We start from the raw sequence: 122987 nt of genomic DNA on the forward strand, positions 1-122987 counted from the left end.
TTATTTTGAAAATTAATACCAACGATGTTTATTCAGACATGAAAAGAGACATTAATATCTATGACACGAGTAATTACAGTCCAGAGAGTGAGTTGTTCTCTTCTAAAAATAAAAAGGTGATTGGAAAGTTCAAGGATGAATTAGGAGGAAATGTTATGAGTGAATTTGTGGGATTGAGGTCAAAGGCTTATGCTTATAAATACATTGTGAATAACGTTGAAAAGACTGATAAGAAGTTAAAAGGTGTAAAGAAAAATGTTATTAAAGAAACAATAAACTTTAAGGATTATTATAACTGTTTAACAACAAAGAAAGAAGAGTTTAGAAAGATTAATGGAATAAGAAGTTATAAACATCAATTATATTCAGAAGAGATAAATAAGAAAGCATTGGGGGCTTTTGATGATAAGAGGTTTATTTTAGAAAATGGAATTGATAGTCTCCCTTATGGTTATATAAGTATATAAGTGATAAGATATATATATAAGTGATAAGATATATATATAAGTGATAAGATATACATAAGTGATAAGATATATATAAGTGATAAGATATATATAAGTGATAAGTTAAAAAGGGGGGGGGTTGGGGATTTTAACGGGCTACCGCCGCCTTTTTTACTATTATATAAATGATAGAACCAAGTATCAACCAGACTAAAGAGTGGAGGTGTAATCAACCTTGGTATATAAATGGAAAACATAATGAATGTGAAAAATATCAAATAGGTATAATTGAAAAGGCAACTGGTAAAAAAGTTCACAAAACAAATAAGAGAATTAATTTAAATACCGGTGAATTGGGTAAAAAAGATGGAAATATTTTTGAGTGGACGGAAAACTTTGATGGTTGTCAGGAAAATATATACTTTAATTTAAAAATGGTATGTGGCACTGGAGGCGCTCAAGCAAGAACATTGAGGGAGGTTTACCATTTTATCTTAGCTCAGTTAAAATATCTTAATAAAGAACCAAACTCAAACATATTTTTTGTTAATATATTAGATGGTGAAGAGAGTTGTAGGAGAATTAAATTATTTCCCACGCATAAACAAATATTTGTAGGGTCGTTGTTTGAGTGGGTTATATTCACCAGATGATATTAAGAGTAAAAGGTTAAAAGGTCCATGAGGTCAGAAGGATCACAGGTGTTTAAGTGGTCTAATGAATAAGGATAACATGTCAAAAGGTTAGAAGGTTCGTAAAGAACAGGGTGAGAGAAATATAGGTGTTTAGGGGCAATGAGGGAGGGAAAGAATTAATATGGAAGTGAATGGGTCAATGTTTGAGTGGGTCAAAGATTAATCTGCCAGATGATATGTAGAAGAAGGATGATAGGTCTATAAGAGAAAACAAATATTTGTAGTGTTTGAGTGGTCTAATGAACAACATTAAGGATAGGTACTACAGACAAAAGGTTCATAAAGATGAGGGTGGGAGAAATAGAGGTGTTTATGATTTTTGAAAAAGACAAGGGGGTAAATGACATTAGATAGGGATTTCTGTCCCAGAAGCAACATTATTACACTACTTATATATATATATATATATATATATATATATATATATATATATATATATATATATATATATATATATGTATATGTATATATATATGTATTGATTGATGAACTCCAATAATGTATTGCCTTAAAAAAAAAAAGTTTTTGTATTTTGGGATGCATTGACCATGTAAGCTAACAAGACACTGACAATAACATCGTGTGTGTGTGTATGTATATATATATATATATACTGTATATATATATATATATATATATATATATATATATATATATATATATATACATATATATATATATATATATATATATATATATATATATACAGGGGGCTGGGGGCTGCAAAAGTAGGTATACAGTAAGGATTATACCAGTATTACCAGTATTATAATAGTGGTGCTCGGATTCATTTAATACGAGAATTCATTTAATTCATTAAAATCATTATTACCATTTTAAATATTTTTATTTTCGTAATTTTTTCTATAATACATCTATTATTTGCAGGGAGGCTTGCCAGGAAATTGATGCTGATAAAGACCTTTGTGCCAGAGTGTGCATGGGTGTCCACACTCGACTAGTGGAGTGTGTGAATGCCGGGGGCAAACAGTTTGAACGTTTGAGGGATTAATATAGTCTAGTAGGAAGACTAGGTCCCCCTGCACCCCCCGGAGATATACTTCTAATCAGTGTTTCTAGATTGGAACAAATGTGTAGAAAATGACTAGCTATGGCCCCAAGCTGAAAAAATGTCCCACATACCATTTTTATGCAAATTACTGCTGCCATTATCAAAAAAACGATTTTTGACATATCTCAGCCAATATTGCAGATAATTGAAAAATGAAGGTGTCTAGACCCATGTTTTGAAGGGCATAGATCATGATAGAACTATTCATAACATGATTACATGTGTCTATGGTATACTAGTATGCTAATTAGTGCTTTATTTACAAAATAATCACAGTTTTACGAAATAATAGACTCATATTAAGGTCCGTCTACACAGACGTTAACACAAAGTTTTATTTTTCTAAATATTACAACTGTCAAAATAGTCCTAGCACTCAATGTGACCACTCTTCTCTTGCTTGTTTTAGATAAACATCATTAGCATTAGTGATTCTACACTGAGTCAGTCATCATCATTTTCATCGAAATCGTCAGAGTCAAACTCTTCTTCTCCTTCCTCTTCCTCCTCCTCTTCGTGCTTTTTGATGAGGAGTAGAGTTGAGGGGTCTTTGAGGGCTTCATCGAGGTGCTCTCGGTTGCAAGACTGGGTCATTCTGAGAAGCACAGCAGGGTCAGAGATCATGATGTTCTCCTCCTCAGTGAATCTCTCCATCAACAGCCTCTCCATTGCCTCACACACTGTTTTGAGGCAAAAGAGGGACTTTGCGTAGGCCTTTCCACTGAGAACACCTTTGAGAGATCCACTTGTTACTAGTTGTGCCTCAAAGAGAATCTCTGCATATCCAGAACCACGCATCTTGTGTCCAGTGAGCATCCCGATGTAGTTCATGGATGTGTGGAAGGGTCCAATCGTTACTACATGACTAGCAAATTCATTTGGCCAGCGCCAGATGATGGGAAGGGCTTTCATGCAGACACCCAGATCAAATGTATTCAGGACCCATCTCTGACCCACCTCAGCAGTTGCTGCCTCGGAACGCTTCAGTAGCTCACGAACAACTGCGTTGTCTGTGATCGGTTGGTGGATAGGCGTGCAGTAGTCGACTGTTGATTTGCTGGGTGGGGGAGAACCAGTTGCAGAGGTGAAACCCCCTAGCCCAGGCACAGGCTGCAGGCCACAGCTTCCGATGTATCTGATGAAGAGCCAGATGTAGTACTCTTGCATCGTAGTGGCATAGACTGTGTCATTCTCTGCTGGCGGTGTGAATGATGAGCCTTCAGGGAACTTCGGGCCAACGCGAGTAAAGTGCAAGGGTGGGAGAGTTTTTGGTGTGTCGACCTTCAGGCTACGCTGTTGTGACCTATTGATGGTAGGTAGCATTCGGTCCTTGCTGCTCTCGAACCCGGGCTTGACCTCCTGCACCATGATTCCTCCAGCACTGTTTACAATGTTGCTGCCGTGCACACTGGTAGTGGTTTTATTCAAGTTGTCCCACTCACAGTGGAATACAAGGTTGCCCTCTCCTGTCACAATTTGTGGTGTACGATAAGTTGAGACTTCATCCAGGACCTTGGCGAGAGCAGTTTCCAACTCCAAGGCGAAATCGTAGCTCTCAGAGTGTCCAAGCCTGTGTAGTATTGTGGTGAGCTGTTTGCTTCGGAACAGGTGCCTTACAGTCACACAGAGGAGAATGTGCTTTGGTAACTTCCATTTTCCATCTGACACTGCACGGCACAGATCTTGTCCAATGGAGAAGACCAGACGCTTCACCTTTTCTGTCTCGATGCCCTCCTTGCCAGTCATTAGCACGCTGAGAAAGCGGACAAGGTCTGGAGGTAGGATGTCTTCAGGATTGAGCTCCATGTCTTCAGCTGTTGGTGGCCATGGTTGGTCTTTACACTCTCTGAAAGCCTGTAGAATACCCTGGCGAAGTTGGAGGGCAACATTTTGGTTCTTGTTTGTGCTTCCGAGTGTGAATGCTCGTGCGAGAGCATTGGAAACTGTTATGTTTGAGCTGTGCACAAGCCAGAAAGAAATGACATCACATTTGTCATGATCAACCTTCGTGAAGTGGATATGCTCCTTGATTGGGTCATTCTGTAGGCGTTTCAGTAGTTTCTCTGACCGATAATTTGAGTTCTCATATCCATTCAGTTTCAGTTCCTCGACATAGAGCAAGCGCAAGGAAGAAAGCTGTAGAACTTTATTCTGCTGGATGACCTGGGTTTGAATGTGTTCCAGTACTGAGTTGAATGCCTTTTCATGGGCGGCTGACATGCAAGCCTGCTCCTTTGGTGCTTCGGCTCTGTGAATCGCACGCTCATAGTTGTAGAATGCTGTGCGGAAAGCTTTAAAACATGACGGATGGTGTTTGGCCTCACATGCAAAGAGGTCTTTGTTTTTCACCTTTCGATGGAGTCGATAGAGACCCATTTTCTCAGCCCGTGTTTCGATTTGCTCCCATGCATTTTCTTTGTTTTTAAAGGATGGGAAGGTTGTAGGCCTCTCAGTATTGCGATGAGCATCTTTGGTCTCAACTTTCTCACAAAATATACACTCTGGCGGGAAGATGGGTTCAGCAGAACCTCCTGGTTTACGAGGAGAGTGATGCCATGATGAGGTTGATGGCCCTGGTTCTGTATCATCTCCCAGACGATGAAAGTGGCGGACAAAGTGCTTATAACACTTGCTGTGATATCCTACTCTTTCTAGGTCATCAGGAAGAGTTGCCGGGATCTGATCACATACTGATTGCATACGACATGGGGAGTCATGCGGTTGGTTGAGACGTCTATCCCGGATCTTTTGAAGCAGTTGCAGTTTTTCTGAAGCAGATCCTTTAATTTTACGGAGGGGCGTGAAATCCCCATGATCAGACATGGATGGTACATGAAGGATGCATGTAGGAGGAGAGCTTTGGGCTGCAGGTTCTACACTCCGTTTTCTTTTGGGCATGCTTGCTGTCGATGTCTACCATCACTGTTAAATGACAAATAAGAAATCACGAATGATGTTAAAAGTGCCTGTGAAAGGAGGCTCTGAGTTTTCAGTGAGGTAACAGAGGTTCTGAGTCATGTTCTACACTAGGGTACTTTTTAGCTGACTAAACCATGTTTAGTGGCATCAAAAGTGCTAATAGCTAAAACATCTAAATTCTTCCACACTAACGTTAGCTATCTAGGCCAATGAAACATTGTGCTAAGTTACTGTAGCTAGCTCAGCTGTCGTGCCTCTTTCTGGTTCAATTCATATACAGAAGTCAACAGATATGTCTCATGTTTGGCATTAACAAAAGTTTAAGTTACACCGACATTAGGAACATACTGTACATAGATGAGGCTAGCTTTAACGTTAGCTAACATGGTGCTAGCTGGCTCAGCTGTTATTCTGCCTGTTTATGATTTCATGCAGAAACTGAAGTCAAGAGTGTGAGTAACATTATAGTTAGCATCTTACCTGGCTAGATTGGAGGATGAATACCAAGAACAACACACAGATGGAATGGAAGACTGAACTTTCAACTGAGGTATTCAATAACATCAACGTTACCAATTGATACGAGCGCGCGACATTACCAATTGATACGAGCGCGCGAGCGCGCATGTTACATGGATGGAACTGTAAAATGGCAGCTATAGCAGCACTAATTTGGATCTCTAGTCTGTCATTTCTGCACTGTGATTGGATAACATAAAAAAATATGTTTGGGAGTTAACAGCAGGAGTTGGTAGATTTTACGTGGGCTGGGTGAGAAACCTTTAAATAAGCAAGTGAAAATCTCTCGCAATACAAAGTCAATGGTGGGAAGAAAAGTTGAGTGGTACCAATGTTACTGCCAATGTCCCGCCCCTATGCAAGACTCAGGAGCATCTTGTTGACATTTAACCTTGAAAATACCTGGGTTTAGACCCCTTATGTACCATGTTAAGTTATCTGCAGTATTAACGTATCCTTATCATTTGTAAAACTGATTATTTTGTAATTACAGCATTAATATGCATACTAGTATACCATAGACACATGTAATCATGTTATGAATAGTTCTATCATGATCTATGCCCTTCAAAACATGGGTCTAGACACCTTCATTTTTCAATTATCTGCAATATTGGCTGAGATATGTCAAAAATCGTTTTTTTGATAATGGCAGCAGTAATTTGCATAGAAATGGTATGTGGGACATTTTTTCAGCTTGGGGCCATAGCTAGTCATTTTCTACACATTTTTTCCAATCTAGAAACACTGATTAGAAGTATATCTCCGGGGGGTGCAGGGGGACCTAGTCTTCCTACTAGACTAATATGTTTAATATTGATATGTTATTATTGATATGCTTGTATAATCAATAAAATACGTTTTGTGCGCACGTTTTTTTTTTTCATTACTGTATACCTACTTTTGCAGCCCCCTGTGTATATATATATATATATATATATATATATATATATATATATATATATATATATATATATATATATATATATACATACATATATATACATACATATATATACATACATATATATATATATATATATATATATATACATACATATATATACATACATATATATATATATATATATATATATATATATATATATATATATATATATATACATATATATATATACATATATATATATATATACATATATATATATACATATATATATATATATATATATATATATATATATACATATATATATATACATACATACATATATATATATATATATATATATATATATATATATATATATATATAGATATATAGATATATACATATATATATTATATATATATATATATATACATATATATACAGACTTGGCATTTAATATGGAATTTTTTTCTTTCTTGACTTGGGTTTACTTTCTTCACTCAGTATATCAATTTGGTGAGTTTCTTTTACACTTTGGTGATTTATTTGTTAAAAGAACCATGTCACTGATTGTCTGTCGCAGCAAGAAGTCAACAACAGGATTATATCACAGGTGGCGTGGCAAAATGTACGGACAGGTGCATTTGATGATTGGCTTCACAGTCAGGTATACAAGGGTTGTTGTGTTCTGTATTAGTGGAAAACAACTGCTGCACGTCTCCAAAAGTTATTGCCGCTTCCTCTGGAGATGGTCCGTCAACTCGACAATGCTGTTTGTCATGGAGTGGTGGCTTTACGAAATTACGGCATGAAACAGCGTGCTATTGCTCGGCAGTATGGCATCACTCAAGGTCAGGTGTCAAAGATCCTGAAACGAAATGCTCAGAGGGGTGTCCCTACTCCAATACCGAGGCCAGGACGTCCCCGCAGAACCACAAGGAGGGATGATCACCAGCTGCACCGGTTAGTCCGCAATGGCTGTACCAAGTCAGCTAATCGGCTTAGGGCTGAGTCGCAGCAACTGACAAATGTGCCTGTATCCAGAAGGCTAGTCAACCAACGACTGGTTCAAGCAGGCTATCGTGCCAGGCGTCCCCTGAGAAAGCCACGCCTGACCAGACAACACCGCCAGCGCCGATTGCAGTGGGCCAGAGAGCACCGTCAATGGCAGCCAGGACACTGGAATCACGTGATCTTCAGTGACGAGTCTAGATTTCTGGTCTATCGTCAAGATGGCCACGTCCGAGTGTGCAGACAAGTGCATGAAGCCTACAACAAAGATTGTATAGTTCCAGGAGTCCAAGCTGGAGGTGGTGGGGTGACCGTTTGGGCTGCTTTTCATGCAGGGGGCAAAACTGACCTGGTTGTTCTGAATGGAAACCTGAACCAGTTCAAGTACAGGGCCATTCTGGAAGAAACATTGCTTCCATTGGCTCGTGCAACCTTTCGAGGAAACTTTGACTTCCAAGATGACAATGCACGGCCTCATTGTGCTCGCATGATCCAACACTTTCTTGCTGACCGTGGTGTAGAGCATATGGAGTGGCCTGCCATGTCCCCGGATATGAATCCGATAGAGAACTTGTGGGCAGAATTAACGCGTCAAATCGACCACTTGGACCAGCAGCCGACCTCTGTGCGTGAATTGCAGCAGGCTATTGTCACTGCATGGCAAGCGATTCCTGTCCAAACCTTGGCCAATCTCGTGAACAGCATGCCTCAACGTGTACGTGCTCTCCTGAATGTTCGTGGGGGTTACACAAAGTACTGAACTGTAATTTTACTGTCCGTAATCCCAGTCGTAATTCAACTTTTGTTTTTATTGAAAAAATTTTGGCTAATGTGCAAAATAGAGATACTTCTGGAAAACGTAAAGAAGTTTAACGCAGTACTATCCATGAATTGAGTTCGATATCAGTTTACATCACTTTCAAGGATCAATTTATTTGTTTTGAAATGTCAAATGTGGTTTTTGTTTCTTTTAAAGGTCACTAACAAAATCTAGAATACTTTCAACATAATTCCAATGAACTTTTGGTTCTAAGACATCTTGAAAAGTAAGATCACCCCCCACAAAAAAATATTCCATATTAAATGCCAAGTCTGTGTATATATATATATATATATATATATATATATATATATATATATATATATATATATATATATATATATACATAAACACATACTAGCTTGGCTCGGCTCGCTGTGCTCACCTCACCACACGTCGTTACTGAGGAACGGGCTTGTTTTCGCTGAGGATAATGACTCTACCTGAGTTGCTGTGTTGTCATAATTTACACCAATCATAATACAAACAATTATTTTTCACAAATATATTTGTAGTGTTTGTGATTTTACATTTTTATAAGCAATTTAGGTTGAAAAAATATTTTAAAAATTCAAAAAAGAAACGTTCATCACATACATACAGGAGGGGTAGGTGCAGACGAAGTTTGGGATGATTACACCTCACCACCACGGAATTTAAATCACCTCACCACCACGTGAGACGGTATATATATATATATACAGTGTATATATATATCATTTAAGAAACAGGAAGTAAATTCCTGCATGGGGATTGTGTGAAAAAATTTCTGGCGCAACCCGGTACTCGAACCCAGGAACCTCGTCACTTATGCAGTGACAGCCCACTGAGCTACTGAGTCTCCACGATATCCTCGGAGATTTCAAATTTATATATGTATGTATGTATTGATTGATTAACTCAAATAATGTATTGCTTTAAACAAAAAATTGTATATTTTGGGGTGCATTTGATTTTGGATCTTTGGTATGACAACGTACGCTAACAAGACGTTGACGATTACATTGACGGAACATATCCCTGAATTATAAGGAAAATCCATTGGTGGTCCATATGCAAATATATTTTGCGCATGTGCAGAGAACAGCTCGCACCTGTTCTCAACTTTATTTATTCGTATATTTATTTTTATTCCAACTTGCACCTTTGATTAAAAAAAGTTTGTTTTTTTGCAAACTATTGTTTTGGCAGTTCCTTACACCTGCGACCTTGGTTTGTGCAACACACGGTTAACGCTCACGACATTTCCCCCAAACTGTGTTAACTCCCGGGGAATGACATTAACCGCGTTTTCATGCAAATGCAACCAGCTGCATTAGAGTGTGTACCGCGGGCAGTTATTGTCTTAATTCTGGCAAAGTAATGGGTACGTCTCACGCAAAATGAGGCAAAATTGATTGTGGAGCAGCATTTTAAAACCGGATATTGAGTTTGAATTTGCTCTGTGCTGTCAGCTGTGCTCTCTAAACACCAGACATTAGCAAAAAAAATAAATTCTGTGCCTCTTATGTATTGCAAGTGTGGTAACAGATAATACTGTTGTGGTGTACACGCCTAATGAATAGTCCACGGACTTGCATGTTAAGTTGCCATAATGTGTAATTCGTTGTGCTTGTAAACTCTTTGCTGTAATATTGTTCTCCACAGGTGTTGATTATACACACCCGGACCTGAAAAATAATTACGTGAGTACTTCTACCATGCCCCCCCCCCCCCTCCCCACATTTCACCCACCTCTATCCCTTTCTCAATTGCTTATTGGAGGCTTTTTGTTAACAGAGTATTTTGATTACCGGTTGAGACACGCGGGAACATATTCGGCACCACATTGCGGCCGATTACACATGGGGAATGTAAATGTGAAATTGTCTAATTGATTGTTGATTTTGGGGTGGTAATTAGGAATTGCTGATATAATTTAAGCATCTGTAGAGGTTAGATTATTATGCTCGCACCTTGACCGGGCATGAATTTTTATGGTCAAAGACAAACCCCACCAAATTCCCATGACTGAGCCTTTTGAACATTTTTAAGTAGCTTCGAATAAAGCGGAAAATTTCCAATGGATTTGTTAAAGCACTGTTTAAATGAACAAACGTATTCCACCAACCCCTTCAACAACCCAACCTCCCCTTTCACTACCTCCCCTACCCCAACCCCCTTGCACAGTTTTAATTCACATTGGTAAAAGCATATCTGGGACTACATCCTAAGCAGGAAAATTGTGGGTTTGAATCTCGAATCATTGGCAAACGAGTCACGTGTGTGTGTGTGTGTGTGTGTGTGTGTGTGTGTGTGTGTGTGTGTGTGTGTGTGTGTGTGTGTGTGTGTGTGTGTGTGTGTGTGTGTGTGTGTGTGTGTGTGTGTATATATATGTATGTATATATATATATATATATATATATATATATATATATATATATATATATACATACATATATATATATGCAGTGCATTCAGAAAGTATTCAGACCCCTTCACTTTTTCCACATTTTGTTATGTTGCAGCCTTATGCTGAAATCGTTTAAATTCATTTTTTCCCTCATCAATCTACACTCAATACCCCATAATGACAAAGATAAAACAGGATTTTAGAAAGTTTTGCAAATTTATTAAAAAGAAAATACTGAAATATCACATTGACATAAGTATTCAGACCCTTTGCTATTAAACTTGAAATTTAGCTCAGGTGCATACCATTTCTCTTGATCATCTTTGAGATGTTTCGACACCTTGATTGGAGTCCACCTGTGGTAAATTCAATTGATTGGACATGATTTTGAAAGGCACACACCTGTCTATATAAGGTCTCACAGCTAACAATGCATATCAGAGCAAAAACCAACCCATGAGGTCGAAGGAACTGCCTGCAGAGCTCAGAGACAGGATTGTGTCGAGGCACAGATCTGGGGAAGCCTACAAACAAATCTCTGCTGCATTGAAGGTTCCCAAGAGCACAGTGGCCTCCATAATTCTTAAATGGAAGAAGTTTGGAACAACCAGGACTCTTCCTAGAGCTAGCCGCCCGGCCAAACTGAGCAATCGGGGGAGAAGGGCCTTGGTAATAGAGGTGACCAAGAACCCGATGGTCACTCTGGCTGAGCTCCAGAGATCCTGTGTGGAGATGGGAGAAACTTCCAGAAGGACAACCATCACTGTAACACTCCACCGATCTGGGCTTTATGGCAGAGTGGCCAGACGGAAGCCTCTGCTCTGTGAAAGACACATGAAAGTCCACTTGAAGTTTGCAAAGAATCACCGAAAGGACTCTCAGACTGTGAGAAACAAGATTATATGGGCTATATAATATTTATCCATATCCACCATCCTTTTATCCACCCTCTTCACTTCCCCAATCCTCCTCACCCAGTTGTTCTCACAAACCTGCAGCTTCTGTTGTTGTCTCTCTCCAGACCGTAAAGGTAGTTTGTCGTTTCACAAGACATCAGAACCTTTCCTTTTAATCTCCTTGAAATCTTTCTGTCTGCCATTATGCCATCCACCCTCCTCCACGTATTCGCACCCACCTGAATCCTCCTCCGCACCTCTGCCTCTGACTTACTATCCCCGGTTACTGTTTCACCCAGATACTCACCCCTTTTTCCTTGTCTGATCTCCTTCCCCTCTAATCTGATATTCATTTTTTTTCTTTGGTGCACAACCCACATCACTTCCTTCTTCTCCATGCTCATTTTCAGCCCATGTTTCTCAAATGCTTCCTTCCACTCCCCTAGTACGGCCTGCCTCTCCCACCCGCTGTCCACTGCAACAGCCAGATTGTCCGCATGCAATATCCTCCCCAAAATATCTTTCATGTTTACCTTCCTGCTTACCAGTTCCATCATAGCCTGGTGTTGGCTTGGCGGTTAGGGTGCCGGCTTGGCATCCTAGGATCCTGGGTTCATAATCCCGGTCAATTGCTGAATTAACTCCAGGGGGGTTGACTCAGCCTGTCATCCTTCCGAGGTCGGCAAATTGAGTACTAGTTCACTGGTAATTCCCTGTGTGTCGCAAGAGGCGACTAACAGGGCTGGCGGCAGAAAGGGCATCCGGCTGTAAAACATTGCTTCAAAAAGGGGACCAAGGTGCCCAAAAAAGGCTAACCCCTGCTCCGCGGGGGGAAATGGCCTCTAAAGGTGGTTCTATATCCTCATCCCCTGTGTGTTTGTCTGTGAGCATGATGTCTCAAAAAATTATGGACGGATTTGGAAGAAACATGGTGGACAGGTTGGGTGGGTGACTAGGACGAATTGATTGGATTTTGGTGAAGATCTGGATCCCATAATTTTTGAGTAATTCTTCACCATTGTAGCACAATATGTAGCACAATATCTCAAAATGTTGACGGATTATGACAAAACTTGGTGGATGAGTTGGGTCGGTGACGAGAACAAACCGATTAGATTTTGGTTCAGGTCCGGATGTAGCTCCGGTCTATCAGTGGATACAAACGTATACTGTTTAGTCTGATGGAGGTATGTGCTGTGCTGTGTTTGTTGTTTTTTGTTTTTGTTTCATTTTGTTTTGTTGTTGTTGTTGTTGTTTTTTGTTTTTTTTCCTTTCACCTGCTTGTGAATGTATGACCTACCCTTCAAAAGTAAATTTCTCTGTATAGAATCCCATTACCCCTTTGCTTGGATTTGTTTTTCTTTTCAAGTGCGAGTCGCTTGTTACCTTTGCTGTGGGTGTTCTGTTCAAATTTGCTTTTGTGTATATTCCCAACGCTTCGGTCCACAGCTTCGCTAAGGCAGGGCTGCAGCCTCCCAACAGAGCGATAGAATAAAAATTAAGAGCAAATATTGGCTTTGAAAGAGCCTCCGCCACACAGGCCTGGGAGATTGCACTGCGAGATACCACAGCATGGTGGATTTCCTTGACCGAGCAAAGCTACAGCTCCCTGTTGACCCACAGAAGTGCGTGTTGCAGTTGTGTCCCGATTGTAGTTACCCTGTGCTCGGACATTCATCATCGTGTGATTCATCAAAGGGGCTCTTCTTCACGACGCGCAGGTACACCTATGCCTCAATGTATCCACAGAACTGTCCCTCGTGTCAAAACGTCAGCAATTAGTGATGAGCATTTAGGTCAAATTTCATGACTGTATCACCTGCCAACACCTATCAAAATGTGTCTGTCTGTCACATGAAGTAGCTACAAGTTTGAGATGCTGCTTCCATCATTTCTGAGGAACGTTGCTGACGTATCGTCGGACAGGAATTTCGAATCTGGACAAGGTGTCGGCAGACAATGGCCTAGACCAATGACTGCTCGCAGCAACGTACTGCGTGCGGCATGTCTCGAGGCACTAGAAATCCTCGAAGCAGTAAATGATAACAAACATAATTCTTTCTTGTGTAAATGCCTCATTGAGCTCATTGGTAATCCCAATGCACATTATTTTAATTTCATCCACTTTCTATAATGATAAATATTAATAAAACGTGGCGCTTTGCTTGTTGGGAATTGGCCTGTGTTAACCTTTCGCCTCCAAATGTGTGGCCCTCGAGGATATCCAAACTTCCAGTCGTTTTTGTTCTCATATCGATGCAATGTGAATATTGCAAGCTTAGATAATCTCTGTGTCGTTTTGAGAAAAGGTTCAGACTCCAAAAGGTTTCACAGCCAATAAGGATGACTCCAGAGGCTGGAATTACCAGGCCTTGATTAAGCAAAATCCTATTTCCTTGGCCTCAGGAATTGCTGATATCCTTGAGTTTGTGGATATAATTTCATGGACAATAGTCAAAGCACCTTGCTGTTGAGACAGGTTGCAATTTTTATCTGTCTATGCCTGTCAAGTGCAGTTTTCAGGAGGAGAAATACCTGCAAAATGGCATTACGGATAGCCCTTTGTGACGGAAGAAAGAAATATACAAGCGGGCCTTCTGCACTTTCCATATGGCAACCTTTTTTCTTTCTTTTTTTAGAGTGTAGGGAGGTGTATGGAGGGGTGGTTCCACAACAACCTTGGCCGAATAATATTGTTGTGGGAATGATCTTTAAGGGTTAATAAAACTGTTTAGTAGAACGATAGTTATTTCTTGGCATTTGTTTAGATAAGTGTGATGTAATATTTGTGCAATAGATATGCGTTGCGTATGTACAGCGAGATGTTTTTCTTACCTTACTGTGTTTTCCGTCCCCTATTCAATCCTCTTATCATATGTTTACATGTCTTTGTAAAGCGCGAGAGCTTTGTAGCTCAATCCATGAGAATGTTCGGGTGTGGCGAATCTGATTTTAAATAGACAGCCTCACTCCTCACTCACTCCTCACTGAAGAGGATGATGTGCGTGACAAATCTGCATTGAAGAATACTGCAGTTAGTGTTACCACGAGAGCTCTCGCAGCCCAGAGTGGGACTCATCAGTTGATCGCACGGGAGGTGTCATTAACGGCTGCTTGAAAAAAGAGGAGATTTGGTGGTCTGTTGGTGACGCTGCCTTCGCAAAGAGGGACAGTTGGCGAGGCAGCTGACGCAAAGAGGGACAGTTGGCCAGGCAGCTGACGCAAAGAGGAACAGTTGGCGAGGCAGCTGACGCAAAGAGCTACATTTGGCGAGGCAGCTGACGTAAAGAGGTACAGTTGGCGAGGCAGCTGATGCAAAGAGGGACAGTTGGCGAGGCAGCTGATGTAAAGAGGTACAGTTGTCGAGGCAGCTGACGCAAAGAGCTACATTTGGCGAGGCAGCTGACGTAAAGAGGTACAGTTGGCGAGGCAGCTGATGCAAAGAGGGACAGTTGGCGAGGCAGCTGACGTAAAGAGGTACAGTTGGCGAGGCAGCTAATGCAGAGAGGGACAGTTGGGATGCATCTGCTTTTGAAAGAGATGTAAAAGCCGAGAGAGGCTAATAACATTGGAGGAGAGCACCTGAGGTCAGCAGGAAGAGTCGCCGAGTGTGCCGAACCCGTTGTAGGAGTTACAGGCAACAAAAGGCTGAAACTTCTTGAATAGGTCAAGGCTCCTTTATTCCAACAAACCTCGCAAAACCAAACCGGAACTCCTCTAAATAAACCCCCGTCACTACCGCCAGATCCTCTTAAAGGGGCGTGGGTCCAATAACCGAGCTCAAGCAACACCCATACCATCAATAATCCCATTGATAACGTGACAGTGAATTATGAACAACCCAGCCTCTATGGGGTATCCCCCACTCCTTGAACATTTATTTTCCCCAAAGCAACAAGGGCTTTGGGGAAGCCAAAATTACTGAGCTTGAGGAGTTTTTACACCGGGCTGCACCAGAGAGCTCCCGATAAATCCGCTTCCAAGACTCCATTACAGCTTGCTTCCAGGTTTGATATCGACCTCTCGGTATTTGTTATTTGTATTCCCCATACTATGTTCTTGTTGAACGAGTAGACCGGCAGCCCAGAGACATTTGGTTAGACGAACTAGGTACCAATATCTGACTATGGGAGTGTGTAGGGGGTCACCTGAAATGAACGGAAATGGGAGTCTGCCCGGTACCACCCGCTGCGTGTAGACCTGGGGGACCCCCCAAGGGGCCAAAAAATGGGTGCTACATAGATGAGTGAGGTACCACTTAAATCCACCACCATGGTGTGCTCACTGCCACGCCTATATCAACAACACAAACGTCAGACATGTTTCCCACTGCAAAGGCCCGCCAGACCCCCCACAAAGGGCCTAAAAAATTGGGCTAGCATAGACGAGTGAGGTACCACTCAAAAATAATGCCAAATGAACAAGTTGAGTTCGTAGAGTACAAAATGGGTTACGCCAGACAAATAGTCCGCTGCACTACCGGTACCAGACACCCCAAAAATGGACCACCTAGACCCTGCCGTCCAACTAGGCTAGCCTAGATATTGTAGGTACCAGCTGAAACCAAGTTTAAATGATCTATCACACCTTGCAGAATACAAAATGACCCATGCCAGAATAATAATCCATTGCCTTGGTCCTACCAGACTCCAGAAATAGTCCCTTAATTGTGTCCAACTGGGGGAGGGGGGGGGGGGGTCTGGTAGGCACAAGGCAGCGGATAATTGTTCTGTCATAGGTCATTTTGAATACCCCAAGGTGTGATTGATAATTTAAAGCAAACATTTAGCCCGAAGGCAAACATGTGGTCCAAAATTGACATTTTGATCCCGAGCTCATTGTATATGGCCCAATGTATTTTTAAAGTTTATTATTAATGTACTTGTAAGGAATGATTCATTAAAGAATAACAGACTGAAATGTTAACCCTACCCCGAAGGAAAATTACTTTCGTTATGTTACATACTTACATTAAACCTTTAAATTCCAAAGATATTAACACCAAATTGTGTAACAGTAGTTGGAAGATGCCCAATAAGATGTCCTCTAATCTTATTTGTGTGGGATTTAAGCATTTTGAAATTACAATTATCATTTCAGTTTTCTAACATTACCGAAAGATCAAAATCTCGAGGTCACCATGATAACTACTTGAGGTTAGAGGACACCTGTAAAAAATGAAAAGTTTCTTATGGCAAAAATAGAAAATGATTTGAGCTTTTGAAAGAAAATGTAAATGATTACTGCACCAACAGTTGTGCAAGTTGCTTTGGTAATTTTTTTTCAAGCAAAACCCCACCTCATTTATGAATAAAAATGGAAGTGATATGATGACCTAACACTACATATGCAGCTGTTGGTATTTTTTATTTTGGTCTTTCAAAGTCAAATTCAAAGTCTTTCAAAGTTTCAATTTTGGTCTTTGGTCTTTAGAGCCCTAAGATAGGAACTGTTAAGACATCTGCGTTGCTTGGGATCGTGTTGTGGGTAATTTGGGGGATATTGTTCGCGAATGAAGATGAATAACCGAGACTGAATAACCGAGAATGAAGGTGTGGAGGTTGAAAGAGGTGACAGTAAGGGAGGCATTAAAAGAGAGGCTGAGTAGGGTCGAGGATGATGTGGTTGAGCTTGAAAGTGGTTGGATGTCAATGAAAGCTAGTCTGTTGGGAGCCGTTGGTGAGGTATGTGGATGGACAAAAGGACCACCGAGGCACTCTGAAACATGGTGGTGGGATGATGAAGTTGGAAAGAGGATTGACGAGAAGAGGAAGAAGTTCAAGGAGTGGCAGAAGGCGAAGGGTACGGGAGCAGAAACAGCAGAGCATGAAAGTTATAAGGCAGCCAGGAAGGCTGCAAAGAAGGAGGTAGCAAAGGCACAGGAGGCATGTAGGAAAAAGTTCGGAGAACGCTTGGATTCGGAAGAGGGTCAGAAAGCAGTATTCAGGATTGCAAAGCAGATAGCGAAAGAGAGGTGTGATGTGATGGGGGTGAGTTGCTTGAAGGATGAAGTGGGACTAATCGTTGTCGACCCAGATGGATTTAAAGGAAGATGGAAAAGATATATGGAAATGCTGTTGAATACAGAGAATGAATGGGATGGCAACATAGAGAGTAACCCAGTTTTAGGACCGGCAGAGAAGATAACCGAGAAGGAAGTTGAGGAAGCGATAAAAGCAATGAAGGGTAGAAAAGCAGGAGGACCGACGGGAGTTGTGGGAGATATGTTGAAGGCAGCAGGAAGTTGGGGTGTGAAGAGAATGACTGAGATCTGTAATCTGGTGGTGAAAGAAGGCCGCATTCCAGTGGATTGGGAACCGAGTACCCTCGTCCCTCTATACAAGGGGAAAGGTGACCCTCTGGAGTGTGGCTCGTACCCAGCGATAAAGTTATTGGAGCATGGAATGAAGGTATTGGAAAGGGTGTTGGAGAGGAGGATAAGGAAGAAAGTGAAGATCGACGAAATGCAGTTTGGATTTATGCCAGGAAGAGGAACGACAGACGCGCTTTTCATTGTGAGGCAGTTGCAGGAGAAGTACATGGAGAAGAGGAAGAAGTTTGTTTCTTGGGTTTGTTGATATGGAGAAAGCATTCAATAGGGTTCCACACAAAGTATTGACATGGGCATTGAGGAAGTTAGGAGTGGAGGAATGGTTGATCAGAGTAGTGATGGCAATTGTTACGTGGTCCTCCCGGTGACTACCTGGTCTCGGTGACCCCCGGACCATGAGAGGAACTCCGCCAGAAAGATCTATTATTTCTGCGCTTTCGTAACGCAATCAATATGAATTCCAATCAATAAGAAACCCCACACCAAGGATCCGGAATAATCAATGATATATTCCCCGAGCAATCAACAACCATCCACAATCAGCAATCAATAGTACAAAGATGTAAACTCATCTATAATAACTCTAAGATGGCCATCTTATACATTCCTCACGTGAGCCCCACTCCCGACTCCCTCCATGGTCAATGTCTCTCTCAATGTCTCCGTACGCCTGTAGTTCGATCTCCGCACGTGGGCGGTTGAACGGACCCTTCCTGACGTGCTTTCACCGGGCACGTCCCGTACCGGGAACAACGGCTGCAGCGCGCACCTCCTGGCCAAGCAAAGCGGGTAAAGCCAAAGCAACATGCGGCTTGCCCAGCGCGCGCGGCCCAAGGTGCGACCCGTACGCAGCCTTGTAGACGGTGAGGCGAACTGTGCCAGCTGCTTGGTTCCGTGCACGAACCCACAGTGACTTGACATGTCAAAGGGTAGTTACACGTCCCGGTAACTCCTCTCGCCAGACGGGCTTTTAAACGCCGATTCTCTTACGTTGCTCAATCGATACCGCTCGCGTCCGAGCTCGGCGAGGAAGAAAAAGAATCGTCGCGTCTCCAGGACCTCGTGTCTTTTCTTCTTCCGTTTCCGGTCTCTTTTTCCAGAAGGGCTCCTGACCCTCCAACCACAACAACCCTTAATCGACTACACATTGATAAGCAAAGCCCTGAATAGTAATTCACATACATTCACATAAATATGTAACACTCCCCCCCTTCAAGAAAGAAAGTTTGAACCCAGCGAAAACTTTCTTTGCCGGCCAACTTGGATAAACAAACCAGATAACTCCCACCCCCACATTATCAGTTCCCCCCGGGCACAGTTATCACTTAAAAATAAAGCAACAAAATTTCACAAAAACCCCCCAGATTAATTCACTCTGGACAAAGCGTCCGCCACGACATTGTCCCGGCCCCGTACATGTTCAATTTCCAAGTTGAACCCCTGCAAAGCCAAACTCCATCTCATCAACCTCTGATTTTTATTTTTCATTCTTTGAATGAAGGTTAAGGGGTTGTGATCCGTAAAGACCTTTATGGGAAAGGACGTGATTCCTAAATACACCTCATAATGTTGAAGCCCTAGCAGGAGAACCAGGGTCTCTTTCTCCACGGTGGCATAATTTGCCTGATGTTTATTGAACTTTTTGGAGTAGTAGCACACGGGGTGGTCCACCCCATCCTCATCTTCCTGTAACAAGACTGCTCCAGCCCCCACATCGCTTGCATCTACGGCCAACTTGAAAGGTGCTTGAAAGTCCGGAGCGGTTAGGACCGGAGAGCTCATTAGTATCGCTTTGACGTGGGCAAAGGCCGCCTGACATTTGCCATCCCAAACGAATGGGGTCTCCTTTCTCAACAAACTCGTTAAAGGGGCTACCACATCCGAAAAATTCTTACAGAACCGCCGGTACCACCCCGCCATACCTAAGAATCTCATCAGCTCTTTCTTCCCCTTTGGGACTTGGAAGCGATCGATAGCTTCCACCTTGGCGGTCACTGGTTGTACCTGACCCTGCCCTACTACATGGCCGAGGAACACTACCTGTGCTCTTACAAACTCACTCTTGGCTAAGTTGATGGTCAGCCCTGCCTCGGACATCGTCTGAAAAAATGCATGGATTTGCTTAATGTGGTCTTCCATGGTCATGGTGTGGATGATTACATCATCCAGATATGCCTCCACCCCCTCCAGGTCTGCAATGAGCCTATTCATCAGTCGTTGAAATGTAGCCGGCCCATTCTTCAATCCAAAGGGGAGGACCTTGTACTGATATAACCCATTCGGAGTGACCAAAGCTGAGATTTCTTTGGCTCTATCGGTAAGAGGAATCTGCCAATACCCTTTCAGCAAGTCAAATTTGGTAACAAATTTAGCTGGGCCTATTCGATCAATACAGTCGTCAATCCTCGGGAGGGGATAGGAGTCGGTCTTGGTCACTGCATTCACCCGTTTTAAATCTGTACAACACCGAAAGCTGCCATCGGGTTTCGGAACCAACACACATGGGGAGCTCCATTCACTGTTGCTTGGTTCGTTGATGTCATTGTCCAACATATATGGCATCTCCTTCCGAAGATACTCCATCTTCACCGGGTTCATCCGATAGGGGTGTTGTTTCACCGGAGTGGCCTCCCCCACCTCGATATCATGATATACTAAGTCCGTACGACCAGGTACATCTGTGAACAAATGTTTAAATTCGAAAATTAGGCTGGACAGTTGTCCTTGCTGTTCCCTCGTTAAATGACCTAACTTCTCATCCAAATGACTCAACACTTCGGTGTTCGTCAATTTGGGGCAGGCCTGGTCATCCAAGTTATCAAACTTCACACCGGCGTCTCCGTCCATTTTCACCGGTACGACAGGTGAGACAGGAACTATGTCTTCCACCGGTTCCCTCTCATGATATTTCTTCAGTCGGTTGACATGACACAACTGTCGCTTTTTCCGTCGGTCGGGAGTGGTCACCACGTAGTCTGTCTCATTCACCCTCTCCTCCACTGCATAAGGACCGAAATATCTAGCCTGGAGGGGCTGACCTGGAACGGGAAGCAATACTAGCACCCGGTCCTGAGGACTGAAATTCCTGATCTGCGAGGTCTTGTCATGTCTCTCCTTCATTTTCCCCTGGGCCATTCTCAAGTTCCGTCGTGCCACGTCACAAGCCTTTGCCAATCGGTGTTTCACTGTGGACACATACTCCACCATCGGTGTCCGGGACTCCTGTAGTAACCACTGTTCTTTCACCAATTTCAACGGTCCTCGCACTGCGTGTCCAAACACAAGTTCAAACGGACTGAATCCCAAGGAATCCTGCACGGACTCCCTCGCAGCAAACAACAATAGGGGTATCCCTTCATCCCAATCTTTGGCACATTCAAAACAATACGTTCGGATCATATTCTTTAAAGTCTGGTGAAACCTTTCCAGGGCCCCTTGGCTCTCGGGATGGTATGCGCTGGATCTTACTTGTTCCACCCCCAACAGGTGTACCACTTGCTGGAAAAGCGTGGACATGAAATTGGAACCCTGATCAGATTGGATGACCTTAGGTAGACCAACCAAAGTGAAAAATTTAATCAAGGCCTTTGCAATAACTGCCGCCGTGATTTTCCTCAGAGGCACTGCCTCTGGGAACTTGGTGGATGCGCATGATGGTCAGTAAGTATTGATGTCCAGCTTTGGTTTTGGGTAAAGGGCCCACACAGTCCACAATGACTCGGCTGAATGGCTCTTCAAAAGCTGGAATTGGCTTTAACGGGGCGGATGGGATTTTTTGATTCGGCTTTCCCACCAGCTGACAAGAATGGCAGGACTTGCAGAACTCCGCCACATCCCGTCGCAATCCCGGCCAGAAAAAATGTACCAATATCCTGTCACAGGTCTTGTTCACTCCCAGGTGCCCGGCCCAAGGGGTCTCATGTGCCAAACTCAATATCTCCTTCCGGTACAGCGGTGGCACCACAATCTGATAGTGAACTTTCCACTCATCGTCTGCGGGCACCTCTGGTGGCCTCCATTTCCTCATTAGGGTTTCCCCCTTCATGAAATACCCCACAGGTATCTTCATAGCCTCTTCTTCCGTAACGGCTTTCTCAATTAAACTCTGGATCTCCGAGTCTTCGTGTTGCTCTTCCACCAGTCTCCTTCGGACCAGCGCGGTTTGCTCCACTTCGTTCCCCGCGGTCTCCGACGGACACTCCACGTCCCCTTTCGTTCCAGACGCTACCATTTCTCGAAATTCCTGGGAATCCCTCCCCTGGTTATTTCCCTTTTCCGAGTTGTCTTCCCGTACCTCTAAGGGTTTCAACTCCCCCTCTCTTTCTTCCTCCTTCTCTTCCGCATGCTTTCTACCCATAGCCCGAGTCACTGCACAGGATGGAAAGATACCCGGAATCTCCATCTCTAACCGAGTGGTGTTATTTTCCTTACTGGGCTTTTCCACCAACATTGGATTACCAGAAACTCGCCCCCTGGCCAAATCATTCCCGATAATAAAAGAGATTCCCTCCACAGGAAGGGTGGCCTGTAAGCCTACGGTGACCGGCCCTGATACCAACTCAGAACTCAACTGGATGACATGAAGCGGAGCTTTAACATAGCCCCCGACCCCCTGTAAAAGCACACTAACCCCAGTTGCCGTCTTCTCCGACAATGGCAAAATGCCCTCCAGCATCAACGATTGGTGGGCTCCTGTGTCCCTTAATACCCTAACTGGCTTCTGGTTACTCGGGTCGCCATCCAGCGACACGAACCCCTCTGAAATGAAAGGTTTGTAGCCCTCCTGAACAAGGTCCCCCCAGGACGCCGTACCTTTGACAGGGGAATCTTCCCCAAGCTCTGCTCTCCAAGAATGATTTCTCACACTTGCCAGTGCATTCGGAGTCGCACAAGACTGATTCCGTTCTGGGTTCTCCCTTTTCCGGAGGTAACATTGGGACATCAAGTGTCCAGTTTTATGGCAAAAAGCACAAGTAGGCCCGGAGGAGAACCTCGGGGTCGGCCTTGAGCCCCCCGAAAAATAAGTTTGTCTTGGGCCCGTAGCCCTCTGATTTCTAACAGTTGGGGTATCAGAGTTGTCCCCATAATCATCTCGAGGCCACCGCCATGTAAGGTCGTTCTCCGCACCGGGTGTTCCATAACTCCCCTGCTGAAGTCTAGGCGAGGAGTTAGGTTTGTGGACCCCTATCCGGTGTGTTAAGGCATAATCATCTGCCATGGTGGCTGCGTCCCACAACTTTGGTACTTTCTTTTCCTGCAGGTACACTTTGATGTCCTCGTGGACACACTGTTGAAATTCCTCCACCAGGATCAAGTCACGCAATGTTTCGAAGTCTTTCCCGACTCCTTTTGACTCACACCACCGATCAAACATGTTTTCTTTCACTCTGGCAAACTCCACATGGGTCTCACTCTCCCTCTTCCTGGCATTCCTGAATTTTTGCCGGTAAGCTTCCGGAACCAACTCATAGACTTTGAGGATGTGCTTCTTCAATACCTCATAATCTGCACATTGGTCCATTGGTAGCGCCGAATAAATATTTTGAGCTTTTCCCACCAGCACACTTTGTACTAGTATGGTCCAGGCCTCCTCCGGCCAGTTTAACTGTCGAGCCACTTTCTCAAAGTGTGGAAAAAATTTAGCGACTTCCTTTTCACTGAAGGGTGGAACCAGCCTCACATGTCTGCCCACATCCCAGGTGTTCTGGCTAGGTGTCGACCCCGTCAGCAAGGGTGGTCCCTCTCCCCGTTCTCTCATTAACTCCAGCTCCTTGAATTTAATTTCTTGCTGAAGCTCCATGTCACGTTCCTTTAATTTCCTTTCCGCTTTTCTCTCCTCTGCTTCGAGGTCCCTTGCAGCTCTCCTCTCCTCTGCTTTTCTTCCTTCTAACCTTTCCTGGAGTTCTCGTTCCACTCTCCTTTCCTCTGCTTGTTTCTCTTCTCTCCTCTCTTCTGCTTTCCTTTCTTCTTCTGCTCTTTCCTTTTCTGCTTTCCTTTCTTCTTCTGCTCTTTCCTTTTCTGCTTTCCTTTCTTCTTCTGCTAACCTTTCCTGGAGTTCTCGTTCCACTCTCCTTTCCTCTGCTTGTTTCTCTTCTCTCCTCTCTTCTGCTTTCCTTTCCTCTTCTTTTAACCTTTCCTGGAGTTCTCGTTCCACTCTCCTTTCCTCTGCTTGTTTCTCTTCTCTCCTCTCTTCTGCTTTCCTTTCTTCTTCTGCTCTTTCCTTTTCTGCTTTCCTTTCTTCTTCTTTGATCCGTTCCTGGCTCCGTAATTGCAACTCCAGTTTCCGGAGCTCAACGTCTTCTGGTTCTTCGGGTAGCCACTGCCAGGCTAACTCGTCCCATGTTCCTAATCCCACCATAGACTGTATCACCGTGGTCTGCAACTCTGCCTTCCTCAAATTAGTTCGGACCTCCAAGTTAAAATGTTTGGCCAATTTCAAGAGGTCCGACTTTAGTAACGCTCGGAACTGTGCCTCACTCGGGGTTACCGCAAAGTTCTGTGCCACAAACGCCATGGTGCCTATCGTTAACACCTGTTAACCTTCACCCAAGACTTTACCCCAATTTCCCCAAAAATGTACCAATTAATACTTAATTAATAAATTTTAATTAATAAAAATATTATTTTATTATTTTATACAATTTTAGATCCCGGACGTAGACCCAATTGCGAATCCGCAAATCGTAATTTGGACGAGCCCCCAATTCTGTTACGTGGTCCTCCCGGTGACTACCTGGTCTCGGTGACCCCCGGACCGTGAGAGGAACTCCGCCAGAAAGATCTATTATTTCTGCGCTTTCGTAACGCAATCAATATGAATTCCAATCAATAAGAAACCCCACACGAAGGATCCGGAATAATCAATGATATTGTTGCGGATATGGGATTTGGCCTCCATCCATATCCGCTTGTAAATATTCCCCTATTTCCCCAATACTCCCCAACTATCCCCAATCCCCCATTCCCTAGTCCCATTGTCTGTAAACAACACTCTGTAGAACCGACCTTCCCCTTTTTCCCCCATTAAATGTCGTGCCCAGGTTCACCGCATCTCACGTAGACAACTATAGGACATCTTGCTAGTTATTCTTAGTCTATGTCAGTTAAGGACTCGTTTCCATTAATTCTGACTCTTCGTTGCACCAGAATGTGATTGTATGGCACCAGTAGTGAGTTTAGGACCTCCCCATACCTCCTCCCATCTTCCTCATGAAACTACAACAACAACAACAACAACTACACCAACAGCGCGCGGGGAGTGCGCGTCTTCACTCCGGCTTGGTTAGCCGCCATTGCCCATGTGCTCCGACGGGGTTACCACGAAGGGGCTGACTGTCAGCTCCTCGTCAAGGGCGGAGCCCGGTAACCCCCCCGCACCCAATAAGAAGCGGCGGGCCGATTCCATCTGGGGCGGAGCTAACGAGCCGAGGGCGTGTCACTCCCCGCTGGATATACGCAGCCACTTACCGGAGGTGACGTCAGATGCGCCCCCAGCTCGAGGAGAAACAGACGCCACCCCCAGCGCGACGATACCTCCCCGCATATCTGGACTGGACCGTGTGGATCCTGTCCCTGAGCCAAGGTGCACCTTGTGCTATCCATCGACTACCTGCCCTTCCTTGCCATCAATCCCTGTGTGAGTCAGTCTTGTCCTGTTTATCTGTGGTCTGTCAGGGCTACTATAAGACCGTGATTAAGTGCCCACCTTCCTATGCTGTACCTCTTGTCAGTGTAATCTAAACGTTCCGCATACAAATATTATAACCTCCTCCGGAGGTCTTGAGAACTGTACCCCTGGTGTCGTGTCATTTAATCCAGCCGTTGTGTCCTTTCCTTAATTGATTTAGCATAGCGCGACTCGGCCAACGTTCGAGTATAATCGGGTAAACTGTGCAGACGCGGTCATACCAAACCGCTCGGTAAACTAACATCCAAAACCGCGTCTGTAACATTTGGTGTCGAGGAGTTGGATTCGGACCTGGGACTAAATTTGTTAGGCCCAAATTTTGGAACACCAATTGTACCATTAGGGTAACATTTGGTGTCGGGAAGTGGGATTCGATCCGGAGCGCGTTTCACGCGCTTGAAATTATAACAACGAAATTTAATTGTGTTTTACAAAAAAAAATAAAAACCCGAATTTTGAAAGTCGCGCTATGGCAGACCAAGACGGCTGGGTTCCGGTAGAAGAGAGTGAGGCAGGGTCGATCCAGGACCAAATTGAGGGACAAGAGGAGAGCGAAGCAGTGAGGGTAGCAGATTCGCAAAATAGCGTCGTCGCGCACGAGGTTACGGGCGCGCGAAATGGCGTCTCGCACACGGCCACGGCGCCCACGCCCGCGACCGTAGTAGCGCCGCTGGTAGATTTGGACCTTTTTTTCATACAAATGAAGGCCCTTATGGCCCAGAATAGCGAGAAAATGAGGGAGGAAATGAGGGCTCAGAGTGAGCAATTAGGGGTAATGGGAAACCAAATGGGGGTAATGGGAAGCCAAATGGGGGTAATGAGGGACGAAGCGAGGGGTACCGGTGAGGGGTTAGACAAGAAATTTGGGAAGTTAGACAATAATTTTGAGGAGTTAGACAAGAAATTTGGGAAGTTAGACAATAATTTTGAGGGGTTAGACAACGGGATAAAAGAGGTGAGAAATGGGTTAATGGGGGTAGAAAACAGAATGGCCGCTCAAGAGAATCAAATGGAAGGGATGCAAAAGGGGTTAGAGGGGTTAGAAAACAGTATGGAAGGCAAATTGAGGGACATGAGGGACCAAGCGGAAAGGGAAGTTAAACAAATGGAGCAGCGGATAGAGGGGGTCAGAATGGGGGTAGAAACCAAACTGGATGCTCACAGGGAGGAAATGGAGCAGATGAGGGTGGCATCTGGGCAGGAGATGCAAGTGATGGGAGAGGAGATCAGAAGAGGTGTGAGTGAGGAGGTCGGAGGAGTGCGCGAGGAGGTGAGGCACTGTAAGGAGCGCATGGAGAAGGAGGTGAGAAAGGGGACTGTAAAATTGCAAGGGGGTATAGAGGAGTTGACGCTGGGAGTAGAACAACTGACAGTGGGACAAAAGGAGTTGGGGGACCAGGTAAAGAAGAACACAGCGGTAATAGAGGGTTTAAAATCGACACAGAAGGAGATGAAAAAGGACGTAGGGGTAATTAAAAAAGAGTGTCAGACGGTACATGAGGACCTGACGAGGAAAATGAACAAAGTGGTAGAGGTGATGGAGGTTAAAGAGCGGGAGGTGCGGGAGCACATAGAAAAAAATAAAGTGGAGTTAGAGGAAGAACTTAAAGGGGCGCACGAGGAGATGAAGGAGGTGAAGCAGAAATTAGAAGAAGTGGAAGAAGGGGTGAGCGAAATTAAGAAGCGACGGAGAGAGGATAAGAAAGAGATAAAAGAGGAGGTAAAAGAATTGGTCCAAAGTCTGTGTTCGGATCGTGATGATGTGCTCATTAACCGGATGAGGGATTCGCAGGTGATGGAGGAGAAGCGAAGAGAAAGAGGACCCGGTGTAAGTGGTGACCAATATGGTCGTGCGTATGATGCGCCAGGTGATTTAATAAGCTTGGGGGTCGAGATAGACCCGGATGTTCGTGAGAGGCCAAGAGTGAGGTGTATGGCTGGTCCGGAGGGTATGGAATGAGAGGTGCGAGGTGTGGGTGAGCAAGGTTGTGGTGGTATGGAATGGGTAGCGGGTTGCGGAAGTGTGACCCATGCATCGACACCAACAGGGGTAGTTGTTAGAGGGACAGGGGAGGCACGAGAGCCCCTTGGGGGTAATGTACTGTGGGGGCCCGGCCGGTTTGGCCCCGCGCTGACCCCGCAAAGGGCGACGCACGGGGTCCGGCAGGCGGGCAACGACTCGCATACGAGGTGGTCCCACAAGGTCCCACTCGCGCCGTATGACGGTGGGTAAGGGTGGCATCCCTGCCACCGTTCCCATGGTGGGGCAAAGGAGCTATAGCTTATGGGGTGTATGGCAGTGAAAACTAGCCCGGGTGGGTTAGGTTATATTGTGTGTAGGGATCTAGCGAAGATGACATTAGGTAACGTTAAGTTTAGTTAGTGACTGATACCTGTAGTGGGGACGCAGGTAGATTAGTGTGGATGATAATGACGTGGGAGCGCAATAGTTTAAAGGGACGACTGGGAAGCGCAAGTTTCAGAGGGGAGTAGTTAGATGAGATGATGCTGTGTGAGGATGGAACAGGTGTGATTGCACAGGTGTGCAACTGGACAGGTGAGGTGTGTGGAGCAATGGATGAGTAGTGAGTGTGGTGGATCAGCGCGAAGGCGCTTGGGGAGAGAAGGGTGCAGGTGGCACCAGGTGTGAGAGCACAGGTGTGCAAGTGCAGGTGTGTGGAGCAGTGTATGAGTAGTGAGTGTTGTGGATCAGCGCGAATGCGCTTGGGGAGAGAAGGGTGCAGGTGGCACCAGGTGTGAGAGCACAGGTGTGCAAGTAAAGGTGGTGTGGAGAGAGTTGGAGTAAGTGGTACGGAGTGGTGTGCATGGTGCGAAGGTGTGAATGGGGGAAGAGTGGACCCCCATCACGGATACCCGGGGTGGGTAGTGTAAGTGTTAGGTTGAGGGTATAGGTAAATTGTGGTTGGATATTGGCATTTGTGGTGCGGTTGCAGAATGGTATTGTGGATGGGTGCATTAGTGTTGTGGAAATGGCTGGGCGTGTAGCCTGTTAGTGTGTGTAGTTGGTTGGGCACTCCACCACTGTGAGGATGTCGGCCAGGTGAGGCCGCAGGTGGGCTCTGGGAGCCATTAGTGTCAGTGGGGCCCGAGGATCCGGAGGACGGACCCGGGTAGCCCAGTGCCAGAGAGGGCACCGAGTGGGGAGAGCGCCAGAGGGCCTTCCCCAGGTAGTTAGGTTAGGGTAAGGAGCAGGTAAGCTCGGAGGCAACTGCAGTGGTGGAGGTGTGCAGGTGGGTAGACCTGCGGGGAGAGCTACACGTCGCGGCCCAGAAATTGTGCGAGGGCACCAGGAGATGAATCGGGGGAGTGAGACCCCAAATTGAAAAGCGCCACAGTTTGGGCAATGGGAATTGGTTTTTAGAACCCATAGTGTAAGAGGGCCAATGGTTTGGCAGGAGAAAGACCCCGGGTAATGTAAAGTTGTTAAAGTCATTTAGGAAATAGTTAGGATTGATGAACCTGTCGCACCATACGCAGCCACTTACCTGAGGTGATGATGATGACTCCACACCTGTGTTTTCTTTGTTCTGTGTGCAGGAAAGGAGAATTGCTGTTGGATTTGTGAGACGCATCACGACGTGGATGAGACATTGGGGTGATTCCATCTCTCCCTCCTTAGGAGGGACTGATGATGAATTGGTGATGGCAAATTATGATGTTGAATTGGAGATGGCAAATTTTGATGAGAGTTGGAAATGGCAAATTTGATTGGTTAGGAGGGAGAGAAGACGAATTTGGTTTATGGGAGGAACGGGGAAGACAGTAGGGACGGTTGTTGATTTGTAAAGCAGATGTTTATGGGTAGTGTTGTGTTTTGTGGATACAGTAAGGGGTAAGGGAGGGGCAATGTAGGTTACCTGGTTGGGGGGGGGGCGTACGGTAGGAACGTACCTGTCTCACCTGGTTCCCATGTGCCCCCAGTGTGCATTACCTTGTATTGCGTGCACTTTTGCGCCCTTACCACCTTACTCACTTGTCTTCTTCTTTTGTCTCCCACCTCCGAGGATCTGGCTTTGGGGCAGAGAGAGAGGAGAGAGAGGTGCTGGCTCCGCAGTTGTGGGCCTGCACTTTCGCTGCTTGCTGCCGGGATCGATACACCATATGGACCGCAATTTTTGTGGCCGCCCACCATGGACCGCAGTTCTCTTGCGGGCAAGCACCACCCGTTGAGGGACCTATGGGTCAACGTGGCACCTATGCCATACAGGTGAACCACTTTTAGTTGGCCCCCTGACGGCCACAATACAGAAATGGACGCGGTTGGCGCCTTTCTTTATTTTTGAAAGAAGCAAGAAGGCCAAGTGCACCACATGAAGGCAAGACCAGCGGCAGAACATCGGCCGGCTGCGACACCACCGGTGATTTATGAACGCTTTATTGGTGCACCGGATGGTGCTGACTGTACATGATGGGGTGGTGCTTTTGGTGCTTGGATGGGGTGCTCTGCACATTATTAAAGGCCGTAAGGCCACAGAGCACTCGTGGGTTGGTGTATCGATGCTGGCATGCGTGCTCTCTCTATGCATAACATCTGCATGTGTTCCTCCAAAAACAGGTCCTGGATCGTAGTGTAAATATCAGTGTAGTCTTATGTAAATAATGCTCCCTACCGGCTGTATGTTTAGTTTGAGAATTCTTTCCGCGATTCGGTTATCCTGTGGGTGTGTTTCTGTGAGGAGAAGGGTGCAACGTCGCAGGGGGACATATTTACTCATTTGTGAACATCTGTAAAACTGTCGCACTCAGGGTAGAGTTAATAGTAGAGGGAACTACATCTGAGTGCCACACTAAAGTAGGTAAAAATTTATCGGGTCGGGACGCCCCGAGGTAGAGAAGGGTGCAATGTTGCGGATATGGGATTTGGCCTCCATCCATATCCGCTTGTAAATATTCCCCTATTTCCCCAATACTCCCCAACTATCCCCAATCCCCCATTCCCTAGTCCCATTGTCTGTAAACAACACTCTGTAGAACCGACCTTCCCCTTTTTCCCCCATTAAATGTCGTGCCCAGGTTCACCGCATCTCACGTAGACAACTATAGGACATCTTGCTAGTTATTCTTAGTCTATGTCAGTTAAGGACTCGTTTCCATTAATTCTGACTCTTCGTTGCACCAGAATGTGATTGTATGGCACCAGTAGTGAGTTTAGGACCTCCCCATACCTCCTCCCATCTTCCTCATGAAACTACAACAACAACAACAACTACACCAACAGCGCGCGGGGAGTGTGCGTCCTCACTCCGGCTTGGTTAGCCGCCATTGCCCATGTGCTCCGACGGGGTTACCACGAAGGGGCTGACTGTCAGCTCCTCGTCAAGGGCGGAGCCCCGTAACCCCCCCGCACCCAATAAGAAGCGGCGGGCCGATTCCATCTGGGGCGGAGCTAACGAGCCGAGGGCGTGTCACTCCCCGCTGGATATACGCAGCCACTTACCGGAGGTGACGTCAGATGCGCCCCCAGCTCGAGGAGAAACAGACGCCACCCCCAGCGCGACGATACCTCCCCGCATATCTGGACTGGACCGTGTGGATCCTGTCCCTGAGCCAAGGTGCACCTTGTGCTATCCATCGACTACCTGCCCTTCCTTGCCATCAATCCCTGTGTGAGTCAGTCTTGTCCCGTTTATCTGTGGTCTGTCGGGAATAAGATAAGTGTGTCTAAGTGCCTACCTTCCTATGCTGTACCTCTTGTCAGTGTAATCTAAACGTTCCGCATACAAATATTATAACCTCCTCCGGAGGTCTTGAGAACTGTACCCCTGGTGTCGTGTCATTTAATCCAGCCGTTGTGTCCTTTCCTTAATTGATTTAGCATAGCGCGACTCGGCCAACGTTCGAGTATAATCGGGTAAACTGTGCAGACGCGGTCATACCAAACCGCTCGGTAAACTAACATCCAAAATCGCGTCTGTAACAATATATTTCCCGAGCAATCAACAACCATCCACAATCAGCAATCAATAGTACAAAGATGTAAACTCATCTATAATAACTCTAAGATGGCCATCTTATACATTCCTCACGTGAGCCCCACTCCCGACTCCCTCCATGGTCAATGTCTCTCTCAATGTCTCCGTACGCCTGTAGTTCGATCTCCGCATGTGGGCGGTTGAACGGACCCTTCCTGACGTGCTTTCACCGGGCACGTCCCGTACCGGGAACAACGGCTGCAGCGCGCACCTCCTGGCCAAGCAAAGCGGGTAAAGCCAAAGCAGGCAAAGCAACACGCGGCTTGCCCAGCGCGGGCGGCCCAAGGTGCGACCCGTACGCAGCCTTGTAGACGGTGAGGCGAACTGTGCCAGCTGCTTGGTTCCGTGCATGAACCCACAGTGACTTGACGTGTCAAAGGGTAGTTACACGTCCCGGTAACTCCTCTCGCCAGACGGGCTTTTAAACGCCGATTCTCTTACGTTGCTCAATCGATACCGCTCGCGTCCGAGCTCGGCGAGGAAGAAAAAGAATTGTCGCGTCTCCAGGACCTCGTGTCTTTTCTTCTTCCGTTTCCGGTCTCCTTTTTCTCAGAAGGCCTCCTGACCCTTTAATCACAACAACCGTTAATCGACTACACATTGATAAGCAAAGCCCTGAATAGTAATTCACATACATTCACATAAATATGTAACACAATGTACAAAAGAGCGCGCACAGCTGTAAGGACGAAGGACGGGAACAGTGGTGAGTTTGAGGTGAAGGTGGGAGTGCATCAGGGGTCGGTACTAAGTCCACTACTATTTGTAGCTGTGATGGAGGTGCTGGCTCAGAACGTAAAGGAGGGTTTACCATGGGAGTTGTTGTATGCAGATGATCTGGTGTTGATTGCGGAAAGTATGGATGGACTGAAGGAAAAGATGAACAAGTGGAAGGAATGTATGGAGACAAAAGGTCTGAAGGTGAATATCGGAAAGACGAAGGTGATGGCAAGTGGTAAAGCATGTGGTGAGGTGGAAAGAACTGGGAAGTGGCCCTGTGCTGTGTGTAGGAAGGGTGATGGAGTGAACTCCATTCAATGTACAATGTGCGCTGAGTGGGTTCATCAAAAATGTAGTGGTCTGAGAGGGTCATTAACCAGTGTGGCAGCTACATTCAAATGTAAGGTGTGCACAGAGGGAGCTGCAGATGGAGGAAATGTTGAGTTGGATCTTGGAGACGGCGTGAAGCTGGAAGGTGTGAAAACATTTTGCTACCTCGGAGACATGCTGAATGGAGAAGGTGGATCAGACTCGGCAACGGTTGCTCGAGTGAGATGTGCATGGAAGAAGTTTTGGGAACTGAGTGGCGTGCTGATGAGGAGGGGAGTGTCATTGAAGCTGAAGGGAAAGGTGTATGCTGTATGTGTGAGAAGTGTTATGATTTATGGGAGCGAGACATGGGTAATGAACGTAGAGCAGCAACGAAGGTTGGAAAGGGTGGAAATGCGAATGGTTCAACGGATGTGCGGAGTATCGTTGAGAGAGAGGAAGACAAATGATGAATTGCGAAAGATGATGGGAATAGAGCCTGTGATTGATGCTGTGAAGAGGAACAGGTTGAGATGGTTTGGTCATGTGTTGAGGAAGGATGAAAGTGACTGGTTGAGAAGAGTGATGGAAATGAATGTAGAAGGAAGTAGAGGATGGGGAAGACTGAGAAAGACTTGGCTAAAGATGGCGGAAGAAGAAATGCGGGCAAGGGGGTTAACAAGGAGAGATGCAGAAAATAGGGCAAAATGGAGAAGATTGTCATGGGGACCGCAAGGCTAACCCCCGCTCTAGTAGGGAAAATGGCCTTTAAAATGCATGTTGTTGTTGTTGTATTGTTCGCTGTTTATTGTGTATTACTAATTGACGATTTTCTGTGGTTTATATTTTAATAACAATCCATTACCTGTTACTCCTGCCTGTCCTCCATTCTTGATGAACGAGTGGTTGAGTTCTCATGATCAGCACCCTTAAGGTGCATAATTGGGTAAAATGGATTAGTGCTTGGTAAAGTAACGTATGAGCACATAACCCGGATTTGTGCCCTCTGACGAGGAATCGGGATTTAAGGCCTGTAAACCTGGTTTGGGGCATCAAACTCAGCTGGCGGCTGAGACCGGTTGTTGGCCCACGTGATTCGATCATTTCCTGTCCAGTCGCATATGGCTATAACTATGTAATTAATTTGCTTGTGGACAGTGACAGCACCGGGAGCCAGGGTCTGACAGTAAGGAAGAGGAAAGTTAGGACGATTTCAAGGCAGGGGTCTTTCACTCAGAGAGTAGTTAATGCATGGAATGGTCTCACTGGAAAGGTAGCGGTAGCAGAAACAGTAGATAGGTTTTAGTTTGGGTTAGATGGGTATCTACAAGCATTGGGAATGGAAGAGTATATCGATATTGGCAGGAATGGTGGGTAGCTCACGTATGGATTGATGATTCGATATCTATGTCGTGATTGTGATGTTTATGAGAGGGTCTTGTTAAAAGGTGAATATGCTGTCGGTGTTTGGTTGTATGAGAGAAAAAAATGTTTGAACGAGAGATGGTTCAATTCTGGAGGATTGGAGGACAGGGCTAATTGTGCCGATATGGAAGGGGAACGAGGATATTCCCGATCCAGGGAAGTACAGGGGTATTACACTCCTAAGTCATGTCGTGGAGGGTTCTGGACCAGAGGATATGGAAGAATGTGGAGAAGGATATCGGAGAAGAGCAGCATGGGTTTAGAAAGGGTAGGGGCACGTAAGGTGGGATGTTCACGCTGAGACAGTTGGTGAAGAAGAGGTTGGAGGTGGAAGGTGAAATGGCATTGGGATTTGTGGATCTGGAGAAGGCCTATGACACTGTTCTGAGAGAGATGGTGAAGGCGACACTGAGATGGATGGGAGTGCTGGAAGCAGAAGTTAGGTTGGTGGAAGCGATGTACAAGGAAATGAAGGGAAGAGTTTTGGTTGGTCCTGAGATATCGGAGGAGTTCAATGTGAACATCGGTTTGAGGCAGGGAAGCGCTCTCAGCCCTTTCCTGTTTGTCATGGTGATGGAGCTGATAAGCAAGAAGGTAAGCATGAAAGGTATTCGGGGGGAATTGTATGCGGACAATCTGGCCGTTGTGGTGGAGAGTGGGTGTGAGATGCAGAAAGTTTGCCACTTGGGGGTCTGGCAGGAGGGATTTGAGAGAAATGGGCTGAAAATGAGCATGGAGAAGATGATGGTGATGTGATGTGGGTTGGGTGGCAGAGAAAATAAATAAATATGAGGTTAGAGGGGAAGGAGATCAGACAAGGAAATAGGTTTGATTATTGGGTGGAGCTGTGTCCTCAACCATGCCTGGACTGATTTTGTTTAAACTTGGCACAAAGACAATACATGAGTGTGTGCATATGCAGAAGAGGGGATAGAAAGTCAGAGGCAGAGATGCGGAGGAGCATTCAGTTAGGTGTGAATGTGTGGAGGAGGGTGGAGGGAGTAATGGCAGACTGAAACATTTCACGAAGATTGAAAGGAAAGCTTCCAACAGCTTGTGTAACCCTGGCCTACCTTTACGGTCTGGAGACGGTGGCACTGACCGAGAGACAACAACAATAGAGGTTGCAGGTTTGTGAGAACAACTGCATCAGGAGGAATGCGGGAGTGAAGAGGGTGGATGGAAGGAGAATGGATGAACTGAGGGAGTTGATTTGTGTGAAGATAAGCTTAATGGGAAGATTGGTGAAATGCTGGCTGAGATGGTCTGGGCATTTGGTGTGAGTGGGGGCAGAGAGAATGGCAAAGACGGCAGATAGGTTGAGGGAGCAAGGTAGGAGGAAAAGAGGTAGATCACAGTTGAGATGGGAGGATTTTGTGAAGAGGAATATCAGTAAGGCGGGGGTTGTTGGAGGTTGGAGAGACTTGGCTGAGGACAGAGGGGAGGAGGATTGTGGTCAAGGCAGGGCAGGATCTTGTTGTCATTGGAACTCACTCCTTATAAAGGGAAAAGGGGTAGAAGAAGAAGTTTGTTCATTCCTCACTCTAAAACCGTTTTTAACCCCTCCCCCCCCATCTCCCCCAAAAGTTATATATTGTAACGGTTTTGAGAAGTGTAACGAATTTGAGAAGTGTAACGGTTTTTGAGAAGTGTAACAATTTTGGAGGAAGTGTAACGAATGTGAAAAGTATGGTTTTGTTGTGTGTAACACCCTCGTAATGTAAATAATGGTCGCAGCCGTCCTCCTAGTTAATTCCATGAAACTTACACACAGGCCACGATATATCTTTTTAAATAGTGTATTTCCTTATTCTATGTAGGCTAAATATGTGTTTCCCACTAGACTCTGCATTGTACCAAACGAAATAAGCGTAGGCCCTTTCAATTTCCCCAATCATCTCCGCTCTCCCAAAGTTCCTTTCAAAAGCGGTGCGAGTGGTGTTCAATCCCGCAAGCCGCCATTGGCCATGTGCTCATCTCGGAGAAGAGGGGGGGTAGGAGCCGCCAACTCACAGGCGTGGCACGTCGTCATGATCGAAGGAGGAATCGGACAGCCCTAACAGCCAACCAGCACCGCGGTTAGCGACCCGGTAGGCGTGCCCTCGCAGCCGGCGGCTTGATTCCGCCCCGAGTGATAAAAGCGACTGGAAGGGACTGCTTCAGGAGATGAGCGAAGAGGTGACATACGAGAGGAGCTGTGAGCTGAGCTGTGAGCGGTGAGATGCGAGACGCTCCAAGCCATAGAGGAGAGGTACTCGGAGAGGAAACCAGCTTTGGAGAGACGCGCTGAGAGGAGGGAGACGGCTCCACCAGAAGGAGAGGAGCAGATGTGACTGAGCCAGCGCGTGACGTCTACAGCATCGGCAGCGGATACGCGACGGAGGGTTTTCCCGCCAAAAACGCGAGGAATTGAGAGCTGCTGCCTCCGACCCTGCCTCCCTCTCCCGCAATCCACCTCAAGCCGTACCTGCCTGCAATATCCCCCGTGTAAGTGTGAACGTCGTCTGTCCTAATCGTTGTCCTGGGGTTAAGTAAATTGAATAGTATAAGCTAACGATGCACTGTGTGACTGCTTCTTCCATCCATTGCTGTAAATAATTTTGGTCGCTCTTTCTTTTTGCTTGTGTGTGTATAATAAATCTGTTCTTCCTCCGTACTCTGTCTTCTTCTCTTTTCCTTCTCTTTCGGTCGCTTTAGAGGTTTCCCGATTGAATATCTGTGGTGCGATCTGGTCAACGTCGGGTGGAATCGGGCCAATTGGGGATCCTGTAACGGTCGCGGTTGGACCATCCGCTCGGCCCATCATAACATCTAAACCGCGATCTGTAACAATTGGTTGTCAGGAGTTGGGATTCGGACCTGGGACTAAATTTGTTAGGCCCAAATTTTGGAACACCAATTGTGTTATTAAGTAACAATTGGTGTGTGGGAGTGGGATTCGAGGCCCGAACCAAATTTTTAAGAGGTGTAGAAAAAAAAAATTTTGGTCAAAATTACGAGCTGCCGAAATTTTGTTTAATAAAACCCGAATTTTGAGATCGCGCCATGGACAATCAAGGCGATCGGATGTCGGTGGGGGAGATAGAAGGGTTAGGGGTAACCCAGGACTTAGGGTAAGAAAGGGAGGAGGAGAGCAATGAGGAGGTATCAGACGCACAAAATGGCGTCCTCGCGCACGAGGTATCAGACGCACAAAATGGCGCTCTCGCGCACGTGGTTGAGGGGGCCACGGCCGCGGAACCAATGAGCGCGGCCCAAATGCAAGCCTTCATGACCCAATTCATGGTGGAAATGCAGGAAAAAAACGATAGTGGGGAAATGGAAAGCAGAATGATGGGGGCCATTATGGGGCAAATGGGGGTAATGGGGAACCGGATGGTAGCTCAGGGTGAGCGATTGGAGGGCCAAATGGGGGTAATGAGGGACGAAGCGAGGGGTACCGGTGAGAAGTTAGACAAGAATTTTGAGGGGTTAGACAACGGGATAAAAGAGGTGAAAAATGGGTTAATGGGGTTAGAAAATAGGATGGAGGACAAATTGCGGGAAATAGGGGAACAATCTGCCCGGAAAATCAAACGAATGGGGAACCAGATAGAGGAGGTGCAAATCGGGTTAGAAAGTAAACTGGATGCTCAGAGGGATGAATTGGGACAGATGAGGGTGGCATCTACAAAGGAGATGGAGGAGATACGACGAGGTGTAAGTGAGGAGGTTTCGGGGCTACGCGAGGAGGTAAAGCGAGGTGAGAAGCGTATGGAGAAAGAGGTGAGAAATGGGACGGCAAAGTTACAAGGGGGAATAGAAGATCTGACGGAGGAGGTGGAACAGCTGACAGAGGGACAAACGGAGTTAGTGGAGCAGGTTCAAAGGAACACTGCGGTACTAGGAGGGTTAAAGGCGACACAAAAAGAAATTAAAAACGAATTAATAGCGACACAGAAGCAATGTCAGATGGTACGTGAGGGACTGACAATGAGGGTGGACGAGGTGACAGAGATAATGGAGACGAAGGACCGAGAGGTGAGGATGCACATAGAGACGGTCACGGTAGCCTTAGAGGACGAACTTGAGGAGACGCACCGGGAAATAAAAGAGGTGAAGCAAAAATTAAAGGAAGTGGAAGAAGAGGTGAGTGAAATTAAGAAGAGACGGACAGAAACTAAAAGAGAAATCCAGGAGGAGGTGATGGAATATGTGCAAGGTCGGTGCTCAACTCATAAATGATGCTCACTAACCAAATAAAGAGTTTGCAGGTGGCAAAGGAGGTGCGGAGACGAGGTGCCAAGGTGAGTGGCGATATAATCGGAAATGTACATGATGTGAGGAAAGCTTCAGTCAGCTTGGGGATTGGTTTGGATCCGGGTGTTCGTGAAAGGCCGTTGGTGAAGTGTGCGACAGGTCTGGTGTGCGAAAAAAGAGGTGTGCGAGAATGTCCGACCATGGGGTGTGTGAGGAAAAAGTGCGCGCCGACCAGTGAGTGTGTTGCCGAGAGTGAGTCGGTAGTAGCGCGTGTGCGAGGGAGCACAAGGAAGCGCGGTGTGGTGAGTGTTACGGAGGAAGTAACGAAAAAGTGTGCGCAAGAGGATGCGCGAGAAAGGTGTGTAACGGACGGGTGCATGGGGAAAGCGCATGCTGTCAAGAGTAAGGGAGAATGCACGCCTGTGGTGAGCGTTACAGAGGATGTAACGGGAGAGTGTGCGCAAGAGTGTGCGCGAGAAAGGTGTGTAACGGACGGGTGCATGAGGAAAGAGTGTGCTGTCGAGAGTAAGGGTGAGTGCGCTGTCAAGAATGGAGGTGAAAGTAGTGAGAGTGACAAGGAGCGTGAGTTGGTTGTGACAGGTGAGCGAGGATGTACACCTGGAATGGAAGGATGCACACCTGGAATGGTAGAGCGTGTGTGGGAATGCACACTTGAGTTGGTCGTGAGGCACGTGGTTGGGTGTGCGAGTGAAAGCACACCTGTGATTGTCACAGAAGAGGTGACCGAGGAAGGGGCGCGAAGAGGTGTGTTGGTGAGGTGTGCGAGCGACGAATGTGTGCCAAGGTGTTCGGTGGTCAGGTGTGTGACCAAGGCTGGGAGTGGAATGAGTGTACCTGGGTGTGTAAGGAAAGGTACGAGGAGCATGGGCACGGCTGGATGTATGAGGAAGAAAGGGGTAGCGTATGCGTTTAAGCATGCAGGTGAGGCATCGACGGTACCCGGGTTAGCGGTTAGAGCGACTTTTAGCCGAGTCGGGCCCTCGGTGCGTGCCGGGCTTCGCGTGCCGCGAGAACCAGCGGGGATCCGAGCCACGGCGGGTTCGAAAGGACCGCCGTACGCGATCCACGCTGGGCCTCGCTTGGAACGGCCGCGTCCGGGCTCCACTAGGCGGAGCGGGCAGCCCGATAGGAAGGGTCGTCATGGCGACCACTTTCTATTGAGACGTGCCGGCAGGTCGAGATCGGGACATTGGATGGCTCCACGCCGAGGTGGTGCGTGGGATCTCGGCCCGGGTAAGCCCCCGTCCCTGCCACGAATGCGGGACGTATCCAGCCGCTGGCACAAAACAACCCGTATTCATTGCTCGGCTGTACGAAGCCGAGCTTTAGAAGGGAATTGGCGCACCGAGAGGATCTAATAAGTAGACGGGTGATGAGGATAGTGTTTTGGCCCCGAAATTAGAAAAAAGGCAAAATTTGATGATTGGTTCGGTGATTAGCAGTAAATGACAAATTTTTGATTTGTTGGATTTGGACGAGCGAAATTGATAGTAGGACCTCCCCGATGTGGTGGGATGGCAAATCCACCATCCCTCACAGATTGGGGGGGCAAAGGAGCACTAGGTTTATGGGGTTGATGGCAGTGAGAACTAGCCCGGGTGGGTTAGGATATCGTGTGTAGGGCCCTAGAAGATGACATTAGGTGACGTTAAGATTAGTTAGTGAGACCGTAGTGGGGACGCAACGTGGCAACGGCGGAACACGACGACCGTAGTGGGGACGCAGGTCGTTTAGGGTGGATGATAATGACGTGGGAGCGCAATAGTTTAAAGGGACGACTGGGAAGCGCAAGTTTCAGAGGGGAGTAGTTAGCTGAGATGATGCCGTGTGTGTGAGGATTGAACAGGTGTGATTGCACAGGTGTGCAACTGAACAGGTGTGTGGAGCAGTGTATGAGGGAGTAATGGTGATGTGTGTTGTGTTGACCAAATGGTCCAGGAAGAAAGGAGTGTGCAGGTGGCACCAGGTGTGAGTGCACAGGTGTGCAACAACAGGTATGGAGGACAGGTGTATGGAATAAATGGTATGGAGTATTGGAATGGATGGTCGTGGAGTGAGTATGGTGGAAATTGTGGAGTGGAGTGGATGGTGCGAAGGTGTGAATGGGGGAAGAGGGGACCCCCATCACGGATACCCGGGGCGGGTAGTGTAAGTGTTAGGTAGAGGGTACAGGTAAATTGTGGTTGGATATTGGCATCTGTGGTGCGGGTGAAAGAATGGTCTTTGGATGGGTGCATTAGTGTTGTGGAAATGGCTGGGCGTGTAGCCTGTTAGTGTGTGTAGTTGGTTTGGGCACTCCACCACTGTGAGGATGTCGGCCAGGTGAGGCCGCAGGTGGGCTCTGGGAGCCGGTAGTAGTTGTTGTGGATGGGGCCCGAGGATCCGGAGGACGGACCCGGGTGGCCCAGTGCCAGAGGGCACCGAGTGGGGTGACAGAGCCAGGAGAGGGCCTTCCCCAGTTAGTTAGGTTAGGGTGAGGAGCTAGGTAAGCTCGGGTGGCAACTGCAGTGGTGGAGGTGTGCAGGTGGGTAGACCTGCTGGGAGAGCTGCACGTCGCAGCCCAGAAATTGTGCAAGGGCACCGGGAGATGAATCGGGGGAGTGAGACCCCAAATTGAGAAGCACCACAGTTTGGTCAATGGGAATTGGTTTTTAGAACCCATAGTGTAAGTTGGCCAATGGATTGGCAGGGAGAGACCCCGGGTAGTGTAAAGTGTGTTAATGTCATTTAGAAAGTAGTTAGGATGACGTCTCCTCGCACCATCTGCATCCACTCACCTGAGGTGACAGGTACTCCACACCATGCCATGTTTTGATTATTTTTTATGATGCAAATGTTTGGATTGTGAGACGCATCATGATGTGGGTGTGACATTGTGCGTAATTCCATCTCTTCCTCCTTATGAGGAGTGATGATGAATTTGGTGATGGCAAATTTTGAAGTCGAGGGATTGTGGAGACGAATTTGGTATAGGAGAAATATGGGGAAGACGTGACAGTAGTGACGAATTTGTAAATGGTTAGATTTTGTAAATATGGGGTAAGGGCAAGGGTGTAGTGTAGGTGACAGGGGGGTGACGTACGGTAGGGACGAGCTTTCTCACTTCGCCCTCCGTACGCATTTCGCCTTGCATTGCCTTATTGATGTGTACCCTTGTGACCTTACCCCTCGCTCAATTGTCTCTTTTGTCTCCCACATGACCTGTGCGCCATTGGGTGCCGAGGGGAGCGTGCGTGAGGTGGCCATTGTGCGCACGAGATTCCCAGAACCAGCATGCATTGCGTTGATGTACCACTTTATGGACCGCTGTTCTGCGGCCAAGTACCACTTGATGGACCCCAGGTTCTGGGGCAGGGCACCTCTGTTGGAGACCGGCCATAGTGGCCAGGGAATCTTGCTTGCGGACCTCGGTAAAGTGGCACCTATGTCAAACAGGTGGACCACCCTTAGTTGGCCCCTGAGGCCCTAAATAAAAACGAACACAAGTTGTGCTTTTTATTATTTCCAAATAGGCCGCATGAAGCCAGAAGACGTCGGGAAGAACATCGGCCCAGCAGAGAAAGAGAAGACCACCACCAGTTGTTTTGTTGTGTTTATTATGAACCGTGGTGACTGTGCACCGAGAGGTGTTTTTGTGGTGCTTTGTGGTGCTTTTGGTGCTTTTGGGTGCTTTGGTGGTGTTGGTACTGGTGCATCGATGCAATGCGTGCTGTCTCCTCCCTCCCAACAGGAATTTCTTTTTCTTGTTCCCTAAAAAGAAAAAAAAAAAACACAGGTCCTGGGTTGCGTTGTAAATAAGAAATCACGTCATCTATCTATAATTCCAGTAATCTCTGTGTGTTTGTTTGTTTGTACGTTTGTACGTTTGTCTGTGACCGCTGTTTCTCGACAACCACGGGTCCGATATACTTGAAACTTGCCAGGTATATTGCTGGGGACCCGAGGATGTGCCTTTTCAAGGTTTCATATTAATCGGACAATTACTTACCGAGCTATGTCCAAAAAACGATTCAACCAATCAGAGAGCAGCGAGCTATCGCGTGTGCCGAACGTGGCGGACACACTCTGCCTCGGATGGCACATTTGAGAGCGTATTCATTTATTTCACGTTTGCAAACTATGTTGGCGCTATGTTGGCGTTAAACTATGTTTTAAAACTAATAAAAACCCCGGGGGGATTGTCACTGTACTCGCAAGCCGTTCGCCGTTCGCTTTGGCGTTGCGAATGGACCAAAACATTTCATGCACCAAACCATTTCATGTAAAGCGTTCGCCGTTCGCTTTGGCGTTGCGAATGGACCAAAACATTTCATGGACCAAACCATTTCATGTAAATAGAGGGGGGGGGATATAATTTTAGATATAGATATAGTACGGGCATGCCCTAGTTGTAAATAATGCTCCCCACCGTAAATGTATCGTTTGAGAATAATTCCGTAATTCGGTTAGCTGTGGGCTTGAGTCTGTTAGACAGGGTGCAATGCAATAGGGGGACATACTTATTTGTGTTTTAAGATTGTCACACTCAGGGTCAGGTTAATTGTAGAGGGAATTACACCTACGTGTCACACTAAGTTAAAGTTTTGTAGGCCCGAGCACGGGCCTGAAGAAAGGAGGGTGCAGTGTAACGGTTTTGAGAAGTGTAACGAATTTGAGAAGTGTAACGGTTTTTGAGAAGTGTAACAATTTTGGAGGAAGTGTAACGAATGTGAAAAGTATGGTTTTGTTGTGTGTAACACCCTCGTAATGTAAATAATGGTCGCAGCCGTCCTCCTAGTTAATTCCATGAAACTTACACACAGGCCACGATATATCTTTTTAAATAGTGTATTTCCTTATTCTATGTAGGCTAAATATGTGTTTCCCACTAGACTCTGCATTGTACCAAACGAAATAAGCGTAGGCCCTTTCAATTTCCCCAATCATCTCCGCTCTCCCAAAGTTCCTTTCAAAAGTGGTGCGAGTGGTGTTCAATCCCGCAAGCCGCCATTGCCCATGTGCTCATCTCGGAGAAGAGGGGGGGTAGGAGCCGCCAACTCACAGGCGTGGCACGTCGTCATGATCGAAGGAGGAATCGGACAGCCCTAACAGCCAACCAGCACCACGGTTAGCGACCCGGTAGGCGTGCCCTCGCAGCCGGTGGCTTGATTCCGCCCCGAGTGATAAAAGCGACTGGAAGGGACTGCTTCAGGAGATGAGCGAAGAGGTGACATACGAGAGGAGCTGTGAGCTGAGCTGTGAGCGGTGAGATGCGAGACGCTCCAAGCCAAAGAGGAGAGGTACTCGGAGAGGAAACCAGCTTTGGAGAGACGCGCTGAGAGGAGGGAGACGGCTCCACCAGAAGGAGAGGAGCAGGTGTGACCGAGCCAGCGCGTGACGTCTACAGCATCGGCAGCGGATACGCGACGGAGGGTTTTCCCGCCAAAAACGCGAGGAATTGAGAGCTGCTGCCTCCGACCCTGCCTCCCTCTCCCGCAATCCACCTCAAGCCGTACCTGCCTGCAATATCCCCCGTGTAAGTGTGAACGTCGTCTGTCCTAATCGTTGTCCTGGGGTTAAGTAAATTGAATAGTATAAGCTAACGATGCACTGTGTGACTGCTTCTTCCATCCATTGCTGTAAATAATTTTGGTCGCTCTTTCTTTTTGCTTGTGTGTGTATAATAAATCTGTTCTTCCTCCGTACTCTGTCTTCTTCTCTTTTCCTTCTCTTTCGGTCGCTTTAGAGGTTTCCCGATTGAATATCTGTGGTGCGATCTGGTCAACGTCGGGTGGAATCGGGCCAATTGGGGATCCTGTAACGGTCGCGGTTGGACCATCCGCTCGGCCCATCATAACATCTAAACCGCGATCTGTAACAATATTATATAACCTGGTGATTTATGTGCCTGCCCCACTGTTCTCATCCCCACTCCTCTACCCCCTCCTACCCCTCTCGGTGAATACAAGTTGATAAACTCTGAGATTTATTTAATGTACTTCTTGTTGATGTAGGTAGTACAGGTTTGATGGGCCAAGTGGCCTCCTATGTATCAAAGTTTCTTGCATATCTGTTTGTCCACTTTGGGAGGTTTAAAAGCATGTGCAGTCTACATACGGAATCCTGAGCTTTAAGGCCTGACTTTCAACCTTTTATTATTATTATTACTAGTGAGATACCCGTGCTAAGCACAGGTGGGAGGCCAGAAGCAAACAGGCAATGCAGATACGGCGAATGCTAAAGCATGAAACCAATAAATTCGACATTCCTGTAGCACCCTCAGTCACACGTCAGACATGGACAGCAAGTTCGTGCGTGCGTCAGACATGGACGCCACGGACCCAAGTTTGTGAAGGAATTCCATGAAAAACGTACCCGTTCGCAAACAAACGGGTACGTTCACGTATAGAAACATCGATCGTGGGTCCGTGGCGAATCTGCATATGGCGACCCGTGAAGTTCACGTTTAGACAGTATAAACTATCACGGCATGTCGTCATTTACTTGAACTCAATATCTCTTTTTCATTCCAAACAACATAACTCCAATCACAAATTAATCACAAAATAAACTTTGAACAACATTGTTAATGTTTCCTTCATTGTAAAAACTACCAAGTCATCCGTTAAAAGGATTTTGATCCGATCGGTGTTATGGCCTTGGCAAGATCGATGGAGACAGCGATCTGTTAGCGTATACACCCCCCAAATAGCTATGTGGAATTCTCTCATGAAGAGATTAAACCCACGTCGTTTGAACTTTGGCCGAGGTCCATGTTGACACCGGGTGGTTGGAGGAGCACAAGCACAACAAAGTTACCCATCTTCTCTGTCCCTCCCGATCTCCGGACCTCAATCACATAGTGCATTTGGGTGACTGTCTGGAGAGGCGCCTAAGACAGTGGTTTCCGCCTGCATCAAACCGATGTGAATTGGAGGACTTCCTTGTGGAAGAATGGTGCCACATTCCTGCGGACAGTTGTAGACTTGTTGATTCCATGCCATCCTTGCTGTACGTGGTGGCTCAACACACTACTAAGTGACATTCTGTTGGTATTTCCTTTTTTTGGCTACTACCTGTAGTTTTTGCGATGGAAGCTCTGCTATGCCAGTTCTTCCCGATGAATCCATATTCTGTCAGAAGGAGAAGTATTTAAAGGGAACCCAAACGAGAGAAAATTTAAAAGACTTCAGAGTTAAGAGCAGATGAAAGGTGAGCTATGCTGCACATACAGGCATATTCTGAGAAAGCAGAGGTTGCCAGTCTATCTCAAAATTGTCTTCACATGTCTGCTTGGGCCATTACTTTAGCTAGCCTCTTAGCTGATGATGACAGCCAACCAAGGAAAACTAAAGCCGAACTCCTAGATCATTTCGAGAAAGGTGCCCCATGTTGGATGCTTATCGACAGAATGCTGCAAGCATATTTAATGGAGTAAGTGTTCTGTAGAAATGTAAGTGTCCAGCCGGTGCAACATTTCATATTCTGGCACTAAAGGTCTTTGAAATTATGATGAGCAATCTCTGTAAAAGAGTTGATGTGGTATTTGATGTCCAACTTGAAATATCCATCAAAATGCCAAAAGAGTGAAGATCTCTCAAACCAACATCTGGTACCATATACAAGAACATCATCCCAGGCTCTTTGATAAAATTCTCCGAGAACGTCCTGCTTCACTCATCCAGTAAAACAGAAGTCGTGAAGTTTCTTGTGAGTGAATGCTAAACATGTGAATTCCTGGGAAAACTGGAAGATCAAGTTTGGTTTTGGGTCGTCCTTTCCGCATATCTCGTGGGATTGTGAGTTGGAGAAACAACTGTGATGGCGGGTGTAGGCCTAATGGTATTACATCAGTTGTGTGGAACCGGAAGTGCTTGCTCGCCTTTTGGAGTATGAAGGTGGAGTTCCAGCGAAGGGGCCAGGCGGTGTGTGTACGGGATCGTCGACATGAACCTGATTCCGGGTGCTGCAATAAATGATTGTTCTCTTTGACATCACCTCGTGATCTATGCTAAATCAGAACGTTACATGGTGGCAGCGGTTTTACGAACCATATTCGAGCTCGTCGAGGTAAAAAGCCGGTGTTTCCCGTGCCTCTTGTAATCGGCTCATTCCTCGTTGACCTCGCAGGCCCGTTGCCGTTCACAATGGCTGACCTGGCGGGAACTCCGTACATGGATTGGACCGCGCCTAACACAGAGGCGCCGCTACTTATAAAAGCTCTACCACGATAGGCATGCTCGGACACACGAAATGTCGTGCCTATACCCGGGACAGCGAGTTCACGTTCAGAACCGCAACACCCATTGTTGGGAGCCGGCCACGGTTCTCGGCATGTGTGAAGAGCCACGGTCATATTTGCTCGCATCACCAAATGGTCAAACACTCCGACGCTCCTGAATTCACATTCAGGAGCTCCCGGCGTGTGATGCGGTGCCCCATCAATCTTCAGGCCAAAACAAGAGTTCTGAATCCACAGTGAGTGGGAACAGCGAACCATCTGCAAGGTCTGGTAATGAACCTGTGAATCATGACTGTGACGTCACTCGTGCGACCAGAGCAGAGATGGTTCATCAATCTCCCCAGCGTTCTGCCAGTTTTAGTCACAGGTTGCCTCCATCACAGAACCTGACAACTGTCCATATGAGGTCTGGCCGAGCTGTGAATGCACCATGCCGTCTTGATATATAATATGTGTGTTGTACCGTCCACCAAACAGTGATGACTCCATCTACATCTCGCTGTCTGATAATATGGACCAACTTCTATCTACCCATCCCAACTCTCTCTTCCTCATATGTGGTGATTTCAATTGCCACTGCCAGTTGGCTGGGTGTGGGTACCTCTCTCACCAGCCATGGCTCTTCAGCAAAGGACTTCTGTGACTCACTGGGACTGACACAATCTGTCAATTTCCCGACCCGGATCTCAGTCAACGGAGCATCTTCTCTTCTGGACTTGGTTATGACTAACTTCCCTGAAAATGTCTGCTGCTCTTCTTCTGCTCCAATCGGCTCTTCTGATCATGTGCTTGTTAAAGTGGACATCTCTCTGACCATTCTCAGAGAGCCTCCTCAGCGTCGACGAGTCTGGCATTTCACTCAGGCCAACTGGCACGGTTTTCAAGCAGCCATCAATCATCTGGACTGGTCTCCCATCTCTACTGCCTCTGACATCAACTCATCCTGGGAATTCTTCCAAAGTAAATTGCTCTCTCATGCACAGATTTATCCCATCTCGTCTTCAGTTGTCATACCCTTCCTCCCGTCCATGGTACACGGAAGCTTGTGGTGAGGCTATTGCCCAGAAACGACTTGCTTTCGTCTCCTGGAAAGCAAATCCAACGGAAGGAAATCTCATTTCCTTTCACAAAGCCCGAAACAAGTGTGCGTCCACCCTCAGGAGAGCCAGGAAAAATATCTCTCCGTTCTCAGGACCGAACTCTCAAACCTGTCTCCCTCTTCCAAATCCTGGTGGCGTCTGGTCAAATCCGTTTCTGGTGTTTGTTCCCCCTCCACCCCCTCACTTACCTCAAACGGCTACACAGCTGACTCCGCACGTGAAAAAGCTGAATGCCTCAACTCTGTGTTTGCCTCTAAATCTTGTGTCCCAAACCCATCCATCTCTGTACCCACCGTACCCAGTCGTACCCAGCTGCTCCTGGACTCTGTCCTTCTCTCCTGACAAGGTGGAGAAGTTTCTGTCAACCCTCGACTCCGATTCTGCAACTGGACCTGACGGCATCAGCCCACGGGTCCTAAAATCCTGCTCCACCGCTCTTTCACTCCCTCTCTGTTCTCTTCACCCTTTCTTTTGCTGAACGTCATCTGCCATCACCTTGGATATCAGCGACCATCACCGTTTTACACAAAAAGGTGCAAAAACAGATCCTTGCAACTACAGACCAATCAGCCTTCTCCCAATTATCAGCAAAGTCATGGAATCCATCATTGCTTCGGATATCAAATCTTTCCTCTTCTCAAAGGGCTTGATCACTGATCATCAATTTGGTTTCAGACCAGGTCACTCTACTCTGGACATGCTGCTTCTGCTGTCTCAACAATGGATGGAGGTCCTCAATGCCAAACAGGAAATTAGAGCTGTCTCCCTTGACATATCACGTGCCTTCGATACGGTCTGGCACCCCGCTCTGCTCACCAAACTCTCCTCCTATGGTGTCCATGGAAATCTCCACGCTTGGCTTGCGGACTTCCTCTCTAGTCGTAGTCAACGTGTGGCCCTGAATGGGTTTCTCTCATCTCCCCTTCCTGTTCAGGCTGGAGTTCCCTACGGCAGTGTTCTGGGCCCTGTGCTTTTTCCTGGTCTTCATCAATGATCTCTCTGACTCTCTTGAAAATCCTCTCTATCTCTTTGCTGATGACTCCACTCTCTGCCGCTCCATACCTCATCCCTCAGATCGGCAGTCTGCAGCCTCCTCACTCTCTGCAGACCTGGACAAAATCACAGTCTGGGCAAACAAGTGGAACATGTCTTTCAATCCTGACAAATCTCACACTCTTACGATGTCTCTCCGAAAAGACCGACTGGACAACCCTCCCATCCACATTCTGAATAATCCTCTCCAAGAAGTTCTGTCACTCAAGCTTTTGGGTCTCACTATCTGCCATGATCTTTCCTGGGAAAACCACATTTCAAATCTGGCCTCCAAACCCAGTCGCAGACTGGGCAATGGGCATCCTCCGTCGTGCGAAGTCCTTCCTTGGCACACCTGAGCTCCTCACCACATACAAGGCTTTCATCTGCAGCTCAATGGAATACTGTTCTCCCCTCTGGGCCGGTGCTCCTGCCTCACACCTAGTTCGGCTTCACGCTGTTGAAACCAAAGCTTTCAGAATCATTGGAATCTCCCGCGATGAAGCTAACTCTGAGGGCCTTTCAGTTACTCACCACAGGCAGGTTGGTGGGCTTTCTGTCTTCTACCGACTCCTCTCTGGCCTTGCTTCCCCGGCTCTCTCTGGGCTCTGTCCCCCAAATATTTCTGCAGTTCACACAAGATCTGCCTGCAACCCTCTTATGGTTAAACTGCCAAAATCAAGACTCTCTGCTCACCTTCACTCCTTCATTCCTCTTTTCTCCCGCCTCTGGAACAAACTCCCTCACTCTCTTCAATCCCACTCCACCCTCCAAGTCTTTAAAACAGCTCTTCACCACCATCTCTTATCTTCCCCCATCCAAAACCTTGATCTTTTCTACCCCCGCTAATTTCACCCCAATTCCACTTTTTTGAAATACCAACTTCTGTCCAGGAAGTCCTTGGTGTCCTTGTGTTTTATACTTCTCCCCCCCCCCCCCCGCCCCCCTTCCCATGCCTCCTCCCCCCGGGCCCTCTACCTTCCACACATCTCCCTGCTCTCGGATGTTGTGTTTGTGTGCTTCCCCTTCTCTCCCCATCTTGTCTTCCGCTCACTCTTTTTGGGTATTTTGTTTGTCTGGTGGATTTGTTTGTGAAGTAAATGTTAGCTCTTTCATGAGCCTCGATTCAGTAAACAAAAAAACAAAAACAAAAAGCTCTCCACGGACCACTAGATTGCGCCTTGCGGCCCACTGATGGGTCGCCACCCACCGGTTGAGAATGTCTTCCTTCTTCGAGGTCAAACAATCCGATGTTTGCATTTATACACTTTGGTTAGCTCGTGTTAACTGCTCTGGGTTACTGGTGTAGTGTTGTAATGATCTAATGACAGTGCAGACATGTAATGGTATTACAAGGGTTTACTTTTTTTTTTTTTACTTTATTACTTTTCTTGTTGTGGGAAAGGGAGATGTAATGGTATTACATCAGCTGTGTGGAACCAGAAGTGCTTGCTCGCGTTTTGAAGTATGAAGGTGGAGTTCCGGCGAAGGGGCCAGGAGGTGTGTGTACGGGGTCGTCGACGAACCTGATTCCGGGTGCTGCAATAAATGATTGTTCTCTTTGACCTCGCCTCGTGATTTATTCTACATCAGAACTTTACAGCGGGGAGGGGGTTGGCATTCTCTCAAGCAGTGATTCAACCCATGTCCTTATAAAAGGTCTTTGTTCGAGGTCACCAAGTCCAATCGGTGCAGCCGATCGGTGCAGCCGTTTGTTTGGCACCCGGGAAAATAACATTATGCGGGAGTCCAAACCTCAAAATGCTGGAGGCCAAAGCTGAAATTGGAAAAACAATATAACCTGTTTTATTCCAGGAGTTCCCAGGATTACCCACCCAAAATATCGTTGCGATTGGTTCAGCCGTTTTTGCGGTACCTTCAAACGGACGGACGGACAGACAGGCGGACGGACACTTGGTGAATTATAGTAAGATTATTATTATTATTATTATTATTATTATTATTATTATGTTTTTGTTCCAACAAACAGAGTATAACTACCTGTGTGAAAAGTTTAGCCCCAGGCTTGTACAGTATCCCCATCTTTATTTGGAATTCTTTATTCCTCAGGTTCAATCCTCTACATTTTCAATTTTGAAGGAAGCTCGATCTTGGCGTAGACCTCACGTTCCAAGCTTTGACCAATGGCCACAATCCCACCATTTTTGATGGTTTTGTTAAGGCTACTTTTTCTTTAAAAAAAAAATTCGTTCCATGAGGTGTTGATTAGCCTGGACATTCATTCCACCTCCACCCACCCCCTCACCTCACTCATTCCTTCCTCCCAATCTGTGTCTTTCCGTTTCCACACCATGTTATACTTTTTATTAATTTTGCAATTCATTTGTCATTGTCTTTCAAAACAACTGATTAAAAAATATTTTTTCCCATCTTTCACACAGGATCCCCAGGCTAGCTTCGACCTCGATAACCGCTACTTCCTGGATTATGACCCGAGACCAAATATCACCAATGGATCACATTTTAACTGGTAAAGATCGTCCATTTTCAGTGTGTACACTAATTCGACAAGTACCATTTATTGCATTCCCCATTTTCGGTGCCAGTTGCATTCCCCATTTTATTTTCACTTGCTTTGATTTGTTTCCTTTTTCGGTTCTTTCCTCTCTTTCTTTTCTTTTTGACTTAATTTTATGTCCTATGGTTCTGCTTGTGTATCAAAATTGACCTCTAAGAAGGAAGACATTCTCAACCGGTGGGTGGCGACCCATCAGTGGGCCGCAAGGTGCAATCTAGTGGTCCGCGGAGATCATACTAACCCGAGAAGGCAGGTTATTCATTTACCTCACGAATGTTTGTAAAATTTACCTCACGGAAAAAGTTATATTCATGCTATTGTATTAATTTGTGATTTGAATGATGCTGTTTAGAATGAAGATATAGAGAGATTGAGTTGAAAGGAGAATGAGGAAATGACGTGAGGGTTTCCACCCGTGACATTCGCGGATTCGGTATTTGCAGTTTCGCCATTGACTGTATTTGGTTGATCGAAGGTGCTTCCGATACAGAGAACGTCTCGGGGGTCTTGGCTTCACGCGAAAAGGCTAGCTGCTGTATTTTACTTTTACTGTATTTTATTTTGGCAAACATGGACCGTTTCGTGAAAAGAAAAAACAATGATGTTGGGGAGACTTTAGGAGTTGCTAAAAAGGTGGTGAAACGCAGAGTCAGAAGATACGACCCCGAATATATTAGTTTGGATTTACAGTGACATGGGATTCTTTACAGTTTACAGTGACCAGGAAGTCCTTGCAGTATCCTTGTGTTTTATACCTCTCCCACCCCTCCCCCCCCCTTCCCACGCCTCCTCCCCCCAAGCCCTCCCACAGATCTCCCGATGTCCCTGCTCTCAAATGTTGTGTTTGTGTGCTTCCCCTTCTCTCCCCATCTTGTCTACCTCTACACTTATTATATGTTTTGTGTGTCTGTTTGATTTTTTTGTGTGATAAATGTTAGCTCTTTCACGAGCCTCGATGCTGTATTCAAAAAACAAACAAAAAAAACAAACAAAAAAAAAACAGGATATCTTCGGTGGTAGATTCTTGAAAGGACATCTACCTTCACCCACTTGTACCTTTTCTTATTGGTCGTCGTCATAATACGAGGTTGACCGAAAGGGCTGTTTGTTTTTGTCCATTCAATAATCAGCACAGCCATGACAAGCCAGCCACCCATTCTGGCTTTTCGGAGACAGTGAACCTGGAAAAATGGAAACGGTCGATTATGAGGAAACTAGGAAACGTCTTAATGACGGAACACTAGTCTCTGTGAATGCTCGTGTTGGTCTATGTTGGCCGACAACATCCCAATTTCAGGTCCCACAATATTGATTTGCCCATCATGTCTTTTATTTGGAAGTTTTCAGAAAAGACGTTATAGTTGGAATTTTTGGAAAATTGGATTGGAAAACCTAAGTAAATGATTTTTTGGAAAATCGAAGAAAAGAAAATTGGAATTTTAAAATGAAGTTCTTATTCTTCTTCTTTCGTATGCAGCACGGGACTGCAGGTAGCATCGTTGGCTGAGGGTGCGGTTGTGCCGCTGATGCAGTGCCCCTACTAACTGTACTCTGGTACTCATTTTGCCAACCTTGGAAGGATGGCAGGCTGAGTCAACCCACCTGGTGTTCATTCAACGGCCGACCGGGATTCAAAATTAGGACCCTAGGATCCCGAGAGAGCCACCATAACCGCTAAGACAACACTCGGCTTGTGAAGTGCGCGGATGTCTCCCCATGTCTTTGTTCTACCTCGTACTCACAATTTACGTACAAACTCCTCCATAAGCCTTCGACACTATTTATTTTTTATTTTAAAAATTTTACGAATTATTTTTTTGGCTGTAGTACGACTCGTTGTAGAATTGAGCTTATTATTTGGCTTGTGACATGCATTAGGGTATTCTTACATTTGCACACAATTCCCACACACTTCGGGGAAACTTTTCCATGAGGGACATCATTGTGAAACTGTGTTCTCACACATAGGAAGTAATGTATTTTCATCACGAGGAATGCAAATGGAATATGCAAAAGGTAAATAAACCTTCCCTCATTAACACCTCGGGAAGAGATAACACCACTTATACTTGTAATCTTAACTTTCCATCGTTGTGAAAAGGCCGATTAATTGCAGTGGAAGCTTTTAGATCTGCACATTTCAGAGATTTTAATTTATTTATTTGATTTGTTGCTCAGGACAGAACCAACGAGAGCTGTGCTGTGAAAAGTAGACCCTGGAATTGGACTGTTGGGGGAAACGGGTGACTTGTGGACTGTTACTTTCTTTTCTTTCTTTCTTTTTTTGTATACAAGATCGAGGCTCGTGCAAGAGCTAACATTGATCACAAAAACACAAACTGATACATAAAACATAAAACATGATAAAGGGAGCGGGAGAACACGATGGAGAGCAGGGACATCGGGATATCTATGGGAGGGAGAGGGCTTGGGGAGAGGAGGCGTGGGAAGGGGGGTTGGGTGGTTCGAGGTTAAAAAAAAAACACGTGGACACTGCTCGGACTTCCAGGAAAGAAGTCGATATTTCAAAAAAGTGGATCTGGGGAGAATAACGGGGGTAGAAAAGATCAAGGTTTTGGATGGGGGAAGATAAGAGATGGTGGTGAACAGCTGTTTTAAAGACCTGGAGGGAGGAGTGGGACTGAAGAGAGTGAGGGAGTTTGTTCCAGAGGTGGGAGAAAAGAGGAATGAAAGAGTAAAGGTGAGCAGAGAGCCTAGATTTTGGCAGTTTAACCATAAGAGTGTTGCTGGCAGATCTTGTGCGACCTGTAGAAATATTTGGGGGACAGAGCCCCAAGAGAGAGCTGGGGGATCTAGGCTGGAGAGGAGTCGGTAGAAGACGGAAAGACCACCAACCTGCCTGCGGTGAGTGAGTGAAAGGCCCTCACAATCAGCTTCATCGCGGGAGATTCCAATGATTCTGAAAGCTTTGGTTTCAACAGCGTGAAGCCGAGCTCGGTGTGAGGCAGGAGCACCAGCCCATAGGGGAGAACAGTATTCCATTGAGCTGTCAATGAAAGCCTTGTATGTGGTGAGGAGCTCAGTTGTGCCAAGGAAGGACTTCGCCTAACGGAGGATGCACAGTCGGCGACTGGCTTTGGAGGCCAGCTTGGAAATGTGGTTTTCCCAGGAAAGATCATGGCAGATAGTGAGACCCAAAAGCTTGAGCGACAGAACTTCTTGAAGAGGATTGTTGAGAAAGTAGATGGGAGGGTTGTCCAGTCGGTCTTTTCAGCTAGCTGCTGTATTAAACTTGTGGTTTGTTAACCCTTTCATCGTGCGGTTGCGGTACGATGACGAAGAACGTTGATTGATTTGGCATGCAGTCACCTCTCGGAAAATGTCTTCTCGTGGTGCTTCTTTCTTTTGTTGAGATTGTCTAAAGCTCGTGAAGGGCCTACAACACAAGCTACTCACACACATGCAGATGCATACATGATACAACGCCGGACTTGATGTCAGACAAAGAGCCTCTGAGCTTGAGGAGGAAGTGACGTGACTTCCCAGGGCACTCTGGGTGCAGGTGACGCCATCTTTATAACGTCACTTTTCTCTCTTCACCCAGCATGACGATGAAGGAGGAATTTCCACCTCTTCGTGGATATCAAACTATGGGGTTTATACATGCTCTATCCATTAAATGCTGAGCATCAGGCAAGGAAGCAGCACGTAACGTTTTTTTTTTAGTCTTTGGTATGTCTCAGACTGGTTTTTGTTTCAGCCTGCTATTGGCTTAATGATTGACATGGCTGGCTTAAGATCTTAGGGTCTCGAGGTCAAGCCCTGTCGAGCCATTGAATAATACCAGATGGATTGACTCAACCCTTTCATCCTTCCGAAACATCATCGAGGAAACAGGGCACACTGCATCAGCGCAGAGTCGTGCTCCCCGAAATGATGCAACCAGCAGGCAAAGGCGGCATAAAAAAATAATGACTCGGCAAAGCTTCGAACTGCTGACCTCCAAGACTCAGAGCTGATGCTCTAACCATTATACCACTGATGCTTGTAACTTTGCCACCAATTTTGCCACCTCTAACAACTATACCACTGATTATTGTAACTTTGCCACCAATTTTGCTACCTCTAACAACTATACCACTGATTTATTGTAACTTTGCCACCAATTTTGCCACCTCTAACAACTATGCCACTGATTATTGTAACTTTGCCACCTCTACCAACTATACGACTGATTATTGTAACTTCGCCACCAATTTTGCCACCTCTAACAACTATAGCACTGATACTTGTAACTTTGCCACCAATTTTGCCACCTCTAACAACTATACCACTGATGCTTGTAACTTTGCCACCAATTTTGCCACCTCTAACAACTATACCACTGATGCTTGTAACTTTGCCACCAGTTTTGCCACCTCTAACAACTCTGCCACTGATGCTTGTAACTTTGCCACTAATTTTGCCACCTCTAACAACTACACCACTGATACTTGTAACTTTGCCACCAATTTTGCCACCTCTAACAACTATACGACTGATTATTGTAACGTCGGCACCAATTTTGCCACCTCTAACAACGATACAACTGATTATTGTAATTTTGCCACCAATTTTGCCACCTCTAACAACTATACCACTGATTATTGTAACTTTGCCACCAATTTTGCCACCTCTAACAACTATACCACTGATGCTTGTAACTTCGCCACCAATTTTGCCACCTCCAACAACTATACCACTGATTCTTGTAGCTTTACCAACAACTATGCCACTGATGCTTGTAACTTTGCAACCAATTTTGCCACCTCTAACAACTATGCCACTGATGCTTGTAACTTAGCCACCAATTTTGCCACCTCTGACAACTATGCCACTGATTATTGTAACCTTGCCACCTCTACCAACTATACGACTGATTATTGTAACTTCGCCACGAATTTTGCCACCTCTAACAACGATACCACTGATACTTGTAACTTTGCCACCAATTTTGCCACCTCTAACAACTATACCACTGATGCTTGTAACTTTGCCACTAATTTCGCCACCTCTAACAACTATACCACTGATGCTTGTAACTTTGCCACCAGTTTTGCCACCTCTAACAACTCTGCCACTGATGCTTGTAACTTTGCCACCAGTTTTGCCACCTCTAACAACTCTGCCACTGATGCTTGTAACTTTGCCACTAATTTCGCCACCTCTAACAACTATACCACTGATGCTTGTAACTTTGCCACCAGTTTTGCCACCTCTAACAACTCTGCCACTGATGCTTGTAACTTTGCCACTAATTTTGCCACCTCTAACAACTATAACACTGATGCTTGTAACTTTGCCACCAATTTTGCTACCTCTAACAACTATAGCACTGATACTTGTAACTTTCCCACCAATTTTGCCACCTCTAACAACTATACCACTGATTTATTGTATCTTTGCCACCAATTTTGCCACCTCTAACAACTATACAACTGATTATTGTAACTTTGCCACCAATTTTGCCACCTCTAACAACTATACCACTGATTATTGTAACTTTGCCACCAATTTTGCTACCTCTAACAACTATACCACTGATTATTGTAACTTTGCCACCAATTTTGCCACCTCTAACAACTATACCACTGATACTTGTAACTTTGCCACCAATTTTGCCACCTCTAACAACTATACCACTGATACTTGTAACTTTGCCACCAATTTTGCTACCTCTAACAACTATACAACTGATTATTGTAACTTTGCCACCAATTTTGCCACCTCTAACAACTATACCACTGATTATTGTAACTTTGCCACCAATTTTGCTACCTCTAACAACTATACCACTGATTTATTGTAACTTTGCCACCAATTTTGCCACCTCTAACAACTATGCCACTGATGCTTGTAACTTTGCCACCAGTTTTGCCACCTCTCACAACTACACAACTGATTATTGTAACTTTGCCACCAATTTTGCCACCTCTAACAACTATACCACTGATTATTGTAATTTTGCCACCTCGAACAACTATGCCACTGATGTTTGTAACTTTGCCACCAATTTTACCACCTCTAACAACTATACAACTGATTATTGTAACTTTGCCACCAATTTTGCCACCTCTAACAACTATACCACTGATGCTTGTAACTTTGCCACCAATTTTACCACCTCTAACGACTATACCACTGATGCTTGTAACTTCGCCACCAATTTTGCCACCTCTAACAACTATACAACTGATTATTGTAACTTTGCCACCAATTTTGCCACCTCTAACAACTATACAACTGATTATTGTAACTTTGCCACCAATTTTGCCACCTCTAACAACTATACCACTGATGCTTGTAACTTCGCCACCAATTTTGCCACCTCTGACAACTATGCCACTGATTATTGTAACTTTGCCACCTCTAACAACTATACGACTGATTATTGTAACTTCGCCACCAATTTTGCCACCTTTAACAACTATAGCACTGATACTTGTAACTTTGCCACCAATTTCGCTACCTCTAACGACTATACCACTGATGCTTGTAACTTTGCCACCAATTTTGCCACCTCTAACAACTATACCACTGATTATTGTAACTTCGCCACCAATTTTGCCACCTTTAACAACTATAGCACTGATACTTGTAACTTTGCCACCAATTTCGCTACCTCTAACGACTATACCACTGATGCTTGTAACTTTGCCACCAATTTTGCCACCTCTAACAACTATACCACTGATGCTTGTAACTTTGCCACTAATTTTGCCACCTCTAACAACTATACCACTGATTCTTGTAACTTTGCCACCAATTTCGCTACCTCTAACCACTATACCACTGATGCTTGTAACTTTGCCACCAATTTCGCCACCTCTAACAACTATACCACTGATTCTTGTAACTTTGCCACCAATTTTGCCACCTCTAACAACTATACAACTGATTATTGTAACTTTGCCACCAATTTTGCCACCTCTAACAACTATACCACTGATGCTTGTAACTTCGCCACCAATTTTGCCACCTCTGACAACTATGCCACTGATTATTGTAACTTTGCCACCTCTAACAACTATACGACTGATTATTGTAACTTCGCCACCAATTTTGCCACCTCTAACAACTATAGCACTGATACTTGTAACTTTGCCACCAATTTCGCTACCTCTAACGACTATACCACTGATGCTTGTAACTTTGCCACCAATTTTGCCACCTCTAACAACTATACCACTGATGCTTGTAACTTTGCCACCAATTTTGCCACCTCTAACAATGATGCCACTGATGCTTGTAACTTTGCCACCAATTTTGCCACCTCTAACAACTATACAACTGATTATTGTAACTTTGCCACCAATTTTGCCACCTCTAACAACTATACCACTGATTATTGTAACTTTGCCACCAATTTTGCCACCTCTAACAACTATACCACTGATACTTGTAACTTTGCCACCAATTTTGCTACCTCTAACAACTATACAACTGATTTATTGTAACTTTACCACCAATTTTGCCACCTCTAACAACTATACCACTGATTATTGTAACTTTGCCACCAATTTTGCCACCTCTAACAACTATACCACTGATTTATTGTAACTTTGCCACCAATTTTGCCACCTCTAACAACTATGCCACTGATGCTTGTAACTTTGCCACCAGTTTTGCCACCTCTAACAACTACACAACTGATTATTGTAACTTTGCCACCAATTTTGCCACCTCTAACAACTATACCACTGATTATTGTAATTTTGCCACCTCGAACAACTATGCCACTGATGCTTGTAACTTTGCCACCAATTTTACCACCTCTCACAACTATACAACTGATTATTGTAACTTTGCCACCAATTTTGCCACCTCTAACAACTATACCACTGATGCTTGTAACTTCGCCACCAATTTTGCCACCTCGAACAACTATACAACTGATTATTGTAACTTTGCCACCAATTTTGCCACCTCTAACAACTATACCACTGATGCTTGTAACTTCGCCACCAATTTTGCCACCTCCAACAACTATACCACTGATTCTTGTAGCTTTACCAACAACTATGCCACTGATGCTTGTAACTTTGCAACCAATTTTGCCACCTCTAACAACTATGCCACTGATGCTTGTAACTTAGCCACCAATTTTGCCACCTCTGACAACTATGCCACTGATTATTGTAACTTTGCCACCTCTACCAACTATACGACTGATTATTGTAACTTCGCCACCAATTTTGCCACCTCTAACAACTATACCACTGATGCTTGTAACTTTGCCACCAATTTTGCCACCTCTAACAACTATACCACTGATGCTTGTAACTTTGCCACCAGTTTTGCCACCTCTAACAACTCTGCCACTGATGCTTGTAACTTTGCCACTAATTTTGCCACCTCTAACAACTATACCACTGATACTTGTAACTTTGCCACCAATTTTGCCACCTCTAACAACTATACGACTGATTATTGTAACTTCGGCACCAATTTTGCCACCTCTAACAACTATACAACTGATTATTGTATTGGCACACACTGATTATTGTATTTCCTTGGCACACCTGAGCTCCTCACCACATACAAGGCTTTCATCCGCAGCTCAATGGAATACTGTTCCCCCCTCTGGGCTGGTGCTCCTGCCTCACACCTTGCTCGGCTTCACGCTGTTGAGGCCAAAGCTTTCAGAATCATTGGAATCTCCTGCGATGTAGTCAACGCCGAGGGCCTTTCACTCACTCACCGCAGGCAGGTTGGTGGTCTTTCTGTCTTCTACCGACTCCTCTCCGGCCTTGCTCCCCCAGCTCTCTCTCTGTGCTCTGTCCCCCCAATATTCCTTCAGGTCGCACAAGATCTGCCTGCAACCCTCTTATGGTTAAACTGCCAAAGTCTAGGCTCTCTGCTCACCTTCACTCTTTCATTCCCCTTTTCTCCCGCCTCTGGAACAAACTCCCTCACTCCCTTCAATCTCACTCCTCCCTCCAGGTCTTTAAAACAGCTGTTCACCACCATCTCTTATCTTCCCCCATCGAAAACCTTGATCTTTTCTACCCCCGGTAATTCACCCCAGAGTCCTTGCAGTGTTCATATGTTTTAATCCTCGCACACCTACCCCCAAGTCCTCCCGATGTCCCTGCTCTCAAATGTTGTGTTTGTGTCCTTCCCCTTCTTCCCCCGCTCTTTTGTGTCCTCCCCCCTCTCTCCCCATCTTGTCTGCCGCTCCCGTTGTTTTTTGTGTTTTGTGTGTCGGTTTGTCTTTTTGTGTGATTAATGTTTGCTCTTTCACGAGCCTCGATCTTGTATACAAAAAAAAAAAAAAAAAAAAAAAATTGTAACTTTGCCACCAATTTTGCCACCTCTAACAACTATACCACTGATGCTTGTAACTTCGCCACCAATTTTGCCACCTCCAACAACTATACCACTGATTCTTGTAGCTTTACCAACAACTATGCCACTGATGCTTGTAACTTTGCAACCAATTTTGCCACCTCTAACAACTATGCCACTGATGCTTGTAACTTAGCCACCAATTTTGCCACCTCTGACAACTATGCCACTGATTGTTGTAACCTTGCCACCTCTACCAACTATACGACTGATTATTGTAACTTTGCCACCAATTTTGCCACCTCTAACAACTATACCACTGATACTTGTAACTTTGCCACCAATTTTGCTACCTCTAACAACTACACCACTGATTTATTGTAACTTTGCCACCAATTTTGCCACCTCTTACAACTATGCCACTGATGCTTGTAACTTTGCCACCAGTTTTGCCACCTCTAACAACTACACAACTGATTATTGTAACTTTGCCACCAATTTTGCCACCTCTAACAACTATACCACTGATTATTGTAACTTTGCCACCAATTTTGCTACCTCTAACAACTATACCACTGATTTATTGTAACTTTGCCACAAATTTTGCCACCTCTAACAACTATGCCACTGATGCTTGTAACTTTGCCACCAGTTTTGCCACCTCTAACAACTACACAACTGATTATTGTAACTTTGCCACCAATTTTGCCACCTCTAACAACTATACCACTGATTATTGTAATTTTGCCACCAATTTTACCACCTCTAACAACTATACAACTGATTATTCTAACTTTGCCACCAATTTTGCCACCTCTAACAACTAAACCACTGATGCTTGTAACTTCGCCACCAATTTTGCCACCTCTAACAACTATACCACTGATGCTTGTAACTTTGCCACCAATTTTGCCACCTCTAACAACTATACCACTGATTATTGTAATTTTGCCACCTCGAACAACTATGCCACTGATGCTTGTAACTTTGCCACCAATTTTACCACCTCTAACAACTATACAACTGATTATTGTAACTTTGCCACCAATTTTGCCACCTCTAACAACTATACCACTGATGCTTGTAACTTCGCCACCAATTTTGCCACCTCTAACAACTATACAACTGATTATTGTAACTTTGCCACCAATTTTGCCACCTGTAACAACTATACCACTGATGCTTGTAACTTCGCCACCAATTTTGCCACCTCTGACAACTATGCCACTGATTCTTGTAACTTTGCCACTAATTTTGCCACCTCCAACAACTATACCATTGATTCTTGTAACTTTGCCACCAATTTTGCCACCTCCAACAACTATACCACTGATTCTTGTAACTTTGCCACCAATTTTGCCACCTCTAACAACTATACCACTGATGCTTGTAACTTTGCCACCAATTTTGCCACCTCTAACAACTATACGACTGATTCTTGTAACTTTCCCACTAATTTTGCTACCTCTAACAACTATGCCATTGATTCTTGAAACTTTGCCACCAATTTTGCCACCTCTAACAACTATGCCATTGATTCTTGTAACTTTCCCACTAATTTTGCTATCTCTAACACCTATACCATTGATTCTTGTAACTTTCCCACTAATTTTGCCACCTCGAACAACTATGCCACTGAAGCTTGTAACTTTGCCACTAATTTTGCCACCTCTATCAACTATACCATTGATTCTTGTAACTTTCCCACCAATTTTGCCACCTCTAACAACGATGCCACTGATGCTTGTAACTTTCCCACCAATTTTGCCACCTCTAACAACGATGCCATTGATTCTTGTAACTTTCCCACCAATTTTGCCACCTCTAACAACGATGCCACTGATGCTTGTAACTTTCCCACCAATTTTGCCACCTCTAACAACGATGCCACTGATGCTTGTAACTTTCCCACCAATTTTGCCACCTTTAACAACGATGCCATTGATTCTTGTAACTTTCCCACCAATTTTGCCACCTCTAACAACGATGCCACTGATGCTTGTAACTTTCCCACCAATTTTGCCACCTCTAACAACGATACCACTGATGCTTGTAACTTTGCCACCAATTTTGCCACCTCTAACAATGATGCCACTGATGCTTGAAACTTTGCCACTAATTTTGCCACCTCCAACAACTATACCACTGATTCTTGTAACTTTGCTACCAATTTTGCCACCTCCAACAACTATACCACTGATTCTTGTAACTTTGCCACCAATTTTGCCACCTCCAACAACTATACCACTGATGCTTGTAACTTTGCCACCAATTTTGCCACCTCTAACAACTATGCCATTGATTCTTGTAACTTTCCCACTAATTTTGCTACCTCTAACAACTATACCATTGATTCTTGTAACTTTCCCACTAATTTTGCCACCTCGAACAACTATGCCACTGAAGCTTGTAACTTTGCCACCAATTTTGCTTCCTCGAACGACTATACCACTGATGCTTGTAACTTTGCCACCAATTTTGCCACCTCTAACAACTATACCACTGAAGCTTGTAACTTTGCCACCAATTTTGCTACCTCGAACGACTATACCACTGATGCTTGTAACTTTGCCACCAATTTTGCCACCTCCAACAACTATACCACTGATTCTTGTAACTTTGCCACCAATTTTGCCACCTCTAACAATGATTCCACTGATGCTTGTAACTTTGCCACTAATTTTGCCACCTCCAACAACTATACCACTGATTCTTGTAACTTTGCCACCAATTTTGCCACCTCTAACAACTATACCACTCATTCTTGTAACTTTCCCACTAATTTTGCCACCTCCAACAACTATACCATTGATTCTTGTAACTTTCCCACTAATTTTGCCACCTCTAACAACTATACCATTGATTCTTGTAACTTTGCCACCAATTTTTCCACCTCCAACAACTATACCACTGATTATTGTAACTTTGCCACCAATTTTGCCACCTCTAACAACTATACAACTGATTATTGTAACTTTGCCACCAATTTTGCCACCTCTAACAACTATACCACTGATTATTGTAACTTTGCCACCAATTTTGCCACCTCTAACAACTATACCACTGATACTTGTAACTTTGCCACCAATTTTGCTACCTCTAACAACTATACAACTGATTATTGTAACTTTGCCACCAATTTTGCCACCTCTAACAACTATACCACTGATTATTGTAACTTTGCCACCAATTTTGCTACCTCTAACAACTATACCACTGATTTATTGTAACTTTGCCACCAATTTTGCCACCTCTAACAACTATGCCACTGATGCTTGTAACTTTGCCACCAGTTTTGCCACCTCTAACAACTACACAACTGATTATTGTAACTTTGCCACCAATTTTGCCACCTCTAACAACTATACCACTGATTATTGTAATTTTGCCACCTCGAACAACTATGCCACTGATGCTTGTAACTTTGCCACCAATTTTACCACCTCTAACAACTATACAACTGATTATTGTAACTTTGCCACCAATTTTGCCACCTCTAACAACTATACCACTGATGCTTGTAACTTCGCCACCAATTTTGCCACCTCTGTCAACTATGCCACTGATTATTGTAACTTTGCCACCTCCAACAACTATACGACTGATTATTGTAACTTCGCCACCAATTTTGCCACCTTTAACAACTATAGCACTGATACTTGTAACTTTGCCACCAATTTCGCTACCTCTAACGACTATACCACTGATGCTTGTAACTTTGCCACCAATTTTGCCACCTCTAACAACTATACCACTGATGCTTGTAACTTTGCCACCAATTTTGCCACCTCTAACAATGATGCCACTGATTCTTGAAACTTTTCCACCAATTTTGCCACCTCTAACAACTACACAACTGATTTTTGTAACTTTGCCACCAATTTTGCCACCTCTAACAACTATACCACTGATTATTGTAATTTTGCCACCTCTAACAACTCTGCCACTGATGCTTGTAACTTTGCCACTAATTTTGCCACCTCTAACAACTATACCACTGATACTTGTAACTTTGCCACCAATTTTGCCACCTCTAACAACTATACGACTGATTATTGTAACTTCGGCACCAATTTTGCCACCTCTAACAACTATACAACTGATTATTGTATTGGCACACACTGATTATTGTATTTCCTTGGCACACCTGAGCTCCTCACCACATACAAGGCTTTCATCCGCAGCTCAATGGAATACTGTTCCCCCCTCTGGGCTGGTGCTCCTGCCTCACACCTTGCTCGGCTTCACGCTGTTGAGGCCAAAGCTTTCAGAATCATTGGAATCTCCTGCGATGTAGTCAACGCCGAGGGCCTTTCACTCACTCACCGCAGGCAGGTTGGTGGTCTTTCTGTCTTCTACCGACTCCTCTCCGGCCTTGCTCCCCCAGCTCTCTCTCTGTGCTCTGTCCCCCCAATATTCCTTCAGGTCGCACAAGATCTGCCTGCAACCCTCTTATGGTTAAACTGCCAAAGTCTAGGCTCTCTGCTCACCTTCACTCTTTCATTCCCCTTTTCTCCCGCCTCTGGAACAAACTCCCTCACTCCCTTCAATCCCACTCCTCCCTCCAGGTCTTTAAAACAGCTGTTCACCACCATCTCTTATCTTCCCCCATCGAAAACCTTGATCTTTTCTACCCCTGGTAATTCACCCCAGAGTCCTTGCAGTGTTCATATGTTTTAATCCTCGCCCACCTACCCCCAAGTCCTCCCGATGTCCCTGCTCTCAAATGTTGTGTTTGTGTCCTTCCCCTTCTTCCCCCGCTCTTTTGTGTCCTCCCCCCTCTCTCCCCATCTTGTCTGCCGCTCCCCTTGTTTTTTGTGTTTTGTGTGTCGGTTTGTCTTTTTGTGTGATTAATGTTTGCTCTTTCACGAGCCTCGATCTTGTATACAAAAAAAAAAAAAAAAAAAAAAAAAAAAAAAATTGTAACTTTGCCACCAATTTTGCCACCTCTAACAACTATACCACTGATGCTTGTAACTTCGCCACCAATTTTGCCACCTCCAACAACTATACCACTGATTCTTGTAGCTTTACCAACAACTATGCCACTGATGCTTGTAACTTTGCAACCAATTTTGCCACCTCTAACAACTATGCCACTGATGCTTGTAACTTAGCCACCAATTTTGCCACCTCTGACAACTATGCCACTGATTATTGTAACCTTGCCACCTCTACCAACTATACGACTGATTATTGTAACTTTGTCACCAATTTTGCCACCTCTAACAACTATACCACTGATACTTGTAACTTTGCCACCAATTTTGCTACCTCTAACAACTACACCACTGATTTATTGTAACTTTTCCACCAATTTTGCCACCTCTAACAACTATGCCACTGATGCTTGTAACTTTGCCACCAGTTTTGCCACCTCTAACAACTACACAACTGATTATTGTAACTTTGCCACCAATTTTGCCACCTCTAACAACTATACCACTGATTATTGTAACTTTGCCACCAATTTTGCTACCTCTAACAACTATACCACTGATTTATTGTAACTTTGCCACAAATTTTGCCACCTCTAACAACTATGCCACTGATGCTTGTAACTTTGCCACCAGTTTTGCCACCTCTAACAACTACACAACTGATTATTGTAACTTTGCCACGAATTTTGCCACCTCTAACAACTATACCACTGATTATTGTAATTTTGTCACCAATTTTACCACCTCTAACAACTATACAACTGATTATTCTAACTTTGCCACCAATTTTGCCACCTCTAACAATTTTACCACTGATGCTTGTAACTTCGCCACCAATTTTGCCACCTCTAACAACTATACCACTGATGCTTGTAACTTTGCCACCAATTTTGCCACCTCTAACAACTATACCACTGATTATTGTAATTTTGCCACCTCGAACAACTATGCCACTGATGCTTGTAACTTTGCCACCAATTTTACCACCTCTAACAACTATACAACTGATTATTGTAACTTTGCCACCAATTTTGCCACCTCTAACAACTATACCACTGATGCTTGTAACTTCGCCACCAATTTTGCCACCTCTAACAACTATACAACTGATTATTGTAACTTTGCCACCAATTTTGCCACCTGTAACAACTATACCACTGATGCTTGTAACTTCGCCACCAATTTTGCCACCTCTGACAACTATGCCACTGATTATTGTAACTTTGCCACCTCTAACAACTATACGACTGATTATTGTAACTTCGCCACCAATTTTGCCACCTTTAACAACTATAGCACTGATACTTGTAACTTTGCCACCAATTTCGCTACCTCTAACGACTATACCACTGATGCTTGTAACTTTGCCACCAATTTTGCCACCTCTAACAACTATACCACTGATGCTTGTAACTTTGCCACCAATTTTGCCACCTCTAACAATGATGCCACTGATGCTTGTAACTTTGCCACTAATTTTGCCACCTCTAACAACTATACCACTGATGCTTGTAACTTTGCCACCAATTTTGCCACCTCTAACAATGATGCCACTGATTCTTGAAACTTTTCCACCAATTTTGCCACCTCTAACAACTATACCACTGATGCTTGTAACTTTGCCACCAATTTTGCCACCTCCAACAACTACACCACTGATACTTGTAACTTTGCCACCAATTTTGCCACCTCTAACAACTATACGACTGATTATTGTAACTTCGGCACCAATTTTGCCACCTCTAACAACTATACAACTGATTATTGTATTGGCACACACTGATTATTGTATTTCCTTGGCACACCTGAGCTCCTCACCACATACAAGGCTTTCATCCGCAGCTCAATGGAATACTGTTCCCCCCTCTGGGCTGGTGCTCCTGCCTCACACCTTGCTCGGCTTCACGCTGTTGAGGCCAAAGCTTTCAGAATCATTGGAATCTCCTGCGATGTAGTCAACGCCGAGGGCCTTTCACTCACTCACCGCAGGCAGGTTGGTGGTCTTTCTGTCTTCTACCGACTCCTCTCCGGCCTTGCTCCCCCAGCTCTCTCTCTGTGCTCTGTCCCCCCAATATTCCTTCAGGTCGCACAAGATCTGCCTGCAACCCTCTTATGGTTAAACTGCCAAAGTCTAGGCTCTCTGCTCACCTTCACTCTTTCATTCCCCTTTTCTCCCGCCTCTGGAACAAACTCCCTCACTCCCTTCAATCCCACTCCTCCCTCCAGGTCTTTAAAACAGCTGTTCACCACCATCTCTTATCTTCCCCCATCGAAAACCTTGATCTTTTCTACCCCTGGTAATTCACCCCAGAGTCCTTGCAGTGTTCATATGTTTTAATCCTCGCCCACCTACCCCCAAGTCCTCCCGATGTCCCTGCTCTCAAATGTTGTGTTTGTGTCCTTCCCCTTCTTCCCCCGCTCTTTTGTGTCCTCCCCCCTCTCTCCCCATCTTGTCTGCCGCTCCCCTTGTTTTTTGTGTTTTGTGTGTCGGTTTGTCTTTTTGTGTGATTAATGTTTGCTCTTTCACGAGCCTCGATCTTGTATACAAAAAAAAAAAAAAAAAAAAAAAAAAAAAAAATTGTAACTTTGCCACCAATTTTGCCACCTCTAACAACTATACCACTGATGCTTGTAACTTCGCCACCAATTTTGCCACCTCCAACAACTATACCACTGATTCTTGTAGCTTTACCAACAACTATGCCACTGATGCTTGTAACTTTGCAACCAATTTTGCCACCTCTAACAACTATGCCACTGATGCTTGTAACTTAGCCACCAATTTTGCCACCTCTGACAACTATGCCACTGATTATTGTAACCTTGCCACCTCTACCAACTATACGACTGATTATTGTAACTTTGTCACCAATTTTGCCACCTCTAACAACTATACCACTGATACTTGTAACTTTGCCACCAATTTTGCTACCTCTAACAACTACACCACTGATTTATTGTAACTTTTCCACCAATTTTGCCACCTCTAACAACTATGCCACTGATGCTTGTAACTTTGCCACCAGTTTTGCCACCTCTAACAACTACACAACTGATTATTGTAACTTTGCCACCAATTTTGCCACCTCTAACAACTATACCACTGATTATTGTAACTTTGCCACCAATTTTGCTACCTCTAACAACTATACCACTGATTTATTGTAACTTTGCCACAAATTTTGCCACCTCTAACAACTATGCCACTGATGCTTGTAACTTTGCCACCAGTTTTGCCACCTCTAACAACTACACAACTGATTATTGTAACTTTGCCACGAATTTTGCCACCTCTAACAACTATACCACTGATTATTGTAATTTTGTCACCAATTTTACCACCTCTAACAACTATACAACTGATTATTCTAACTTTGCCACCAATTTTGCCACCTCTAACAATTTTACCACTGATGCTTGTAACTTCGCCACCAATTTTGCCACCTCTAACAACTATACCACTGATGCTTGTAACTTTGCCACCAATTTTGCCACCTCTAACAACTATACCACTGATTATTGTAATTTTGCCACCTCGAACAACTATGCCACTGATGCTTGTAACTTTGCCACCAATTTTACCACCTCTAACAACTATACAACTGATTATTGTAACTTTGCCACCAATTTTGCCACCTCTAACAACTATACCACTGATGCTTGTAACTTCGCCACCAATTTTGCCACCTCTAACAACTATACAACTGATTATTGTAACTTTGCCACCAATTTTGCCACCTGTAACAACTATACCACTGATGCTTGTAACTTCGCCACCAATTTTGCCACCTCTGACAACTATGCCACTGATTATTGTAACTTTGCCACCTCTAACAACTATACGACTGATTATTGTAACTTCGCCACCAATTTTGCCACCTTTAACAACTATAGCACTGATACTTGTAACTTTGCCACCAATTTCGCTACCTCTAACGACTATACCACTGATGCTTGTAACTTTGCCACCAATTTTGCCACCTCTAACAACGATGCCACTGATGCTTGTAACTTTCCCACCAATTTTGCCACCTCTAACAACGATGCCACTGATGCTTGTAACTTTCCCACCAATTTTGCCACCTCTAACAACGATACCACTGATGCTTGTAACTTTGCCACCAATTTTGCCACCTCTAACAATGATGCCACTGATGCTTGTAACTTTGCCACTAATTTTGCCACCTCCAACAACTATACCACTGATTCTTGTAACTTTGCTACCAATTTTGCCACCTCCAACAACTATACCACTGATTCTTGTAACTTTGCCACCAATTTTGCCACCTCCAACAACTATACCACTGATGCTTGTAACTTTGCCACCAATTTTGCCACCTCTAACAACTATGCCATTGATTCTTGTAACTTTCCCACTAATTTTGCTACCTCTAACAACTATACCATTGATTCTTGTAACTTTCCCACTAATTTTGCCACCTCGAACAACTATGCCACTGAAGCTTGTAACTTTGCCACCAATTTTGCGACCTCGAACGACTATACCACTGATGCTTGTAACTTTGCCACCAATTTTGCCACCTCTAACAACTATACCACTGAAGCTTGTAACTTTGCCACCAATTTTGCTACCTCGAACGACTATACCACTGATGCTTGTAACTTTGCCACCAATTTTGCCACCTCCAACAACTATACCACTGATTCTTGTAACTTTGCCACCAATTTTGCCACCTCTAACAATGATTCCACTGATGCTTGTAACTTTGCCACTAATTTTGCCACCTCCAACAACTATACCACTGATTCTTGTAACTTTGCCACCAATTTTGCCACCTCTAACAACTATACCACTCATTCTTGTAACTTTCCCACTAATTTTGCCACCTCCAACAACTATACCATTGATTCTTGTAACTTTCCCACTAATTTTGCCACCTCTAACAACTATACCATTGATTCTTGTAACTTTGCCACCAATTTTTCCACCTCCAACAACTATACCACTGATTATTGTAACTTTGCCACCAATTTTGCCACCTCTAACAACTATACAACTGATTATTGTAACTTTGCCACCAATTTTGCCACCTCTAACAACTATACCACTGATTATTGTAACTTTGCCACCAATTTTGCCACCTCTAACAACTACACCACTGATACTTGTAACTTTGCCACCAATTTTGCTACCTCTAACAACTATACAACTGATTATTGTAACTTTGCCACCAATTTTGCCACCTCTAACAACTATACCACTGATTATTGTAACTTTGCCACCAATTTTGCTACCTCTAACAACTATACCACTTATTTATTGTAACTTTGCCACCAATTTTGCCACCTCTAACAACTATGCCACTGATGCTTGTAACTTTGCCACCAGTTTTGCCACCTCTAACAACTACACAACTGATTATTGTAACTTTGCCACCAATTTTGCCACCTCTAACAACTATACCACTGATTATTGTAATTTTGCCACCTCGAACAACTATGCCACTGATGCTTGAAACTTTGCCACCAATTTTACCACCTCTAACAACTATACAACTGATTATTGTAACTTTGCCACCAATTTTGCCACCTCTAACAACTATACCACTGATGCTTGTAACTTCGCCACCAATTTTGCCACCTCTGTCAACTATGCCACTGATTATTGTAACTTTGCCACCTCTAACAACTATACGACTGATTATTGTAACTTCGCCACCAATTTTGCCACCTTTAACAACTATAGCACTGATACTTGTAACTTTGCCACCAATTTCGCTACCTCTAACGACTATACCACTGATGCTTGTAACTTTGCCACCAATTTTGCCACCTCTAACAACTATACCACTGATGCTTGTAACTTTGCCACCAATTTTGCCACCTCTAACAATGATGCCACTGATGCTTGTAACTTTGCCACTAATTTTGCCACCTCTAACAACTATACCACTGATGCTTGTAACTTTGCCACCAATTTTGCCACCTCTAACAATGATGCCACTGATTCTTGAAACTTTTCCACCAATTTTGCCACCTCTAACAACTACACAACTGATTTTTGTAACTTTGTCACCAATTTTGCCACCTCTAACAACTATACCACTGATTATTGTAATTTTGCCACCTCGAACAACTATGCCACTGATGCTTGTAACTTTGCCACCAATTTTGCCACCTCTAACAACTATACCACTGATTCTTGTAACTTTTCCACCAATTTTGCCACCTCTAACAACTATACCACTGATGCTTGTAACTTTGCCACCAATTTTGCCACCTCTAACAATGATGCCACTGATGCTTGTAACTTTGCCACTAATTTTGCCACCTCCAACAACTATACCATTGATTCTTGTAACTTTGCCACCAATTTTGCCACCTCCAACAACTATACCACTGATTCTTGTAACTTTGCCACCAATTTTGCCACCTCTAACAACTATACCACTGATGCTTGTAACTTTGCCACCAATTTTGCCACCTCTAACAACTATACGACTGATTCTTGTAACTTTCCCACTAATTTTGCTCCCTCTAACAACTATGCCATTGATTCTTGTAACTTTGCCACCAATTTTGCCCCCTCTAACAACTATGCCATTGATTCTTGTAACTTTCCCACTAATTTTACGATCTCTAACACCTATACCATTGAATCTTGTAACTTTCCCACTAATTTTGCCACCTCCAACAACTATACCACTGATTCTTGTAACTTTGCCACTAATTTTGCCACCTCCAACAACTATACCATTGATTCTTGTAACTTTGCCACCAATTTTGCCACCTCCAACAACTATACCACTGATTCTTGTAACTTTGCCACCAATTTTGCCACCTCTAACAACTATGCCATTGATTCTTGTAACTTTCCCACTAATTTTGCTATCTCTAACACCTATACCATTGATTCTTGTAACTTTCCCACTAATTTTGCCACCTCGAACAACTATGCCACTGAAGCTCGTAACTTTGCCACTAATTTTGCCACCTCTATCAACTATACCATTGATTCTTGTAACTTTCCCACCAATTTTGCCACCTCTAACAACGATGCCACTGATGCTTGTAACTTTCCCACCAATTTTGCCACCTCTAACAACGATGCCATTGATTCTTGTAACTTTCCCACCAATTTTGCCACCTCTAACAACGATGCCATTGATTCTTGTAACTTTCCCACCAATTTTGCCACCTCTAACAACGATGCCACTGATGCTTGTAACTTTCCCACCAATTTTGCCACCTCTAACAACGATGCCATTGATTCTTGTAACTTTCCCACCAATTTTGCCACCTCTAACAACGATGCCACTGATGCTTGTAACTTTCCCACCAATTTTGCCACCTCTAACAACGATGCCACTGATGCTTGTAACTTTCCCACCAATTTTGCCACCTTTAACAACGATGCCATTGATTCTTGTAACTTTCCCACCAATTTTGCCACCTCTAACAACGATGCCACTGATGCTTGTAACTTTCCCACCAATTTTGCCACCTCTAACAACGATACCACTGATGCTTGTAACTTTGCCACCAATTTTGCCACCTCTAACAATGATGCCACTGATGCTTGTAACTTTGCCACTAATTTTGCCACCTCCAACAACTATACCACTGATTCTTGTAACTTTGCTACCAATTTTGCCACCTCCAACAACTATACCACTGATTCTTGTAACTTTGCCACCAATTTTGCCACCTCCAACAACTATACCATTGATTCTTGTAACTTTCCCACTAATTTTGCTACCTCTAACAACTATACCATTGATTCTTGTAACTTTCCCACTAATTTTGCCACCTCGAACAACTATGCCACTGAAGCTTGTAACTTTGCCACCAATTTTGCTACCTCGAACGACTATACCACTGATGCTTGTAACTTTGCCACCAATTTTGCCACCTCTAACAACTATACCACTGAAGCTTGTAACTTTGCCACCAATTTTGCTACCTCGAACGACTATACCACTGATGCTTGTAACTTTGCCACCAATTTTGCCACCTCCAACAACTATACCACTGATTCTTGTAACTTTGCCACCAATTTTGCCACCTCTAACAATGATTCCACTGATGCTTGTAACTTTGCCACTAATTTTGCCACCTCCAACAACTATACCACTGATTCTTGTAACTTTGCCACCAATTTTGCCACCTCTAACAACTATACCACTCATTCTTGTAACTTTCCCACTAATTTTGCCACCTCCAACAACTATACCATTGATTCTTGTAACTTTCCCACTAATTTTGCCACCTCTAACAACTATACCATTGATTCTTGTAACTTTGCCACCAATTTTTCCACCTCCAACAACTATACCACTGATTATTGTAACTTTGCCACCAATTTTGCCACCTCTAACAACTATACAACTGATTATTGTAACTTTGCCACCAATTTTGCCACCTCTAACAACTATACCACTGATTATTGTAACTTTGCCACCAATTTTGCCACCTCTAACAACTATACCACTGATACTTGTAACTTTGCCACCAATTTTGCTACCTCTAACAACTATACAACTGATTATTGTAACTTTGCCACCAATTTTGCCACCTCTAACAACTATACCACTGATTATTGTAACTTTGCCACCAATTTTGCTACCTCTAACAACTATACCACTTATTTATTGTAACTTTGCCACCAATTTTGCCACCTCTAACAACTATGCCACTGATGCTTGTAACTTTGCCACCAGTTTTGCCACCTCTAACAACTACACAACTGATTATTGTAACTTTGCCACCAATTTTGCCACCTCTAACAACTATACCACTGATTATTGTAATTTTGCCACCTCGAACAACTATGCCACTGATGCTTGAAACTTTGCCACCAATTTTACCACCTCTAACAACGATACAACTGATTATTGTAACTTTGCCACCAATTTTGCCACCTCTAACAACTATACCACTGATGCTTGTAACTTCGCCACCAATTTTGCCACCTCTGTCAACTATGCCACTGATTATTGTAACTTTGCCACCTCTAACAACTATACGACTGATTATTGTAACTTCGCCACCAATTTTGCCACCTTTAACAACTATAGCACTGATACTTGTAACTTTGCCACCAATTTCGCTACCTCTAACGACTATACCACTGATGCTTGTAACTTTGCCACCAATTTTGCCACCTCTAACAACTATACCACTGATGCTTGTAACTTTGCCACCAATTTTGCCACCTCTAACAATGATGCCACTGATGCTTGTAACTTTGCCACTAATTTTGCCACCTCTAACAACTATACCACTGATGCTTGTAACTTTGCCACCAATTTTGCCACCTCTAACAATGATGCCACTGATTCTTGAAACTTTTCCACCAATTTTGCCACCTCTAACAACTACACAACTGATTTTTGTAACTTTGCCACCAATTTTGCCACCTCTAACAACTATACCACTGATTATTGTAATTTTGCCACCTCGAACAACTATGCCACTGATGCTTGTAACTTTGCCACCAATTTTGCCACCTCTAACAACTATACCACTGATTCTTGTAACTTTTCCACCAATTTTGCCACCTCTAACAACTATACCACTGATGCTTGTAACTTTGCCACCAATTTTGCCACCTCTAACAATGATGCCACTGATGCTTGTAACTTTGCCACTAATTTTGCCACCTCCAACAACTATACCATTGATTCTTGTAACTTTGCCACCAATTTTGCCACCTCCAACAACTATACCACTGATTATTGTAACTTTGCCACCAATTTTGCCACCTCTAACAACTATACCACTGATGCTTGTAACTTTGCCACCAATTTTGCCACCTCTAACAACTATACGACTGATTCTTGTAACTTTCCCACTAATTTTGCTCCCTCTAACAACTATGCCATTGATTCTTGTAACTTTGCCACCAATTTTGCCCCCTCTAACAACTATGCCATTGATTCTTGTAACTTTCCCACTAATTTTACGATCTCTAACACCTATACCATTGAATCTTGTAACTTTCCCACTAATTTTGCCACCTCGAACAACTATGCCACTGAAGCTTGTAACTTTGCCACTAATTTTGCCACCTCTAACAACTATACCATTGATTCTTGTAACTTTCCCACCAATTTTGCCACCTCTAACAACGATGCCACTGATGCTTGTAACTTTCCCACCAATTTTGCCACCTCTAACAACTATACCATTGATTCTTGTAACTTTCCCACCAATTTTGCCACCTCTAACAACGATGCCATTGATTCTTGCAACTTTCCCACCAATTTTACCACCTCTAACAACGATGCCACTGATGCTTGTAACTTTCCCACCAATTTTGCCACCTCTAACAACGATGCCACTGATGCTTGTAACTTTGCCACTAATTTTGCTACCTCTAACGACTATACCACTGATGCTTGTAACTTTGCCACCAATTTTGCCACCTCTAACAATGATGCCACTGATGCTTGTAACTTTGCCACTAATTTTGCCACCTCCAACAACTATACCACTGATTCTTGTAACTTTGCCACCAATTTTGCCACCTCCAACAACTATACCACTGATTCTTGTAACTTTCCCACCAATTTTGCCACCTCTAACAACGATGCCACTGATGCTTGTAACTTTGCCACTAATTTTGCCACCTCTAACAACTATACCACTGAAGCTTGTAACTTTGCCACCAATTTTGCTACCTCTAACGACTATACCACTGATGCTTGTAACTTTGCCACCAATTTTGCCACCTCTAACAACTATACCACTGATGCTTGTAACTTTGCCACCACTTTTGCCACCTCTAACAATGATGCCACTGATGCTTGTAACTTTGCCACTAATTTTGCCACCTCCAACAACTATACCACTGATTCTTGTAACTTTGCCACCAATTTTGCCACCTCTAACAACTATACCACTCATTCTTGTAACTTTCCCACTAATTTTGCCACCTCCAACAACTATACCATTGATTCTTGTAACTTTCCCACTAATTTTGCCACCTCTAACAACTATACCATTGATTCTTGTAACTTTCCCACTAATTTTGCCACCTCTAACAACTATACCATTGATTCTTGTAACTTTGCCACTAATTTCGCCACCTCTAACAACTATACCACTGATGCTTGTCACTTTGCCACCAATTTTGCCACCTCTAACAACTATGCCACTGATTATTGTAACTTTGCCACCTCTAACAACTATACGACTGATTATTGTGACTTCGCCACCAATTTTGCCACCTCTAACAACTATACCACTGATACTTGTAATTTGCCACCAATTTTGCCACCTCTAACAACGATGCCACTGATGCTTGTAACTTTGCCACTAATTTTGCCACCTCTAACAACTATACCACTGATACTTGTAACTTTGCCACCAATTTTGCCACCTCTAACAACTATACCACTGATACTTGTAACTTTGCCACCAATTTTGCCACCTCTAACAACTCCACAACTGATTATTGTAACTTTGCCACCAATTTTGCCACCTCTAACAACTATGCCACTGATGCTTGTAACTTTGCCACCAATTTTGCCACCGCTAACAACTATACAACTGATTATTGTAACTTTGCCACCAATTTTGCCACCTCTAACAACTATACCACTGATGCTTGTAACTTCGCCACCAATTTTGCCACCTCTAACAACGAAACAACTGATTATTGTAACTTTGCCACCAATTTTGCCACCTCTAACAACTGTACCACTGATTATTGTAACTTCGCCACCAATTTTGCCACCTCTAACGTCTATACCACTGATACTTGTAACTTTGCCACCAATTTTGCTAACTCTAACAACTATACCACTGATGCTTGTAACTTTGCCACCAATTTTGCCACCTCGAACAACGATGCCACTGATTCTTGTAACTTTGCCACAAATTTTGCCACCTCTAACAACTATACCACTGATGCTTGTAACTTTGCCACCAATTTTGCCACCTCTGACAATTATGCCACTGATTATTGTAACTTCGCCACCAATTTTGCCACCTTTAACAACTATACCACTGATACTTGTAACTTTGCCACCAATTTTGCTCCCTCTAACGACTATACCACTGATGCTTGTAACTTTGCCACCAATTTTGCCACCTCTAACAATGATGCCACTGATTCTTGTAACTTTCCCACTAATTTTGCTACCTCTAACAACTATACCATTGATTCTTGTAACTTTCCCACCAATTTTGCCACCTCTACCAACGATGCCACTGATGCTTGTAACTTTGCCACTAATTTTGCCACCTCTAACAACTATACCACTGAAGCTTGTAACTTTGCCACCAATTTTGCTACCTCTAACGACTATACCACTGATGCTTGTAACTTTGCCACCAATTTTGCCACCTCTAACAACTATACCACTGATGCTTGTAACTTTGCCACCACTTTTGCTACCTCTAACGACTATACCACTGATGCTTGTAACTTTGCCACCAATTTTGCCACCTCTAACAACTATACCACTGATGCTTGTAACTTTGCCACCAATTTTGCTACCTCTAACGACTATACCACTGATGCTTGTAACTTTGCCACCAATTTTGCCACCTCTAACAACTATACCACTGATGCTTGTAACTTTGCCACCACTTTTGCCACCTCTACCAACGATGCCACTGATGCTTGTAACTTTGCCACTAATTTTGCCACCTCTAACAACTATACCACTGAAGCTTGTAACTTTGCCACCAATTTTGCTACCTCTAACGACTATACCACTGATGCTTGTAACTTTGCCACTAATTTTGCCACCTCCAACAACTATACCACTGATTCTTGTAACTTTGCCACCAATTTTGCCACCTCTAACAACTATACCACTCATTCTTGTAACTTTCCCACTAATTTTGCCACCTCCAACAACTATACCATTGATTCTTGTAACTTTCCCACTAATTTTGCCACTTCTAACAACTATACCATTGATTCTTGTAACTTTCCCACTAATTTTGCCACCTCGAACAACTATACCATTGATTCTTGTAACTTTCCCACCAATTTTGCCACCTCGAACAACTATACCACTGAAGCTTGTAACTTTGCCACCAATTTTGCCACCTCTAACAACTATGCCACTGATTATTGTAACTTTGCCACCTCTAACAACTATACGACTGATTATTGTGACTTCGCCACCAATTTTGCCACCTCTAACAACTATACCACTGATACTTGTAATTTGCCACCAATTTTGCCACCTCTAACAACGATGCCACTGAGGCTTGTAACTTTGCCACTAATTTTGCCACCTCTAACAACTATACCATTGATTCTTGTAACTTTGCCACCAATTTTGCCACCTCCAACAACTATACCACTGATTCTTGTAACTTTGCCACCAATTTTGCCACCTCCAACAACTATACCACTGATGCTTGTAACTTTGCCACCAATTTTGCCACCTCTAACAACTATGCCATTGATTCTTGTAACTTTCCCACTAATTTTGCTACCTCTAACAACTATACCATTGATTCTTGTAACTTTGCCACCAATTTTGCTTCCTCGAACGACTATACCACTGATGCTTGTAACTTTGCCACCAATTTTGCCACCTCTAACAACTATACCACTGAAGCTTGTAACTTTGCCACCAATTTTGCTACCTCGAACGACTATACCACTGATGCTTGTAACTTTGCCACCAATTTTGCCACCTCCAACAACTATACCACTGATTCTTGTAACTTTGCCACCAATTTTGCCACCTCTAACAATGATTCCACTGATGCTTGTAACTTTGCCACTAATTTTGCCACCTCCAACAACTATACCACTGATTCTTGAAACTTTGCCACCAATTTTGCCACCTCTAACAACTATACCACTCATTCTTGTAACTTTCCCACTAATTTTGCCACCTCCAACAACTATACCATTGATTCTTGTAACTTTCCCACTAATTTTGCCACCTCTAACAACTATACCATTGATTCTTGTAACTTTGCCACCAATTTTTCCACCTCCAACAACTATACCACTGATTATTGTAACTTTGCCACCAATTTTGCCACCTCTAACAACTATACAACTGATTATTGTAACTTTGCCACCAATTTTGCCACCTCTAACAACTATACCACTGATTATTGTAACTTTGCCACCAATTTTGCCACCTCTAACAACTATACCACTGATACTTGTAACTTTGCCACCAATTTTGCTACCTCTAACAACTATACAACTGATTATTGTAACTTTGCCACCAATTTTGCCACCTCTAACAACTATACCACTGATTATTGTAACTTTGCCACCAATTTTGCTACCTCTAACAACTATACCACTGATTTATTGTAACTTTGCCACCAATTTTGCCACCTCTAACAACTATGCCACTGATGCTTGTAACTTTGCCACCAGTTTTGCCACCTCTAACAACTACACAACTGATTATTGTAACTTTGCCACCAATTTTGCCACCTCTAACAACTATACCACTGATTATTGTAATTTTGCCACCTCGAACAACTATGCCACTGATGCTTGTAACTTTGCCACCAATTTTACCACCTCTAACAACTATACAACTGATTATTGTAACTTTGCCACCAATTTTGCCACCTCTAACAACTATACCACTGATGCTTGTAACTTCGCCACCAATTTTGCCACCTCTAACAACTATACAACTGATTATTGTAACTTTGCCACCAATTTTGCCACCTCTAACAACTATACCACTGATGCTTGTAACTTCGCCACCAATTTTGCCACCTCTGTCAACTATGCCACTGATTATTGTAACTTTGCCACCTCTAACAACTATACGACTGATTATTGTAACTTCGCCACCAATTTTGCTACCTTTAACAACTATAGCACTGATACTTGTAACTTTGCCACCAATTTCGCTACCTCTAACGACTATACCACTGATGCTTGTAACTTTGCCACCAATTTTGCCACCTCTAACAACTATACCACTGATGCTTGTAACTTTGCCACCAATTTTGCCACCTCTAACAATGATGCCACTGATTCTTGAAACTTTTCCACCAATTTTGCCACCTCTAACAACTACACAACTGATTTTTGTAACTTTGCCACCAATTTTGCCACCTCTAACAACTATACCACTGATTATTGTAATTTTGCCACCTCTAACAACTCTGCCACTGATGCTTGTAACTTTGCCACTAATTTTGCCACCTCTAACAACTATACCACTGATACTTGTAACTTTGCCACCAATTTTGCCACCTCTAACAACTATACGACTGATTATTGTAACTTCGGCACCAATTTTGCCACCTCTAACAACTATACAACTGATTATTGTATTGGCACACACTGATTATTGTATTTCCTTGGCACACCTGAGCTCCTCACCACATACAAGGCTTTCATCCGCAGCTCAATGGAATACTGTTCCCCCCTCTGGGCTGGTGCTCCTGCCTCACACCTTGCTCGGCTTCACGCTGTTGAGGCCAAAGCTTTCAGAATCATTGGAATCTCCTGCGATGTAGTCAACGCCGAGGGCCTTTCACTCACTCACCGCAGGCAGGTTGGTGGTCTTTCTGTCTTCTACCGACTCCTCTCCGGCCTTGCTCCCCCAGCTCTCTCTCTGTGCTCTGTCCCCCCAATATTCCTTCAGGTCGCACAAGATCTGCCTGCAACCCTCTTATGGTTAAACTGCCAAAGTCTAGGCTCTCTGCTCACCTTCACTCTTTCATTCCCCTTTTCTCCCGCCTCTGGAACAAACTCCCTCACTCCCTTCAATCCCACTCCTCCCTCCAGGTCTTTAAAACAGCTGTTCACCACCATCTCTTATCTTCCCCCATCGAAAACCTTGATCTTTTCTACCCCTGGTAATTCACCCCAGAGTCCTTGCAGTGTTCATATGTTTTAATCCTCGCCCACCTACCCCCAAGTCCTCCCGATGTCCCTGCTCTCAAATGTTGTGTTTGTGTCCTTCTCCTTCTTCCCCCGCTCTTTTGTGTCCTCCCCCCTCTCTCCCCATCTTGTCTGCCGCTCCCCTTGTTTTTTGTGTTTTGTGTGTCGGTTTGTCTTTTTGTGTGATTAATGTTTGCTCTTTCACGAGCCTCGATCTTGTATACAAAAAAAAAAAAAAAAAAAAAAAAAAAAAAAATTGTAACTTTGCCACCAATTTTGCCACCTCTAACAACTATACCACTGATGCTTGTAACTTCGCCACCAATTTTGCCACCTCCAACAACTATACCACTGATTCTTGTAGCTTTACCAACAACTATGCCACTGATGCTTGTAACTTTGCAACCAATTTTGCCACCTCTAACAACTATGCCACTGATGCTTGTAACTTAGCCACCAATTTTGCCACCTCTGACAACTATGCCACTGATTATTGTAACCTTGCCACCTCTACCAACTATACGACTGATTATTGTAACTTTGTCACCAATTTTGCCACCTCTAACAACTATACCACTGATACTTGTAACTTTGCCACCAATTTTGCTACCTCTAACAACTACACCACTGATTTATTGTAACTTTGCCACCAATTTTGCCACCTCTAACAACTATGCCACTGATGCTTGTAACTTTGCCACCAGTTTTGCCACCTCTAACAACTACACAACTGATTATTGTAACTTTGCCACCAATTTTGCCACCTCTAACAACTATACCACTGATTATTGTAACTTTGCCACCAATTTTGCTACCTCTAACAACTATACCACTGATTTATTGTAACTTTGCCACAAATTTTGCCACCTCTAACAACTATGCCACTGATGCTTGTAACTTTGCCACCAGTTTTGCCACCTCTAACAACTACACAACTGATTATTGTAACTTTGCCACCAATTTTGCCACCTCTAACAACTATACCACTGATTATTGTAATTTTGTCACCAATTTTACCACCTCTAACAACTATACAACTGATTATTCTAACTTTGCCACCAATTTTGCCACCTCTAACAACTATACCACTGATGCTTGTAACTTCGCCACCAATTTTGCCACCTCTAACAACTATACCACTGATGCTTGTAACTTTGCCACCAATTTTGCCACCTCTAACAACTAAACCACTGAATATTGTAATTTTGCCACCTCGAACAACTATGCCACTGATGCTTGTAACTTTGCCACCAATTTTACCACCTCTAACAACTATACAACTGATTATTGTAACTTTGCCACCAATTTTGCCACCTCTAACAACTATACCACTGATGCTTGTAACTTCGCCACCAATTTTGCCACCTCTAACAACTATACAACTGATTATTGTAACTTTGCCACCAATTTTGCCACCTGTAACAACTATACCACTGATGCTTGTAACTTCGCCACCAATTTTGCCACCTCTGACAACTATGCCACTGATTATTGTAACTTTGCCACCTCTAACAACTATACGACTGATTATTGTAACTTCGCCACCAATTTTGCCACCTTTAACAACTATAGCACTGATACTTGTAACTTTGCCACCAATTTCGCTACCTCTAACGACTATACCACTGATGCTTGTAACTTTGCCACCAATTTTGCCACCTCTAACAACTATACCACTGATGCTTGTAACTTTGCCACCAATTTTGCCACCTCTAACAATGATGCCACTGATGCTTGTAACTTTGCCACTAATTTTGCCACCTCTAACAACTATACCACTGATGCTTGTAACTTTGCCACCAATTTTGCCACCTCTAACAATGATGCCACTGATTCTTGAAACTTTTCCACCAATTTTGCCACCTCTAACAACTACACAACTGATTTTTGTAATTTTGCCACCAATTTTGCCACCTCTAACAACTATACCACTGATTATTGTAATTTTGCCACCTCGAACAACTATGCCACTGATGCTTGTAACTTTGCCACTAATTTTGCCACCTCTAACAACTATACCACTGATTCTTGTAACTTTTCCACCAATTTTGCCACCTCTAACAACTATACCACTGATGCTTGTAACTTTGCCACCAATTTTGCCACCTCTAACAACTATACCACTGATGCTTGTAACTTTGCCACCAATTTTGCCACCTCCAACAACTATACCACTGATTCTTGTAACTTTGCCACCAATTTTGCCACCTCTAACAACTATACCACTGATTCTTGTAACTTTGCCACTAATTTTGCCACCTCCAACAACTATACCATTGATTCTTGTAACTTTGCCACCAATTTTGCCACCTCCAACAACTATACCACTGATTCTTGTAACTTTGCCACCAATTTTGCCACCTCTAACAACTATACCACTGATGCTTGTAACTTTGCCACCAATTTTGCCACCTCTAACAACTATACGACTGATTCTTGTAACTTTCCCACTAATTTTGCTACCTCTAACAACTATGCCATTGATTCTTGAAACTTTGCCACCAATTTTGCCACCTCTAACAACTATGCCATTGATTCTTGTAACTTTCCCACTAATTTTGCTATCTCTAACACCTATACCATTGATTCTTGTAACTTTCCCACTAATTTTGCCACCTCGAACAACTATGCCACTGAAGCTCGTAACTTTGCCACTAATTTTGCCACCTCTATCAACTATACCATTGATTCTTGTAACTTTCCCACCAATTTTGCCACCTCTAACAACGATGCCACTGATGCTTGTAACTTTCCCACCAATTTTGCCACCTCTAACAACGATGCCATTGATTCTTGTAACTTTCCCACCAATTTTGCCACCTCTAACAACGATGCCACTGATGCTTGTAACTTTCCCACCAATTTTGCCACCTCTAACAACGATGCCACTGATGCTTGTAACTTTCCCACCAATTTTGCCACCTTTAACAACGATGCCATTGATTCTTGTAACTTTCCCACCAATTTTGCCACCTCTAACAACGATGCCACTGATGCTTGTAACTTTCCCACCAATTTTGCCACCTCTAACAACGATACCACTGATGCTTGTAACTTTGCCACCAATTTTGCCACCTCTAACAATGATGCCACTGATGCTTGTAACTTTGCCACTAATTTTGCCACCTCCAACAACTATACCACTGATTCTTGTAACTTTGCTACCAATTTTGCCACCTCCAACAACTATACCACTGATTCTTGTAACTTTGCCACCAATTTTGCCACCTCCAACAACTATACCACTGATGCTTGTAACTTTGCCACCAATTTTGCCACCTCTAACAACTATGCCATTGATTCTTGTAACTTTCCCACTAATTTTGCTACCTCTAACAACTATACCATTGATTCTTGTAACTTTCCCACTAATTTTGCCACCTCGAACAACTATGCCACTGAAGCTTGTAACTTTGCCACCAATTTTGCTACCTCGAACGACTATACCACTGATGCTTGTAACTTTGCCACCAATTTTGCCACCTCTAACAACTATACCACTGAAGCTTGTAACTTTGCCACCAATTTTGCTACCTCGAACGACTATACCACTGATGCTTGTAACTTTGCCACCAATTTTGCCACCTCCAACAACTATACCACTGATTCTTGTAACTTTGCCACCAATTTTGCCACCTCTAACAATGATTCCACTGATGCTTGTAACTTTGCCACTAATTTTGCCACCTCCAACAACTATACCACTGATTCTTGTAACTTTGCCACCAATTTTGCCACCTCTAACAACTATACCACTCATTCTTGTAACTTTCCCACTAATTTTGCCACCTCCAACAACTATACCATTGATTCTTGTAACTTTCCCACTAATTTTGCCACCTCTAACAACTATACCATTGATTCTTGTAACTTTGCCACCAATTTTTCCACCTCCAACAACTATACCACTGATTATTGTAACTTTGCCACCAATTTTGCCACCTCTAACAACTATACAACTGATTATTGTAACTTTGCCACCAATTTTGCCACCTCTAACAACTATACCACTGATTATTGTAACTTTGCCACCAATTTTGCCACCTCTAACAACTATACCACTGATACTTGTAACTTTGCCACCAATTTTGCTACCTCTAACAACTATACAACTGATTATTGTAACTTTGCCACCAATTTTGCCACCTCTAACAACTATACCACTGATTATTGTAACTTTGCCACCAATTTTGCTACCTCTAACAACTATACCACTTATTTATTGTAACTTTGCCACCAATTTTGCCACCTCTAACAACTATGCCACGGATGCTTGTAACTTTGCCACCAGTTTTGCCACCTCTAACAACTACACAACTGATTATTGTAACTTTGCCACCAATTTTGCCACCTCTAACAACTATACCACTGATTATTGTAATTTTGCCACCTCGAACAACTATGCCACTGATGCTTGTAACTTTGCCACCAATTTTACCACCTCTAACAACTATACAACTGATTATTGTAACTTTGCCACCAATTTTGCCACCTCTAACAACTATACCACTGATGCTTGTAACTTCGCCACCAATTTTGCCACCTCTGTCAACTATGCCACTGATTATTGTAACTTTGCCACCTCTAACAACTATACGACTGATTATTGTAACTTCGCCACCAATTTTGCCACCTTTAACAACTATAGCACTGATACTTGTAACTTTGCCACCAATTTCGCTACCTCTAACGACTATACCACTGATGCTTGTAACTTTGCCACCAATTTTGCCAGCTCTAACAACTATACCACTGATGCTTGTAACTTTGCCACCAATTTTGCCACCTCTAACAATGATGCCACTGATGCTTGTAACTTTGCCAATAATTTTGCCACCTCTAACAACTATACCACTGATACTTGTAACTTTGCCACCAATTTTGCCACCTCTAACAATGATGCCACTGATTCTTGAAACTTTTCCACCAATTTTGCCACCTCTAACAACTACACAACTGATTTTTGTAACTTTGCCACCAATTTTGCCACCTCTAACAACTATACCACTGATTATTGTAATTTTGCCACCTCGAACAACTATGCCACTGATGCTTGTAACTTTGCCACCAATTTTGCCACCTCTAACAACTATACCACTGATTCTTGTAACTTTTCCACCAATTTTGCCACCTCTAACAACTATACCACTGATGCTTGTAACTTTGCCACCAATTTTGCCACCTCTAACAATGATGCCACTGATGCTTGTAACTTTGCCACTAATTTTGCCACCTCCAACAACTATACCACTGATTCTTGTAACTTTGCCACCAATTTTGCCACCTCTAACAACTATACCACTGATTCTTGTAACTTTGCCACTAATTTTGCCACCTCCAACAACTATACCATTGATTCTTGTAACTTTGCCACCAATTTTGCCACCTCCAACAACTATACCACTGATTCTTGTAACTTTGCCACCAATTTTGCCACCTCTAACAACTATACCACTGATGCTTGTAACTTTGCCACCAATTTTGCCACCTCTAACAACTATACGACTGATTCTTGTAACTTTCCCACTAATTTTGCTCCCTCTAACAACTATGCCATTGATTCTTGTAACTTTGCCACCAATTTTGCCCCCTCTAACAACTATGCCATTGATTCTTGTAACTTTCCCACTAATTTTACGATCTCTAACACCTATACCATTGAATCTTGTAACTTTCCCACCAATTTTGCCACCTCTAACAACGATGCCATTGATTCTTGCAACTTTCCCACCAATTTTACCACCTCTAACAACGATGCCACTGATGCTTGTAACTTTCCCACCAATTTTGCCACCTCTAACAACGATGCCACTGATGCTTGTAACTTTGCCACTAATTTTGCTACCTCTAACGACTATACCACTGATGCTTGTAACTTTGCCACCAATTTTGCCACCTCTAACAATGATGCCACTGATGCTTGTAACTTTGCCACTAATTTGGCCACCTCCAACAACTATACCACTGATTCTTGTAACTTTGCCACCAATTTTGCCACCTCCAACAACTATACCACTGATTCTTGTAACTTTCCCACCAATTTTGCCACCTCTAACAACGATGCCACTGATGCTTGTAACTTTGCCACAAATTTTGCCACCTCTAACAACTATACCACTGAAGCTTGTAACTTTGCCACCAATTTTGCTACCTCTAACGACTATACCACTGATGCTTGTAACTTTGCCACCAATTTTGCCACCTCTAACAACTATACCACTGATGCTTGTAACTTTGCCACCACTTTTGCCACCTCTAACAATGATGCCACTGATGCTTGTAACTTTGCCACTAATTTTGCCACCTCCAACAACTATACCACTGATTCTTGTAACTTTGCCACCAATTTTGCCACCTCTAACAACTATACCACTCATTCTTGTAACTTTCCCACTAATTTTGCCACCTCCAACAACTATACCATTGATTCTTGTAACTTTCCCACTAATTTTGCCACCTCTAACAACTATACCATTGATTCTTGTAACTTTCCCACTAATTTTGCCACCTCTAACAACTAAACCATTGATTCTTGTAACTTTGCCACTAATTTCGCCACCCCTAACAACTATACCACTGATGCTTGTAACTTTGCCACCAATTTTGCCACCTCTAACAACTATGCCACTGATTATTGTAACTTTGCCACCTCTAACAACTATACGACTGATTATTGTGACTTCGCCACCAATTTTGCCACCTCTAACAACTATACCACTGATACTTGTAATTTGCCACCAATTTTGCCACCTCTAACAACGATGCCACTGATGCTTGTAACTTTGCCACTAATTTTGCCACCTCTAACAACTATACCACTGATACTTGTAACTTTGCCACCAATTTTGCCACCTCTAACAACTATACCACTGATACTTGTAACTTTGCCACCAATTTTGCCACCTCTAACAACTCCACAACTGATTATTGTAACTTTGCCACCAATTTTGCCACCTCTAACAACTATGCCACTGATGCTTGTAACTTTGCCACCAATTTTGCCACCGCTAACAACTATACAACTGATTATTGTAACTTTGCCACCAATTTTGCCACCTCTAACAACTATACCACTGATGCTTGTAACTTCGCCACCAATTTTGCCACCTCTAACAACGAAACAACTGATTATTGTAACTTTGCCACCAATTTTGCCACCTCTAACAACTGTACCACTGATTATTGTAACTTCGCCACCAATTTTGCCACCTCTAACGTCTATACCACTGATACTTGTAACTTTGCCACCAATTTTGCTAACTCTAACAACTATACCACTGATGCTTGTAACTTTGCCACCAATTTTGCCACCTCGAACAACGATGCCACTGATTCTTGTAACTTTGCCACAAATTTTGCCACCTCTAACAACTATACCACTGATGCTTGTAACTTTGCCACCAATTTTGCCACCTCTGACAATTATGCCACTGATTATTGCAACTTTGCCACCTCTAACAACTATACGACTGATTATTGTAACTTCGCCACCAATTTTGCCACCTTTAACAACTATACCACTGATACTTGTAACTTTGCCACCAATTTTGCTCCCTCTAACGACTATACCACTGATGCTTGTAACTTTGCCACCAATTTTGCCACCTCTAACAACTATACCACTGATGCTTGTAACTTTGCCACCAATTTTGCCACCTCTAACAATGATGCCACTGATTCTTGTAACTTTCCCACTAATTTTGCTACCTCTAACAACTATACCATTGATTCTTGTAACTTTCCCACCAATTTTGCCACCTCTACCAACGATGCCACTGATGCTTGTAACTTTGCCACTAATTTTGCCACCTCTAACAACTATACCACTGAAGCTTGTAACTTTGCCACCAATTTTGCTACCTCTAACGACTATACCACTGATGCTTGTAACTTTGCCACCAATTTTGCCACCTCTAACAACTATACCACTGATGCTTGTAACTTTCCCACTAATTTTGCCACCTCCAACAACTATACCATTGATTCTTGTAACTTTCCCACTAATTTTGCCACCTCTAACAACTATACCATTGATTCTTGTAACTTTCCCACTAATTTTGCCACCTCGAACAACTATACCATTGATTCTTGTAACTTTCCCACCAATTTTGCCACCTCGAACAACTATACCACTGAAGCTTGTAACTTTGCCACTAATTTCGCCACCTCTAACAACTATACCACTGATGCTTGTAACTTTGCCACCAATTTTGCCACCTCTAACAACTATGCCACTGATTATTGTAACTTTGCCACCTCTAACAACTATGCCACTGATGCTTGTGACTTTGCCACCAATTTTGCCACCGCTAACAACTATACAACTGATTATTGTAACTTTGCCACCAATTTTGCCACCTCTAACAACTATACCACTGATGCTTGTAACTTCGCCACCAATTTTGCCACCTCTAACAACTATACAACTGATTATTGTAACTTTGCCACCAATTTTGCCACCTCTAACAACTGTACCACTGATTATTGTAACTTCGCCACCAATTTTGCAACCTCTAACGTCTATACCACTGATACTTGTAACTTTGCCACCAATTTTGCCACCTCTAACAACTATGCCACTGATGCTTGTAACTTTGCCACCAATTTCGCCACCTCGAACAACGATGCCACTGATTCTTGTAACTTTGCCACAAATTTTGCCACCTCTAACAACTATACCACTGATGCTTGTAACTTCGCCACCAATTTTGCCACCTCTAACAACTATACAACTGATTATTGTAACTTTGCCACCAATTTTGCCACCTCTAACAACTGTACCACTGATTATTGTAACTTCGCCACCAATTTTGCAACCTCTAACGTCTATACCACTGATACTTGTAACTTTGCCACCAATTTTGCTAACTCTAACAACTATACCACTGATGCTTGTAACTTTGCCACCAATTTCGCCACCTCGAACAACGATGCCACTGATTCTTGTAACTTTGCCACAAATTTTGCCACCTCTAACAACTATACCACTGATGCTTGTAACTTTGCCACCAATTTTGCCACCTCTGACAATTATGCCACTGATTATTGCAACTTTGCCACCTCTAACAACTATACGACTGATTATTGTAACTTCGCCACCAATTTTGCCACCTTTAACAACTATACCACTGATAATTGTAACTTTGCCACCAATTTTGCTCCCTCTAACGACTATACCACTGATGCTTGTAACTTTGCCACCAATTTTGCCACCTCTAACAACTATACCACTGATGCTTGTAACTTTGCCACCAATTTTGCCACCTCTAACAATGATGCCACTGATTCTTGTAACTTTCCCACTAATTTTGCTACCTCTAACAACTATACCATTGATTCTTGTAACTTTCCCACCAATTTTGTCACCTCTACCAACGATGCCACTGATGCTTGTAACTTTGCCACCAATTTTGCCACCTCTAACAACTACACAACTGATTATTGTAACTTTGCCACCAATTTTGCCACCTCTAACAACTATACAACTGATTATTGTAACTTTGCCACCAATTTTGCCACCTCTAACAACTATACCACTGATTATTGTAACTTTGCCACCAATTTTGCCACCTCTAACAACTATACCACTGATACTTGTAACTTTGCCACCAATTTTGCTACCTCTAACAACTATACAACTGATTATTGTAACTTTGCCACCAATTTTGCCACCTCTTACAACTATACCACTGATTATTGTAACTTTGCCACCAATTTTGCTACCTCTAACAACTATACCACTGATTTATTGTAACTTTGCCACCAATTTTGCCACCTCTAACAACTATGCCACTGATGCTTGTAACTTTGCCACCAATTTTGCCACCGCTAACAACTATACAACTGATTATTGTAACTTTGCCACCAATTTTGCCACCTCTAACAACTATACCACTGATGCTTGTAACTTCGCCACCAATTTTGCCACCTCTAACAACTATACAACTGATTATTGTAACTTTGCCACCAATTTTGCCACCTCTAACAACTGTACCACTGATTATTGTAACTTCGCCACCAATTTTGCAACCTCTAACGTCTATACCACTGATACTTGTAACTTTGCCACCAATTTTGCTAACTCTAACAACTATACCACTGATGCTTGTAACTTTGCCACCAATTTCGCCACCTCGAACAACGATGCCACTGATTCTTGTAACTTTGCCACAAATTTTGCCACCTCTAACAACTATACCACTGATGCTTGTAACTTCGCCACCAATTTTGCCACCTCTAACAACTATACAACTGATTATTGTAACTTTGCCACCAATTTTGCCACCTCTAACAACTGTACCACTGATTATTGTAACTTCGCCACCAATTTTGCAACCTCTAACGTCTATACCACTGATACTTGTAACTTTGCCACCAATTTTGCTAACTCTAACAACTATACCACTGATGCTTGTAACTTTGCCACCAATTTCGCCACCTCGAACAACGATGCCACTGATTCTTGTAACTTTGCCACAAATTTTGCCACCTCTAACAACTATACCACTGATTATTGTAACTTTGCCACCAATTTTGCCACCTCTAACAACTATACCACTGATGCTTGTAACTTCGCCACCAATTTTGCCACCTCTAACAACTATACAACTGATTATTGTAACTTTGCCACTAATTTCACCACCTCTAACAACTATACCACTGATGCTTGTAACTTTGCCACCAATTTTGCTAACTCTAACAACTATACCACTGATGCTTGTAACTTTGCCACCAATTTTGCCACCTCTAACAACTATACCACTGATGCTTTTAACTTCGCCACCAATTTTGCCACCTCTAACAACTATACAACTGATTATTGTAACTTTGCCACTAATTTCACCACCTCTAACAACTATACCACTGATTATTGTAACTTTGCCACTAATTTTGCCACCTCTAACAACTATACCACTGATACTTGTAACTTTGCCACCAATTTTGCTAACTCTAACAACTATACCACTGATGCTTGTAACTTTGCCACCAATTTTGCCACCTTGAACAACGATGCCACTGATTCTTGTAACTTTGCCACAAATTTTGCCACCTCTAACAACTATACCACTGATGCTTGTAACTTTGCCACCAATTTTGCCACCTCTGACAATTATGCCACTGATTATTGTAACTTTGCCATCTCTAACAACTATACGACTGATTATTGTAACTTCGCCACCAATTTTGCCACCTTTAACAACTATACCACTGATACTTGTAACTTTGCCACCAATTTTGCTCCCTCTAACGACTATACCACTGATGCTTGTAACTTTGCCACCAATTTTGCCACCTCTAACAACTATACCACTGATTTATTGTAACTTTGCCACCAATTTTGCCACCTCTAACAACTATACCACTGATGCTTGTAACTTCGCCACCAATTTTGCTACCTCTAACAACTATACCACTGATTTATTGTAACTTTGCCACCAATTTTGCCACCTCTAACAACTATACCACTGATGCTTGTAACTTCGCCACCAATTTTGCCACCTCTAACAACTATACAACTGATTATTGTAACTTCGCCACCAATTTTGCCACCTCTAACGTCTATACCACTGATACTTGTAACTTTGCCACCAATTTTGCTAACTCTAACAACTATACCACTGATGCTTGTAACTTTGCCACCAATTTTGCCACCTCGAACAACGATGCCACTGATTCTTGTAACTTTGCCACAAATTTTGCCACCTCTAACAACTATACCACTGATGCTTGTAACTTTGCCACCAATTTTGCCACCTCTGACAATTATGCCACTGATTATTGTAACTTTGCCACCTCTAACAACTATACGACTGATTATTGTAACTTCGCCACCAATTTTGCCACCTTTAACAACTATACCACTGATACTTGTAACTTTGCCACCAATTTTGCTCCCTCTAACGACTATACCACTGATGCTTGTAACTTTGCCACCAATTTTGCCACCTCTAACAACTATACCACTGATGCTTGTAACTTTGCCACCAATTTTGCCACCTCTAACAATGATGCCACTGATGCTTGTAACTTTGCCACTAATTTTGCCACCTCTAACAACTATGCCATTGATTCTTGTAACTTTGCCACCAATTTTGCCACCTCTGACAATTATGCCACTGATTATTGTAACTTTGCCACCTCTAACAACTATACGACTGATTATTGTAACTTCGCCACCAATTTTGCCACCTCTAACAACTATACAACTGATTATTGTAACTTTGCCACCAATTTTGCCACCTCTAACAACTATACCACTGATTATTGTAACTTTGCCACCAATTTTGCCACCTCTAACAACTATACAACTGATTATTGTAACTTTGCCACCAATTTTGCCACCTCTAACAACTATACCATTGATTCTTGTAACCTTCCCACCAATTTTGCCACCTCTAACAACGATGCCACTGATGCTTGTAACTTTGCCACCAATTTTGCCACCTCTAACAGCTACACAACTGATTATTGTAACTTTGCCACCAATTTTGCCACCTCTAACAACTATACAACTGATTATTGTAACTTTGCCACCAATTTTGCCACCTCTAACAACTATACCACTGATTATTGTAACTTTGCCACCAATTTTGCCACCTCTAACAACTATACCACTGATACTTGTAACTTTGCCACCAATTTTGCTACCTCTAACAACTATACAACTGATTATTGTAACTTTGCCACCAATTTTGCCACCTCTAACAACTATACCACTGATTATTGTAACTTTGCCACCAATTTTGCTACCTCTAACAACTATACCACTGATTTATTGTAACTTTGCCACCAATTTTGCCACCTCTAACAACTATGCCACTGATGCTTGTAACTTTGCCACCTCGAACAACTATGCCACTGATGTTTGTAACTTTGCCACCAATTTTGCCACCTCTAACAACTATACCACTGATTATTGTAATTTTGCCACCTCTAACAACGATGCCACTGATGCTTGTAACTTTGCCACTAATTTTGCCACCTCTAACAACTACACAACTGATTATTGTAACTTTGCCACCAATTTTGCCACCTCTAACAACTATACCACTGATTATTGTAACTTTGCCACCAATTTTGCCACCTCTAACAACTATACCACTGATACTTGTAACTTTGCCACCAATTTTGCTACCTCTAACAACTATACAACTGATTATTGTAACTTTGCCACCAATTTTGCCACCTCGAACAACGATGCCACTGATTCTTGTAACTTTGCCACAAATTTTGCCACCTCTAACAACTATACCACTGATGCTTGTAACTTTGCCACCAATTTTGCCACCTCTGACAATTATGCCACTGATTATTGCAACTTTGCCACCTCTAACAACTATACGACTGATTATTGTAACTTCGCCACCAATTTTGCCACCTTTAACAACTATACCACTGATAATTGTAACTTTGCCACCAATTTTGCTCCCTCTAACGACTATACCACTGATGCTTGTAACTTTGCCACCAATTTTGCCACCTCTAACAACTATACCACTGATGCTTGTAACTTTGCCACCAATTTTGCCACCTCTAACAATGATGCCACTGATTCTTGTAACTTTCCCACTAATTTTGCTACCTCTAACAACTATACCATTGATTCTTGTAACTTTCCCACCAATTTTGTCACCTCTACCAACGATGCCACTGATGCTTGTAACTTTGCCACCAATTTTGCCACCTCTAACAACTACACAACTGATTATTGTAACTTTGCCACCAATTTTGCCACCTCTAACAACTATACAACTGATTATTGTAACTTTGCCACCAATTTTGCCACCTCTAACAACTATACCACTGATTATTGTAACTTTGCCACCAATTTTGCCACCTCTAACAACTATACCACTGATACTTGTAACTTTGCCACCAATTTTGCTACCTCTAACAACTATACAACTGATTATTGTAACTTTGCCACCAATTTTGCCACCTCTTACAACTATACCACTGATTATTGTAACTTTGCCACCAATTTTGCTACCTCTAACAACTATACCACTGATTTATTGTAACTTTGCCACCAATTTTGCCACCTCTAACAACTATACCACTGATGCTTGTAACTTCGCCACCAATTTTGCCACCTCTAACAACTATACAACTGATTATTGTAACTTTGCCACCAATTTTGCCACCTCTAACAACTATACCACTGATGCTTGTAACTTCGCCACCAATTTTGCCACCTCAAACAACTATACAACTGATTATTGTAACTTTGCCACCAATTTTGCCACCTCTAACAACTATACCACTGATTATTGTAACTTCGCCACCAATTTTGCCACCTCTAACAACTATACAACTGATTATTGTAACTTTGCCACCAATTTTGCCACCTCTAACAACTATACCACTGATGCTTGTAACTTCGCCACCAATTTTGCCACCTCTGACAACTATACAACTGATTATTGTAACTTTGCCACTAATTTCACCACCTCTAACAACTATACCACTGATGCTTGTAACTTTGCCACCAATTTTGCTAACTCTAACAACTATACCACTGATGCTTGTAACTTTGCCACCAATTTTGCCACCTCTAACAACTATACCACTGATGCTTGTAACTTCGCCACCAATTTTGCCACCTCTAACAACTATACAACTGATTATTGTAACTTTGCCACTAATTTCACCACCTCTAACAACTATACCACTGATTATTGTAACTTTGCCACTAATTTTGCCACCTCTAACAACTATACCACTGATACTTGTAACTTTGCCACCAATTTTGCTAACTCTAACAACTATACCACTGATGCTTGTAACTTTGCCACCAATTTTGCCACCTTGAACAACGATGCCACTGATTCTTGTAACTTTGCCACAAATTTTGCCACCTCTAACAACTATACCACTGATGCTTGTAACTTTGCCACCAATTTTGCCACCTCTGACAATTATGCCACTGATTATTGTAACTTTGCCATCTCTAACAACTATACGACTGATTATTGTAACTTCGCCACCAATTTTGCCACCTTTAACAACTATACCACTGATACTTGTAACTTTGCCACCAATTTTGCTCCCTCTAACGACTATAGCACTGATGCTTGTAACTTTGCCACCAATTTTGCCACCTCTAACAACTATACAACTGATTATTGTAACTTTGCCACCAATTTTGCCACCTCTTACAACTATACCACTGATTATTGTAACTTTGCCACCAATTTTGCTACCTCAAACAACTATACAACTGATTATTGTAACTTTGCCACCAATTTTGCCACCTCTAACAACTATACCACTGATTATTGTAACTTCGCCACCAATTTTGCCACCTCTAACAACTATACAACTGATTATTGTAACTTTGCCACCAATTTTGCCACCTCTAACAACTATACCACTGATGCTTGTAACTTCGCCACCAATTTTGCCACCTCTAACAACTATACAACTGATTATTGTAACTTTGCCACTAATTTCACCACCTCTAACAACTATACCACTGATGCTTGTAACTTTGCCACCAATTTTGCTAACTCTAACAACTATACCACTGATGCTTGTAACTTTGCCACCAATTTTGCCACCTCTAACAACTATACCACTGATGCTTTTAACTTCGCCACCAATTTTGCCACCTCTAACAACTATACAACTGATTATTGTAACTTTGCCACTAATTTCACCACCTCTAACAACTATACCACTGATTATTGTAACTTTGCCACTAATTTTGCCACCTCTAACAACTATACCACTGATACTTGTAACTTTGCCACCAATTTTGCTAACTCTAACAACTATACCACTGATGCTTGTAACTTTGCCACCAATTTTGCCACCTTGAACAACGATGCCACTGATTCTTGTAACTTTGCCACAAATTTTGCCACCTCTAACAACTATACCACTGATGCTTGTAACTTTGCCACCAATTTTGCCACCTCTGACAATTATGCCACTGATTATTGTAACTTTGCCATCTCTAACAACTATACGACTGATTATTGTAACTTCGCCACCAATTTTGCCACCTTTAACAACTATACCACTGATACTTGTAACTTTGCCACCAATTTTGCTCCCTCTAACGACTATACCACTGATGCTTGTAACTTTGCCACCAATTTTGCCACCTCTAACAACTATACCACTGATTTATTGTAACTTTGCCACCAATTTTGCCACCTCTAACAACTATACCACTGATGCTTGTAACTTCGCCACCAATTTTGCTACCTCTAACAACTATACCACTGATTTATTGTAACTTTGCCACCAATTTTGCCACCTCTAACAACTATACCACTGATGCTTGTAACTTCGCCACCAATTTTGCCACCTCTAACAACTATACAACTGATTATTGTAACTTCGCCACCAATTTTGCCACCTCTAACGTCTATACCACTGATACTTGTAACTTTGCCACCAATTTTGCTAACTCTAACAACTATACCACTGATGCTTGTAACTTTGCCACCAATTTTGCCACCTCGAACAACGATGCCACTGATTCTTGTAACTTTGCCACAAATTTTGCCACCTCTAACAACTATACCACTGATGCTTGTAACTTTGCCACCAATTTTGCCACCTCTGACAATTATGCCACTGATTATTGTAACTTTGCCACCTCTAACAACTATACGACTGATTATTGTAACTTCGCCACCAATTTTGCCACCTTTAACAACTATACCACTGATACTTGTAACTTTGCCACCAATTTTGCTCCCTCTAACGACTATACCACTGATGCTTGTAACTTTGCCACCAATTTTGCCACCTCTAACAACTATACCACTGATGCTTGTAACTTTGCCACCAATTTTGCCACCTCTAACAATGATGCCACTGATGCTTGTAACTTTGCCACTAATTTTGCCACCTCTAACAACTATGCCATTGATTCTTGTAACTTTGCCACCAATTTTGCCACCTCTGACAATTATGCCACTGATTATTGTAACTTTGCCACCTCTAACAACTATACGACTGATTATTGTAACTTCGCCACCAATTTTGCCACCTCTAACAACTATACAACTGATTATTGTAACTTTGCCACCAATTTTGCCACCTCTAACAACTATACCACTGATTATTGTAACTTTGCCACCAATTTTGCCACCTCTAACAACTATACAACTGATTATTGTAACTTTGCCACCAATTTTGCCACCTCTAACAACTATACCATTGATTCTTGTAACTTTCCCACCAATTTTGCCACCTCTAACAACGATGCCACTGATGCTTGTAACTTTGCCACCAATTTTGCCACCTCTAACAGCTACACAACTGATTATTGTAACTTTGCCACCAATTTTGCCACCTCTAACAACTATACAACTGATTATTGTAACTTTGCCACCAATTTTGCCACCTCTAACAACTATACCACTGATTATTGTAACTTTGCCACCAATTTTGCCACCTCTAACAACTATACCACTGATACTTGTAACTTTGCCACCAATTTTGCTACCTCTAACAACTATACAACTGATTATTGTAACTTTGCCACCAATTTTGCCACCTCTAACAACTATACCACTGATTATTGTAACTTTGCCACCAATTTTGCTACCTCTAACAACTATACCACTGATTTATTGTAACTTTGCCACCAATTTTGCCACCTCTAACAACTATGCCACTGATGCTTGTAACTTTGCCACCTCGAACAACTATGCCACTGATGTTTGTAACTTTGCCACCAATTTTGCCACCTCTAACAACTATACCACTGATTATTGTAATTTTGCCACCTCTAACAACGATGCCACTGATGCTTGTAACTTTGCCACTAATTTTGCCACCTCTAACAACTATACCACTGAAGCTTGTAACTTTGCCACCAATTTTGCTACCTCTAACGACTATACCACTGATGCTTGTAACTTTGCCACCAATTTTGCCACCTCTAACAACTATACCACTGATGCTTGTAACTTTGCCACCACTTTTGCCACCTCTAACAATGATGCCACTGATGCTTGTAACTTTGCCACTAATTTTGCCACCTCCAACAACTATACCACTGATTCTTGTAACTTTGCCACCAATTTTGCCACCTCTAACAACTATACCACTCATTCTTGTAACTTTCCCACTAATTTTGCCACCTCCAACAACTATACCATTGATTCTTGTAACTTTCCCACTAATTTTGCCACCTCTAACAACTATACCATTGATTCTTGTAACTTTCCCACTAATTTTGCCACCTCGAACAACTATACCATTGATTCTTGTAACTTTCCCACCAATTTTGCCACCTCGAACAACTATACCACTGAAGCTTGTAACTTTGCCACTAATTTCGCCACCTCTAACAACTATACCACTGATGCTTGTAACTTTGCCACCAATTTTGCCACCTCTAACAACTATGCCACTGATTATTGTAACTTTGCCACCTCTAACAACTATACGACTGATTATTGTGACTTCGCCACCAATTTTGCCACCTCTAACAACTATACCACTGATACTTGTAATTTGCCACCAATTTTGCCACCTCTAACAACGATGCCACTGATGCTTGTAACTTTGCCACTAATTTCACCACCTCTAACAACTATACCACTGATGCTTGTAACTTTGCCACTAATTTTGCCACCTCTAACAACTATACCACTGATACCTGTAACTTTGCCACCAATTTTGCCACCTCTAACAACTATACCACTGATACTTGTAACTTTGCCACCAATTTTGCCACCTCTAACAACTCCACAACTGATTATTGTAACTTTGCCACCAATTTTGCCACCTCTAACAACTATGCCACTGATGCTTGTAACTTTGCCACCAATTTTGCCACTGCTAACAACTATACAACTGATTATTGTAACTTTGCCACCAATTTTGCCACCTCTAACAACTATACCACTGATGCTTGTAACTTCGCCACCAATTTTGCCACCTCTAACAACTATACAACTGATTATTGTAACTTTGCCACCAATTTTGCCACCTCTAACAACTGTACCACTGATTATTGTAACTTCGCCACCAATTTTGCCACCTCTAACGTCTATACCACTGATACTTGTAACTTTGCCACCAATTTTGCTAACTCTAACAACTATACCACTGATGCTTGTAACTTTGCCACCAATTTTGCCACCTCGAACAACGATGCCACTGATTCTTGTAACTTTGCCACAAATTTTGCCACCTCTAACAACTATACCACTGATGCTTGTAACTTTGCCACCAATTTTGCCACCTCTGACAATTATGCCACTGATTATTGTAACTTTGCCACCTCTAACAACTATACGACTGATTATTGTAACTTCGCCACCAATTTTGCCACCTTTAACAACTATACCACTGATACTTGTAACTTTGCCACCAATTTTGCTCCCTCTAACGACTATACCACTGATGCTTGTAACTTTGCCACCAATTTTGCCACCTCTAACAACTATACCACTGATGCTTGTAACTTTGCCACCAATTTTGCCACCTCTAACAATGATGCCACTGATTCTTGTAACTTTTCCACCAATTTTGCCACCTCTAACAACTATGCCATTGATTCTTGTAACTTTCCCACTAATTTTGCTACCTCTAACAACTATACCATTGATTCTTGTAACTTTCCCACCAATTTTGCCACCTCTAACAACGATGCCACTGATGCTTGTAACTTTGCCACCAATTTTGCCACCTCTAACAACTACACAACTGATTATTGTAACTTTGCCACAAATTTTGCCACCTCTAACAACTATACAACTGATTATTGTAACTTTGCCACCAATTTTGCCACCTCTACCAACTATACCACTGATTATTGTAACTTTGCCACCAATTTTGCCACCTCTAACAACTATACCACTGATACTTGTAACTTTGCCACCAATTTTGCCACCTCTAACAACTATACCACTGATTATTGTCACTTCGCCACCAATTTTGCCACCTCTAACGTCTATACCACTGATACTTGTAACTTTGCCACCAATTTTGCTAACTCTAACAACTATACCACTGATGCTTGTAACTTTGCCACCAATTTTGCCACCTCGAACAACGATGCCACTGATTCTTGTAACTTTGCCACAAATTTTGCCACCTCTAACAACTATACCACTGATGCTTGTAACTTTGCCACCAATTTTGCCACCTCTGACAATTATGCCACTGATTATTGTAACTTTGCCACCTCTAACAACTATATGACTGATTATTGTAACTTCGCCACCAATTTTGCCACCTTTAACAACTATACCACTGATACTTGTAACTTTGCCACCAATTTTGCTCCCTCTAACGACTATACCACTGATGCTTGTAACTTTGCCACCAATTTTGCCACCTCTAACAACTATACCACTGATTTATTGTAACTTTGCCACCAATTTTGCCACCTCTAACAACTATACCACTGATGCTTGTAACTTCGCCACCAATTTTGCTACCTCTAATACCACTGATTTATTGTAACTTTGCCACCAATTTTGCCACCTCTAACAACTATACCACTGATGCTTGTAACTTCGCCACCAATTTTGCCACCTCTAACAACTATACAGCTGATTATTGTAACTTTGCCACCAATTTTGCCACCTCTAACAACTATACCACTGATTTATTGTAACTTTGCCACCAATTTTGCCACCTCTAACAACTATACCACTGATGCTTGTAACTTCGCCACCAATTTTGCTACCTCTAACAACTATACCACTGATTTATTGTAACTTTGCCACCAATTTTGCCACCTCTAACAACTATACCACTGATGCTTGTAACTTCGCCACCAATTTTGCCACCTCTAACAACTATACAACTGATTATTGTAACTTTGCCACCAATTTTGCCACCTCTAACAACTATACCACTGATGCTTGTAACTTCGCCACCAATTTTGCCACCTCTAACAACTATACAACTGATTATTGTAACTTTGCCACCAATTTTGCCACCTCTAACAACTATACCACTGATTATTGTAACTTCGCCACCAATTTTGCCACCTCTAACGTCTATACCACTGATACTTGTAACTTTGCCACCAATTTTGCTAACTCTAACAACTATACCACTGATGCTTGTAACTTTGCCACCAATTTTGCCACCTCGAACAACGATGCCACTGATTCTTGTAACTTTGCCACAAATTTTGCCACCTCTAACAACTATACCACTGATGCTTGTAACTTTGCCACCAATTTTGCCACCTCTGACAATTATGCCACTGATTATTGTAACTTTGCCACCTCTAACAACTATACGACTGATTATTGTAACTTCGCCACCAATTTTGCCACCTTTAACAACTATACCACTGATACTTGTAACTTTGCCACCAATTTTGCTCCCTCTAACGACTATACCACTGATGCTTGTAACTTTGCCACCAATTTTGCCACCTCTAACAACTATACCACTGATGCTTGTAACTTTGCCACCAATTTTGCCACCTCTAACAATGATGCCACTGATGCTTGTAACTTTGCCACTAATTTTGCCACCTCTAACAACTATACCACTGATGCTTGTAACTTTGCCACCAATTTTCCCACCTCTAACAATGATGCCACTGATTCTTGTAACTTTCCCACCAATTTTGCCACCTCTAACAACTATGCCATTGATTCTTGTAACTTTGCCACCAATTTTGCCACCTCTGACAATTATGCCACTGATTATTGTAACTTTGCCACCTCTAACAACTATACGACTGATTATTGTAACTTCGCCACCAATTTTGCCACCTCTAACAACTATACAACTGATTATTGTAACTTTGCCACCAATTTTGCCACCTCTAACAACTATACAACTGATTATTGTAACTTTGCCACCAATTTTGCCACCTCTAACAACTATACCATTGATTCTTGTAACTTTCCCACCAATTTTGCCACCTCTAACAACGATGCCACTGATGCTTGTAACTTTGCCACCAATTTTGCCACCTCTAACAGCTACACAACTGATTATTGTAACTTTGCCACCAATTTTGCCACCTCTAACAACTATACAACTGATTATTGTAACTTTGCCACCAATTTTGCCACCTCTAACAACTATACCACTGATTATTGTAACTTTGCCACCAATTTTGCCACCTCTAACAACTATACCACTGATACTTGTAACTTTGCCACCAATTTTGCGACCTCTAACAACTATACAACTGATTATTGTAACTTTGCCACCAATTTTGCCACCTCTAACAACTATACCACTGATTTATTGTAACTTTGCCACCAATTTTGCCACCTCTAACAACTATGCCACTGATGCTTGTAACTTTGCCACCTCGAACAACTATGCCACTGATGTTTGTAACTTTGCCACCAATTTTGCCACCTCTAACAACTATACCACTGATTATTGTAATTTTGCCACCTCGAACAACTATGCCACTGATGTTTGTAACTTTGCCACCAATTTTACCACCTCTAACAACTACACAACTGATTATTGTAACTTTGCCACCAATTTTGCCACCTCTAACAACTATACCACTGATTATTGTAATTTTGCCACCTCGAACAACTATGCCACTGATGTTTGTAACTTTGCCACCAATTTTACCACCTCTAACAACTATACAACTGATTATTGTAACTTTGCCACCAATTTTGCCACCTCTAACAACTATACCACTGATGCTTGTAACTTCGCCACCAATTTTGCCACCTCTAACAACTATACAACTGATTATTGTAACTTTGCCACCAATTTTGCCACCTCTAACAACTATACCACTGATGCTTGTAACTTCGCCACCAATTTTGCCACCTCTGACAACTATGCCACTGATTATTGTAACTTTGCCACCTCTAACAACTATACGACTGATTATTGTAACTTCGCCACCAATTTTGCCACCTTTAACAACTATAGCACTGATACTTGTAACTTTGCCACCAATTTCGCTACCTCTAACGACTATACCACTGATGCTTGTAACTTTGCCACCAATTTCGCTACCTCTAACAACTATACCACTGATGCTTGTAACTTTGCCACCAATTTTGCCACCTCTAACAATGATGCCACTGATGCTTGTAACTTTGCCACTAATTTTGCCACCTCTAACAACTATACCACTGATGCTTGTAACTTTGCCACCAATTTTGCCACCTCTAACAACTATACGACTGATTATTGTAACTTCGCCACCAATTTTGCCACCTCTAACAACTATACCACTGATGCTTGTAACTTTGCCACCAATTTCGCTACCTCTAACAACTATACCACTGATGCTTGTAACTTTGCCACCAATTTTGCCACCTCTAACAATGATGCCACTGATGCTTGTAACTTTGCCACTAATTTTGCCACCTCTAACAACTATACCACTGATGCTTGTAACTTTGCCACCAATTTTGCCACCTCTAACAACTATACAACTGATTATTGTAACTTTGCCACCAATTTTGCCACCTCTAACAACTATACCACTGATACTTGTAACTTTGCCACCAATTTTGCCACCTCTAACAACTATACCACTGATACTTGTAACTTTGCCACCAATTTTGCTACCTCTAACAACTATACAACTGATTATTGTAACTTTACCACCAATTTTGCCACCTCTAACAACTATACCACTGATTATTGTAACTTTGTCACCAATTTTGCTACCTCTAACAACTATACCACTGATTTATTGTAACTTTGCCACCAATTTTGCCACCTCTAACAACTATGCCACTGATGCTTGTAACTTTGCCACCAGTTTTGCCACCTCTAACAACTACACAACTGATTATTGTAACTTTGCCACCAATTTTGCCACCTCTAACAACTATACCACTGATTATTGTAATTTTGCCACCTCGAACAACTATGCCACTGATGCTTGTAACTTTGCCACCAATTTTACCACCTCTAACAACTATACAACTGATTATTGTAGCTTTGCCACCAATTTTGCCACCTCTAACAACTATACCACTGATGCTTGTAACTTCGCCACCAATTTTGCCACCTCTAACAACTATACAACTGATTATTGTAACTTTGCCACCAATTTTGCCACCTCTAACAACTATACCACTGATGCTTGTAACTTCGCCACCAATTTTGCCACCTCCAACAACTATACCACTGATTCTTGTAGCTTTACCAACAACTATGCCACTGATGCTTGTAACTTTGCAACCAATTTTGCCACCTCTAACAACTATGCCACTGATGCTTGTAACTTAGCCACCAATTTTGCCACCTCTGACAACTATGCCACTGATGCTTGTAACTTAGCCACCAATTTTGCCACCTCTGACAACTATGCCACTGATTATTGTAACTTTGCCACCTCTACCAACTATACGACTGATTATTGTAACTTCGCCACCAATTTTGCCACCTCTAACAACTATACCACTGATACTTGTAACTTTGCCACCAATTTTGCCACCTCTAACAACTATACCACTGATGCTTGTAACTTTGCCACCAATTTTGCCACCTCTAACAACTATATCACTGATGCTTGTAACTTTGCCACCAGTTTTGCCATCTCTAACAACTCTGCCACTGATGCTTGTAACTTTGCCACTAATTTTGCCACCTCTAACAACTATACCACTGATACTTGTAACTTTGCCACCAATTTTGCCACCTCTAACAACTATACGACTAATTATTGTAACTTCGGCACCAATTTTGCCACCTCTAACAACTATACAACTGATTATTGTAACTTTGCCACCAATTTTGCCACCTCTAACAACTATACCACTGATGCTTGTAACTTCGCCACCAATTTTGCCACCTCCAACAACTATACCACTGATTCTTGTAGCTTTACCAACAACTATGCCACTGATGCTTGTAACTTTGCAACCAATTTTGCCACCTCTAACAACTATGCCACTGATGCTTGTAACTTAGCCACCAATTTTGCCACCTCTGACAACTATGCCACTGATTATTGTAACCTTGCCACCTCTACCAACTATACGACTGATTATTGTAACTTCGCCACCAATTTTGCCACCTCTAACAACGATACCACTGATACTTGTAACTTTGCCACCAATTTTGCCACCTCTAACAACTATACCACTGATGCTTGTAACTTTGCCACTAATTTCGCCACCTCTAACAACTATACCACTGATGCTTGTAACTTTGCCACCAGTTTTGCCACCTCTAACAACTCTGCCACTGATGCTTGTAACTTTGCCACTAATTTTGCCACCTCTAACAACAATACCACTGATACTTGTAACTTTGCCACCAATTTTGCCACCTCTAACAACTATACGACTGATTATTGTAACTTCGGCACCAATTTTGCCACCTCTAACAACTATAGCACTGATACTTGTAACTTTCCCACCAATTTTGCTACCTCTAACAACTATACAACTGATTATTGTAACTTTGCCACCAATTTTGCCACCTCTAACAACTATACCACTGATTTATTGTATCTTTGCCACCAATTTTGCCACCTCTAACAACTATACAACTGATTATTGTAACTTTGCCACCAATTTTGCCACCTCTAACAACTATACCACTGATTATTGTAACTTTGCCACCAATTTTGCGACCTCTAACAACTATACAACTGATTATTGTAACTTTACCACCAATTTTGCCACCTCTAACAACTATACCACTGATTATTGTAACTTTGCCACCAATTTTGCTACCTCTAACAACTATACCACTGATTATTGTAACTTTGCCACCAATTTTGCTTCCTCTAACAACTATACCACTGATTATTGTAACTTTGCCACCAATTTTGCGACCTCTAACAACTATACCACTGATTATTGTAACTTTGCCACCAATTTTGCCACCTCTAACAACTATACCACTGATTATTGTAACTTTGCCACCAATTTTGCTACCTCTAACAACTATACCACTGATTATTGTAACTTTGCCACCAATTTTGCCACCTCTAACAACTATACAACTGATTATTGTAACTTTGCCACCAATTTTGCCACCTCTAACAACTATACCACTGATTATTGTAACTTTGCCACCAATTTTGCCACCTCTAACAACTATACCACTGATTATTGTAACTTTGCCACCAATTTTGCCACCTCTAACAACTATACCACTGATACTTGTAACTTTGCCACCAATTTTGCTACCTCTAACAACTATACAACTGATTATTGTAACTTTGCCACCAATTTTGCCACCTCTAACAACTATACCACTGATTATTGTAACTTTGCCACCAATTTTGCTACCTCTAACAACTATCCCACTGATTTATTGTAACTTTGCCACCAATTTTGCTATCTCTAACAACTATACCACTAATGCTTGTAATGCCACCATGCCTGGTAACTTCGTCACCAATTTTGCCACCTCTAACAATCATCCCTCCGAAGATGGTAACTTCGCCACCAATTTTGCCACATCTAACTATTATGCCACCATGCCTGGTAACTTCGCCACCAATTTTGCCACATCTAACTATTATGCCACCACGCCTGGTAATTTCGCCACCAATTTTGCCACCTCTAACAATCATCCCACCGAAGATGGTAACTTCGCTACCAATTTTGCCACATCTAACTATTATGCCACCACGCCTAGTAATTTCGCCACCAATTTTGCCACCTCTAACTATTATGCCACCATGCCTTGTAATTTCCCCACCCATTTTGCCACCTCTAACAATCATCCCACCGAGGATGGTAACTTTCCCACCAATTTTGCCACCTCTAACCCATTATACCACCATGCCTGGTAACTTTGCCAATTTCCCATTTCCCTCCAATTTTGCCATTTCTAACCATTATGCCACAGACCCTTGTAATTTTGCCACCTCTAACCATTATGCCACCATGCCTGGTAACTTCGTCACCAATTTTGCCACCTCTAACAATCATCCCTCCGAAGATGGTAACTTCGCCACCAATTTTGCCACATCTAACTATTATGCCACCACGCCTGGTAACTTCGCCACCAATTTTGCCACATCTAACTATTATGCCACCACGCCTGGTAATTTCGCCACCAATTTTGCCACCTCTAACAATCATCCCACCGAAGATGATAACTTCGCTACCAATTTTGCCACATCTAACTATTATGCCACCACGCCTGGTAATTTCGCCACCAATTTTGCCACCTCTAACTATTATGCCACCATGCCTGGTAATTTCGCCACCCATTTTGCCACCTCTAACAATCATCCCACCGAGGATGGTAACTTTCCCACCAATTTTGCCACCTCTAACTATTTTGCCACCACGCCTGGTAACTTCATCACCAATTTTGCCACCTCCAACAATCATCCCACCGAAGATGATAACTTCGCTACCAATTTTGCCACCTCTAACCATTATGCCACCGACGCTTGTAATTTTGCCACCTCTACCCATTATGCCACCATGCGTGGGAACCTGGCCAACAATTCTGCCACCTCTAACAATTATGCTGCTGAGGCTGGTAACCTCTCCACCAATTTTGCCACCTTCAACCATTATGCCACCACTTTTAGCCTGCAATTGAAGGCAAGAGGGCAGTTCAGGTTACAACTGCCACAAACCTGCTTTCGTCGTGTCTTGGCTGTTAATACGTCCAAGCATGGAGGCACTCTACCAGCCAAATGACTCTTCCCATTCTGGAATGAGTACATACTTGTGGCAGGTGACTAAGCATGCACCAACCCAACTAGGTTGCAGCATTATCAACGTTTAAATTGAACCAGTGCAATAAACGTACAAAAACGTGGAACATTGCAATTCACACAAACGAGGCAACAAAGACAAACAATGCACCTCTTAATCTTTTCAATTTCTCGATGTTCTTTGCTCCCCTCTAATTATACACTGTAACTTACTCAAACACGACACACTAACGGGGCATTACGAGACCCCTTATTTGCCAAATTTGTGAAATGAGGATACATTTACAAAACACTTATTTCACAATCGTACTGCGAGACTTGCATGTGCGATGGAATGCTTCTGACATCCTGGCATATGGTCCACAATTTTGACGCAACTTTCCTCGATGATGAATGCAAGTTCAAATTTTGTACATTTCCCTTTGCTTGTAACAGCGTTGATGGTGTGTGTGTGTGTGTGTGTGTGTGTGTGTGTGTGTGTGTGTGTGTGTGTGTGTGTGTGTGTGTGTGTGTGTGTGTGTGTGTGTGTGTGTGTGTGTGTGTGTGGGGGGGGGGGTGTGTGTGTGTGTGTGTGTGTGTGTGTGTGTGTGTGTGTGTGTGTGTGTGTGTGTGTTGGTTGGTTGGTTGGTTGGTTGTCAAGGCTTTGCTAGCCTCTGAGAACAGTCATGCGTTTAATACCCATCTCTCCCCAAGGATGGTTCCAGGGAAGGGAAAGCAGAATGCTCAGTCATGTATTCAGCGCTCCAGGTTTGCTTTGATTATGGTCCTGCATATGGTCTGGTTCCCTACATCTGTGTGATGCAGGCTACAGACTGACTCCCTGCAGTGAAATCTTTCGTGTTCGGAAGGGAGTGGGCCTGTTTCGGGAATTGCCGAATGAATGGACTAGACAGTCGTGTCCAGGTTAAAAGGCGACAGAAGTGATTCGGTACATTTTTGCGAAACAGAATATCTCTTTGTAACCTGGGTTATTTACTCATCTGGGTTTTTGCTTTATTTTTTTTACTTATTCTATTCTCAGAACTTGAACTCGGTATTCAATTTCATTTTGTTATTCTGAAAGAACCCACTGCAACCTCCAGATTTTGGCCGGGTGAAAGAAGGGTAAATCCGAGACCAGGATTCTCGGATTAGATTTCCTTTTTTTGATTAAGCTTTTCTCCCGTCGTGGTGCTAAGAAATGTTCGTATTGTGGAGTTGCTTTGGGAAAGATATTCCCTGCCAGCTATGTCATGCATTTTTGCGTATAAAGATTTGGGGGGGGTGGGGGGGGGGGTCCCTACGCGAGGGTTGGCCTTTGCCTTATCTTATCCTGGCGGAATTGAAAATTCCTTTCCACATTAGGAATTGGCTTTGGCGGCAGGTTTGGGAAGGTCTGTCATTTAAAAAAAAAAAAAAAAAAACTTTTTTTTTGTTTACAAGATCGAGGCTCATGTAAAAGCTAACATCAATGACAAAAAAAAAACACGTACACATAAGGCATAATAAAGGGAGCGGGATACAAGATGGGGAGAGGGGGAAGCACACAAGTACAACATTTGAGAGCAGGGACATCGGGAGATCTGTGGGAGGTAGAGGGCTTGGGGGGAGGAGGTGTGGGAAGGGGGTTGGGGGGTGGGAGAGGTAAAAAAAAAAAAAAACACATGGACACTGCTAGGACTTCCAGGAAAGAAGTCCGTATTTCAAAAAAGTGGATCTTGGGTGAATTAACGGGGGTAGAAAAGATCAAGGTTTTGGATGGGGGAAGATAAGAGATGGTGGTGAACAGCTGTTTTAAAGACCTGGACTCCCAGAGGGAGGAGTGGGATTGAAGAGAGTGAGGGAGTTTGTTTTGTTTTGTTTTGATTTGAGTTTGATTTGAGTGAGTGAGGGGTTTTGGAAATAGTCTTCAAAAGTGTGGCGACCCAATGAAGGGTTGCGAAATGATATATATATATATATATATATATATATATTAAAAACAAACACGTATTGTTTGCACAACCCCGGTCACATCTCCTCGAAGAGTTTTCTAATTGCTCCATCACGCAATGAAAAAAACATCACGTACGAAGGTAGAGTGCAACAACTGGCGCTAATGAATGTCCTCCTGCTGCTGCTGCTAAAATATATTATGCTCGTCTTTCCAGTTTTTCCACGAGGTAACCCGGATATTTTGACGTAACCCGAAGATATTTTTTTTAATCACACCGTTGTATCCACAATACACGTGACCCACGACTAACAAGCATGATGTCATTCTGCAGCAAGACTGCTGTAACTGCGTCGCCATTATGCTTTGAGCTTGTCTTCACATGAGTGCAAATATCTTCTGCCGTTGATTCAAAAGTAAGCTGAAGGTTACCGGTGAAATCACCTTTTCTTCTCTCTCCAATTTTGTCACATCAATGTGGAGCAGGAGATCGTCCTTCCCACGCCGTGACGTTTGTGGCCCTGGAAGTGCGCATTAGTACTTTTCACGCCGACCTTCGTGCCACTTCGCCCCACTCTCCCCCCAACAAAATTCCTTTTACACCGAGTTCTGCTTTTTATGGTAGAATCCCAAAATATTTGTGGCGGTTTCCAACAAAAGATCGGGTCACGTTTTCCTTTCTTGAAATGAAAACGTTTTTCAAAAACATATTTCGATCTTCTGACTCCATTGTTATTTGTCTTGAGTTTGGAAATACTTCTTTTTCACCAAATACAGCGTTTGATGAAGATCTGTGCCCTTGTGATATCCAGGGGTCTTTCTTTTTTTCCAAGTCCCCATTTTCCTTTCTCCCTTTCACTCCTTTTGTCAATCTGTCACTCTTTCTTTTCATCCATGCATCTCTCCACTTCTTTTCTCTCTCTGCATCTCTCCCACTCTCTCTCTCTCTCCCACTCTCTCTCCCACTCTCTCTCTCTCCCACTCTCTCTCTCTTTCTCTTTCCCTTTCTCTTTCTCTTTCTCTCTCTCCCCCTCTCCCCCTCTCTCCCTCTCTCCCTCTCTCCCTCTCTCCCTCTCTCCCTCTCTCCCTCTCTCCCTCTCTCCCTCTCTCCTCTCTCTCTCCCCCCCCCCCCCCTACAGGCCGTTCGTGTTGGGCGTGGCGTCATGGCGGCTGTGAGCAACTGCTCTGTGTTGTAGTGAGTCCGTTGTGAGATTTCCTCCTTTCCTGCCCCCCCACCCTCTCTCTCCTTTCCATCCTGTGTACTTTGGCATTTTGTTTTCATCCGTTCCACACCGTTGTCTTCGAGAGCTAGAGAGGATTGAGAGCGGGCCCATTTTGGGTGTGGCCTACTGGCTTTCACGGCGCTTTCTAAGCCATTTTTGTGCTTCTAATGCACGTTTATTACTTACTTTAGTTCGATTATTTAGGTTTGATACCTTCTTGTCCGGTTCGGACAAGTGGGGGGTGTTAAATTCGCTTGTATGGCGAATACACGCTCTCGGTTAGAGGCGTTCGATAGCCTAACGAGGAAGCATGCATTTGTGTGTGTTCCACCAGAAGGAGTCCTCACTGAGGATGTGGTACTCGCAATGGGGAAAATAATCGGGTGCGAACATGTCCGAGCTGCCTCACGAATGAATCAAAAAGTTGTTATTTTCGTGTCCGAAGAAAACTTTGTTCACGACGTCGTGAGTGCAGGTTTAACCACAGAGATTGGTGTTTTTATGTTAGCGTCCCCCATGGATACTCCAGCGATGAAAATCGTTGTCTCAAACGTACTGTGGTGCTGTGCACACACAACTCGATTGCCAAGAAGGTAGGCCACCACTCGTTGTACAAACCAAAACACTTTATTCTAGGCTCGCACGTAAGCACTGGGCGGGCTCGACTTTCGAGCCCGCATATATGTCCCGAGGCCACGCCTTGCCCTCGGGCGTGGCCGGTCGGCCGAAAGGCGTGGCATGTATTTCAGTTCCACCCTGCGCCTCATGACGCCTTTGCTCCGGGCGTGGCCCGAGCCGTGCTTCCATGCCCGGTCGCTCGCGCCACCCACTGGTGCGCGGAATTATTACCCGCTGGCATTGTGTCCGTCACACGCGCCCCCCAGAATTCCCGCGCACCTGAAGGGTGAGCTTGCGGGGAAGCCGAATGACCCGGCCGAAACGCCCTCTGGCGATGCGTGCAGGGCTGGGGGGTGGCGGGGGTGGGGGGTGCCGGGGGTCTGCCCGCCAGGGGGCGGCCTCGACGTGGAGGCAGAGCTGCTTGCGGGGGGTGGTCCAGGTCGAGGTGGGCCGGCTTGAGGCGGTCCACGGAGATACGATCTAGAGTACCGCCGATGTCCACGGTGAAATGCTTGTCCCCGGTCTCCAGCATGCGGAAGGGCCCGTCGTACGGGGGCCGAAGCGGTGCCTGGTGGGCATCGTGCTGGACAAAAACGTACTCCGCCGTGCGAAGCTCCGGGGCGACGTGGGAGGACGGGCAACCGTGGCGTGCCGTCGGCACCGGGGCGAACCTCCTGGCGGTCTCCTGAAGGGTGGAGCGCTGTTGCGCCGCGGACCAAGGTGCCGTGGAGTCGAGGATAAATTCGCCCGGTACCCGCAGTGGTTGTCCGAAGACCAGCTCCGCCGAGGACGCGCGCAGGTAGTCCTTGGGCGCCGTCCTGAGGCCCAGCAGGACCCAGGGGAGCCTGTCGGCCCAGCTGCCGTCGCGGAGGCTGGCCCGGAGCACGGCCTTCATTGAGCGATGGAAGCGCTCGTATAGGTGGTTGGCCTGGGGGTGGTAGGCCATGGTGCGGTGCAGCTTGACGCCGAGCCCTTGCGCCACTGCTCCCCAGAGCTCCGAGGTGAACTGGGGGCCGCGGTCAGACGAGATGTCTGGGCAACCCAAGTGGCGATGAAAGCCTGCGCGACGTCAGCCGCAGCCGTCGCCGCCAATGGCACGGCCTCTGGCCACCGGGTGGTGCGGTCCACCATGGTGAGGAGGTGGGTGAAACCCCGCGAGGGGGGCAGAGGTCCCACCAAGTCGACGTGCACATGGTCGAACCTACGTTCCGGCACTGTAAACGGGGCCAACGGGGCCTGGGTGTGGCGGTGGACTTTCGTGCGCTGGCACGCGAGGCACGTCCTGGCCCAGTCACGCACGTTCTTCCGGAGGCCATGCCAGACAAACTTCGCCGCGACAAGCTTCTGGGAGGCCTTCGTGCCTGGGTGGGACAGGCCGTGGATGGCGTCAAAAACCGGGCGCTGCCAGCCAGCGGGCACAATGGGGCGAGGCCGGCCGAGGGAGACATCGCACAAGAGGGCAGTGCCCACGTCGTCGAACGGCACCTCGGTGACGCGGAGGCCCATGACGGCGGTCCGCAAGGCCTGGACATCGGGGTCGGCGGTCTGGTCCGCCGCCATCCGGGCATAGTCGATCCCGAGGTGGACCGCGTGTGCGACGGACCGGGAAAGGCAATCCGCCACCGGGTTGTCCTTACCCGCGATGTGTCGGATGTCTGTCGTGTACTCGGACACGGCAGAGAGGTGACGTTGCTGCCGGGCCGACCACGGCTCGGCGACCTTGGCCATCGCGAAAACAAGGGGCTTGTGATCGACGAAGGCCGTGAACGGGCGGCCCTCGAGAAGATGGCGGAAGTGTCGGACCGCCAGGTGGAGCCCGAGCAGCTCGCGGTCGAAGGTGCTGTACCGGCGTTCGTGCGGGCGGAGCTGCAGGCTAAAAAACGCCAGCAGCTGCCAAGCACCACTCACCCACTGCTCATGCACCACGCCCACCGCGTAGTCCGACGCGTCGGTGGTGAGGGCGATTGGTGCATCGGGCGCCGGGTGCGCCAGTATGGTGGCGTTGGCCAAGGCCAGCTTTGCGCCCGCAAACGCCGCGTCCATCTGCTCCGTCCAGGCGATATCACCTTTGCCCGGCTTCCCCCGGAGGGCCTCGTGCAGGGGGCGCAGGAGCTGGGCGACGCGGGGCACGAAGCGGTGATAAAAATTCACCATGCCCAGGAATTCCTGGAGCCCCTTGATCGTGCGGGGGCGCGGGAAACACTGGACCGCCTCCACCTTGGCCGGTAAAGGGATGGCCCCGTGCCTGGTGATGCGGTGCCCCAAGAAGTCGATGGCGGTGACGCCAAAACGGCACTTCGCGGGGTTGATTATCAGTCCATGCTGGCCCAGGCGTTCGAAGAGCGTGCGGAGATGGAGCAGGTGCTCTTCCCGGGACATGCTCGCGACTAGGATGTCGTCCAGGTAGACATAGATGAAGGACAAGTCGCACAAGACGCTGTCCATGAGCCGCTGGAACGCCTGGGCCGTATTTTTCAACCCAAAAGGCATCCGCACGAACTCGAAGAGGCCGAAAGGTGTTATGACGGCCGTCTTCAGTACATCGTCCGGTTTTACGGGGACCTGGTGGTAGCCCCGGATGAGGTTCACCTTGGAGAAAATGGTCGTTTTCGCCAACCGGGCGGAAAAGTCCTGAATATGCGGGACCGGGTAGCGGTCGGGGGTGGTGGCGTCGTTGAGCCGGCGGTAGTCACCGCATGGCCACCATCCGCCGCCGGGCTTGGGCACAATGTGCAGAGGAGAGGCCCATGCACTGTTGGAGCGCCGTACGATGCCCAGCCGCTCCAGCGTGGCGAACTCCGCTTTCGCAACAGCGAGCTTCGTGGGGTCGAGGCGGTGCGTCCGGGCATAGACCGGTGGTCCGACGGTGGGAATATGGTGTTCCACCCCGTGTTTAACGGCCACCACTGAAAAGGTGGGCCGTGTGAGTGCAGGGAAACTGGCGAGGACGCGGGTAAACTCGTCCGCTGCCGGAAGCATACAGATTAACCTCGCCGGGACGGAACTGCTCAGCAAGCCACTTGGTAAGCCGCTCGGTGAGCCGCTCAGCGAGCTGCTCAACGAGCCGCTCAGCAAACAAACAAGCGAGCGAGCTGAAGGTTTCGGCCTGGACGAGGCATCGACGCTTAACGTCCACCAACAGCCCATCCGCACAAAGGAAGTCCGCACCGAGCAGGGCCATTGCCACGCTGGCGGTGACGAAAGACCATTGGAAGCGCTGTCCCCCGAAACGCAGCGAGAGGCAACGCTTCCCGAATGTGCGGATGGGAGTTCCGTTCACGGCGAGCAAGGCGGGGCCCCGGCCCACGGCTTGCTTTTCGGACGCGGAGGCAGGGAGGACGCTTACCTGCGCTCCAGTGTCGCACAGAAAACGGCGACCAGACGAGGTGTCTGTGATGAACAGGAGGCTGCCGGAATGGCCGACGCTCATGGCCGCAAGTGAGCGCCGGCCCGGTCGTTTCCCGACCCGTCGAAAGAACACGGCGGGCGGCACACCCTAGCCTTGCGGCCGAACCTGGCATGATAATAACACCAGGTTTGCCCCGGTGGTGGCTGCCGCGTCGGTCGTGACGGCGGTGGTGGACGGGGTGTAGCAGCGGCCACGAGGGGGTGCGGCGCTGAAGCCTCCGCACCGGAATCCAGTACGGCAGTGCCATGCACCGGCCGCGTGTGCGGCGCTGAAACCTCCGCACCGGGATCCACTACGGCAGCACCATACGACGGCCGCGTGTCGCAGACCGCGAAAAATTTGTCCACCTCTCCGGCCAGGGCGCGGGGTTCCATTATGTTCGAACCAGCCAGCGCGTGCTGCACCTGCGCAGGTAGCTGGCGGAGGAAAAGCGCGCGGAAAAGGAAATCCGGACGCTGGTCTCCAAGAAGAGACAACATATAATCCATCCAAACGGACGGTCGTGTGTCGCCGAGGGCGGGAAGGTCCAGGAGGCGGTCGGCCTCCGTGAGCCCGAACGTGGCGAGGAGAAGTCGTTTGAGCGCCGTGTACTTGTGGGCGCCCGGCGGGCGCCGAAGGATGGACACGACGCGGGCGGCGGTGCCGGGCCCGAGGGCGGCGACCACCCTCGCCGAGTACGACCCGAGGGAAAGTACATGGTGTTGTCCGCCGTGATGCCCCGGAGCTGGAATTGGGCTTCGGCCTGCACAAACCAAACGTCGGCCTGTGCTTCCCAGAACTCCGGGAGTTTAACGGCGACAGCGTTGGTAGCCATGGCGCGTTCAGGGGTCAGCTACGGCTGAACCAGTCGGGGTCACCAGTGTGGTGCTGTGCACACACAACTCGATTGCCAAGAAGGTAGGCCACCACTCGTTGTACAAACCAAAACACTTTATTCTAGGCTCGCACGTAAGCACTGGGCGGGCTCGAAGTCCCGAGGCCACGCCTTGCCCTCGGGCATGGCCGGTCGGCCGAAAGGCGGGGCATGTATTTCAGTTCCACCCTGCGCCTCGTGACGCCTTTGCTCCGGTGCTTCCACGCCCGGTCGCTCGCGCCACCCACTGGTGCGCGGAATTATTACCCGCTGGCATTGTGTCCGCCACAGTACCACCATGTATATCAAACGACAAACTGATGTCAGTCCTTTGTCGTTATGGAACAGCTGTGTCGAGAATGTCCATGATCCCTCTGAAGAGCCGAGACGAGAGGATAAAACACGTTATGAGTTTCCGTCGCCAAGTTTACATGGTACTTCCCGATCGTGGTGATGATACAGGGTTAAATATTTCATTTAAAGTAAAATCCGACGATCGGGAGTATCAAATGTACGCCTCGTCAGCCTCACTAACGTGCTTTCACTGTGGAGCCTTTGGTCACGTTAAACGTTTCTGTCCCAAGGATTCGTGTTCAAAGTGTCGGGAAAATGGTCATGTAGACACCGATAGTAAAAAGGATAAGAAATAAGAATACTCGTGTTCCTATTCAACCGACTGGAGTTAATCCTGTGAGTTTACCGGTTCCTGCTGTTCCCTCCTGCAGTGAGACGAACAATAGCAGCATCGATGCGCATATCTCGAGTCTTGATAACGATCGCACTTCACTTCCTGTTATATAAACCGAAGCGACCCCAACTCGCACAACCTTTGCTGCGATTCCCTCATGTCGTGAAGGAATGGAGGAGGATCCTATTATTGGTTCTAAAAAACGAAGGGCGTCGGTTGCTAATTTTTCTACCAGTAATCCAAAAAAGGTGGTATTGGAGAAGGCCAGTGTATCTGAACACACACCCCAATGTGTTCCTCATGCTTCCATCGGGTTTGGGAAAAAGGATAGTGAATCGGGTGCTGCAATTGAGGATAATATGTCTGAAAGTTTGTGTACCATCTCTGTGGACGCAAATTGCTATATGGGTGAAATAAGTTGCAACGCTGAATACGTTGATAAACCCTCGAACGAACCGTTACGATCATTAGTCACTGTGAACGAGCAGACAGTGACTGACTCATCCCTCCACAGTGCTGCTCTACCGATGCAGATTCAAAACTGTGTTACCGAGTCGCTCATTGATTCAGTAGATTGTGCTCCACAAGAGGATGAAACCGAGGTTTCAACTTCTGACGAGTACAAATATCACCATGGCATCGTGGATCGCACAGTGGAGCTCTCCAGCGAATCCCCAGAGATACTGACAATTCCCATAGTGACCACGGAGGCCGACATCCTCGATCCCGGAGGGACCTTGTCACACTTGTCGGAATCTGATGAGGATGACGAGGTGCCCGAGTTGTCTCAGTCTCAGTTGAGTCAGCCAATGATATCTCCTCAACTCGTACTCTCTTTTCTGAATGAAACCTATAGACAGCGAAATGTAGTTATATGGGATACATTTCCTGATTTAGGTTCATTTATTCAATCAGCAAAGGAAATAACAAGAAAGGGCAAATAATTTCCACTGACAAGGTCACAATTTCACCGACTCAGGAAAATTATTACAAAAGCCGGTCTTGAGATTTCGCAACACCCAATCAAGCCTTTTGATAAAGAATGAAGCAAATTACCTTTGGCACCTTGAACATTAATGGCGGAGGTGCAAACCCAAACCGCCAAGCTCAAATGCAAAGTTTGTTTCGGCGCAAAAATATCGATGTACTTTTACTGCAGGAAACGCACATCACCCAAAACGTAGAATATGATTGGTGTCGCGTTTTTGTGGGACAGTGCTTTTTTAGCAACCTGTCTTCCCTTTCGGCAGGTGTTGCTTTCGTACTTCGACCTAGTACCTGAGTCAATCCTCTTCCAGGAGATTGTTAAAGGCCGATTCAGCTCTCTTGAACTGGTGGTTAATAATTTCCATTTCACATTATTCAATGTGTACGCACCAAGTGAGAGCACAGAACGGAAAGCTTTCTTTGCGTCTGTGATTAATCACCTGCAGACAGTTGATCTAAACCAATGTGTGTGTATCGGGGGTGATTTCAACTGTACCTTTGAACCTGTAATGGACAGGAACTCGGCAGAACCTCATCCCGAATCATGTATTGATTTATCCCTTTTCCTTTCTCGGGTTGGTTTGCTAGATGTATGGAGGGTACTTTTCCCCAATGAACCTCAGTTTACCTGGAGCCGCATCACCAGAGGAAAAGTGTCCTTTGCGAGACTCGACTGATGGTATATAAACTCACCTTTTAGAAACGCTATAGTCTCTCCGGATTATTTTCCGTCAATATTCTCAGACCATCATTTAGTTACCATGGGGTTTCTTTTTCCTCAGTCAATAAATAAATGTGCATACTGGAAATTTAATACTAGTCTTCTAGAAGATCGTATATTTAAAGAAGCCTTCCAAGTTTTCTGGGCTAATCAAATCCAAAGAAAGCCCTCTTTTTCTTCAGTTAATCTTTGGTGGGACAATACGAAAGCCCAGATTCGGGTGTTTTGTCAACAGTTTAGAGCAAACATTACAAATGTTAAGAATATAACAATGACTTGTTTGGAAGCTGACATTGTACAGCTCAAACGTAAACTTGCTAAAAATAATAATGCAAGAAACTTCCAGTTATTACTAGAAAAGAAGACTCAGTTGATTAATCCAGGAGAAAGCAGCAGGGTTGTTGCTCAGACTAAGGGTTAAGAACTTAAAGGCTTTAGATACCCCTAGTAAAGCTTTTTTTCGTCTGGACTCTGTCAGTAAAGCACCCAAGAACATTTTTTCTGTAATTAATCCTAGCGGAGCTGTTGTTGTAAATCCCAGAGACAGACGGTTATGTGTTCAAGATTTCTTTTCCAAACTGTTTTCAAAACAGGTTGTTTGTGATGAAACAATGAGACTTTTAACCTCTCACCTATCCTCATTAACTGAGCCCCAGCGGCTGGATATGGACTCGCCAATTACGCTTGAGGAGTTAACGCAAGCACTGGCTGGAACGGACTCGGGAAAAGCCGCTGGAATCGATGGATTGCCGGCTGAATTTTATGTGGAATTTTGGGAACTATTAGGTCCAGAACTGATGCATGTTCTTGAATCATCACTGACTCATGGAGAATTGCCTTTACGTTTGAGAAGAGCGGTGATGTCCCTTCTTCCAAAGGCTGGTGATTTGCGACACATGAAGAATTGGAGACCTGTTTCTCTACTATGCACTGATTATAAAATCCTTTCAAAATTTCTGGCGAATTGAGTTAAAAAGGTAATTTGCGATTTGGTTCACCCTGATCAGAGTTATTGTATCCCAGGTAGATCTATGTATGATAACATATTTTTCATTAGAGATCTGATCGATGGCAACTGTGTGCAGAATGACTTTGGTATAATTTTTCTTGATTTAGAAAAGGCTTTTGATAGCATCGATCATGCCTTATTGAATCATGTGCTTGAAGCCTGTGGATTTGGAGATGTTTTCAGAACTTATATTGCTTTATTGTACAACAATATATTCAGTTTAGTTAAGGTGAACAATGAGCTTTGTTCTCCCATACAGGTTCAAAGGGGGGTAAGGCAAGGTTGCCCTGTCTCCGGCTTACTGTTCACCCTTGTAATGGAATCACTTCTCGTGTTACTAAGGAATAACGTTTCTGGAATGAGTATATCTCCTGATCATCCTCCAGTTGTCGTATCGGCGTATGCTGATGATGTTGCAGTCATTGTTAAAAACAATAACGACATTGCAGCTCTTGCTAAGTGCCTACATTTGTTTGGTTTAGCTTCCTCGTTGAAGTGCAACTGGGAAAAGAGCAAAGCGTTATGGGTTCCCTCTGTCAGGGACAGTGCATCTAGAATGGCGCAAGGCCTGCCAATACACCTTCCTGCAAGTTTAAAGTGGGTGGATGAAGGTGTTCGCTATATTGGAGTGTTCCTTGGATCCCCACAGTACAGCCAGAAAAACTGGGAAGGTGTTGCTGAACGCGTAAAAAAGAGATTGAGTAGATGGAGGAGAGCCCTGCCTCACCTTTCGTATAAGGGCCGAGTTTTGGTAGTCAAGAACCTCGTCGCCTCCTTCTTGTGGCACAGATTCATCTGCCTGCAACCACCAGAAGGCTTGGTGAAGGAAGTGCAAAGGCAACTGTTGGAGTTCTTTTGGGGAGGGCATCACTGGTTACGGCCAAACGTTGTATGCCGTCCATTGGCCGAGGGTGGCCATAGTATGGTCGACATCAGGAGCCGTATAATGGCCTTTCGGCTATGCTCTGTGCAAAAACTTTTGGTGAAAGAGCAATTACCAAACCATGTTTTGGCCACACACATTTTGCGGCAAGCTGGTGGGCTAGGATATGGCCGTGAATATTTCTTGGTCCTGCTTCAACAAGTTGACACATCTCCTCTTCCTGTTTTTTTATCAGAGTGTGTTGAATGCTTGGCAGAACCTCACAGTGTGCCGCCAAGAAGACAACTACGACATCCATATGTTTGCACAAGAGCCTTTGTTCTGCAATCGGCTTTTCGCAAACATACCCAAAAGTAGGGACTTCTGCCAGCATTTCATAATTGCCGGCATCACAAAAGTATGGCACCTCCGGCAAGTTTCAGGTTGCGGGTGGAAATCAGCTCGAGAAGTAGCCGAGCTAGCAGGAATTCGGTCCGAAAGAGTGACTGCAAAAGTGTTGAGAGAGGTGATACGAATAGGGGTACGGCTGAGAGTATGCTGGTCCCACGAGCTCGAACCATTGCACGATGAGTGGGTTTTTCCTGGGTTACTGGTGCACTTCAAGTTGGAAGACTTACCCCCGGTTAGCATGGGGTTAAGCCCCTTTCAAGAGACTAGCAGTAAAGAGCTATACAAGTCGTGTGTCAAGTTACTGCTGGGGGATACGCCGCTAAATGGAGTAATCCGGTGGAAGAGACTGTTGCCTGTGGGACCCCCCTCTGAACCTGTATGGAACTCCATGTATAGCAAGCTCGTAAGTAAAAGATCTGGTGATCTCCAATGGAGACTGATCCACTGGATAGTCCCCTCCAATAAGTTAATCAACCATTTCTCTCCGACATCCACATGTTGCCCATTCTGCATATGTACGGAGACGTGTTCCACGCCTTCATTAATTGTGTGAGATTGGTTCCTTTGTTTCGGTGGTTTAATCTTGTAGCAAACAGAATGAATGTTGTTTTCTCGTTGCGTTCTTTTATTTTCGGCTTTAATGCCAAGTCAAGCAAGGAAAACATGTTAATGAAGTTTCTTGTCGCAACAGCCAAGCTGGCAATATATCTCTCAAGAAGGGAGAAATTGAACGGTAAACCTGCCGGGGAATGCAATGTTATGTTGTTTTTCAATGCCCTCGTGTCAGCAAGACTTAAACTAGAGTTTTGTTTCTATAAGGATGCAAACAATCTTGATGAATTCACCAATACTTGGTGTCATGAAGGGTTGTGTGAGGTTCGTGAGAACCAACTGGAAATATTTTTGTAGTTTTTTTTGTAGGTTTTTTTTTTTTTTTTTTTTTTTTTTTTTTTTTGTATACAAGATCGAGGTTGTATAAAGTTATTGGTTTATTTTGGCAAATTGTGTGCCGTGATACTTCTGTAACCTTTTCGTTTCATTGCTTTTTCATGTATTTATGGTTGGTGTAAAGATATAAATACATTTTTTTTTTGTATTATTTTGATAATAAAAGGACTTCTCTCTCTCTCTCTCTCTCTCTCTCTCTCTCTCTCTCTCTCTCTCTCTCTCTCTCTCTCTGTCTGTCTGTCTGTCTCTCTGTCTCTCTGTCTCTCTGTCTCTCTGTCTCTCTCTCTGTCTCTGTCTCTGTCTCTGTCTCTCTCTGTCTCTGTCTCTGTCTCTCTCTGTCTCTCTCTGTCTCTCTCTCTGTCTCTCTCTCTCTCTCTCTGTCTCTCTCTCTCTCTGTCTCTCTCTCTCTCTGTCTCTCTCTCTCTGTCTCTCTCTCTCTCTCTCTCTCTCTGTCTCT

At 44.2% G+C, this 122987-nt stretch overlaps 13 protein-coding genes and 5 pseudogenes across 13 annotated transcripts; all 18 read left to right on the plus strand.

Moving 5' to 3' along the window:
* Positions 1-55281: 55281 nt before the first annotated feature.
* Positions 55282-56921, plus strand: LOC144888776 (uncharacterized; annotated as a pseudogene).
* A 208-nt stretch (positions 56922-57129) lies between these two features.
* LOC144888777 (uncharacterized) lies at positions 57130-58369 on the plus strand. Its single transcript, XM_078767983.1, has 2 exons — positions 57130-58182; positions 58364-58369. Exons 1-2 carry the CDS (start codon positions 57130-57132, stop codon positions 58367-58369), a joined length of 1059 nt encoding a protein of 352 aa, XP_078624109.1.
* Positions 58370-62043: 3674 nt separating this feature from the next.
* LOC144888778 (uncharacterized) lies at positions 62044-65619 on the plus strand. Its single transcript, XM_078767984.1, has 2 exons — positions 62044-63690; positions 65596-65619. Exons 1-2 carry the CDS (start codon positions 62044-62046, stop codon positions 65617-65619), a joined length of 1671 nt encoding a protein of 556 aa, XP_078624110.1.
* Positions 65620-65711: 92 nt separating this feature from the next.
* LOC144888779 (uncharacterized) lies at positions 65712-71079 on the plus strand. Its single transcript, XM_078767985.1, has 5 exons — positions 65712-65773; positions 66804-66865; positions 68283-68363; positions 69402-70841; positions 71069-71079. The coding sequence occupies exons 1-5, from the start codon at positions 65712-65714 to the stop codon at positions 71077-71079; spliced, it is 1656 nt and encodes a 551-aa protein (XP_078624111.1).
* LOC144888780 (uncharacterized) lies at positions 71079-73775 on the plus strand (the record flags this gene model as incomplete). The annotated part of the gene is made up of 1 exon (XM_078767986.1): positions 71079-73775. A coding segment is annotated over exon 1 (2697 nt), but the record flags the coding sequence as incomplete, so codon positions are not given.
* Positions 73776-74298: 523 nt separating this feature from the next.
* Positions 74299-76629, plus strand: LOC144888781 (uncharacterized; the record flags this gene model as incomplete). The annotated part of the gene is made up of 2 exons (XM_078767987.1): positions 74299-75156; positions 75289-76629. Coding segments are annotated over exons 1-2 (2199 nt in total), but the record flags the coding sequence as incomplete, so codon positions are not given.
* Positions 76630-77279: 650 nt separating this feature from the next.
* On the plus strand, positions 77280-78365 carry LOC144888782 (uncharacterized; the record flags this gene model as incomplete). The annotated part of the gene is made up of 1 exon (XM_078767988.1): positions 77280-78365. A coding segment is annotated over exon 1 (1086 nt), but the record flags the coding sequence as incomplete, so codon positions are not given.
* Positions 78366-78545: 180 nt separating this feature from the next.
* Positions 78546-79807, plus strand: LOC144888783 (uncharacterized; annotated as a pseudogene).
* Positions 79808-79949: 142 nt separating this feature from the next.
* LOC144888784 (uncharacterized) lies at positions 79950-81700 on the plus strand. The gene is made up of 2 exons (XM_078767989.1): positions 79950-80705; positions 81677-81700. Exons 1-2 carry the CDS (start codon positions 79950-79952, stop codon positions 81698-81700), a joined length of 780 nt encoding a protein of 259 aa, XP_078624115.1.
* A 92-nt stretch (positions 81701-81792) lies between these two features.
* LOC144888785 (uncharacterized) lies at positions 81793-85966 on the plus strand. The gene is made up of 3 exons (XM_078767990.1): positions 81793-81846; positions 82326-84872; positions 85961-85966. Exons 1-3 carry the CDS (start codon positions 81793-81795, stop codon positions 85964-85966), a joined length of 2607 nt encoding a protein of 868 aa, XP_078624116.1.
* Positions 85967-86673: 707 nt separating this feature from the next.
* Positions 86674-90818, plus strand: LOC144888786 (uncharacterized; the record flags this gene model as incomplete). The annotated part of the gene is made up of 2 exons (XM_078767991.1): positions 86674-87489; positions 88029-90818. Coding segments are annotated over 2 exons (3606 nt in total), but the record flags the coding sequence as incomplete, so codon positions are not given.
* Positions 90819-91413: 595 nt separating this feature from the next.
* On the plus strand, positions 91414-92646 carry LOC144888787 (uncharacterized; annotated as a pseudogene).
* A 134-nt stretch (positions 92647-92780) lies between these two features.
* Positions 92781-94001, plus strand: LOC144888788 (uncharacterized; the record flags this gene model as incomplete). Its single annotated transcript, XM_078767992.1, has 1 exon — positions 92781-94001. A coding segment is annotated over exon 1 (1221 nt), but the record flags the coding sequence as incomplete, so codon positions are not given.
* Positions 94002-94125: 124 nt separating this feature from the next.
* LOC144888789 (uncharacterized) lies at positions 94126-96383 on the plus strand. The gene is made up of 2 exons (XM_078767993.1): positions 94126-95376; positions 96378-96383. Exons 1-2 carry the CDS (start codon positions 94126-94128, stop codon positions 96381-96383), a joined length of 1257 nt encoding a protein of 418 aa, XP_078624119.1.
* Positions 96384-96439: 56 nt separating this feature from the next.
* On the plus strand, positions 96440-97462 carry LOC144888790 (uncharacterized; annotated as a pseudogene).
* Positions 97463-97596: 134 nt separating this feature from the next.
* Positions 97597-103117, plus strand: LOC144888791 (uncharacterized; the record flags this gene model as incomplete). Its single annotated transcript, XM_078767994.1, has 3 exons — positions 97597-98802; positions 99778-101457; positions 102242-103117. Coding segments are annotated over exons 1-3 (3762 nt in total), but the record flags the coding sequence as incomplete, so codon positions are not given.
* Positions 103118-103547: 430 nt separating this feature from the next.
* On the plus strand, positions 103548-104978 carry LOC144888792 (uncharacterized; the record flags this gene model as incomplete). The annotated part of the gene is made up of 1 exon (XM_078767995.1): positions 103548-104978. A coding segment is annotated over exon 1 (1431 nt), but the record flags the coding sequence as incomplete, so codon positions are not given.
* A 142-nt stretch (positions 104979-105120) lies between these two features.
* Positions 105121-106600, plus strand: LOC144888793 (uncharacterized; annotated as a pseudogene).
* Positions 106601-122987: the final 16387 nt, after the last annotated feature.

Source organism: Myxine glutinosa, chromosome 14 (assembly GCF_964187855.1).
Source record: "Myxine glutinosa chromosome 14, kmMyxGlut1.1, whole genome shotgun sequence".
Lineage (NCBI taxonomy): Eukaryota > Metazoa > Chordata > Myxini > Myxiniformes > Myxinidae > Myxine > Myxine glutinosa.

Excerpts from the sequence above, each read along its gene's own strand:
- LOC144888778 (XM_078767984.1), top strand. The coding sequence starts at position 62,044 with ATGCCATTGATTCTTGAAACTTTGCCACCAATTTTGCCACCTCTAACA. Across the intron at positions 63,691-65,595 it reads CAACTATACAACTGATTATT|CTTTACCAACAACTATGCCA; the intron begins GTAACTTTGCCA and ends TGATTCTTGTAG.
- LOC144888789 (XM_078767993.1), top strand. The coding sequence starts at position 94,126 with ATGCCACTGATGCTTGTAACTTTGCCACCTCGAACAACTATGCCACTG.
- LOC144888777 (XM_078767983.1), top strand. The coding sequence starts at position 57,130 with ATGCTTGTAACTTTGCCACCAGTTTTGCCACCTCTCACAACTACACAA.
- LOC144888785 (XM_078767990.1), top strand. The coding sequence starts at position 81,793 with ATGCCACTGATTATTGTAACCTTGCCACCTCTACCAACTATACGACTG. Across the intron at positions 81,847-82,325 it reads CAACTATACGACTGATTATT|TTACCACCTCTAACAACTAT; the intron begins GTAACTTTGTCA and ends TTGTCACCAATT.
- LOC144888784 (XM_078767989.1), top strand. The coding sequence starts at position 79,950 with ATGCCACTGATGCTTGTAACTTTGCCACCAATTTTACCACCTCTAACA. Across the intron at positions 80,706-81,676 it reads CAACTATACGACTGATTATT|CTTTACCAACAACTATGCCA; the intron begins GTAACTTCGGCA and ends TGATTCTTGTAG.
- LOC144888779 (XM_078767985.1), top strand. The coding sequence starts at position 65,712 with ATGCCACTGATTATTGTAACCTTGCCACCTCTACCAACTATACGACTG. Across the intron at positions 66,866-68,282 it reads CGACTATACCACTGATGCTT|CCACCAATTTTGCCACCTCT; the intron begins GTAACTTTGCCA and ends CTTGTAACTTAG. Across the intron at positions 68,364-69,401 it reads CAACTATACGACTGATTATT|CACTGATACTTGTAACTTTG; the intron begins GTAACTTTGTCA and ends TAACAACTATAG.